The 144,179-nt window shown below is 36.8% G+C and overlaps 1 protein-coding gene across 1 annotated transcript; it reads left to right on the top strand.

The window, feature by feature from the left end:
• The first annotated feature begins 18,692 nt into the window (after positions 1-18,692).
• LOC131162593 (uncharacterized) lies at positions 18,693-21,871 on the top strand. Its single transcript, XM_058119207.1, has 7 exons — positions 18,693-18,815; positions 20,323-20,403; positions 20,555-20,643; positions 20,755-20,829; positions 21,472-21,533; positions 21,614-21,673; positions 21,840-21,871. The coding sequence occupies exons 1-7, from the start codon at positions 18,693-18,695 to the stop codon at positions 21,869-21,871; spliced, it is 522 nt and encodes a 173-aa protein (XP_057975190.1).
• Positions 21,872-144,179: the final 122,308 nt, after the last annotated feature.

Raw genomic sequence — 144,179 nt, 5'->3', positions numbered from 1 at the left:
AGTTTTCTAAAAATACTTATGTAAAAAAATCCCCTTACCTTAATCCCGAAAATCGAAACACGAATGAATCGATCCAAAACAACGACTTAAGATTCCTGAAACCTAAAAATCGAAGAATATTACTTCACTATAATCTTGACTACTACATAACTATCGAACCAAAAACAAAATCAGATCCTTACCTCAATTTTTGGGAAAAACCTGAAAATCCTCAAATTGAAAATCTGATTCGTTATAACTGTAGAGATTCTTCTCCTAATCCACATAGTGATGTCAAATTGTTGATTCTGGCAACAGACAACACAAAATCCTAGAGAGAGAGGGCTGGTTCGAGTTCTAGAGAGAGAGAGAGAGAAGATTTGAGTTTCATCCTCATTAAGCAAACTAAATGATATTTATTAACAAGGTTGACCCATCTAGACTCATTGGCTAGTTGGAATTCTCGTCGACGAGCCGTAGAAGGTCGCTCATGGCCAAGAAAGTGACCTCGTCGATGAGCCTGAGATTTCAAAATCTTTGAAAATCCCTTGATTTCTTTTCGTCGACAGGTCCCTGCGTCATGTCGCTGAGCCATAGAAAAGGCTTCGTCGACGAGAAATGGAGCCTCGTCAACAAGCTCCGCTATTTTATCCTTTTTAATTTCCCTTCTCTTTTTCTTTATTTTATTTTTTGGATTTGGGTCCCTACAATCTCCCCTCCTTATAAGAATTTCATCCCTGAAATTCACCAACCGATACCAAGCATACTCTACCTTACATTGGGGACCTACAGAAAAGTCGATAGCTACCCACAAAGCAGTTCCGACTCGAATTTATTACCTACCCTCACTTATGGTGGAGGAATATCGTGGTTATAATGTAAAGCTTTGGGAGCTTACAACATACATACAAAACTCTCCCGAAGATCATATCTACTTACTAAACATACTAACATACATACATTCACTTGCCTGACTAACTTAATCGTCTTTGAACAATTGAGGATACTTCTAACATATCTCAGTTTCTAATTCCCATGAACCTTCTTCCACTGCATGATTCTGCCATAATACCTTCACCAATGGTATCTCCTTGGTTCGTAGTTGTTGTACCTTTCGATGTAATATCTACACTGAGACCTCCTCATATGATAAGGCATCACTGATCTCTAAAGGTTCATAACTCAGCACATGGGAAGGAACCGACACGTACTTCCTCAGCACCGACATGTGGAACACGTCATGGACTCTGGATAGTGTTATGGCTAAAGCCATCCGATAAGCTACCAAACCTATCCTTCCCAGGATCTCGAAAGGCCCGATATACCGAGGACTTAGCTTCCCCTTCTTTTCGAATCTCATCACCTCTTTCATCGGAGCTATCTTATGAAACACCATATCTCCTACCAAAAACTCTAGCTCTCGTCGACGAGTATCAGCATAACTCTTCTGCTGACTCTGAGTTGCCTTAATTCTCTCCCTGATCAACTCGACCTTTGTAGAGGCCTGTTGAATCAATTCCAAACCCAATATCTTCCGCTCGCCTACCTGATCCCAATACAATGGAGATCGACACTGATGACCATACAATGCCTCATAAGGTGCCATCTCAATGCTGACCCGATGACTATTGTTATACGCAAACTCTACAAGTGGTAGATGCCGTATCCAACTATCCCCAAAGTCCAGTACACAATCCTGCAATATATCCTCTAACGTCTAAATAGTTCTCCTAGTCTGTCCATTCGTCTGTAGGTGAAAAGATGTACTGAACGTCAGTTGTGAACCCAAGGCATCATGTAAACTCTTCTAGAAACGAGATGTAAAACATGGATCTCGATCTGAAATAATAGAAACAGGGACACCATGGAGTCATACAATCTCCTGCACATATAACTCTGCCAGCCGATTTAGAGAAGAGTTGACTTTGATTGGAATGAAACGTGCAGTCTTTGTCAGCCGATCAACTACAACCCATATGGAATTCTGCCCATGCACCGCTACAGGTAACCCTATCACAAAACTCATCGAGAAATGCTTCCACTTCCACTTGGGGATGTCAAATGGCTGAAGTCGTCCTGCTAGCCTCTGGTGCTCTGCCTTGACCTTCTGATATGTTAGGCACTGCTCTACAAATCAGGCGATGTCTCTTTTTATGTTGGACCATTAGAAAGATTCCCTCAGATTTTAGTACATCTTCGTACTGCCAAGATGTACGGTGTAGAGCGAACGGTGTGCCTCCTCCAGAATAACCTGTTTAATCCCGGCATTATCTGGTACACATACCCTGCTATGGAATCTTAAAATCCCATCAACAGAGACATTGAAATCCGGATTTAACCCACTCTGAATTCCTTCCATAACCTCAACCAACTCTAGATCTTCCTTCTGAGCTATTTGGATTTTCTCCTGTAAGGTCGTCTATACCACCAAGCTAGCAAGAACAACCTAATGACTTCCTTCCACCGCCTGTAAACCCAACCTTTCCAGGTCCATACAGATTTGATGTTGAACTCCCACTACTGAGACCAACGCATCAACCGACTTCCGACTCAGAGCATCAGCTACCACATTTGCTTTTCCTGGGTGATAGCTAATGGTATAGTCGTAGTCCTTTATCAATTTAAGCCACTTACGCTGCCCCATGTTCAGCTTTTTCTAGGTGAAAATGTACTTAAGACTTTTGTAATCAGTAAAAATCTCGCACCTTTCACCATACTGGTAGTGCCTCCAAATTTTTAATGCAAATACGATAGCTGCCAAATCCATATCATGTGTCGGATAGTTCTTCTCGTACTCTTTGAGTTGACGAGAAGCTTAAGCAACCACCCTTTCCTATTGCATTAGAACACAACCAAGACTTTTCTTCGAGGCGTCACTGTAAATAACAAATCCACCATCCCCAGATGGAATGGTCAGAACTAGAGTAGTAACCAGTCACCGTTTCAGCTCCTGGAAACTCAACTCGCACTCATCAGTCCAATCATACCTCACGTTCTTCCTCGTGAGTCACGTCAAAGGACTTTCTAAACTAGAGAACCCTTCTATGAATCATTGGTAGTAACTTGCAAGACCTAGAAAACTTCTGAACTCCTGAACATTCTTCGGTCTCACTTAGTCCACTACTACCTCTATCTTACTCGGATCCATTGATACTCCTTCTTTGGACACTACATGTCCTAGAAATGCAATCTGTTCCAGCCATAACTCGTACTTCTTCAGTTTAGCAAATAACTTCTTCTCCCTAAGCATTTGCAGTACTAGTCTCCAATGAACTTCATGCTCTGTAGCACTCCTAGAATACACTAGGATGTCATCAATAAAAACCACAAAAAACTGGTCTAAGTATTCATGAAAGACCCTATTCATCATGCTGCAGGTGCATTGGTCAAACTGAATGGCATAACCACAAATTCGTAATGGCCGTACCGAGTTCAGAAAGCTGTTTTCGAAACATCCTTCGTTTTCACCTTCAATTGGTGATACCCAAATCATAGATCAATCTTAGAGAAAAATTGTGTGCCCTATAACTGGTCAAACAGATCATCAATCCTAGGTAACGGGTATTTGTTCTTTATCGTTACCTTGCTAGTAGTCAATGCACATCCTTATCGACCCATCCTTCTCTTCACAAATAGAACAAGTGCTCCCCAAGGATAAACACTTAGTCGAATGTACTCCTTATCTAGTAGCTCTTGAAGTTGTTTGTTTCAACTCTCTCAATTTAGCTAGAGCCATACGATACAGAGCTTTTGATATCGGCATCGTACCTGGAGCTAACTCTATAATGAATTCCACTTCACAGTCTGGAGATAATCCTGGCAAGTCCTCTAGAAACACGTCAGAGAACTCGCGTACTACAGGAATCACCTCCAGTTTACATTCTTCTGCCAACGTGTCATTCACAAATGCCAGATACGTTTGGCATCCCTCCCGGAGCAATCTACCAGCCTGCAAAGCTGAAAGGATCCGTAGCATGAAATGCACACACGACCCTATAAACTTGAATTCTTGCTCCTCTGGAGGTCTAAACATCACTTCTTGCCTGTGGCAGTCAATACTGGCATAACTGGAAGATAACTAGTCCATCCCTAGGATGATATCGAAGCCATACATGTCAAATACTATAAAACTAACTGGTAGTACCCTTCCCTAGACCACTACTGGAAAAATCATGAATTACTTTACTACATACAATTGCTGACCCCAATGGCATAGCCACTACCAGTTCATAACCCAACTTTTGCATCTCTAATTCACACAGTTTAACAAATCCCTGGGTGATAAAGGAATGTGTTGCTCCCGAGTCAAATAATATAACAACTTTATTGGAAAGCATGTAAATATTACCTGTTACCACATCTCCAGTATTTTCTGCATCACTTGGAGTCAAGGAGTACACCCTAACATGGGTAGTACCCCCTTGATGTCCACTTCGTGGTGCCTGCGCACCATCTCTGAAAGGTTGCTATGGAGCTCCACCGTACTTTGGCAGATTATAATCCCTCACTTGATGTCCCATATTACCACATCATAAACAAGCCCCCATAGCCCTCCAACACTGCTCTACGTGAGGTTTCCCACACGTAGAACAAACAGAAGTGGATGTGGTACTCTAAGAAGCACCACTATTGTTCTTCTTCTATCAATTGTACTACCTCAAACCAGAGAAAGAATTGGGAGATGCTGGCCTCTTCTTCGAGATCTGGACCCCGACATCCTCTTGTAGACTCTCCTATGCTACAGTGGCTTTATCTACCAAGGTAGCAAAGTTCTGCATCTGGTAGATCATAGTCTGCTTCCTGATCTCATTCTTCAGGCCCCTCCAAAATTTCCAGGCCTTCATTGCCTCGTACGAAATCATAAATGGAGCAAAACGGGATAGCTCCTGAAAACTGGTAGCGTACTATTGAACTGTTAGCTGCCCCTGCTCTAGACTCATAAACTCCTCCATCTTTGCATTCTTAACCATGGTCGGGAAGTATCATTCAAAGAATAACTCTCTGAAATGGGTCCACGATAATGCCACTAGAATGGGTTGATGCTCCTCAAGCATCTTCACAGACTTCCACCATCTCTCCGCTTTGCTTGACAACTTGAACGTTACGAAGGCCACTTTCCGATTCTCAGTGCAGTTCAGGACGTCCAAAATCTTCTCAATCTCCCCGACCCATTTCTCAGCTTGAATCGGATCTGCACTTCCCATGAAAACAGGAGGCTTTAGTCGGGTGAACTAATCGATAGAACAATCCAACTCAATCACAGGACGATCCTAGCCCCTATTTGTCTGAACCACCTCAGCCATCAGCTGTTGAGCAAAGTCCCACAGAACATTCATGGAGTCATTGCCAGCTCCCCCACTGCTATTGCCTCACATTGGCAGTAATATCTCTGGATTCTATCATGAAAAGCAAATGAGAAACCCATCTTAGAAATTTTAATGCTCTACACATCTATTACTATCACAATACTATAAAACTCAAGTTCCCAATTCTACATTCCCATTCTAACTCAAATTCCGCCCCTTCTACTTGGAAACAAAACCATCAATAGATTTTCGTGGTTTTCTAAACCTTTCAATTGATCCAGAAAAACACAGAAGTCTATCAATGTATTTATGTCTCCAAGTATAATAAGCAAAACTCAAGGTTTTATCCTCTTCCTATACTCTGGTATATTCTAAACTACAGAACCTACTAACCTAAGCTCTGAGTATACCCCTAACCAGGCAGTATGAATTACATCACACTTCCGACTGGTTAAAGGCTCTAATACCAAATTGTAATGCCCTGGCCCTTTATACAAACCTACAGTGCTACTACACATATGTTATACCTATATCTGATAAATATACATAAACAACCCGCCCTAAATAGGGACAAACAGGTGTATCACATACATATTTGTATTCATGCACAGCAAAAAACATAAACATTCTTACGGGATTCTATTAGATATATACCAGAGTTCTATCTGTATTCTTCAGTACATAAGATTCATACTTAAAACATAAACTGTATTACATCTCCTTACATTCAACCAGGCTAACAACTCATTACTGATACAAAAACTTACATCTATTAACAAGACTCTGCGTGCCAAAGTCCCTCGAGAAGACTAGGACTGACGTCCTCTAGGACTTGAAATAAAGGTTGTAAGATTGCGGTGAGACACTTTTCAGTAAGGCGGAAGATATTACATTAGTATGTGACTACATGAGTTTATTCCAATTAGAAACAATTGCACAATAGTATATTCACAATACTGTACTATACGAGATATATAAACATAATTTAGCATCATTACAAGCGAGAGTTCCCGAGGTTAGGGTAGGGTACAGGCCCATACAATGTACGATCCCTCCACACGGTACTCAACCCTGCGACTTTGCCCATTTTAGTTTTTCAATCATGTATATGAAAATTTAGGACAATGACCAACTTTAGAACTTCATAAATATGCCTAATTACCCCGTGGCATGGGTTGTGCACAGATAAACTCTAACAAGGCCCTGTTCGTGTAGGCACTGTCAAGCATCATATATATAGTCCAACTAACCCACCTGATCCATTATTTCACCAGTGGCCCCACACTCCTGCAAGCCGACTATCTTGATACCTACACTGATTTACATGTGGGGTTGTACTGTACCTTAGTTAGCAACGGAACCGCGCCTCAAGCTATTTAAAGCTTCATATAACCTGGAGTATTTTCAACTCCTTTAGTAACGAGTTGTGGTCCCAATCTATTATATATATAATTTACAATGAAAACATAACAACCTATGCAATTCCAGTAATTTCATGATCATAATCATGCAATCTTTCATGCATTCTTCCTTTCTTTCAAATAGTGGTGTTAACCAGCACAAACACTCTTGATTCAACCCTTTTTACATATAAAGTTCGGTGATTAACTAGCACCTGTTTTCCACATTTTCAGATAACAAAATGGAACTTCAGTTCACATAGTTCATTTACAAGTATAACAGTTCAGTACATTCCACTTCATATTATATGTCACGCTTGTTTCGTCAAAATCTGCTATATATAGTATATAACTCGAAAAATACCATTTGGACCACAAACATGGGTATCAAGTAGTTCCTACTTTAGGTTTAAAACAAATAAAACAGTTTTGGAAAGTTTGGAGTTCATATGCCAAAACCTCATTTTTGCCAAAAACCGTAAAATCGTAAGAAATAACATATATACCCGGTAAAACTTTACAAGTAAGCAGTCAAAATGTGTATAAAGACATAAACTAACTTTCTAGCGGTTTAGTTTTCTAAAAATACTGATGTAAATAAATCCCCTTACCTCAATCCTGAAAATTGAAACACGAACAAATAGGTCTAAAACAACGAATCGGGATTTCCAAAACCTAAAAGCCGAAGAACAATACTTCACTATAATCTCAACTACTACATAACTAAAGAATCAAAAGAGAAATTAGATCCTTACCTCAAATTTTGGGAAAAACTCAAAAATCCTCATATCGAAAATCTGATTCACTATAACTATAGAGATTCTTCTCCTAATTCACGTAGTGATGTTGGATGGTTGATTTCGGCAACAGACGGCACGAAATCTTAGAGAGAGAGAGAGAGAGGGCTGGTTTAAGTTCTAGAGAGAGAGAGAGAGAGAGAGAGAGAGAGAGAGAGAGAGAGAGAAGATTTGAGTTTCTTCCTCATTAAGCAAACTAAATGATATTTATTAACAAGGTTGACCTGGTCAGACTCGTCGACGAGTCAGAGTTCTCATCGACGAGCCAAAGAAGGTCACTCATGGCCGAGAAAGTGACCTCATCGACGAGCCTAAGATTTCTGAATCTTTGAAAATCCCTTTGTTTCTTCTCATCGGCGAGTCCCTATGTTTTGTCCCCGAGCCACAGAAGAGGCTTCGTCGACGAGAAATGGAGCCTCGTCGACGAGCTCCGCTGTTTTATCCTTTTTAATTTCCCTTCTCTTTTTCTTTATTTTATTTTTCGAATTCAGGTCCCTGCATAACTCGAAGAGATTTCAAGTTGTGAACCGAGGATTTTGAAAAGTTCTATCCATAAGTTGCCGATGAATCTTGAGTTTCGGTTACTAACAATGTCTTGGGGAACACCCTAATATTTTCACAATATTCTTCAAAAGCAACTGTGTTATCTCCTCTGCCAAATAGTACTTTGGTGAGGCTATGAATGTACCATACTTCGAAAACCTATCTATAATAACAAGTATAGATCTCGCATCTACCACTCTAGGTAGGTTGGTGATGAAGTCCAATGAGACACTTCCCACGGTTCGGATGGTACTGGTAGGGGCTCCAACAACCCTGCAATTTTCCTCCACTCCACCTTGTCTTATTCGAAAGTGAGACAAGTTCGGGTATGATAAACCACATCATCACACATGTGCGGCCAATAATACCCCTACTTCAGTAAGGCCAAAGTGCGGTGTCATCCTGGATGTTCGGCCCACATGGTATCTTGACATTCCTTCAACAATGTCTTCCTTAGATCACTAGTTCATGGCACAAAGAGCCGGTTACCATGGGTCATCAGCAATCCATCTTCCATCTAGAACTGTCGTGCCTTCCCTTCTTCGTTAAGCTTCATTTAAGTTCTGCGCAACTAGATCTTTGGCTAAGTTCTCCTTGATGCGCTCCCGCATCGTTGTGTTAACAGTACTCAAAGTCAAATGTGCTACCATTTGTAAGGCCACTAGCTCGACCTTCCTACTCAGTGCATCTGTGACTTGGTTCAATCGGCCCACCTTGTGCTCAAAGGAAAAAAATCAAATTCTGCCAGGAATTCCTACCATTGGCCCTGCTTGGGTGTCAACTTTGGCTGTGTGAAGAAATGGCTAACACCCGAGTTATCTGTTTTCACCACAAACCTTGACCCAAGTAAGTAATGCCTCCACACACGGAGACAATGTATCACCACTAGCATCTCCTTCTTTTGAGCTATGTACTTCCGCTCTGCTTCACTAAGCTTACAACTTTCGTATGCAATAGGATGCCCCTCTTGTAATAAGACTCCTCCAAGGGCGAAGTCAGATGCATATGTTTGTACCTTAAAGGGTTTCATGACATCCGGAAAGAGCAAGTACCAGATCTCTCATCATGGCATCCTTCAAGTCATTCAAAGGCTCCCTGCCACTTCTCTGTCCAGTTCCACCCATGACCCTTTTTCAGTAGTTCTATCATAGGAGCCATTCTTCGTGAATATCCCTTTACGAACTTCTTGTAGTAGTTGGCAAGGCCAAGAAAGGAACGCAACTCCTTCACTATTTTTGGAATCTTCCATTCTTGAATTGCCTTTACCTTCTCCATATCCATCCTGATATGACCATGTTCAATCACATAACTAAGGAATTTGATGTTCCGTTGAGTGAAAGAGCACTTTTCTTTCTTTATGTACAGATTGTTCCCTTTAAGCCTGTCGAACACCTTCTGTAGATGCTCTTTATGTTCCTCCTGAGTGGAACTGTAGACAACAATATCATCCAGGTACACCACAACAAACTTGTCAAGGTACTTACAAAAAACGTGGTTCATCAAGGTACATAATGTTGCAGACGCATTCGTCAACCCGAATGGCATTACTAAGAATTCATATGCCCTATATCGTGTGACACAAGTAGTCTTCGGCTCATCCCCATTAGCAATCCTCATCTGATAGTAGCCCGACCTCAAGCCAAGTTTAGTGAAGTACTTGGCATGACTCAACTGATCCAAAAAATCAGCCATAAAAGGAATAGGATACTTGTTGCGCACTGTCACCTTGTTGAGCGCGCGGTAGTCTACACACATCCGCAGGCTCCCATCATGTTTCTTTTGAAACAACACTGGTGCTTCGGTGGTGCTTTGTAAGAGCGAACATATCCCGTTTCCAATAACTCATCAAATTGCTTCCTTAATTCTGCTATCTCGAGAGGCACCATCCGATATGACCCTTTTGTAGGTGGTTTCACTCTTGAAAGCAGCTCGATCTCATGCTTCACACCCCGTAGTCGAGATAATTTGTGAGGCAACTTATTCGACATTACCTTTTTGTACTCATCCAACACCTCTTGGATGGTCATAGGCACTAGCTCTTATCCTATTTCTTCATCTACCATCATCGTGGCTAGATATGTCTAATCTCCCTTTCTCAAACCCTTCTTGAGTTGCATGGCTGAAAGGAACTTCTCAACGTCTCCTTTCATTACAACAGCTTACACTATGCATGAGTGATCTCCTATCAGACATAGGGAACCAGCTGAAGGCATCGGCACTGCCTTTGTCCCCCTTAGGAACTCCATTCCCAAAATGACTGGAAAGTCATCCAATGGCTCCATTGTGAAATTCACATGACCTTCCCACTGCCCAAGCTTCACAGTAACTTGCTTGGCTACTCCCAGAGTAGGCTGGGCTACAGAATTAACTACTTTCATGCATCATGTATCCTTCTTTAAGGATAAGTTAAGTCTCCAAGCTCTCAATTGTGAAACAAAATTATGGGTAGCTCTAGTATCCACCATAGCGAGGGTACTCTTCCCATTGATTCTCAAGTTCACAAACATTAGCCCTATGGCTTGTGTAACATTTGGGGCTTTAGCTTGCTTTTCCAATGCGCTCACCTGTTGGATTGCACCCATCCTTGGAGTATCATCCTCTTCCCCATCATCTTCCACTGCCTACTTTGTAATGGAAGCTTATAAAGCATTAAGTGTTGCTTTGTGATGGCACTTAAAAACTCTATGAGGACCTCAACACAAGTAACACTCAAGTTTATCCTTTCCTTTGGGTGTGTTGAACCCTCGAGACGACGAAACTTCCTTTGAGGTTGATGCTTTATAGTCAGCTCCCCCACTCTTGGGTTTGCCTTTCTTGAAAGAATTTCCATTGTTTCGCTCTCCGCCAGACCCTTTGGATGAAGCGATATTCTCCCCAGCATAGTCAGTCAAGCGTTCTGCAGCAGTTTGTATAGTAGACAAGTCTTAAATTCTTTGTCTATGAAGTTCAGTTCTTGCCCACGGTTTCATCCCCTCTAGAAAATAGAACAAATTGTCCTTCTCCGACATATCCTTGATATCCGACATCAAAACAGAAAATTGTTTCACATATTCCTTGATTGACCTAGTGTGCTTAAGGTCTCTCAGCTTTTTCCTTGTATTATACTCAACATTCTTAGGAAAGAATTAGGGCTTGAGCTTTCTCTTCAAGTCTGCCCAACTATCAATTACACAGCTTCCATTTTTAATGTCATTGTACTTAGCACGCCACCACAATTTGGCGTCACGAACTAAGTACATGGTTGCAGTATCCACTTTCACCTATTCTGAGGCCATCCTCACAGCGTGAAAATACTATTTCATATCAAACAAGAAGTTCTCTAACTCCTTGGCATCACGGGCACCCCTATACGTCATATGTTTCGGTACCTTGGTCTTATTAACTCCCGGAGTATTGGAGTTCCCCATAGCAAGAACCATTAGATTCACCTTTACATCTAGATCAGTCATCCGAGTCTGCAAAGTTTCCATGGTGTGGTAAAAGTCCTTTGACATTTCACTTGTCAAACTTGCTTGATGCTGGCGTGATCCCATCACTTCATCAACAAGTCCCCACAGTTGGGTCATCTCGTTGGCCATATTGTTGGTTGTTTCTTCAACCTATGCTTTCAGTACACAAATTCTTTCAGCATTGGTTGGTGCCATGGTCACTTACCAAACCTTTCCAAATCCCATAACGAAGGTAACTGGATTCTCGTAGCAATTGAGCCTTGGCTCTGATACCAAGTGTCACGGTCCAACTATTTTCACACCCTTGTGAAGGGCCATGCGGCGCTAGCTAAAACACTTTTACTTAACTAGTTAGCCTATCTTTTACCAACATTCATCTACGAAATACTTTCATTAACATTCATTCAAATAACAGCAGAAATAGTAATCAATTCATGAAAGTCGTGGCAAGCAAGTAGTAAACATTGAAGCAAACGTAATTCATTAACAACACCTCCATTGACATTATGTGCTTAGCGAGAGAGGCAAGTAGGCTAAACACATTGACAAAAACTAGTAAGTTTTACGATGAACACTCACCCTCCCCTAAAGAGCTTTTTAAGCTATTCTCACTCTGACACTAAGAAACATCAAAGGACAGAGGAGTCATACTGCCTTATTTGACATACAATGAAATAAATACTGGAAAATAATCTTTCACTAGTATTTACATGATGGAAACTTATCCCAAACATACGAGGCAGGCCGTCACAGACAAGTATAATGTTCTGAACAAGCTTAGCTCGTGACACCTAGCGCCAACTCCAACGGTATTGTCAAACCTTAACCCTAACCCTAACTTTTCTCAATTTGTATCCTCTGCTTCTCAATTCCCTTTGTTTCCTTAGCCCTTCTTGTTTTCTATTTGTGTTTTGCTTGTTTCATTATTTTTTTCAGTTAGTGGGGCTGTGGGCATTGGGTTCAGTTGTGTTTCAGATCTGATATGTAAAGCCTTGAAATCATGGTTTGAAATAACGGCCGTTACGTAGCGTAACGGCCGATACGTAACGGAAATCGGAGGGCCCGAAACCGATACGGGCCGATAATGCAGTTCGGAAAAAATTCACGGCCGTAATGGCCGTTGCGGAGGCGTAACGGCACGTAACGGCCGATACTCCAATGTTACACATCGTAACGTCCGTTATGGACCGTTACATGGCCGACAGGTCGCAGATTCGCTGAAGGCTTTCTGCTGCAGGCAGCAGACAGCAGCGCTGCTTTCCCCCTCCCCCCAGTCCCCACACCCATCTGCCATTCAAAGGGTAAAATGGAAAGTTACAAACTGACCTTGAAAATTTGTTGGCCTTCGACAATAAGAAGGCTTCGAAGCCTGAGAGTGAGCACACCGAGGCTATTGAGCAGATCTACTCATCTTCGCACTTCGCAGCCTTCTAGGACTCAGAATTGTAGACTTGCAGTTCCAGGCTTCCAACAACTTGGCGAGTCACCGGCGACGGCGACAGGTCTGCAGCAGCTCCGCCATTCGTCGCATTCGGCACCTTCCTTCGCCAGTCATCGCAGTCGCCACCAGCCAGCCTCTCGATTTCAGCTTGGAATCATCGCTGCTTTGTGCTTCGCTCCTTCGAGGCTCCTCCGAGTTCCCTCAAATCCCTCCCCTCTCTCGGTCTGACTCGACTACTAGGCCTCAGCGTATGAGACACTCTAACACCTAGAGCACTTTTCATTATGTTTTTCTTTTTTTTTAAAATTATATTTTGTTGTACCACAGCACTTTTCATTCTGTTTATTTTTTTAAATTATATTTTGTTGTAAAATAGGTTTGTTAAATTGAATTAAAAAAAAAAGTAATTTAATAGAGTAAAAAATTAGAAATCATTAATAATTATGTAAAATAAATTTTCTTAATTTATAAATATTTTAATTGTATTATATTTTTTGAAAGATAATTATGAAAATTAATTCCATGACATAGCAAGCAATTATTAATATTATATAATTAATATTTTTTAAGGTTAGTAAATAATTAATATTTACCAATAATAATTGAAGCCTTTTTTATAATAATATTTGAATATCAATAATCCACTACTGCATTCACCATCTAAACAAAGCATTAAAATAATGTATGTACACAAGACATCCATGTGATGGCATTTTATATTATCTAGGCTTAATTGAGCTCTATTTTTCACCATTCTTAAAGAATTCCAATGAATACTCTGCACAATTATTATAATATTTAGTCTTAGGATTTGCCAAACTTATAGAAATAAAATTAATTCATGGCACCAATTGGCTAACATACTATTTATGTCAGCTGGACAAAGTGGTCATTTTGATAAAGAAGATATCATATTCACTCCCATCTATTGAAAAAATATTAAATAATATTCATATTATAAAAGAAAAAAAAATTAAATAACATCTGTCACCCATTTTATGTTACATGTGTATCTACTTGCCATTTCTTGAGTAGGGTGACCCTGTTTATTAATATTTTTTAAGTTTTAAAACATCATTTTGACCTTAAATTTAAAATTAGGTAAAATAAATGTTTACATCTATTTTTTGTTTTTAGTTATCAAATAAAGTAAAAATTAATAACTTAATAAAAAAAAATTAACCTACTAGTTAATACATTAATAAATTTGATTTTTACTAATTACTACTGGAATTTGTAGAAAAATTTAATTTTAATCCATATACTGAGAAAATGCTTAAAAATTTAAATAATCAATTTGTAATGTATGGATCTCTATATGTGATGCTATGATGTATATGAAAGTAGAGCAAAAATCTTTTTCACCTGTTAATTTCTTATAGTTATAAATGAAAATAAAATCAAGCTATGAAAAATAATGAAAATATCTTTTTAAAGATAAAGGAATATATTTTTTTTGTAATAAAATATCTAATATTTTATAATTTTGTTTATTTAAATATAAAAATAATAAACATTACTTATTATTTTTAATCAAATATTATACTTTATTTTTACGTAATAAGTATTTAAAATTAGGACTATTTAGTACTTATTATTTAATATTTACTAAATTACGAATTATATTATTCCTGTCATTGTAGGAAGGTTGTAACTTTGTATTTTCTTTATATTTTGTGTAGAGATCATCAAATTAAGTCTATCAATATGTCACGTGATAAAGGAAATGAAAACATACCTAGTGAGGATATTGGATGGTATTTTGGTATTGCGGTAGATGGTAATAGACATGTTATTATGTGTAAGTTATGTGGAAAGATAATCAAAGGGGGCATTACACGCTTGAAACAACACTTGGCACATAAAAAGGGTCAAGTAGCTGGATGCTCAAATGTGACCACACAAGTAAGAGAACAAATGATGAAACATCTACAACAGTATGCTGAGAAGAAAAGAGATAAACAAAAAAGGCAAGAAGAAGCAGAAGCCTAAATTAGAGGAGATTTTGAGAATTTGAGCGATGAAGAAGACTTGGAAGAAGAAAGTATGAGATTTGCTCGACAAGAAAGCATGCGATCACAACAACAATGGGAAGAGAGACAAAGATTTCGAGCAAGAACAACTGGAAGGGGTAATATTTATGAAGAGGGAGGTGGCTCTGGCAGTGGTGCTACCAGTGGTTTCAATAGAGCAGGAGCTCGATCTTATAGTGGTCGAGAAGCTGGAGGTAGTGGACGACAATGGATCAATCCTGATGCCCCTGAAGTTAGACTAAAGGCAATGGATCATATTTTAGAAAGAAGCAAGAGTGCGAAACAACCAAAACTCAACACAAAGTTACTGAAAGGTTTAAGAAGTAAATTAGGAAAAGCGGTTGGAAAATTCCTAATTTATAATTGGATTCCAGCGAATGTAGCTGACTCTCCATTTATACAGCCTATGCTTGATATTGCTGCGGAGGTTGGAAAGGGGGTGAAGGGTCCATCACTCTATGAGATATCTGAAATTTATTTGGAGCAAGAGTATCAAGAAATGAAAAATTATATAGCTTCTTTTGCTGGAATTTGGAAGGAAAGAGGTGTAACACTTATGTGTGATGGTTGGTCAGGACCAACTAGAAAACACATTATAAAATTTTTAGTTTATTGCGATAGAGGCACCGTGTTTCATAAATCAGTTGATGCCTCTGATGTGCCAAGCAGAATAGCTGAATATTATTTCAGGTAATTTTCTAAGTTTAATTGTATATGCAAATAGTATTATGAACTTGCATGTTTTTAATTAAATAGTAATAATTATTGAATCTATAATTTTATTTCAGATTAATGGATGAGGTGGTTGAAGAAATTGGAGAGGAGAATGTTGTCTAAGAAGTGACTGATAATGAAGCTGCAATGAAGGCAGGAGGAAAATTATTAATGTAGAAGAGGCCCAATCTCTATTGGATAGCATGTGCAGCTCATTGCATAGACCTTATTCTTGAAGATATTGGTAAGAAAAGTAACGTGAAGAAGGTCTTAGAAGATGCAAGAACAATAACCTCATTTATTTACAACCACACATGGACAGTAAATTTCATGAAGAAATTCACAAATAATAGAGAGTTACTTCGCCCTGCCATCACTCGATTTGCCACAAATTTCATTACTTTGGAGACTATTGTCAGGCATAAACAAGCACTAAGGGAAATGTTTACATCTGATGCTTGGAAAAACTCAAGGTTTGGAATGGCAAAATCAGGCTCATATGATTCAAAGAAAATTATCTTAGGCAAAGAGTTTTGGAAAAAGGCCTCTGATATAATTAAAGTGTAAGAACCCTTGGTGAAAGTTCTTAAATTGGTTGATGGTGATGAAAAACCAATCATGAGCTTCATATACGAGGCAATTGATAGGGCAAAGTTAGCCATTCAAAAAGATTGCCGGTTTTACAAAGACTATTGGAAAATTATTGACAACCGGTGGAGTTTTCAGTTGCACCAAGATTTGCACGCTGTTGGTAAGTGTAAATCAAATACAATTTCTTATGATTTTAACTTTTAAATTATGCATAGTTGCATTAGAAAATTATTGATTAATATGTTTCTAAATTTAATTGTAGGGTATTTTTTGAACCCACAATTTCTTTATGGTGCCCCACCCTCTCCTGAAGTTGCTAGAGAAGTCATGGATGGAGTTAAAAAAGTGATAACCAAGTTGGTACCCGATATAGATACTCAAATTCGGGCTATTAATCAAGTAAGTATTGGTTTCATTAAATTGAATAATGAATTGTTCTAATATTCTGTAATACTTTCAAGAATAATTATTAATACATCTAATTAATTAATTATATTTCACAATCATCCTTTTTTAGTTGTTGCTATATCGAGATAGGCAGGAGACTTTTGGAATCCCATTGGCTCAAAGGGCAGTGAAACAAACAAATCCTGGTAAATATGGCTATATAGCTAAATAATGGAGAATTACTCTATTTTCTCTCTTTGTGTTCAAATTTGACTTTTGAAATACGCAATACTAACATAAAACTCTTTTTAATTATTCATGCAGCTGAATGGTGGATTCATTATGACTTGTGTGCTCCTGAGCTCCAAAGAATAGCAATTAGAGTTCTTAATCAGACCACATCAGCTTCGAACTGTAAGCGTAATTGGAGCACCTTTAACCTCATCCATATGAAAACAAGAAATAGATTAAAGTACATGAGACTACAAAAACTTGTTTTCGTACATTACAACATGAGGTTAAAGTTAAGACATACAATGAGAAGAAGCCAACGAGAAATTGAAGAGGGTTTCAATCCTATCAATTTGGACTACATTTTCGAAGAAGATGATCCTTTAAGTCAATGCTTAGAGGAGAGATAGACACCACTACTCGACGTTCAGGACAATTCAAATTGGTTAAATGAAGAGGTTGGTGGTACTACAGAAGGAGGTGATCAATCACCAATAAACGCGCATGATGATTCAAGTTCAAGCCCTGAACGTACACAAAGTGATGCAATCTTGGTTTGAGCCCACCAAGTGATGATGATGGTAATAGTGGTGTTGGAGTTGGGGTTGGGGGGGTGGCAGTGGTGGTGGTGGAGGCGGCGGTGTAGAATATAATTATAGATATGATACAGGGACATCATTTGGAAGGGATATATATCCTTCTGATCCTTATGGACTACATGACATACCTGAAAATTATGACTTGGGTATTCCTCCAGGGAACCAATCTTCACAGCTCAGGAGAAGGAGTGCTCGTGGTGACCCTAGCGATTCTACTGAAGATTCATATGGTGTAGTTCGTAGTTTTGGTGACTTTGGTTTAGATGGTTCATCATCACAATCATATGGATCTCATCCAGCATATCCACATTATGCATCTCGTGACTCACATTTTTATCCCAGTGGATCAGGAATCTCAGGATCTAGTGAGTCTTCTTCTACACACTACCCAGAGCCAGCCCCTGCCCCAACTTATAGACATTATTCAGGAGAATTTTCATCACCAGTACATTTTCAAGAGCAACAATAAAATGACGCAAACTTGGGTTCATTCAACTATGTATTTCCACAAGAATGGGGAGATAATTTCCCATCCCAATCTCAAGATACAGATGCAAATTATGAAGACCCTCCACGTAATTCTTTTTGGTGGTGACATGTGTTATGTTATAAATTTGTAATATTGTATTCATGTATTTTCAACTATTTATTGATATTTGATATTAATCACTTTTTAAATTCATGTATGTGTAATGTGTATATTGAGTATTAAGTCTATTGAGTATTGATTCATTTTTAGCAACTTTATGACTTTAATTAATTGATTCTTACATTTCTACATCTTTTTACTCATTAAAGTAATGTAAACTATAAAAAAATATGTTTTTTTTTGTAAACAGCGCACTAAAATTAATATAAAAATCATAATGCCTATTAAAAAGCATTTGTAGGTTGAATGAAAGCCTTCAAAATTCATTAAAAATCATGTATTAATGGATTTCATGCTTATTTTTTAATTTTGGCATGGTTGTGCATGCGTGAAAAAAATTCACGACCGTTACGCCCGCTTCCCGTTACGTAACACCCGCGTCTCCTGCGACCCGCGACACCTGCGACCGTTTCGCGACGTTACCCGCGACCGCGATTTCGAACCATGCTTGAAATCCCTTTCTTCGCCGCATTGATTGTGATTTCTTTGTTTTCTCTGTCATTTATTATTATTTTTGATTTTGACTGTTGCGTAAACTTGATGAAATTTGATTCTTAGGGTGTGTGGTTGCAGATGGATCAGTATCAGAGAGTTGAGAAGCCGAGGCCCGAGACACCAATTAATGAGAATGAGATACGCATTACTACTCAGGGGCGCATGAGGAACTACATTACTTACGCCACCACGCTGCTGCAGGTCTGTCTCTGTCTGTGTGTCCCTGCCTCTATTGTGTATCGCTTTTAGATTTTAGATTATTTTGTGTTATGTGTTTGCATATTGGTAGATGTTTGGATTCTTTTGGTTTCGCTACCCCTGTTTAATACTCCACTGCTCGCAATTTTTTTGTTCTTATTTTAAAAAATAATAATTATTTTTACTATGATAGGTGTTTGCTCAGTAATGAAGACAAGCAGTGTATGCGGACATTTTAAGGATTCATACAATAGATGAAAATTAAATGTAAATTAAGGAAATCTTTTTTCTATTTGCAGTAGAAAGTAGTAGATTTAGTAATTAGATGATGGAGGTAATAATCTAATGGATTCCATTTTCATGTTCTCCACTTGGTCATTTGTTTTGTAATAGACACATTTTTGCTTTTAAGTTTATTCTTTATCATAAACATAAGAGCAAAATAATAGATTGGGGCTTGAAGGCAGTTTATTTTGTTTCACAGCAGAAATGGAAGAGATCAACTGTCTTTTCCCACTCTGTTCACTCTTTGATTGCTGTTCACATGCTGGCAGCTTCTTCTACAACCACTCTTGACGTTACTCTCCCTCTGTTGAGCTTCTCTGATGAGTCTGATCGAACCATCTCTCAAAAGACCTTTGTGCATGAGAAGTGCTAAAAGAGTTGAGAGATGATAACTGAACTGCTATAATTTGGGTCACGAGAGATTTCATTGGACCTCCTATGCTCTCTCAAAGCAATGTGCTTTATTCCATTTTATTGGCTGGGAAGAAAACCAAGTGGTAGTTTTATTTGCTCGGAAAGATACATGGCTGTTGCTTTCCCATTTATGGGTAAAAACAGCTGGAGTTATGTGAAATCGAAGTGTTAGAATTTTATATAAATGATTCTATGATTTAGTAAAATTTTTATTGTTTGTAATATATAATTCATTTTTTAATATATTTTTAAAGATTAAAATTGAATTCCCAAAAGCTTAGGCCTCAACACCTTGAGGCTTATGCCTCACCTCTTATTGGATAAATTGCCTTGCCTTACACCTTTGCCTTTTAAAACACTGGCAGGAACTGATCTTACAAATATGTGAAATAGCACTCATTCTGGCTAGTCAGATTTTTAGCCAAGTCTAATGTCAAATAACAGGTGGGCAGGGTATTTGCAAACACTGTTATAATCTGCACTCAATATGTCTTTATCTGCATTTATATTGGTACACATACAGGTACAAATTTTTTAAAAAGAATTATTCTGATTTGATGAATGACATGGTTGATGTATGTCATTCTAGTGTGGTTAATCAGATGGCTAACTAGGTCGTACAATGGGATGCTTCATATGTTTTCTAGTCTTTAAAACATTGTCCCCTACTCTGCTACTTCTCTCTTGTTAATATTTTATTAATTTAGATAATTCAAATATGTTGTATCTTGATTTTTCTCAGTTTTTCATAAAACGCAACCTATTCAACCTTTTCCATTTTCCACCCTTCTCATTGATTATATTGCTGCAGGAGAAAGGATCTAATGAAATTGTTCTAAAAGCTATGGGCAGAGCAATCAACAAGACTGTGATGATTGCTGAACTGATTAAGGTAGTTTACTTGTTAGCTTTACCTTTTTATCTTCTTTTACAATTTGCAGTGGCCTTCGTTTAATTCTTCTCTCAAGTACGTAATTGGTTTCCGTAATGCTTATGCCTGTACACAAATGTGTGCTGTTGTTGTTATTGATTTCCACATTTAGAGAAGGATTGCTGGTCTCCATCAGAACACTTCAATTGGTTCGACTGATATAACTGATATGTGGGAGCCACTTGAAGAAGGCCTTCTTCTGTAAGAATTAAAGTATTTTCTGATGTTCATGTGTTTTTGTTTTTTAATAGTTCATGGTCTTGTTTTAATGTTTTATTGTTTTTTGTGTGGACGTATTCCTTTCTAATGCAGCTTGGAAACTACTCGCCATCTTTCTTTGATAATGATTACTTTGTCCAAGAAGGAGCTGGATACGTCGTCCACAGGGTAAAGTTAAATAACCTTTGTCTAGATTCTGGATGTTCTTTGCACTTTGTACATTGGAAATGCAAGTGTTGTGACTTTATGATTCTATGGCCTTAGCAGATACTAATGCTCTCTCTCTCTTTGCCTTTGTTTCCCTCTCTTTGTCCCTCCCTCTTCCTTTTTTGATTTGTGTTGCTGGGAGAAATTTTCTTTGGAGTAATTTTCTTATTTCTATATCTCTACATAATTCCATTACACAGTTGATCATATATGATTAGCTACACATAAAAAAATGCTAACTAAAAAGTGATTTTTGTTGTAATGCACTCTCATTTTAGGCATATGTGCTATTAGGCAACCATTTAAGAACCTATACTACTTGAAAGGCCGTGTTCTTAGAACTTTTTGACAGATATGAACTGAGCATTTCAAATATTTTCTATTGTAGCATTTTCATGGCTTGTGCATGCTGTAGTGCTTTCGAGCTATTTTGTACCTTGTTCATTTCTTGGTGTTTCTGTATGTTCGCAATCCTTATAATTTTTTTAGTAGTAATCTTTTTGGAAAGCCGGGGAAGCAACAGAATAATGTGTTTCCTAACCACTAGGGCTACATATGACTTGTTAATAACCTTACTGTTGTAGTGTCTCTGCTCTGTTGTAGGTATCAACCACCAATTCTGGCTGATCAAGTTAAACCATTGACTGAATATGACTATGAAGGAGGTAAGTTGCAATATGTTACCTGTTAATGATTTGAACTGTTTTAAGCATACTAATAATGTATCTTGCTCGTGTGGTATCAGAGGGCTCTCCGGGCAGACGAGGTAGAGAATGTGGTAGTCGAGGAAGAGGTAGAGTCAGAGGTAATATGAATTGCTTTGGGAGTATTTTTACATACTTTAGTCCTGTTGTGTTGTGCACCAAGTTCTTTAGAACTCTGTAACATCCTTAAGCATAGTGAGGGTTGCTGAGTCGCTAACAAACTGTCTGACGGTAGTTTTCTGTGTTTAAGTTTTTGATGTGCTGCAGTGGATTTAGTGAAAAAACGAAGAGTCTCATGATGGAAAAGATTTTAAAAGCTCATTAAATTCTTTTTAGGTCTAAGTAATATTTTTTCTTTCATGTGATATTGGGCCTTCTAATTGTCGATTTTTTTTTGACAACTATAGTGCGACTAAGATCATAGTAAGGGTATCAAGCGGTTTCTGATCCTGGGTACCTATGTGCAAATGAGCCTAAAAAATTAGGAAAAAAAAGGAAGAATTCTTTAAACAAGCTCCAGGGTTAAATTCCAGGAGCTCCAAAAGAAACAAGCATGAATAAATGTATGTCTCAGCTTCCGTGTGGCATGTCTTCCTTTGAAAAGCTATATTGATCCATTCTGTCCAAACGATCCACATCCAGCACAAAATGGTCATATCTCACATGCTCCTATATCTCTTATTTCTAAGTCTTGCTCTCCGGAAATATAATTGTATTCGGAATCAACCAAACAAATACGAACCACCCATATCAAATTTCAGAGCTTCCTGGTTTAAATTCCATAGCCCTTAGAAGGGTGAATAATTATGTCTTATGTATGTGTTACTAGGGTCCTTTTCTGAAAGAACATTGTTGAAAGAGGTAAGAAATTAGTTAATCTATTGTCCTATGGGCTTAAGTAAATTGATAATTTACTCAAGCAATTAATTAAAGACTGCCCCCCCTTCTCCCCTTCCTCTTTGCATCCCACTTGCAACTTTGAGCTTTGAATATTACCTAGGTTTTAGGCAGAAATTTAGCAATAATGCTATGTGGCATTTATTAAGGTTAAAATGGTACTTTTAATGAAAAAAAATCAAGCTTATTTATGATTTTGCATTTGCCTTTGGTTTGGGCTTCATGCACTTATTTCCTAAGCAGTTTACATCTTGTAGACTTTGCTTTAACACATAATTTTATTGAATGTTGCTTTGGGAAAAAAATGCAATATGAAAATTTGAAATTTGTATGAGAAATGAGAATTACATGAATTATGTTGGCTTGAATGTGCTTAGTTCTGTATTTTGGACGCCTATAATTGTTTTGCTTGTGCTGTGAAGTTCCTCCCAATTTTCCAAGTGAAAATTTTGTTGCTTCCTCCTGAATACATGTGGACTTCCCGTTTTTTTTTTGGGTGCCTATTGTGGTAGGATTGGGTTTGGATGGGGGATATATTTTGTAAAAATAGAAGGAAATGAGTTGGGTCAATGAGATATTGAACTTTGTTTTGTCATCCTCCTTATGTTTACTATTTTTTTTTTATCATGCCTCTTTATATGCATAGACACACACACACACACACATGTGTTTGTGTTTTGTCAGAGTCCACCAAATCAAATATTGCCCAATCAGCTAGATGAAAGAACAATATATGAAGGACCTAGGGTGTACTTTGGGGGATCGCTCTCGTGCTTAAGTCAAAGAATGAGTAAAGAAAGGCCCAAGGTATACTTCGAGCTATTGACTTAGTTTTCTTGCACTAAGGTGACTTTTAAGTCACACACCTTGGTACTTGATATTGAGGTGTTGCTCTGTTTTTTCTATGTAGGTGGCTTTGGGTCTCGTTTTAGGTGGTGTTTGGTAATTGGGAATCAACTCTAGAAATTAGAATTGATAAGGCTGATTCCCATTCCGAACGTTTATTTTTTGGTAATCTCATCTTGATTCCCATTCTATGGAGGAATAGGGTTCCCCCTTTTACCTACATTTTGATTCCTAACTTTTACTCTAGAATCAAATTCTGATTCCTAAAAACATAGTATTTATTATAATATAATAATTTATACTAATATAATATAGTATATACTATATAAATTTTAAAATAATATTAATATTATGATATCATTATTAATATTTAAAATATTATAATATAATTTAATATAAATATTAAATCATCATTATTATTTTTTATTATATATAATAATGTTATAACAAATAAAAATCAATAGAATAATATTAAATGTTAAATATTATGTTATACTTGTAATATGATTATTGATTTATTATATTATGTATACTCTTAAAATAAAATAAAATATGAATTGTTAATATCATTAATAAAAATATATAATAATAAATTTAATAATAATATAGTATATAAAAAGTTATAAAATACTTTTGTGTAATAAAATACAATGCTATGGTGGTTGTTTTATTGTATTATTATTTTATATTAAATAATAAATTATGTTATAGTGTTATAGTACATGAGATTTTTATTTGCATTTAATAAATTACATATTCAAAAATAATACTTAAAAAATATAAGATAAAATTTAACATTGATAATATAGTTAAAACAAAATAATAATAATAATAATAATAATAATAATAATAATAATAATAATAATAATAATAATAATAATAATAATAAAGGACATAATTATCAAAATTATTTTATTGTAAAAAATATTTATTATATAGCTTAATAAAATAATAGCATGTAATAATTACATATTTATAATGTTATTATTCCATATTGAATTAATTGAAATTTGTTTTTATACTATAATGATATAATTGATAAATTAAACTCATTTCCGATTCCTATGTTTATATATAATACAATTTTGATTCCAATACCTTTTCGAACCAAACATGAGAGAGGAATCTGACAATCTGTTTTCGATTCCAGTGAATTCCAATTTTGATTTTGATTTCGATTCTAACTTTGAACCAAACGCTACGTTAGTTGTTGCATACTTCGATTCGTAGCACTGAGATGCATCTTGATTTTTTCTACATAGCTTGCTGGTGAGTCTCTTTTTTAAGTTGCGCACCTCAGTCCTTAGCCCTGAGGTGCTCATGGTTTTTCTATTGTGGTGGCCATAGGGGTTTTTTTTTTTTTTTAAATAATTTTTTTTTTAATGAAATTGTTGCACATGTTGGTCCTTAGAACCAATGTGCTACTCGATTTTTTCTATTGAGGTTGGCCATTGGGCCTCATGTTTCATGCACCTTGGTACTTAGTTGGTGTTCCTCAATTTTTTCTACCGAAATGGCCGTTGGGCCTTTTGTTTCATGCCCCTTGGTTTTTTATTTTTTATTTTTATTTTTATTTTTTATTTTTTATTTTTATTGAAGTGGCCGTTGAGCCTTTTTAAAAAAAAAAAAAAAGTTGCGCGCATTGGTCGCATTGAGGTGCTCTTCGGCTTTTTCTACCAAGGTAGCCATTTTGCTTTTTTTTTTTTTTAAAAATTTTAAAATTGTCTACACCTCTGTCCTTAGCACTGAGGTGCTCTTTTTTTTTTTTTTGCCAAGATGATCATTGGGCCTATTTTCTTTGCACACTTCAATCCTTAGTACCAAGGTGCTCCTTGCTTTTTCTACTGAGGTGGTCATTGGGCCTTTCTTTTCAAGGGTATTTCCAAGGCTGCCCCTCCTATCTTAGCAATGGTGATGACCTTCTCTTTCAAGGTATTTTCCAAGTTTACCACCTTTCGTCTTGTTATTAAGGTGGCTTCTATATCAAGAATATTTCTAGGTTGCCTCCTCATATCTTAGCTATGGAGTTGACCTTTTCTTTCGTGGGTTCCTCCCAAGGTTAATGCTGGCCTTTTATTGGAGGTGGCCTTCTTTTCATGGGTATTTTGTAGGTTTACCTCCTTAGGTATTTTGATTGAGGTGGCCTTCCCACTAAGGTATCTCTCAAGGCAAATCTACATCTAATCTTGCAACCAAGGTGGCTGATTCCCAACCCTCTCTTCATCATACTCTCAAGAAAATGATTATGATTCAGTGGAGAACAAATTCAAAGATATGCCTCTCAATTTCCTCTTCTTTTGTATTTTCTTTATGCAATTCATAGTTTTCACATATCTTCAAAGGCTCTTTGAACATTCAATGGTTTTGTCCTTTTTCCATAGGTAGAAACTTGTAATTTGTTTGCATATATAAATGGTCTACTTGCCCTTAACCTTCTCCTAGCCCATATCCTCATGTTGACCCTTGATTAGTGAAGCTCCTTAGGGAGTCTCACACCTTCACATCTATGAGTGCTAAAGATGAGGTGTGCTCCTTGAGTTGATAATACTTGATGCATCTGTGATCTACTTGCTACATTCTTCTCTTTATCAACCTACGCTTACTTGGTCTTAAGGATTGTAAATGTTAGTAAGAGAGGTGATTATACAAGGGCTTCCTCAAAGCTGGCCTAAGCTTCCTTCTTTGTCCTTTTTTTTTAGATGTTTTGAGGTTCGAAGACATCTCCCCTGTTAGATAGCCTCCAACTCTTGGTTAAATTTGGTTTGGTTTGCTTTGCTTTGCTTCTACTGTGTGCTCAATAGTCTACACATAGGACATTTAGGGCTTGTTTTCAACCAAAGAAGTACCTTAATGAGGTTGGATCGTGGTATTTCTCCTATAGGTGCTCCACCCTCTTGATTCATGAGTGGAAGGGCATACATTGCTTTGATTCTAGCTAACTAAGTCACTCTAGCCCTCTCCAAGGTGAAAATGACTGATTTTTTTTTTTCCTTTTTCCACCTTCTGTTTGCTTAAAAATCTTTTTCATACTCCTCTTGTCCCCACATCTCAACAAAGGAGCCTTTATTCTTCTTTGAGTCTTGGGGAGGCTGAGATAGTCATTGAGTTGAAGAACCTAGCTATTCACATGAAGCTGTTCACTACTAGGAGCTTTTCCATGAATTCAACCTCACCTCCTATGGGCTTAGCACTATCATTGAAGTTCCTTATTCTGTATTCCCAATGACCTTTCATGCTTTTTGGTATGTCATATAGAGTGGACTTTGACAGCCGTCACTGTTTCTTCCAATGATAAGAATCCTCAAGGAAGAGGAGAAGTTGACCTTAACCCCCTGCACCTGCAGTCGAGCTAGATGCCCCTTACTTGGAGGCTCTCAGTGAGGAGCACACAAGCATTCCTTATGCCTCTCAAGCTTCTATCCTCTAAAGTGTTGTTATAGTTTGTGCTCCTAGAGGGTCGTGGCAAGTTGAGTATGGTCATGTTGTAGGTCCATAGCACCTCCCTTAGGCATAAGGCTTCTTGGGTGAGCTAATCCTTCATTTCCTTTCGAATGTCATAGTAAATGTTTTTTTAAGACTCCATTTTCTCTCTTTCTTCATAGCTTCCTATTATGAATCTTGGAGGATAAGGTTGAAATGATGCATAGGACCTTGTTGGAGAATTGGGGCTATATTAATTAGCTGTAGAGAAAAGTTTTCTGCTGAAGATGCAACACAATTAAGGCCCTAGAGGATGAGATCTCTGGTTACAAGCAGTGCCTAGAGAGCTCTCTAAAGCAAGGCAAGATGGGTTGAAGAGTTCAAGGTGTTGACATATGTATGCCCACTATGCTTATCGTGGCGCCTACTAGTAGTGCTGAGATCAATTTAAACAAAATTATATTGATATCGATTATCGACACTTTGGGGATCATTTTAGCTTGGTATGGCAACACTATCCAAGTTGAAGAGGGGGACAAAGAGGAAGAGGCCTTAGATAAAGACCAAGATGTTGACGACAAATTGATATTTTTCCTTTCATTTTTTCTCATTCTTTGTATTTTGGTTAAGGGCCTCATTTTGTCTTTATTACTAAGCCAATTAATAAGGTTAATATTCTGCGTAGGGTGGAGATTTCCTTTTGATGAACGAATTGCACTTCTCTTCAAAACATACATCATTTTAACCCATTTTGGCTTTATCTATACTTTGGCTTAACTTCTTCAAAGATAGATGAACATTATTGTATGTTCCAAACTTACTTTGTCTTTGTAGGGTCCTCAAGTTTCCTTTCATGTTCCTTAGGAATCAATCTCGCTTTCTTTAATAGATCCCTTGGTTTAAAGGCTTTGGTTTCTGCATGTAATATTTGGCAACCTTCTTGCCTACTAATTCTCTTGGCTCTTCTAGGAGGTGTCCCCTCAATGTCATAATGTTGACTTCTTAGGGTTGCTGCCCCCACCTCACCATTTTGAAAGCAAGCTTGAAGGGAGCACCCCCCCCCCCTCTCCTAATGGTGCATAGCTTTGTGTGGCATGTGACAATAGAGAGTAGCTTCTCCACCCCTTGAGCATTTTTCAAACAATTTTCGAGCCCAGGGAGTATGTTTTGGTCCATGTTCTCCACATGCTCGCTGCTTTAATGTAATCCTACTAAAGATTACCTAATTTCAATTCCAAGTTTTGAAGAACGTTTCTTGAATTGATTGATGTTAAATTGCTTATTGTGACCTATAAGTACCACTTAGGGGACTCACTATCTACTCATGACCAAGGTCCAAAATGAGGTAATTGTCCGCCCCTTTGTTATTCAACATACGGTTTTAACCTCAGTCCACTTTGTGAAATGGTTAATATCTACAATAGATATTCCTTTTTTTTTTTTTTGGCAATGGCCTTGCTATACATTCTTGAGGTGAAATGAATGTGGAACTTAGTCGTCGAACTAGAGGGGGGTGGCACACCTTAGGCATCCGTCACTTTTTTGGACCAACACTTGAGCATCTTGCATCGTAGTAGGCCAGTAGTACCCTTGTCTTAGGGTTTTGTACGTCAATGCCCTTGCCCCATGTGGTTTCCACATATTCCCATGTGGATTTCTCTTAATACATGGTTTGCCTCATCTGCCTCTAGAAGGGTAGTTATGGGAGGATTAGCGATCTCTGTCACAATTGTTCCCCAATAATGATGTACCTTGCCACCTTCGTTCTGAGCTTGACCACGTCATTTTTTGTCCATGGGAACTTTTCTTTGGTGCAAGTAATCTCACAGAGGCCAGTTGTTGGGCCTTTGCTTGAATTGCACTACAACTAACAACATTTCTTCAAAGGATGGTCGTCCTAATATTTTGAGGTAAAATCTCCCTTGCCCAATTTGGTTTTGAGGTAGAAGCTAATTTGTACATGGCATCTGCCTCAAGAAAGGCCTCATATTTTGCATTTATAGTTGGACTCCAACTTTAGTCCACCTCGTTTATGGTTTTACAACAATCTTCCTCCTCCTTCCTATAGTATTGGATGAGCCATCTGCACATAGTGTTCGCTAGAGATCTTTTGGCCCTATTGTAGTGTCTGATAATGTCTGATATGAATGCTTGCCCTTGCTTTTCACTTACCTAAGTTCTCCTGTCTTATAAGGAATTTTAAAGAAAGGCAAGCACTTTTGTGCAAAGCAAGAGGACTTGGACTTCCCCTAGGATGGTAATTCCTATACTCATTGCATCAAGCAATCTTGAAACCAATCAAACGAGTTTTGAGCCCATGGAGTATGGTTCGATTCATGTTCTTGTACCTGTCCATTACTATGTGGTACCTTACTGAGAAGTACTTGAAGTCAACTCTTAGCTTTGAACAAAGCTTCTTCATCAATCATTGTCAAAATGCTTTTGATGATCTACAATCACCTCCTTTGGGACTATATTTGTAGACAACCAAGATCCAAAAAAGAAAGCTGTTGTCATTTGTTTCCTTGTCCAAGATAGGTTTCAACTTCTAGTCCTCTACCCACTTCATAAAATAGTCAACAACTACAACTAGTCTTGCATGTGACCTTCGGGATTGGCCCTAATCGGCTTATCAACAAATTAGGCTTAGCAGCTAGTAATGTGGTATGTTGGCATACCTTTGACGCCTATAGTTTTTCTTGACCAACGCTTGAGCATCGTACCTAATATTACGTTAATGGTATTGATGTCACAAGGCCTTATTGGGCAACATTATGTCCTTTAAGTGAGCCTCAAGGCACCGCAAGTACGTGAGACTTAAGAGACCTTTGGTACAACTGTCCCCAATGAGAGTGTACTCCGTTGCCTTTATTCTAATCTTGATTGCCTCATTCTTATCTAGAGGGACTTTCCCCTCTTGCGAGTACTTTGCTAAGCACCATCCATCTAATCAAGCCTTTGGTCATTCTGATTTTTTACTATTGATGATGCTTCTTCAAGGTTTGTCGTCCCAATCTCTTTTGAGTATGTACTGCCCTTGCCCAGTTTGGTTTTAAGGTGGAAGCCAAATTGGACAAGGCATCCACCTTGGTGTTGTCAAACCTAGGTACGTTTATTCGAAAATCACAAAAGTCCAACACAAGCTCCTGAACCATTATTAGATATTTCCCCATTTTTGCCTTCCTAGCTTTGAATTCCTCTAGTTGCCCTAGCACTACTTGTGAATTGGCCATAGCATCCACCTTTCTAGCCCTTAACTACTAGTAGGCCGAAGGGCCTCATATTCATTATTGTTGTTGGTATTCAGGAACTCTAACCTAGAGGTGTATGAACCTTTGTTCCATAGGTGGCCTTTAAAATACTAGTAGGGCAAAGGGCCTCATACTCATTATTGTTCTTGGTATTCATGAACTTCAACCTAGAGATGTACGAACTTTTGTTCCATAGGTGGCCTTTAAAATTAATCCTGCTCCTACATCTGAAGTATTCAACAAGCCATCCACAAAGTATCCACCAAGGATCTATCACATCCAACGTTGTTTGTTCAACCATAAATTGCAAGCATTTGAGCCTTAATTGTTGGTTGAGGTTGATACCAAATGTCTAAACTTTCCCAATTTGATTGACCATTTAATCAATCTCCTCGACACCTCTTTGGCTCTGCATTATTTGTTTTAGTGGTTGGTTTCTCAAGGCGATGATTTGATGGGACTCAAATGAAGGTCCCAATTTTTTCGCTCATGAGAGCAAATGTTGCTTTCATTTTTCCTGGGATAATTCATTTCTACACCCCTTAGAAATCTACTCACATAACAAATAGGCCTGTGCTTCTTACCTTATTCCCATACAACATTGACTTCATTGTTCTTGTGGTGGCCAGGTAAAAGAAGAGAACTTATCCTCGTTTGTCCTTAGAGCCTAGGTAATGCTTTAGTCTAATGAATGCTTTTTCTTGTTTTTTCTTTCCACCTAAATTCCCTTGCCTAGTGAAGGATATCAAAGAATGACAAACATTTGTCAGTGAAATAAAGAAACAAACTTGCTTAGTGTGCTATCCTTAAGAAAAATCTGGACTTTTTCGCGGTCTTATGGAGATCTCATCTCCTCCAAAGTCCGTATTTTGTCAAGATTAGCTTCTATCCTTATGCATTTCACTATGAACCCTAGGAATTTTCCTTTCTTGCAACTCGAAAGCACATTTCATTGATTCAACTTCATTTAATACTTTTGAAGTATCTCAAACATGCCTCTAAGGCAGCGGGGTGATCAATGGTACGTTTGATCTTCGCTAACATATCATCCACATATAGGTACATCACCTTGCCTATAAAATCCTTTAAGATCTTTTAACCAACCTCTTATAAGTTGCTCTTTACATTTTTAAGGCCAAAAGGCATCATCTTGTAACAATACGGATCCCTCTTTGAGATAAGTGAGGTGTCTTCTCGTGCTACATGCAAATCTGGGTATGCCCGAAATATGCATATGTAAGGTCTTCAACTCATGACTAGAGGTGTAGTCACAAGTTGGTCTATGCTTAGCAAAGGAAAGTTGTCTTTAGGACAATCTTTTTTAAAAATTGTAAAGTCAATGCATTTTCACCATTTCTCATTTTGCTTTCTTCACCAACACAACATTACTAATCCACTCTAGATAATGCACCTCCCTTTTGCATCCAACATTCAAGCCACTTTCTCATTAATGGCCTTAACCTAATTAGGAGCAAAGCTAATTTTTTTTTTCTTTTTTTCGCTTCAGTGTCGATGTCCTGGGATCCTCCTGTGGCTTATGGATAATAGACTATGACTAATCAATCTATGCCTGATATGTCTGTAGAATTTCAAGTAAAGATGTTTGTATACCCTCAGTAGCTCCAAGGGTGACCTCTCAGATGTTTTGGGAGTAGTACTTCAATCCATACACACGTCCTTTTCTCTTTTTGAAAAGTACTTACATCAATTCCTCCATGGACCTCTTATGTTAGTTGCACTATCTTGCACATCCAGATGTGGCATAAATTCCCCCTTGTCCGCAATCATTGCTTCTTGCACCTTATTCTTTAATTTTAATGCCACTAGGTAGCAGTTGTGGGCTACCATCTGGTTGCCTTTTAACCTCTCCCACCATGCGAGGTCTTAAAATTCCATCATTTAATGATGAGTAAAGGTAATGTCTTTCAATGCATCTAAATTGGGACACCCTATTATCACATTATATATAGATCATCAGTCTTCCACCACAACAAACGCCATTATTGAAGTTTTGCGAAGCCTGGTCCTTACAGTCATGGGATGTAATCTCACCAAATCCCCTCTGAATGCCACTAGGTGGGTCTTCATTGCCTCCCAAGACTGGTTAGAACAAGATATTGACTAAGCTGCCATTGTCTATTAAAATCCTCCTCACCCGGTAATTTCCAATTAGTTACTAATGACACTACCAGAGCTTCATCGTGGTGTTTGAACAACCTTTATATCTCTTTTTGTGAATATAATTACTTATATTTTGAACTTTATCCATCTTGTAGTCTTGGGGGTATGAACCTCTTGTGCTTGCCTCTTGCAAGCTGTTGGGAGGGGATTATACCTGGAGCAACAATCACACACGAAGAAAAATTATGCACATCCACAAGGAACACCGAATTTACGTGGTTCAGTCCAAACTGACCTACATCCACGGGAGCACACCACTGCACTATAAACTGGGAGAAAAATACAGAGGAGCCTCACTGCTCTACTCACCACAACTCACTGTTGTCTGCACACAGCACAGCACTCTCACACACTGCACACCTCTCACAACTCTCTGCTGCACACACAACTCATTACACATACAAAGCTTTCCACGCACACAGCTATATATACAACAAGGGGGAGCTAAATTCAAAGACGGTGGCTTGCAATTTTAGCAAAGTCTGCAGAGCAGGTGGCCGCCATTCTTCAACGTCAAAGTCTGCGGCTGGGCTGGTGCGGCTGCCGACGGCTCCACACCAGCAATTCCTAACAATCTCCCACTTGGAGACGGAGGCAGCATCTCAACCAGTGTATAGACGAATGATGTGCTCATGTCTATCTTCATGCATGAAGACCAACTGAAGTTGAGCACAACTTCAGTTTCTTTGTAGTTACCACCTTTGTCAACATGTCAGCTGGATTTCTGCTGCCTTGAATCTTTTCAAGTGTCAATACTCCATCCTGTAATAGAGATCTGATGAAGTGATAATGCAATCCAATATGTTTGGTTCTGGAATGAAATGCAGAGTTCTTTGCCAGATGTATCGCACTCTGACTGTCGCTGTACAAAACATTCCTTTCCTGCTTTAACCCAAGCTCTGTCAACAAACCCTGAAGCCAAATCATCTCTTTGCTGGCTTCTGTCACTGCTACATACTCAGCTTCTATAGTGGATAGGGCAACAATCTTTTGTATTTGCGACATCCAACTAACAGCTGTTGTGCCAACAATGAACACGTATTCGGTGGTGCTCCTGCGGTGATCAATTTCACCAGCAAAATCGGCATCTACATACCCTTTGACTTTCAAATCTCCTTTGCCGAAACATAAGCACTTATCAATAGTGCCTCTGAGGTACCTGAAGATCCACTTCACTGCTTCCCAATGAGTCTTTCCTGGATTAGACATGAATCTACTGACTGCTCCCACTGCTTGGCCAATGTCCGGTCTGGTACAAACCATAGCGTACATGAGACTTCCAATGGCTGAGGCGTAAGGTACCTTAGCTATGAAGTCCTTCTCTTCATCCGTCTGGGGAACCTGATCCTTGGAGAGGCGAAAGTGTCCTGCCAAAGGTGTATTTACTACTTTGGCGTTGCTCATGTTAAACCTCTGTAGAACACGGCCAATGTACTCCGACTGAGATAGTTGCAATGTTCCCTGTCGCTTATCTCTAGAGATTCGCATCCCAAGTATCTGCTTCACTGAGCCTAAGTCTTTCATGTCAAATTCCATTGACAATTACTGCTTCAATTTCCTAATCTCTTCTATATCTGGTCCTGCGATCAACATGTCATCCACATATAACAACAGAATGATATAGCTATATCGATACCTCTTGAAGTAGCAACAGTGGTCGGCATTACACTTTAGAAAATCATTCTTGTGCATAAAGTCGTCAAATTTTCGGTACCATTGTCTGGGAGCTTGTTTGAGACCGTACAAGCTCTTCTTTAACCTACACACCAAATTCTCTTTACCTTTCTCTGAGAATCCTTCTGGTTGATGCAAGTAGATTTCCTCATCAAGATCACCGTGAAGAAATGCCGTCTTCACATCTAACTGCTCAAGATGTAAACCCTCTGAGGCAACAATACTCAGAACAGATCTGATGGTTGTCAACTTCACAACTGGTGCAAAAATGTCGGTGTAGTCAATTCCTTCCTTCTGCTCGAAGCCTTTAACTACTAACCGAGCCTTGTATCTCCTGGAGCCGTCATGCTCCTCTTTGATTCTGTACACCCACTTGTTGTGAAGGGCCTTCTTACCTTTGGGTAACTTAGCTAGTTCCCACGTTCTGTTGGAGGTGAGGGACTTCATCTCATCCTTCATCGCAAGCTCCCACTTGCTCGCATCTCCTGCCTGACATGCTTCATCATAGCATTCGGGCTCTCCTTCATCTGTAAGAAGTAAATAATCTATATACCTTCTGTTTGGTACATGGGGCCGAGTAGATCTCCTAATCTCCGTAGCTGGAGTAGGAGATGGTGATGCGACGATTTGCTCCACTGGTTCCTCCACCTGAGGATTCTCGGCATTTTGTTGTTGTGTCCCAACACACTTTGGGACATCATCCATATCTACACAGGTTGATTCTCTCTGAACTGGTTCGGTGGATTCAGCTGTGTGCCTATCTTTGTACATCACCTTTTCATCAAAAATCACATCTCTGCTTCTGATCACATTTTTGTTTTCATCATCCCAAATGCGGTATCCTAATTCATCTCCACCATAACCGATGAAAGTGCATTTCCGGGATTTCGGATCCATCTTATCCCTGACATGATTATTGATATGTACAAATGCAACACAACCAAAAACTTTCAAATGTGAAAGTCTTACCTCTTTGTTACTCCAAACTTCTTCTAGTAGGCAATAGTCCAATGGTACTGAAGGACTTCTATTAATCAAATAAGCTGCTGTGTTGACTGCATGTGCCCAAAACATCTTTGGCAAGCCTGACTGCATACGCATGCTTCTGGCTTTTTCTGTCAATGTTCTGTTCATCCGCTCGGCTACGCGGTTGTGTTGAGGCGTACCTGGCACAGTCCTTTCCATTCTGATACCATGCTCATAACAGAATTTCTTGAATTCGGTGTCAACATTCTCTCCACCGTTATCAGTTCTCAGCCTTTTGATTTTCAAACCAGTTTCGTTTTCTACCATCGCTTTCCAATTTTTAAAAGCATCAAAAACATCAGATTTATACTTCAGGAAGTAAACCCATACCTTCCGTGAATGATCATCGATAAACGTGACGAAGTAATGCTTTCCTCCTATAGACGAAATGGTTGTTGGTCCCCATACATCTGAATGGACTAGCTCAAGTCTCTCCTTCTTTGGGGTACTGATATTTGCCTGGAAGCTAACTCTCTTCTGTTTCCCAAATATGCAATCCTCACATGCGTCGATCTTCACTGACTGTAAATCACTCAACTTACCCTTTGAGTGCATCACCCTGAGTCCCTTCTCACTCAGGTGTCCGAGTCGTTGATGCCATAGGTTGCTATCATCATTTCCTGTAGCAACTGTAATAGACATACATGTATCAGGAGTTACATAAAGAGTGCCACTTTTCTTACCTCGAGCAATTGTCAATGCACCCTTCGAAATCTTCCATTCATCACCAATGAAAGATGTGTTATAACCTTCATCTGCCAATTGACCGACTGAGATCAAATTCTTCCTCAGATCTGGAATATGTCTGACATCCTTCAGCTTCCATACTGACCCGTTCATTTTGATCTTCACTGTCCCTTTACCGGCAATGTCACAAGGTTGATTGTTGCCAAGGTACACCTTACCGAAATCACCCGGTGTGTACTCCTCCAGGCAATCTCTGCTGCAAGTGGCATGAAATGAAGTTCCAGAGTCTAACACCTAAGACTCCTTTTTGCTCTCCAAAGAGCAGATCAACAAATCATCGTTCTCGGAAGCAATATTTGCTTCTGTCTTTGCCCTCGTATATTTCTTCTGACTCCTGTACTGGTTCTTATAATGACCAGTCTTTCCACAGTTCCAGCACTCAATAACTTTTCTACTCTGAGAACCTGTGTCCTAAGTACCTCTGGAATCTCTGGATTTGGACCTCTTGGTCCTGGATCTACCACAATTGTTAGATCGTCCATGCCCGCTTCCCTTTCCTCGGCTTTCCATATTCAAAGCTGAACTTGAAGTGGAGTCATTGTTCGACTACATTCTGATCTCCTCTGTCAAAATCATGCTGATAACCTCGTCGTATTTCAGCTTCGATTTTCCTGCAGAGCTACTGATCGCAGTTACAATACCTTTCCAACTCTCAGGCAGCTGACTGAGAATTAATAGGGCACGGATCTCACTGTCAAAGGTAATCCCGACCGAGGCGAGTTGATCCGACAACTCGTTGAAATTATTCAAATGCTTGCTGAAACTCTCACCTGCAGACATGCTCATTGTAAACAGTCTTTTCATGAGATGTACCTTGTTTGCGGCTGATGGCTGCTCATACATGTTCGATAACGCATTCATAAGGGACTTGGTGGTTGTCAAGTGCTTGATGTTGAAGGCAACAAACTTTGCCAACGTCATCCTTACAACTCCGAGGGCTTTTCGGTCAAGCAACTCCCACTTGCTCTCCTTCATGGATTCTGGCTTCTCCATCAGTGGTAAGTGTAACTCCTTACCGAACAAGAAATCCTTGATCTGTATTTTCCAGAAACCGAAGTTCGTGCCGTCAAACATCTCGATGTGAGAGCTTTTCTGGTTCGACATCTCGATTCACTGATCTAGAGATGGAATTAGCTCAATCAGATAGCACGGTTGGATCCGGAACGGTCGAAAACCGTAGAAATGGCTTAAGTCGCTCAAAAAACGGACCCGAAATGGCTTCGAAAAGCCAAGTCAAACTTTTGGTCAAACCTTGTCAAAATGGTCAACCCTGCTGACGTGGCACTGTGGGACCCACTGCTGATGTGGCACTGTGGGGTCCACTGCTGATGTGGCACTGTGGGACCCACTGTTGACGTGGCACTATGGGCCTACTGTGGGGTCCACTGCTGACGTGGCGTGGGACCCAAGGCTGGCGTGGCGCTGACTAGCCGGCTGACACAGCGCTGGTGTGGCGCGCTGACATGACGGGATCTGGCTGACGCGGCGTTGACGTGGATGCTGACGTCAGCGTCTTCAACCTTCCGCTGGTCGTCGGCGCGTGGAGTGATCCGCCGAAGCTCCGCCGGCGCGTGTGCGCTCGTGGATCGTCGTTTGGACGTTGACGGCGCGTGTAGGCGCGCGTGGCTTGGTCTGAGCTCTGTTTGAGCTCCGGTTACTGCCGTTGGCTTCGTCTCAGCGAGAGGAGTTTGATGGTAGCCTCAAAATGAAATTTTGAGCTACTGGACAGGGGCTCAAAATCCGGAATTTTTCTCGATCTAGCTCTTTTACTCCGACCAAAGCTCTGATACCAATTGTTGGGAGGGGATTATACCTGGAGCAACAATCACACACGAAGAAAAATTATGCACATCCACAAGGAACACCGGATTTACGTGGTTTGGTCCAAACTGACCTACGTCCACGGGAGCACACCACTGCACTATAAACTAGGAGAAAAATACAGAGGAACCTCACTGCTCTACTCACCACAACTCACTGCTGTTTGCACACAGCACAACACTCTCACACACTGCACACCTCTCACAACTCTCTGCTGCACACACAACTCATTACACATACAAAGCTCTCCACGCACACAACTATATATACAACAAGGGGGAGCTAAATTCAAAAACGGTAGCTTGCAATTTTAGCAAAGTTTGCAGAGCAGGTGGCCGCCATTCTTCAACGTCAAAGTCGGCGGCTGGGCTGGTGCGGCTGCCGACGGCTCCACACCAGCAATTCCTAACACAAGCAGTGCTAGTATCTCCACCTCTAGCTGGACCTCCCAATATTACAACAATCATCTCTACAATCAGTTCTTTCACTAGCACAGCCATAGGGGCTCTCTTCCTTCCTACATGATTTCTTTCTTCTTCACAAATCTGGAGAGATGACCCCTACGGATTAGGGCCTCATTCTCATTCTTCATATGTACGCATTCCTCTTTATCATGTCCATTGTCCTCGTGATAATATTGTCATGTTGCACTTGTGGGGAGGGGCCTTCACAGGCCCTGGCCGGGTTTCACAACTCTTCTCTTTGATCTGCATAAGCACACCAGTTTGAGAAGCATTTAAAGGTGTATAATGTTAATACCTTGGGGTCAGCCTTATCTCCTGGGTTAGATTGTGTTGCCTAAGGTTGTGTTTCCTTTTATCCTTTCCCCATGAGATTTATTTGGGGTCTTTGGCTTCCTTCATTTTCAACTTCATCCTACTCTTTTGAGTATTCATTATTTCGTTGACATATTTCTGCACACAGGTCATCAATTCTCCCAAGTTGAGAGTTGGCCTTCTTCCCAGGGACACGAGTACTCCCGAGCGCAAGGCCGCCTTGAAAATAGTGATTGCGGAGCCACGATCCGGTTCTTTACTTCAAGGCTCGAATTAGTCAAGTGTTGCATGAGCTCTTCAAGTGATTCTTTCTCTCATTGGACCTGATTCATCAAATATGCTGAGGCTTTTACCATTTTGCGGCTGCTAATGAAATGCCCAAGCCTCTCAACTACCTTGAAGGAGCTGATGAACCAGGGTTTTAATCCTTGATAAGGGAAGCCGTGAAGGCTTTACACATGATCTCATTAGGGGCTCCTCGAAGTTACATTGATGTCCTAAATCAACCAGATTTGTCGTGCCATTGCACTTATCAAGCCTTGGAATCTCGAGCTTTGCTGGCAAGGGCTTCTCCATTACCTGCTGAACTAGGTTCTAGAGAATGAAAGGATCGTCCCCTATCATCATTTGCTACCGACCTCCTTTATCATCTGCTCGATCATCTATTTTCTTGAATTTTTCTTCATAAGCTGTTGCGCCAATTGCTTTAGCATAAGTGCTAACAAGATCTCCTTCTGCTCCAGTCCCTCCTTGCCAGCATTGTATGTGTTGCTGTGCTTTGCTCTTGCTCTGCGAGGGTAAACGTTTCTTTCCTTTTCCTTGATGGAGCTTTGAGGGGCTGTGCGATTGGTGCACTAATGGAGAATCTCTCTTTTTTCTGCACAGTATCTCTGAGCATCAGTTCAATCTGCCTCTGGAATGCTAGGATCTCTCCATTTGCACCATCTCCCCACAAGCGATATGCTTGCTTTGTGGTGAACTTATCAACAGATTAGAGTTGGCCCCTGCTGACTAATGGTGACAGGTATCACTATGAGAGTTGACATGGTCTTGAGATGTTGTGGAACTCTCTCTCTCTCTCTCTCTCTCTCTCTCTCTCTCTCTCTCTCTCTCTCTCTCTCTCTCTCTCTCTCTCTCTCTCTCTCTCTCTTCCCCTACCTGGTGCGCACATCTGTTGGTGTCAAAAATTTGTAGGTCCAAATATTTGATAATCTGGACAGAGAGAGGATGTGAGGTGGACTCCAGTGGTCACCCAGATGTTCAGTCAGGGAAGATAGAAAAAAGTTGCAAATGGAGGCAACAACAAATAGAAGTGAATCTGTTCCTTACCTAAACCTTTGACCCCTTCTACTGGTGTGTTTCTCCTAACCTCCATCATCGATTTGGGGGTTATTGGTCTTTTATGTGGTTGTGGGTTACAACTCCTTCAATGTCCTTAACCCCTTAGGGGTAACACATCACCTTTACTCCTAAGTAACCCAATGATTTCATGTTGAATGACCCTTTATCCCTTGTCATGCTAGGGTGAATTTTTGCCCCTATCAATGGTGAGTGTGCTTTTCCCTCGGAAATCTGTTTGGAAATCTAAAGCTTCACCCAAAATTGTTTTGTTCTCATTGGAAACAGTGCCGCAAGAGGAATTTGACTATGCATAATATTCAGAAAAGGTGTTCTACAGTGGTTAGTTGGTGCTTCACTGCTTCTTATGTGAAAAGCAGGTCGGGGCAATTTTTTTGATTTTGTTCTACTGCATCTGGACCAGAAATCTTTGCAATAGTGTGGAATCTGTGTCGGCTTTTTATTGGTTGGAGTACTCAATAGCACCAAGTAGGTTCTAAAAGGAGGGTGGAGGAATTGTGGACTTGCAAAGGATTACAGACATGTGAACATGAGAAAAAAAGTTTAACATGAATGCCTCATGACTATTTTTTTTATATGGAGGGAAAGAAATGGATCCTTTGAAGACACACAACTGCTAATCAACAGTGTTGAAGATGGTGGATCTAAACTTTGTATTTTTGAGTTGATGGGCCGAATTTTGCTAATATTCAGGTTGCCATTGTTTTTTGTTGTTCTCACTCTGTAAATTTGCTTCTGTACTTGGGTAGCACCACCTAGGTTCCCTTGGTGCTTATTTGTCTTTGCCTAAAAGAAAATTTTGCACTTTTAAATTGATGAAAATTGCAATCATGTACAGAGCTGTGTATGTTGATTTAGTTGACTTCTTGCTTGCTTAATAGTTTCACAAATTTATTGGTTGTCACAGATTACCCTTTCAATTGTTTTGTTGATGTTGATTTAGGGAGAGTTGCTCATGTTTCTGATGTTTTAGTGTTGATCTCTTGCTAAATACTTGATAGAGTATTCATTGAAAAAAAGAATACTGATATTGAAAGTACAGAGCTGAATATTCACTGTCCCTGGCTCTTTGCTGGTGCTTGGTTTGCCACTAATTTTTATTCACTCGTTACTTGTTGCCTGACCCTCACCTCCTCAATAACAAAATTTCGTACTCGCACTTTGATTCCAGTGTGAAGTGGCTGTAGTCATGATCATCTTGTTTCTTTGTGTATGTAGGAAATAATATCAATGGGATTCTAGATTGTAATGAAGATGGCGGTGGCTGGGATGTTGGACGTGGGTATGGTGGAAGGAGTCAAGGTCGTGGAAGGGGCCGTGGTTATCGTGGGCGTGGAAGAGGTTATGGTAGTGGCGATATGCAACAATATTTTAATGGATATTTTGACTACAGCCAACTGCCTGCTCAAGGCCGTGGTAAAATCATATATCATTATCCCTTCCTCTTGTTTTCTTTCTTCCTCAGTTCTATAAAGGAACATTGGTGGTTATTTAATTGTGAAATTTCATGTTCATAAAAAAAAAAAAACGAGTTTGATACCTCTTTACAATGGCTGCATTAGCTTTAATAAACTGAAGTTATGTTTTTCCTATCATGCTAATCCCTGTGACTAGGCTTTCTGGAGCAGGTATGGGACAAAAGGAGTATTTATTTAGAGATTTCTGTTTGTGTTTTATAGCTAGTATTGTTGTCATTAGCGGCAAGGATTCTTCTTCTCCCTCTCAAAGAAGGGTTTCTATGGCAAACTATTTGAAAAAGCTGGCTCCTTTCCAGGAGGTTTTGGTCTCTGCTTTCCCTTGATGCTGCAGTTCATGCATTACGCTCCAAAGTCACTGTTAGATCATGAGTACTTTGTATTCCTCAGACTAACATCTGGAGTTTCTTCTTGAAGATGTGCCCCAATCACCTGTGCAAGGGCATGAATGAATTGTTCTTAACCATCCCACCTTCCATTCTGGCATGAACATGACCATAAGAGACATCACCATATAGAGAAATAAGGGACTGATGAAAGGAATAATAGAACTTAAATGATATAATTATATAAACCAAAGCCCTTTTCCTTTTCTTTAGAACATTTTTCTAGTCTTTCTTTTTAAGGAATAGTGATCCTATTGTCTTTGCAATATGCCTTTGTTTGGGGCTTTATGAAGAATGACACTATTTTTCATTAGAAAGAAAAAAGAGAGAAGTGTTTAACCAGGTGGAGATGATGCATCAGGGTAACTTTTGGGGTTTATTCCCTCATGTTGTCTTTAGATCTGTTAAGTCGAGCTATGCTCACTCATAAAATCCTCACTTTTGTGAACCTTGGTTAATAAATGTCTGCGACTCCTGGTGTGTTTATGGAGTAAAATATACCTCTCCTACCTCTCCCCCATTTTTTTACCAGTATATTGTGGTCTGGAAATTTGCAGGGCGAGGCCGTGGGGGGCCCCGGGGGGGGGTGGTCAAGGGTTCATGGACGTACTCGAGATTTCAGATCTGATGGTCCAGTCTCGACAGTTGCTTGATCCTTAGACTCGAGGGATAGAATTTGGTTTAGTTTGCAAGGTTCTGGATGCCTGCTCAACCGATTAATGATCATTCTAGAGGTAGCAAAAAAGTGTGGGTTCACTGATAATTAGGCATATTAAATAGAGGGAGAGCTGCTGCCACTCTGCGCGGCAGCCCATGGTTTTGTAGTTCGGTGCTAGGTATATTTATTTTTTCTGACAAGAACTCAAAAAGCTGTACACTTTTTCATTTTAGGGAATAATAGAGCAGTACATTTTTTTTTTTTGGATTATGTACTGGGTATCCACGTGTCCGTTTGTACGATCCACATGACTAATCTTGCGTCCCTTGAAGTTAACCTCACAACTCCAAAAGGAGGGTAAATTCAGGAGTCAGGGACAGAAACGAACTCGGGAGGGTTTGAAAGAGCAGTACATTCTTTCTTCGCCTCAGTGTTGTATTTCTCCCAATTGATGGAATCTGAAATGTTAGGATTTTACTATTTTGAGCTACAGCTTTTAGGATGTATTGTTGGCATGGCATAATAAACTGTTGAGAAATTTGCTTTACATGGCCTTTTGGTTTGCTGATAATAAGTACTCTATACTTTAGATTACTGTTAAAATAATATATTTGTGGAAAATTAATGTCAAGTTACTTATTTCTTTTACCAAGTTTATTTCAAAGAGATTCAAAATCTAGGTTTGAGGCATTCTTTCCAATGTGGGCCAAGGAAGTGCAAATTAGTATTTATTAAAGGGAATTCTCTCCTTGGTGTTATCTTTCAAAAATGTCAAATTTATTCGTAGAACTACTTATGATTATTTCAAAATGCTCTTTTAACTATTCACAACTATTTTAAAATACTCTTATAATTATGTCAAATTTATTTCTATTACTACTCATAATTATTTTAAAATACACTTATAACTATATAACTTTCTCAAAATATTTTTATAATAATGTCAAATTTATCTTTATAACTAATAATTATTGTAAAATATTTTAATTATTTATAATTATTTCAAAATGTCTTTGTATCATTTAATTTTTTATTATTATTTTAAAACCAATCTTTGAGAGATTCAGTAAACCTGGATGCGAATTCCATTAAAATAGCTTCTAAAAATTTCCTTGTCTTGGATAATTGAAGATCAATCCATGCTTCGAATTCTCCTATTCTGTCACTCCATTGGATATATGAATATTGTCAAAGGATAACCAAGGGCCATTAGAAAGCTTCAGTGGGAAGGTTCCTTAGGCTTCCTGAGCTCTTGTTTTAGTTTCTGTGGGTTCTTCAACATATGGAGTGGTATCAGACATATCATTTGTATCTCGAGGTCTAGATGGTTCAGGGTCTGTTTAAGCAGCCATGAGCATCTGAGTGATATCAACATGTTCTTCTTGGGATGAGGCTGATAAGGCTTTAGTGGAAACATCACTTTTATCATCACTTACAGAGGTTGATTTCGATGGAGAAGAAATCTCATCAATGAGTAAGGATGGGCATTTGGGCTCAAATTCAAATGGAATCACTGGGGCCTTGAGTTTTTATTCTGGTAAGAGGTAGATGATACTGGTCTGGGTGATAGAGGATTTGGTCGTGAGGTGTTGGAACTTGCTTTTTTATGTATGAGGGAATGCTTTCTGGAAACTTCAGCTGTGGACTTAGTGTTTGGAATAATCTGGTTGTGTATATGAGGATGGGGGAGATGGTGAGGAAAAGGAGTAAGAAGGAGTGTAAGGATAAGCCTTAGGTATATAAAAGGATGGTGGTTTGTGAAAATTTTGCTCCATCTGGGATAATTGATCTTTTAGTTTTCTGATTTCTGCCTCTTTGAAATCAAATTATGCTCCGAAGTACCCTGTCTTTATGTAGTATCTTAAATCTGCATCAAGCTGGTCAATTCTGGCCTTTAGATCAGCATACATCTATTCAATTCTGGAATCAAATTGGCATATGCGGCTGTCCATTCGATTGCTCTGAGAGATTAATCTATCAACTTTGTGGTCCAGAGTTTTAAGAGTTTCATTTTGAACCCTGGTGTTTTGAGTTTGCTAATTAAGGACTTGCTCAGCTTGAGAAGGCAGCTTTTTGGTTCCATCAGGCTAGATTTCTGTAGGCTAGACAAAGGGTTTGGAATAAAGATTTGCCTCTGGTTGTGATTTTGATTCAAGAGGAGGGAAATTTTTATCATATAAGGAAGCCATAAAACAAGGAATGGGTTCTAGAGCCGGATGAGGAGTAGTTTTAGGAAATTCATGTATGGGCTCTAGTTTCGGTGATAATAATCCTTCTTCTGTTAAGATTTGGAGAGCTCTTTCATAGATCCATGGTGGTCTTGGCTTTTCTTTGGCGGGATTAGGCCCTATCCAGGATCATCTGGTTCTCTTTGTTTAGGAAGAGGTTTGCACGTACTTTGATGTTGGTGAGGAACGAAACTGCAATCACAATCTTTATCACACATAGAGGGATCCATATCCCATATGAAATGTCCTTCAATCGTGTCTGTATAAATTGAAAATCCATCAGCTTTAACATAGCTCATGGGAATTTTGTCTTCAAATGTGACAAGACGAATCATAAGTGTAACGACCTGCTCCTTTTTCATATATATTTTTTTAATAAATAAATTATCATCACATCATACATTTCAGCTCAGCAGGTCACAATCCACCTGGGCCCGTGGGTACCAAGGATATATCAAAACATAAAACAGAAGCCCTAACAGCAGAAAATATACAAACATGTACATCTCAATACCATATACCACAATATACCAGAGTTACTACAATCACCGTATTTTCATATATACATCCCAAAAATAAAACTTAGGGACATTTCCCACAAAATCTAACTGTCCCTACAAAACTTACCCTTCAAAAAGGGCAAATAGACCGTACTATATCAGCGGGACTTTTCCCGCTCTTCTATCCAGGGCTCCTGAAAAGTTAATAAGATTTAGGGGTGAGACACCTCTCAGTAAGGGAAATAAACTAATACCAGTGTGTGGCAACATGAGTATTATGTGTTCTACATATACCATACATAACATATTCAATACTGTTTATAAAATTTAGAAAAACATACATATATATCAACACATAACAGAATATACTGCATTTTCATAAACATATCTCATCTCATACACTAATAATAACATAAAATAATTCTGGTAGGTTAGCTGGCTATTGTCATATATTACCCCCATATGAGTGGGTTGTGTGGCCCGAAGGCGGGACCTGACAATGGTTGGCCAACCACTGCCAAGTCAAACAGTAGTCTGTAGGTCCGATGGGTCTACCCAGACTGGTCCGTACACCAGGGGCGATAACAGCACATTTCTTGAAAATAACCACATCGACCATCCAATCTCACACCACTCCATACAGCGGTGTTAACACAAATATCATGATCACGAAGACCATGGACACATAGCAACGGTACCGTGCAAGTGCTAGCCTAGACCAAGCCAACCAAGTTCTGATATCATATACATATACTAAAATCGTGATACATGGATATCTCATATCAATAATTATCAAATCAATCATATCATATTTCACATATACATATTTCATGAAAATCATCGGCCCGTATGCCGGAATTATACATTTTATCATAGTTCGACCCGTACGCTGGCAAATCACATAGCACAGCCCGTATGCTGGCAAATCACATAGTTTGGCCCGTACGCCGGCAAATCACGTAGTACAGCCCGTACGCTAGCAAATCTCATCCACATATCACGGCCCGTAAGCCGGCAAACATATCCACATAACACGGCCCATACGCCGGCAAATCATATATATATATATATATATATATAAATATCTCGGCCCATACGTCGGTTTTTCATCATAGAAATCCATATCGTCTCCATTCGCAGAAAATAGTATTTCACAACATTTTTATACTCATGCCACACTAAACAAATTTTTTACATATTCAACACATCATCATTTAAACAGTATTTTCCAAATATAAATCATATATATAAATATATTTATTTTTCCTGAAACCAGATGTTATATATATACATGCATTTTCTCAAAACAAAATTAGCTTAATTTATCCCCTTACCTGATTCTTGAAAAATCCCTAAGAAAATCTTCCCCGTACCCACAAGGTTCTCAACTCAACACCTTGAAAATGAAAACTCGTAGAATTAAAGTTTAGTATTTTTATACGTACAACATTTTCTATAACTACCACTAAGTCAAATTCGACTTAAAAAGTTTTACCTCAACTTAGGGATGATTCCCAATGTTCCCAATCAACACCCTGGAACTGAAAATTTCCAGTATTAAAGTTCAGTATTTTTACGCGTATATCACTTTCTTCAACTGTCAAAAATCCAAATATTGAATATAAAGCCTTACCTTGGATTTGTGATGAAATCCAACTTCGTTTCCCTAACGATCCGCTCCAGCATACTTGTAGAGAACTTCACCAGGAGCGTCATGGTGGTTTCGGTTTGTCGATTCGGTGTAAAATTAGCCCAGAATTGAAGAGAGAGAGAGTCATAGGAGAGAGAGAGAGAAGAGTGAGAGAGAGAGAGTGTGTGTGTGTGTGTGAGAGTGCACTAACCGCAACACCAAAAAGAATCCAATTCAAATTGGATTTTTTTTTTACTTTTCAAAGCTTCTTGAAGAAGCTTGTGGTATTATATATATATATATAATATCATAGTTACTTATATATATATATATATATACATTTTTTTTGTCCTTATCATACTATTCATTTTATTTGTTTATTTTAATTAATTTATTTTATTTATTTATTATTTTTATTATTTATTTATTTATTTTCTCGGTTACTACATTGGAGCAGGTCGTTACAGTTGGTATCAGAGCCTAGGTTGCTAGGTTCTGTAGAGTTTAGAGTGCAGCAGGAACAATACCAGAGTTTAGGAAAGGATTTGAGATTTTGTTCTACAGTCTAAAGGCAGGACTTCCGTGGTAGTTTCTGTGTTTTTCCTGGGGTGACGATTTCAGGAAAATCATAGTAAGCTATTGTCGAGTTGTGTTCCTAGAATATAGGACTGGAGATTAGCAATGAGTTAGAAATGTTGAGATGAGTGGTGAGGATAGGTGGGTAAATTATGAGGATAGGATTACTGAATTGCAACTACTATTTTCTAGGATGGATCCAGAAGGAAATAGTGCCCATGCGAGTGGTAGTAATGGAGCAGGACCATCAGGTGCAGTTAGGACCAACTTTGATGCGGTATTACGTAGCATGGCTCAGCAGGTTATGGCTGAGATTGCTAGGAGCTCGAGGGAGTAGAGTGGTCCATTTACAGGCCATGGGTGCACTATAGAGAAATTTACAAAGATGAATCCTCCAGCGTTCTCAGGTGGAGTTGATCCTATAGCCGCTGAAACTGGATGCAGGAGATTGAGAAAATTTTGGCTATGCTGCAATGTACTGAGGAACAGAGGGTCCTCTTTGCCACCTATAAATTGACAGAAGAGGCTGAGAGGTGGTGGACTGCGGTGAGACTATTAGAGCAGCAGAAGGTGATTCCAATAGCTATGACATGGGACCGGTTTAAAGATCTGTTCTTTGACAGATATTTTCCAGCTACTGTAAGGGAGGCTAAGGTAGAAGAGTTCCTGAGTCTGAAGCAGGGACAACTATCCGTCCAGTAGTATGCAGCACGTTTTATCGAGCTCTCTCGATTCGCCCCATACATTGTTCTGATGAGGTGAAGAAGGCGAGGCAATTTGAGAGAGGCTTGAGGCGGAGTATATTTAGGTAGGTGGTGGTGCTGCGGATCCAGGACTTCGCTGAGTTGGTCGACGGGGCAGCCTTGGCAGAGATTGGTGAGCATCTTGATATGGATGAGTCGGGACAGAGGAAGAGATCTGTATCTACGAGCTACCAATAGGGTCACAGGCCGAGTCAGTGGAGGAGAGGTAATCATGGTAGAGGGCGGAGACAGGAGACGGGAGGACGCGAGGTGCAGACAGGGCAGAGTCCTCCAGTTTGTCAGACTTGTGGTAGGAGGCACTAGGGAGAGTATCGAGCTGGTGGTGTAGTGTACTACCGCTGCGGTAGATCGGGACATATAGTTCGAGATTGTCCTACCCCGCCAGATGCAGCTCCGGTGTGCTATCGTTGCGGTAGATCGGGGCACATGGTACGAGACTGCCCTACTCCACTAGATGCAGTTCCAGCTCCTAGACAATACTGGGGAGGTTATCAGGCACCACGGGGGGGCCAGCAAAGGAATACAACTCCAGTCAGGGTGTTTACTCTGACGCCGAGTGAGGCTGAGGCGTCAGGTGAAGTGGTGACAAGTATGGTCATTATGCTTTCTTTTAAAGTTATTGCATTATTTGATTCAGGAGCTTCACACTCGTTTGTGTCCTTATTAAATTATGTGAGGCTGAAACACAATCATTAGATGTTGATCTGTTGGTATATACACCGACTGGGTCGGTAGTGAGGTGTGGTAGGGTACTCCGCGACTGCCCAGTAGAGATTCAGGGGAAAACATTGTCTGCTGATTTGATAGTGTTAGACATGCATGGGTTTGACGTTATATTTGGCATGGATTGGCTAGCGGCTAATTTTGCCAGCATAGATTGTCGTGCACGAGAGGTGATATTCAGACCCCCGGGGGAAGCAGAATTCAAGTTTGTAGGGTCGCATGTACAATTCCCGCCTCAGCTAGTTTCAGCTATTCAGTCTAGGAGACTATTGTTGAGTGGTTGTCAGGGGTTTGTGGCGGTTGTGAAAGAGATGTCAGAGAATGAGTCGAAACTTGCTAGCACGCCTGTAGTGAAGGAATTTGTGGATGTTTTTCCAGATGAGTTACCAGGCTTGCCACCCGACCGTGAGGTGGATTTCTTTATTGATCTACCTCCCGGTACAGCGCCAATTTCTAAAGTACCTTATCGAATGGCGCTAGTGAAGTTAGCAGAATTGAAGAATCAGTTGCAAGATCTGCTAGATAAGGGCTTCATACGGCCTAGTGTATCTCCATGGGGAGCTTCAGTTTTATTTGCGAAAAAAAAAGACGGGACTTTGAGGATGTGTATAGACTATAGGGAGATAAATAAAGTGACAATCAAGAATAGGTATCCTCTACCCCGTATCGATGATTTGTTTGACTAGCTCCAGGATACACGGGGGTATTTAAAGATTGACCTCAGATCTGGCTACCATCAGGTGAAGGTGAAAGCAGAAGACGTCTCAAAGATGGCCTTCAGGACTAGGTATGGGCATTACGAGTTTCTAGTGATGCTGTTTGGTTTGTCGAATGCTCCTGCGGTATTTATGGACTTGATGAATAGAGTCTTCCACCAATACCTAGACCAGTTTATTGTTGTTTTTATTGATGATGTACTGGTCTATTTTAGGAACTATGAGGAGCATGAGACGCACTTAAGGTAGGTTTTGCAGACATTTCGGGAAAAGAAATTGTACGCCAAGTTCAGTAAATGTGAATTTTGATTGGAGAAGGTCGTGTTCTTAGGGCATGTTGTATCTGGAGACGGTACTTCTGTGGATCCTAATAAGATTGAGGCTGTAGTGAATTGGGTTAGACCGAGAAATGTCCAGGAGATCAGGAGTTTCTTGGGGCTAGCAGGCTATTACTGTCGTTTTGTTGAGGGATTCTCAGCTTTGTCAGGGCCCTTGACACGACTGATGAGGAAGAATGTTAGATTTGAGTGGGACGATAGTTGTGAGCATAGTTTTCAGGAGCTGAAGCAGAGACTAGTCACAGCACCAGCGTTGATCATCCCATGTGGGGGTGAAGGGTATACCATTTACTGTGATGCGTCCTTGAAGGAACTTAACTGTGTATTAATGCAGCATGACAGAGTAGTGGCGTATGCATCCAGGCAGTTGAAAGAATATGAGAAGAACTACCCTACCCATGATCTTGAGTTGGCTGTAGTGGTACACGTACTGAAGATTTGGAGGCATTACCTATACGGTGAGCAGTGTGAGATCTTCTCCGACCATAAAAGTTTGAAGTATTTCTTTACGCAGAAAGAACTGAATATGAGGCAGAGAAGGTGATTGGAACTGATTAAGAATTTTGATTGTACCATCAATTATCACCCAGGGAAAGCAAACGTGGTAGCTGATGCGTTGAGCAGGAAATCCAGGGAGCCAGTATTGGCGGCTATGGGGATCCAGCATCTAATCATAATGGATCTGGAGAGACTCGGCATAGAGTTGGTGGAGAGTGATCTCCTAGTATGTATTGCTAGCCTAGTGGTACAGCCTACCTTGCAGGAGAGAATTAAAGCTGCCCAGAAGGAACATCCAGAGCTAGTGGAGGTGATAGACAAAGTACAGAGTGGGCAGGGGGAGGAGTTTAGTATCGTAGATGACGGAGCTTTGCGGTTCCGTTTCAGATTATGTGTTCCTACCGATACTGAGATCAGGAAGACTATTCTAGAGGAGGGTCACAAATCTTGGTATACAGTTCATCCCAGTAATACGAAGATGTACAGAGATCTACGAGAGTCATACTGGTGGAGTGGTATGAAAAGAGAAATTGCTGAGTATGTAGCGTAGTGTTTGACTTGCCAGCAGGTAAAGGCTGAGCACCAGAGACTGGCAGGGCAGTTGCAACCGTTACTTATCTTAGAGTGGAAGTGGGATCACATATCGATGGACTTCGTGTCAGGATTGCCGACGGCGTTACATGGCCATAATGCCATCTGGGTGATTGTTGATCGATTGATGAAGACTGTCCACTTTATTCCTATCAAGAACAACTACTCCTTCAGCCGTTTAGCGGAGATTTACATTTAGGAGATAGTACGTTCTCATAGGGTGCCTGTATCTATTGTGTCGGATCGAGACCTATGATTCACATCACGATTTTGGAGGAGTCTGCAAGAGGCTCTAGGGTCTCAGTTATCGTTTAGTACGGCCTTCCATCCTCAGTCAGACGGGCAGACTGAGAGGACGATACAGATATTAGAGGACATGCTCAGAGCGTGTGTACTAGACTTTGGGGTAGTTGGACTCAGTTCATGCCATTAGTAGAATTTGCGTATAATAACAGTTATCAGTCTAGCATTGGCATGACACCATTTGAGGCTCTGTACGGTAAGAGATGCCGTTCTCCTTTGTTTTGGGATGAAGTGGGTGAGCGGCGAGTAGTGGAGCCAGAGTTGGTTCAGCAGGCGTGTGACAAAGTTTGTCTTATTAGGGACAGGATCAGTGCAGTTCAGAGCCGACAGAAGAGTTATGCCAACCATCGCCGCAGGAATTTAGAGTTTGACGTAGGTAATCACGTATTTTTGAAGATAGCTCCGATGAAAGGGGTTATGCGATTTGGGAGGAAGGGTAAACTTAGTCTTAGGTTTATCGGTCCATTTGAGATTCTAGATAAAGTGGGACCGGTAGCCTACAGGCTAGCTTTGCCACCTGTATTGTCTAGAATTCATGACGTATTTCATGTTGCTATGTTAAGGAAATACGCCATAGACCCTTCTCATGTCATCAATTATGATGAATTGGAACTTAGTGATTCACTGGGATATGAGGAGGTACCAGTACAGATTCTGGATAGGAAAGTGCAAGAGCTACGTAACAGGACGATTCCTCAAGTAAAAGTCTTGTGGAGGAATCATGCAGTAGAAGAGGCTTCTTGGGAGTCCGAGGAACAGATGAAGCAGAGGTATCCGCATTATTTCAAGAAGTCTGAGTGAATAAATGTAAATAGTTAAGTAGTTTTCTGTTGCACGTACATGTAATGGTTGAATAATGTAGTACTTTAGTTTTGGGAGAATGGTTTTTTTTTGTATATGTAATCTTCCAAGACTCGAAATGTAACCACGGTATTCCTCCGCCATAAGTGAGCGTAGGTAATAAAATGAGTAGACCCTTTTTCCTGGTTAAAAGATGGCGAGTTACGGAAACAGTAAATTTCGAGGACGAAATTCTTTTAAGGGGGGAGGAATGTAGTAATCGGGAAAAATAAATAAATAAATAATAAAAATAATAAATAAATAAATAATAAAATAATAAAATAAAATAAATTATTTAAAATAAACAAGTAAAATGAATAGTATGATAAGGACAAAAAAAAATGTATATATATATATATATATATATATATATATATATAATACCACAAGCTTCTTCAAGAAGCTTTGAAAAGTAAAAAAACAATTTAAACCACAAGCTTCTTCAAGAAGCTTTGAAAAGTAAAAAAAAATCCAATTTGAATTGGATTCTTTTTGGTGTTGCGATCAGTGCACTCACACACACACACACACACACACTCTCTCTCTCTCTCTCCTACGACTCTCTCTCTTCGATTTCGGGCTAGTTTTACACCGGATCGACAAACCGAAACCACCACGACGCTCTTGGCGAAGTTCTCTACAAGTCTACCGGATCGGATCATCAGGGAAACGAAGTTGGATTTCATCCCAAATCCAAGGTAAGACTTTATATTCAATATTTGGATTTTTGACAGTTGAAGAAAGTGATATACACGTAAAAATACTGAACTTTAATACTGGAAATTTTCAGTTCCAGGGTGTTGATTGGGAACGTTGGGAATCATCCCTAAGTTGAGGTAAGACTTTTTAAGTCGAATTTGACTTAGTGGTAGTTATAGAAAATGTTGTACGTATGAAAATACTAAACTTTAATTCTGCGAGTTTTCATTTTCAGGGTGTTGAGTTGAGAACCTTGTGGGTACGGGGAAGATTTTCTTATGGGCTTTTCAGGAATCAGGTAAGGGGATAAATTAAGCTAATTTTATTTTGAGAAAATGCATGTATATATATAGCATCTGGTTTCAGGAAAAATAAATATATTTATATATATGATTTATATTTGGAAAATACTGTTTAAATGATGATATGTTGAATATGTAGAAAATTTGTTTAGTGTGGCATGAGTATAAAAATGTTGTGAAATACTATTTTCTGCGAATGGGGACGATATGGATTTTTATGATGAAAAACCGGCGTACGGGCCGAGATATTTATATATATATATATTTATATATATATATATATATATGTGTGTGTGATTTGTCGGCGTATGGGCCGTGCTCTGTGGATATGTTTGCCGGCGTACGGGCCGTGTTATGTGGATGAGATTTGCCAGTGTACGGGCTGTGCTACGTGATTTGTCGGCGTACGGACCGAGCTATGTGATTTGCCAGCGTACGGGCTGTACTATGTGATTTGCCGGTGTACAGGCCGAGTTATGATAAAATGTATAATTCCGGCGTATGGGCCGATGATTTTCATGAAATATGTATATGTGAAATATGATATGATTGATTTGATAATTATTGATATGAGATATCCATGTATCACGATTTTAGTATATGTATATGATATCAGAACCTGGTTGGCTTGGTCTATACTAACACTTGCATGGTACCGTTGCTATGTGTCCATGGTCTTTGTGATCATGATATTTGTGTTAACGTTGCTGTACGGAGTGGTGTGAGATTGGATGGTCGATGTGGTTATTTTCAAGAAGTGTGCTGTTATCTCTCTTGGTGTACGGACCAGTCTGGGTAGACCCATCGGACCTACAGACTACTGTTTGACTTGGCAGTGGTCGGCCAACCATTGTCAGGTCCCGCATTCGGGTCACACAACCCAGTCATGTGGGGGTGGGTAATACATGACAATAGCCAGCTAACCTATCAGGATTGTTTTATGTTATTATTAGTGTATGAGATGAGATATGTTTATGAAAATGCAGTACATTCTGCTATGTGTTGATATATATGTATGTTTTCCCATATTTGATAAATAGTACTGAATATGTTATATATGGTATATGTAGAACACATAATACTTATGTTGCCACACACTGGTATTAGTTTATTTCCCTTATTGAGAGGTGTCTCACCCCTAAATCTTATTAACTTTTCAGGAGCCCTAGATAGAAGAGCGGGAAAAGCCCCGCTAATATAGTACGGTCTATCTGCCCTTTTTGAAGGGTAAGTTTTGTAGGGACAGTTAGATTTTGTGGGAAATGTCCCTAGGTTTTATTTTTGGGATGTATATATGAAAATACGGTGATTTTAGTAACTCTGGTATATTGTGGTATATGGTATTGAGATGTACATGTTTGTATATTTTCTGCTGCTAGGGCTTCTGCTTTATGTTTTGATATATCCCTGGTGCCCACGGGCCCAGATGGATTGTGACCTACTGAGCTGGAATGTATGATGTGATGATAATTTATTTATTAAAAAAATATATGTGAAAAAGGAGCAGGTCGTTACAATAAGAGACTAGAATATAGGAGGAGTGCTAGACGAAGGAGCCTCTGGCAGTTTAAACACCGTCTTTACTTTTCCATCAGATCATCTTTCAAACTTGGCATCTAGAAGATGGATAAGTTCCTTTTGCTGATGAAGTTGTTCATACCTGGTAATCCATTCTAAAGGAATAAGCTGCTTCAAATCGTTTTTGGAAATTTGCCTTGGAATTGGAAGAATGGTGGGGACATCATCTCCTCTTTCTGTAGTAATCAGAATGGTATTTTCAGCATTTCTTGGGAGTGGAAGATCAACAACATGTTCTTGTAGTCGATAAATGAGCCGATGATGAAGAGTAACCATATAGGAAGATGCTATTTGTGGAGCTCTTAAGATCTACAACTGGATCTTCATACAGTTCTTAAGATTCTTATCCCTAAAAGGGATATTGAAATTGGGGAAGAAAGTAAGTGAGATGCTTCCTGCCTGGAGAGTAGTGAGAGATGTGCCGATAATGGCATGCTCATACTGAGTGAATGTAGCGTTAAGAAGGGTAATTCTGGAAGTGATTGGGAGACCTTTCCAACCATGGAGAGTGAGGATTAGACGGATAGCATCAAAATGGAGATGGGTAAAACCCTCCTTGATCCATTGATCAATCATATCTTGGCTGATCTCAAGGTCTACATATTGTTCCTTGGGAGAGGAAGGAATGAGGCACTTATCAAGAGCAGTTGTCTAGACGTACTCTTTAACTGGTGATCTCTGATGAGATATAAGGGTTCGCACCTGTTGTGCCAAAGATTTCTTTCTATGGAATACATTGTAGGAACTTAGGAGAGGAAGAGAAGTTTCTTCAATCTGGGTTGAATCAGGTATCCGGAGAGCCATTGCACATAATAGGTGCCCATAGCTAGTTTGCAATAACTTTCTGGTCTAGCTAGTTAGCAATAAGAGTCTTGAGAGCAGCGAGAGCGAAATAGAAAAGAGATTTCATTAATTTCTGGGTGGTGATGGTTTTGAAACGTTCATGTTTTAGCATGTAGTTTGCTTTTAAAGATGTAATAAATTAAAGGGGGAAAAAATGAGCTCTGTATATACACGTGAATATAAAAGCGATTCAAAATCATCACTAATGAAATTCACTTTTTTTTTTTTATTGAGGGTGAATGGCATTGCTAGTTGATTAGTGGAGCTGGTGGTTCAACGTTACCAATGGCATGGGCTACGTCCATTGAGCTTTCTAATATCCCAACGGGGTGCATTGCATTTCTTTTTCTCGCCTTTTTTGTGGTTCAACGTTACCAATGGAATGGGTTGCGTCCATTGAGCTCTCTAATGTCCCAATAGGGTCCTTTGCATTTCCATTGAAACTAAGTTTGGAATTTTTTTCTCAGCTTAAGTAGTCATTAGGTTATTTATTTATTTATTTATTATTAAAGTCTTCACACAATTTGTATTGGTCAAGTAGAGTTGTTTCAAGCTGCTTTCGAGTAAAAAATAACTCTACTTGACCAACAATCAGCTCTCTTGAATTGTTGAATTTTCAACCGAGCCTTTTTTGCTTATTCTATTCATCCAAGTTGTTTGCACCTAAAACTGAGCCATTCTTAGCTCTCCTGCGGAGTTGATAAAACAAATTTTGAGCCATTTTTTGATTCTTTTGCTGAGCTGCTTGCATCTCCACTGAGATGATACCATTTGTTTTCGACTTATATCGGTTCTATCGAGTCATTATGTGGCTCAATCAAGCCATTTTTGGTTCACATGTTAAGTCGTTTTGTGGCTCATTTGAGTAGTATTTAGCTAAGCAACCTTTTAGTCGAGCAGTCGATGCTTTTTTCATTTTGGTTGAGTAGGATTTAATTTTAGCTAAGAAAGCCTTAGTTTTGGCCGAGCATGCCTTGATAATGGTCTAGCAACCTTTTGGCTAAGTAGACTTTCACTTTTTTTTTTTTTTTTTGCTAAGCAGAGGTAGCCTTCATTACTTTGGTAGATAGACTTTAGTTTGGGTTAGCAAATTTTGCCTTTATTGGTGCCTCTTGAGTAGAACTCATCTTTTTGAACTTTTCTATGCGTTATGAGCAGAATTCATTTTTAAGGCTTGTTTATGTCTCATGAGTAGAACTCATCTTTTGGGGTTTTTCATGTCTCATGAGTAGAACTCGTATTTTGGGTTTTTTTCATGCCTCGTAAGCATAGCTCATTTGTAGACGTCTTATGAGTAGAGTTCATTTGTTGAATATTATATAGACCTTGTCCACCTATCTTTGGCTATCCTAGGAAGGGGGCTTGTTTGGCCTATTAAATTAATCTTGCAATCTTGTAAGCTATTTTTGAAATACATTTTCTTGTATATAAGTATTACTAGAAAGAATCTTATCGTATTTTTCAAGACTTGTTTGAGGGGAGAAAATCTTGACACAAGGATTTGTATGACCCCCTTAATTATCAAGTCACCGAAAATAAAAAAATTTGTCTGTGGGGACCCTACCCATCTTGAACTAGTTTGAGGAGAAAAGTATTTGATCTGGGGATTTGTATGCTCGTAATTGTCAAGTCACCGGAAAGGAAAAACTATACATGGGGACCTTACCCATCTCGGGCTAGTTTAAGGAGAAAAGTACTTGATGTGGGGATTTGTATAACCTCTTGATTGCCAAATCACTGAAAAGGAAAACAATCCATGAGAACCCTACCCATCTCGAACTATTTTGAGGAGAAAAGTGCTTGACATGGGGATATGTACGACCCCTTAATTGTCAAGTCACCAAAAAGGAAAAACTATCCACGGGACCCTACCCATCTTAGACTAGTTTAAGAAGGAAAGTGCTTGATGTGGGGATTTGTACGACCCCTTAATTGTCAAGACATTGGAAAGGAAAACTGTCTATAGGGATCCTTCTTGTCTCTGATTAGTTTGAGAAGAAAAGTGCTTAAGGTGGGGATTTGTACAACCCCTTTATTGTCAAGTCACTCGAAATAAAAAATTTTCTATGAGGATCCTACCCATCTTAAACCAATTTGAGGAAAAAAACACTTGACATGGAGATTTGTACAACCTCTTAATTGTCAAGGCACTAGAAAGGAAAACTGTCCATGGGAACCCTACCCATCTTGAAGCAGTTTGAAAAGAAAAGTGCTTGATGTGGGGGGATTTGCACAACCTCTTAATTGTCAAGTCACTTGGAATAAAAAATTGTGCATGGAGACCCTACCCATGTCAAATCAATTTGAGAAGAAAAGTACTTGATGTAGGGATTTGTTTGACCCATTAATTGTCAAGTCACTTAGAATGGAAAACTATTCGTAGAGACTTTACCCATCTTGGACCAATTTGAGAAGAGAAGTGCTTGACATAGGGATTTGTATGACCCCTTAATTCTAAATTCACTGAAAATAAAAAAAAAATCCATGGAGACCCTACCCATCTTGGATCAAATTAAGGAGAAAAGTTCTTGACAAAGGGATTTGTGTGACCCTACAATTGTCAAGTCATCGAAAGGGAAAAATTATCCATGGGAACCCTACCCATATCGGACCAGTTTGAGAAGAAGGGTGCTAGATGTGGGGATTTGTATGATGCCTTAATTGTCAAGTCACTAGAAAGGAAATTGTCCATGGGAACCTTATCCATCTCAAATTAGTTTGAGAAGAAAAGTGTTTGACATGGTAATTTGTACAACCCTTTAATTATCAAGTCACTTGGAATGGAAAAATGTCCATAAGGATCCTTCCCATGTCAAATTAGTTTAAGAAGAAAAGTGCTTGACATGGAGATTTATACGTCCCCTTAATTGTAAAGTCACTTGACAAAAAAAAAAAAAAAAAACAGTCCATAGAGACCTAACCTAGCTCGGACTAAATTGAGGAGAAAAGTGCTCAACACAAGGATTTGTATGACCTTTTAATTGTTAAGTTATTGAAAAGAAAATACTATCCATAGGGACCCTACCCCTCTTAGACTAGTTTAAGAAGAAGGGTGCTTGATGTAGGTATTTGTATGACCTTTAATTGTCAAGCCACTGAAAAGGAAAATATGTCGACGGGGACCCTACCCATCTCGAATTAGTTTGAGAAAAAAAGTACTTGAAATGGGGATTTGTATGGCCCTTTAATTGTTAAGTCATTTGAAATGGAAAAATGTCTGTAGAGATGTTACCCATCTCAAATAATTTTGAGAAGAAAAAATCTTGATATATGGATCTATACAACTCCTTAATTGTCAAATCATTTGGTATGGAAAACTATCCATGGGGATTGTACCCATTGCATATGAGTTTGATAAGAATAGTGCTTGACGTGAGAATTTATGCGACCCTTTAATTATCAAGTCATTGGAAAGGAAAAATTGTCCATGGGGACCCTACCCATCTTGAACAGTTTGAAAAGAAGGGTGCTTGATATGGGGATTTGTACGACTCCTTCATTGTCAAGTCATCAGAAAGGAAAAAATTTCCATGGGGACCTCACCCATCTCATGCTAGTTTGAGGAGAAAGACACTTGACATGGGGATTTGTATGGCCCCTTAATTGTCAAGTCACCAAAAAAGAAAAATTGTCCAAAGTCATTTAAAAACTTGTTATGGCTTTGACTCTTCTACTCTGACCCTTTCCACATCTCACTCGATTCATGTCACACCTCCCTTTACCTGAACCTCTGAAGCCCCTTCGGTCACCTGATTCAATTCTGGTAACCTTCCTATTGTGCAAGGCCTTGATTCGGTAACCTTAGGTTTCAGTTTTCATCCTTTTTCTCTTCCCCTCCATCACTAGTTGAGCTTCCTTGATGATGTCTCATCGACTTGTCTCCAACCAAGACTCGTCCTAGGACTTGTCCTAACCCACTGCCAAACGGCTGTGGCTTCAAGTTTTTCCAAGGAGGGGATCTTCTTCGTGGGGTCAACCGACTCTAGGGGGAACTAAGGACATGATATGACCTCCTCGAAGGCTACTTCGGGTCTTGTCATGACGGGGGTCCTCTTTGAGGGGTCAATAGAACCCAAGGGGCGCGTCGGAAGAGATACGAACAGCACAGGTGACCCTTGAGGATGACAAGTTGCTTTCGGCACGTTCTACTGGGTCAAATATTCCTGAGCAGCCTCCAGAGCCTAGCCCAGGGTTTCCGATGGCACGGTTTCCTCAGCCACTATCGTTTGATACGTTTAACCCAACTTTGCCATATGACCTCACCACGAGGCCTCCGGACATTGCTGACGCCATACCGCTCTAAATCCTCAAACCACGCAGTCCACCTTCCCCTCCTACTTATCACTTGCATCATCTTATGGATGACCTAGCACAAGACTACCGTGCTACTCGAGCGGTGGAAATCCCATCCTTCTCTGATTTTGATTCCAATTAGGCCCAGGGTAGACCACCTAGGATCCTCTTTTGTGCAATTTTTTGGATGTATTGTGTGTTTGCACACTTTTGTTATTTTTATTTTCTTCATATTTTCTTTTCTATTATCACACCATGTTTTTGGCTAGCTGTATGTGTGCTTGTAATGACTTTATATACTTTGTACTGCCTTTGGTATTAATAAAATATACACGGTGTTTTTGGTATGTCTTTTTTGTGCTACAGTGTATTATTACATGCATGCTAGTTTTGGATCCTATGACTCTTACATATGCAGGTACACTAATTGACTTCCATGCACCATGCAGTGTTTCCTTTATGGTTTCTCCAGGTTCTTTCTTTCCACACTTCAGTGAGGATACTGAAGTTCTAAGTTAGGGGTAAGGGGTAGGTACACACTGCATGACACACTTAGCGCAAAACAATGCGCAAAACCAATTATAATTTTTTTTTAAGTGAACATTATCTGTTTCGTAACATCTTAACACGGTTACACTCTTTGCAGACTCTTATATTATCTAGATGTTACATGCTTAGGCTTATCAAGTGATATGATTTTATTATGCTCACTAATGAAGTAGGGAGTCATTTGAGCGTAGTTTCACATTACATAGCCTATGTACTGATATGACACTCTATGTGGTTTGACCAATGATTCGTCTGTGTTAATATGGTTATGTAAATCCTTGTATTCAAATGGTACTTCATGAGGCTAAAAACGCACTTAAATATGATTTGTAGCCCTTAGGGTTCCTTGAGAGTACTGAGAGAACAACCGTGGTGATTATGACACCTTGTGAGGTATTGTTGAGTCGTTCGTTCATTTCTTAAGTTGTTGACGTCAAACTCTGAGTTTTTGGAACTCAACTTTCCTTCTCTTTTCTAGATCTTCTTTGCCCACTAGTCTCGGTTCTTGCATTTGCTAGCCCAGAGGTGATGTCTAGTGAGGAGATAGAAACCTAGGTCTTGTAGCCCACTCAAGATGTGAAAATTGAGCCACTCCTAGAGACTAAGTTAGTTCATTGACCCCTTTTCAAGCTTAAACTCCCATTGGAGATATGAAGACGATAAAAAGTTGTGAAAAATGTCCTAGCTGATCATGAAAGAAAAAAAAAAGAAGAAGAATGAACACAAGAAAGAAAAAGAAATGAAAAACATACTTGCTATACATACATATATATATACACAAAAAGGTCAAGCTAGGAACACAACACATGATCCTACACATAAGAAGTTTCTTTGACGTCGGATGCATATGACGTATTCATGCCTGGTTTATGAATAGGTTGATCTAGGGTGGTCTTGATTAGATGTGGCGAGTAGGTAAGAAGATGCTAGGGTGAATGACCCGACACCTCATCATAGGCTGGATTCCATTCGTATGAGACTAGTCCACCCCATGCTTAACATTAGTTCTTTATAATATGTGAGATGTTTGATCATGACATTCTTCCTCACATATGAGAGTGAACCCATTTTCTTGAGTGTTTTGAGTGTACACCAGTGATGCCGAGTCAAGAGAACCATTCTGTAGGTGTCCAAGGGTATCTTGAGTGTGACAGATTATGCACTTTACACATGCCTTGTGATGTGGCCTATCCATACTTGAATTTACATGATAATATTAGTATTGAATTGCAATTGCTGGTTAATTCTATGTGAGTGATGCTTGTTGTGATGGCTATGTACTGTAAAGACTTGCATGAGTAAATTGCTGTGGAGTGTGTATAATGGAGACATGTATGAAAAGGTCTGTATGTAATTAGGTTATATTCTTGTATGTAAAATGGTATGACTATGTTGCTTGCAATCTTATCCAATGTTCACTGAACTGGTGTTTGTGGGTATCGCCCTGGAAACCCTCACGAGACTACAACTTGTCCACTAGGATCAACCTAAGGGTTTAAAGCATTGTTGCATACGGTGAGGTAGATAGGATTTTTCTTAGTTTTCTTAGTTTTCTAGTGAGGACTAGTAAAGTGTAAGTTGGGGGTTGTGATGAGTCCCTAAAATACACTATTTTAGGCCCTCATTTGCCTTTGTTTATCCTCATTTATCTTGTATCTAACCCTTTGTTATCATGTTTCGAAGTTATGCAAGGTTTGTTTATGTTTCAGGGAAAGCAGGTTAAAACCAGGGAGTTAGGCAATACTAAAAGCCAAGTAGAATTTGGAAGAGTTAAAGCTCAAATCGAATGATCAACCAAGTCCCCAGAGCCTAAAATCATCAAAGGAAGAAAGATCTTGTTTGGCCATGTGGTGCGAATAGCTAACACAAGGGCGACCAAGGCAGTAGCTGAAGGCTCCAAGGTTCAAGGCTGAACAGAACTACTACAAGGTTCGACCAAGTCCTCGACACAGTAACCCTCTAGGGCAACTAGGTATTGAGACTGAAACTGATTGAGACAGAATTATCGAGAGTCTCGACCAAGTCTTCGACTAAAGAGACCATTACGGGAGACTATGTCGAGTTCCTGAGATTTTCTGAAGTTCAAGATCCTACAAGCCTTGACCATCAACTCGACCAACAAAGACCCAATGGTGCGACTATGTCGAGAGGAGCCGAATTCAAATCCTTATTTTCCCGGAAGCTTCAACTAGGGCGCAATTGAGGGAGAACATAGGGGTGGCATGGTCGACAGTGACGATATGCGTCGCGAGATACTTGCAGAAGTTTCCATTTTTGAATTTCAAATCTTGTAAACCCTAAAGGGTATAAATAGTAGCTTCGAAGATGAGCTTAGGATTCTTCTTTGGCCGATTTTGGATTTGTGTGAGACCTAGAACGCCATTGAGAACCAACCTAAAAATAGATTTAATTGTTTTCCTTTATATTTATGTCTTGGTTTTCTTTTGTACTTCTAATCGTTAGTGGCAGACGATTCGTTTGTAATGAGAAACCATTTTACATGCTTTCAATTTACTGCTTTCTTTACATGCTTTGATTTACTGCTATGATTGTGAAGAAGTCTTAGAGATAAGATAGCACTACGACCGATTCAGTCATATATATTTTGAAAGTGCTGCTATGATATTGCTGAAATTCTCATATGAAATTATGATTTGCTCTACTAAAATACACATTCTCTGATGAGAATACTGGTGATATTATCTTGAGCTTCAACTTCTTTATTGATTTCTTTGAAGTGTATTGTGAAACTAACTTGTACAAATTTGCTCTTCTGAGAGTATTCCATTGTACAAACAAAAATTGTTTCTTGTTTTTTGTTTTTGACGATTCAGGGTATTTGAATCGTTGCCTAGAGAGAGGGTTGTTCTCCTTAGAGAGGTGGCTCCACCTTGAATGGAGAGAGGCTTGTTTCACCTAGTAACGAAGTGGAAAAGAAATTCTCACAACCGGTTGCTTAAGGTAAAGACGTAGATAGCTGGCCAAACCTTGTAAAAAATCATGTGTTCAGCTCTTCTTCCCTTAACTTTTTACATTCTTGCAAGATTATAAGCTACGTGTATGTTTATTTAATCATTGAGAACTTGCTGGATATTCGGATTTGTTGAATATTGATTTTGGTTATATTTGAATCAAGGAACTATATTGATTGTGTTGTTGGATTGAAAAAATCAGACAAGCCTTGATCACTAAGTTTTGAATATTTAGCTAAGGTAGAACAAGTGTGTAATTGATGATTTTATTGATGCAAAAGTTGTAAGATACACAAGATTGAATTACTGAAATTGTATCTTGAGATTATCATTGATAATTTCTAAAAGACTAAATCTGAATATTGCTTAACTATTGAAGTATTGAAATTTGGATTTGGATTGTAATCTCATATTTATATTATTATCTAGGATTCTTGATTGGTATAATACGGTCGCTGTTTAGATTGTGATTGTGGTAATATAAAATAAAAGGGTTACACTAAATTAAAATTCTACAAAAAATATTTTAAATACCCAATTCACTCCTCTCTTGGGAGTATACCTTTAATCTCAATTTTATTTATTTAGGTTGATCCTAGGGGGAATTAGACTCCAAACTTCGAGGGCCCTTATATGGTGAAGAAGGCATTCTCTAGAGGAACTCTAATTCTGGCAGACATGGATGATGATGATTTGCCAAATCTTGTGAATTTGGATTTTGTAGAGAAAAATTATGCTAGATGTATCAATACATAAGATTTGAAATAAATGAAAACTTCTCTCTTATTCTTTATGTATAATGATTTGTATTTGAGTCAAATTGCCAACATTAAAGACTAAAGAAAAGTGGTCTTCATTTGGCCCACCAGTGATTCCATTAATAATAATAAAAAGTCTACTTCAATTTTTATTTCCCCTAGCCTTTTGAACCAAATAAGCTATGTTTTTCAAAATTCAGTTAACTAAAAAGCACCTAGGCTAGGGGTATTGACAATTTAATTGAGGAAATGGTAGATGTTGAGATGAAAGCGAAAATCTTTCAACTATTTTAAGAAATTACATCTATCTATTGCCAACCTGTTTAAGCTCATTTATTTTTTCCCTAATGTTCATAAGGTCACTCACCACATTGGGATAGTTTCGGGGATGATGCAAAACGAAAGTCATTGTAAATGAAGGATGATGGAGAATGAGAATGAAAAATAAAAATGTTGAATGAAAATTGAAAGAGAAAATGGGAAGAAAAAATGAAGATTGGAAAAAGTAACTCCTTTAGTCGAAAGAGGAGAAAGTGAAATATTACTTGTAAAATTGAAGGAAGTGGTGATAACCTCTAAAAGGTGATCTTGTCACTTAACTGAAACCCCAAATCAAGAAAATTTGAGCCTTATGATCCTTTCTTTTTTGTTAACCACAATTGTAGCCTACATTATGGTCCTAACGAAAAGTCCTAATTGGATCGATCAATCTACCTTTGCTTCAATTGAATTGTCAAAAGAGGACGAGAGTCCTAAACTATGCAATGACTTGATATTGTAATGGGTACATAGGCAGCTCATAGGTACTTACACCATGAGTGTGGTTGCTACAAACCGAAGGAGATGCCCTGAGATAAGGGGCAAGTTTGGAATTTTAAGCCTAATTGCCCGTCCTTTCTTAAACCAAACCCAACCAATGTTTTGTTTGTGTCTTTAAATACCACCTAAAGGTAGGGGTGAGTAAACAGTTGGTTCAGCCAAATTTGGTTAATTAATTGCATTAACCGAAATTTTCAATTAATGAAAACTGTTAATCGAACTGACCAAATAGAAGGGCCTCATCGAACCGAACTTGACTGAATTATCTTTTCGGGTAATTCGGTTAATTGAATTTAACCGAATTAATTTGAAATTAATTAATAAAAACATAATATAATTGTAGATGTTTTTTACCAAATACTAATTAATATATTAACAAGTTAGCATATACTAATTAACATATTAACAAATTAACATATACTAATTTATATTTAAATTTTAATTAATTATTAAATCGGTTATTTTGGTTAACCGAATTAACATTCCTCTTAACCGAATCGATTAACCGATTAACCGAATTTTGTAAAACCATAACTGAACTGACCGATCTTGTGTTCTTAACCTAATCGAACCGAACCAACCAATTTTGGTCAGTTAATTTGATTAATTTGGGTTTCCCCGAATTATACTCACCCCTACCTAAAGGTCCTTAAGTGTTGGCAATAATATTTTTGAGACAATTCATTATGTAATAGAGATTAAAGAAGGGATAATGTGATTCAGCGAATTCCTCAGTTTTACAAGCATTTATGTCAATGTCCATCTCTCTAATGATTTTGAGATTGCAACCTTTGTTTAGTTCCAACTCTTGGTGAAAACCAAAATATGAAGTAAGGCCTTGGGTATTTGATGGAGGATCTTTAGGACCAAAATTATGGGTTTAGGATATTGTGTTAGCTTTTTGAGTCCAATCCCTGTTTTGATGCTAACAAACCACTAGTATCTTTTGTGTGCATTTAGTGTGTAAGCAAGTTTTCATTTCAACACGAATATAAGATACCGAAAAATGAATGCCAGCAAGAACATAAAACTCAAACTCTCCTGACATTTTCCATGAAGATTTAAGAGCAAAGAAGATAAAGAAGTCATTTTTTTTTACTTATATATGCAATTTATTTTTATATTATTTGGTTTGTAATAATGCATGCACTTGCATGATATGACTTGAATACTCAGATGATCGTAGACAGACCTTAGGGATACGTTGGATTTTTGGGGTCAACTCTAAAAGACCATAGATTGACTTTAGGTCCCAAAATATTGCATGAAAAAGTCCCTCATATTTTAGAAGTAATAATCATGTGAATAAAGGTAACTTCAAAAGGAAATTAGGACTTAAATGCACAAATCTTATATGGTTGGTCGACCGAACCTAAACCTACAAAGACTTTCGGTCGACCGAACCTCCCTGGGGTCAAATATTGACCATTTGGTTGACCAATTATAAAATGAACTGTAACTTCCCGATAGACCAAATTAGCACGTGGCTAATTCCCAACGCTCTGGTCGACCGAACTTGAAGTTGAAAAATAGTCTGGTCGACCAAATGTTCAAATTTGGTCAACCAAACTTAGGTTGGTCGATTGAACCTTGGAGGGCTCAAAATCACCTTAAATATGGTCAACCAAAACCTTAGTTCAAAAATGTCCTGGTCGACTGAACCTTAAAAATGGTCGACCAAAACTCTCGGGTTGCAATTTTTTAAAAGCGCTAAAACATCATTAATTTTTAATTAAACTATTCCAAAATACCGAGCATGTCCCCAACGGTTATATTTTCTTAAAAATCTATAAATACCCCCTCCATAACTCAAATTAGTAACTTTGATTAACTCCCAAATCCTTTCAAATTATTTTGTTAATCAAAGTTCTCCCAAACCATTTTTATTACAAAAATCTTTTATGGGGTAAATCTTATACTCTCATAACACTCTTTGTTACCTTTTGAAAATCTTTTGAAAGAGAGTATTTATTTTGTTTGGGCTTTTGTTTTTGATTGTGTTTTTTGCAAAAACATTTTCTAGGCATAAATCCTACTTCTCCAAGCATATATTGCAAATCCTTCTTGGAGAATTCTTTTTTATGGCACTTTGATCTTTAAGGTTCTTAATGCATATTTCTCACATCAAAGGTCATTGTTTGCAAATTGTCTTTGAATGCACACCCTAGGTTTTCCTATACCCTTTATTGAAAAATATTTTGTTTGAGAAAATCTTATTATGGTTTAAATTTATTGACACCCTTTCTCAACTAAGCATTATTTCATATCTTTAGAAAGTGCATATTTTATTGAGCTTAATGTTGTACATTCTACTTGTATTTAGAAGCACACTTTTATGTACAAAAATTATTTTTTAATGTATTGGTTGAGTTCAACCCAAAATTGAACTAAGGAGTCTCAGTACTGTTGATGAGATCAGTTTGGTTTAGCCCGAAATTGAACTGGAGAGTCTCAGCCCCGTAAGTGAGATGAGTTCGGTTCAGCTCCAAAATTGAACTAGGATTTTCCTTACCCCGTAAGGAGAGGATGTAACAGCTTCTGATCCGCTCGTTTAAGTGAGCAAGTTTAGTGTAATTATTGGGGGGTATGCCCAAGGCGGGGACGTAGATTGGTTTGAGTAAACCCCAAAATTGAATTGGGGAGTCTCAACCCCGTAAGTGAGACCAGTTCAGTTTAACTCAGAAATTGAACTAGGATTTTCCTCGTCCCGTGAGGAGAGGATGTAACAGCTTCTGCTCCGCTCATTTAAGTAAGCAAGTTTAGTGTAATCCTTGGGGGGTATGCCCAAGGAGGGGACGTAGACTGGTTTGGCTAAACCTCGATGTTGACTTTGGTCTGATCCCAAAAAGTGGGTGAATTGGACATTTAAAAATTTTCGGCTAATTTAAAATATTTCTCTGATTCACCACCGTTCATATCTCATTCAATATTGAAAGCGTGTGTGTAAAACAATTAAGTTATTAGAGCAGATATATGCGCGTATCTCATTTAAAATAAATGTGCATGCAAATGATTATAACTGTAAATGAACAGACATACACATATGGAAATTAAAGTGTAGAAATTAAAATACAGTAATCAAATGAGATAGGGAGAGAGCAACACACGATATTTGTTATCGAGATTCGGTCAAACCAGCCTACACCCCCATCTTGGGCATAACCCCCAAGGATTCTACTATACCTGCTTACTTAAATGGGTAGAGCAGAAGCCATTACATCCTCTCCTTACGGGGTGAAGAAAACTCCAGTTCAATTTTTGGGCTAAACCAAACTGGTCTTACTTACAGGGCTGAGACTCACTAATTCAATTTTTGAGTTGAACCGAATCGGTCTCATTTACGGGGCTGAGACTCCCCAGTTTAATTAATGGGATGAACCCAATCGGTACAATAAAAATATTTTTCGTACATATAAACATACTTCTTAATACAAGGAGAGATGTACACAATAAAGTTCAATAAACATGCACTCTCTAATATGATATGAAATTAATGCTCAGTAGAGAAAATGTGTGTTTCTCAAAATGATTTTTGATATATAAAGATTTTTCCCAATGAAAGCATGGATGCAAAAATATATTTCTCCAACAACATATTTACCATGGAAATATGTGGAGAAATCTCAAAGCTTACTTTCAAGGAGATTTTCAAAGTAAAGAGTAAATGAGAGCGCAAATGTTTTGAATGTAAACTAAATGCCCAAATAAACACTCTCTTGTAAAAATGATTTTCAAAAAAAGAATGAAAGAGAGTTGGAGAGATTAAAACATTTTGTCCCAAAGAGAATATTTTTGAATTAAAAATGGTTTGGAGGAACTTTAATTAACAAAATAATTTGAGAGGATTTGGGAGTTAATCAAAGTTGCTCATTAAACAAATGAAAGGGGTATTTATAGAGTTTCTAAAAAATATGACCTTTGGGACATAGAGGGTATTATTAAAAAGTTTAATTAAATTTTTACTCTAATTACCGCAGTTAAATCTGGGCAACCCGAGAGTTTCGGTCGATCGAACTATAGGTTCAGTCGCTCAAACAGACACATATAGAAAAAGGTAAGTTTTATGTTGAGGTAATTGAAAATATGTTCGGTTGGCTGAACAAGGCAATTTTTCAAACCGTTCGACGTTCGGTCACCCGGTGGTATTTTGAACATGATCATTTGGGCGCCCGAGTTGTTGGAAAAAGTCATCGTAACGATTTGAATGACCGAGGATGCTAAGTTCAAATAAGTTCGGTCACCCAAAACCAAAGTCAACCTTTTGACTAGTCAAAGATTCGGTCGATTGAGGTGTTTTCAATGCACACATTTTGGTCGCCCGAATCCCTTTCACACTTAAGAGTTAGTCCTAATTTTTAGCAAAAGTTATGTGCAGGGACCTAGGGTCAATCTATGGCCTAGGCATTTTAATTTACCCTAAAAACTAGGCGTCGGTCGACCGAAGTCAGTCCTAAGGTTTGTCTATGGTTCTATCTGAGCATTCAAAACATATCATGCAAATGTATGCATTATTATATACCAAAACATAAAAATTAAAATGCATATACAAACTGAAACAAATGTCTTCTTCTTCTTCTTCTTATTCTTTTTTGCTCTCCCGTCTTTATGAAATATGCCAGATAATATCATTCTTTAAGTTTTTCTGGCATCCATTTATTGGTATCTTATGTTCATGCTGAAATGAAAACTTATTCACACACTAAATGCACACATAAGATGCTGGTGGTTTGTCAGCATCAAAATAGAGATCGGACTCAAAAAGCCAAAACTCGATAACAAATATCGCGTGTCTCTCTCTCCCTGTCTCTTTTAAATTTTTGCACTTTAAATTCAATTTGTGTATGCATGTTCATTCATGATTATAACTATTTTTCATGCACACATATTTAATTTAAATGAGAGTTGAACCACTTGTATATGTATGTATTCATTGTTAAATTGCTTTTCATACACTTGTATATTTTGAATGAGATATGATTTATGGTGAATCATAGAAATGTTTAAATTAGCCAAAAAAATTATAAAAACCCAATTCACGCCCCCCCCCCCCTTCTTGGGTACACACCAATTCCAACATATTGGTCAAGGTGAAGCCATAGCCCCGTAGAAGAGTGAACAAGGAAGTATGAAGAATATAGGTTTGCTAATATTTGATTATGCTATTTAAAATATTTTTATTTTCTATTTAACACATATTTTGTAATAAAAAAAAATCATGAATTCATTCTGAGAGAATATGAGAGCCTAGTGTCCCAGAGGTGGTTAAAAGGGGCATTATTGGCAATGCATGAACCTTCCTCTCCACAATTTTGAAATCTAAAGACTATTAAGGTGAAGTTGAGATTAATTAAAATATTTTAATTTATAATTTAATCAAAGAATTGATTAAGCCTTCCTGAAGTGGAAATATGTTCATCTTCATACATTGCATGCATGTAACCATTAGTGAAAGGAAGCATCCAATACGCATTCCGTGCGAAGTTTTATCATTGCATGAGCAATGTTAGGAGGTGTCCTTACTTCATGCATTATAATGTTCATATCATACAAATTTATTTCATAATTTTTTATAGTAGTCTTTAGTTCACTTCTCGCATCGTTGCTTCATTATCTTCCATAGACTAGTGTGGTCTACATCCTACTTCGAAAGTATGTGAGAATGTCTCAAATTCAAGTAGTTTTCCTTACAAATTATGTTGGTTTGTCTATCTTGGGTATATGATTCGATTCTTCCGAATCCCTGGTAGTTTTCCTTGCCATAGACTGGTATGATCTTCTCTCTTCTTCACATGCATGTGACTAAGTTCCCAAATTTGGGTAGTTTTTCTCTGCAAATCATGTTGGTTTGTATATCTTAGGTATAAGGATCAATTTTCCCTAATTTGGGTAGTTTTTTCTTTACAATTATGTTGGTTTGTCTATCTTGGGTATAAAGGCCGATTCGCCCTAATTCTTGATAGTTTTCCCTTCCATAAACAAGAATGGTCTACTCCCTACTTCGGAGGCATATAGCTAAGTTCCCAAATTCAGGTAGTTTTTCTTTACAAATCGTGTTGATTTGTGTATCTTAGGTTTAAGAGTTGGTTCTCCCTAATCTGGATAGTTTTTATTTACAAATTGTGTTGGTTTTTCTATCTTAGGTATAAAGAATGATTCTCCCTAATCTGGGTAGTTTTTCTTTATAAATCGTGTTGGGTTGATTATCTTGGGTATAAGGTCTATTTTCTTTAATCCTCGGTAGTTTTCCTTGCCATGGACTGATATGGTCTACAACCTACTTTGCAAGCATGTGGCTAAGTTCCCAAATCCAGGTAGTTTTTCTTTAAAAATAATGTCGATTTCTCTATTTGGGGTATAAAGGTCGATTTGCCTTGATTCTCAGTAGTTTTCCCTTACATAGACCAGTATGGTTTGCTCCCTATTTTGAAGGCATGTGGCTGAGTTTCTAAATTCATGTGGTTTTTCTTTGCAAATCGTGTTGGTTTGTCTATCTTGTGTATAAGGATCAATTCTCCCAAATATGGGTAGTTTTCCTTTACAAATCGTTTTGGTTTGATTATCTTGGGTATAAGAGCTATTTTCCCCAATCATTAGTATTGGCGTCGTAAGACTTAGAATCTTGTTTTGATGATAACAAAGCAAAGGAAATTAACATATTTGGTTAAGTGAAGATTCAGGACTCAAGTGTTCACGAACAAGTCCTTCTTTTGAAAGCTCGAACTCGAAGATACAAGATTTTATGAAGCTAAAGACTATTGAAGCTTAAAGTCAAGCTATACATGAAGGAAGTCAAAACAAATACGTGAAGACACTGAGAGTAAAGCAAATACATGAAGACTTAGTGCTTAGAAAGTTATAGTCTTTTAAGAAGTCTCATGTAAGTACTTCAAACGATTTCAATATGGATGCATGAAACTCTTAGGTTAATTACTTGGACCCAGGTACCTTTTAAAATACTTGTAAAATATTTTTATGAGGTCAAAAGTTATTTCAAAAAAGTTAATTTTTTGGAATGAAAAGCACCAAAATAGGATTCTCCAAACTCCTTTATTTTTTCTATATCTTCATTGATGTACAATTTTCTCTATCAATGAATTCCTAAAATAAAAAATAATCAACATAAAAGTTGTAGGAATTTTTTTTAGTTTTCTTTTGATACCAAAATTGTTTTATTTTGAGTTGTATAGTGAAAGTTATACTCAAAATACTAAAGGGTGGTTGAAGCTGACAACACTTCAAGGGACTGACCATATCTGATCAGCTAATTGACAAGAAGACAGAATTAGGTCAAGCTACTGACCTCTCAAGATCAGGAGATTGACCCTATATCGTGTGTCAAAAATATGCTAAAATTTAAAAGGCACAGGCGACTGACCTTTGGAATCAGGCGACTGAACTTCGTAATGGTCAAATTTAAACAATGAAGAAATCTTTCCAAATTTGATTACTTGAACCGCAAACTTTGTAAAAACTTGGGAAACACTCCAAGCAAATTGGGCAACATAAAAATTGTGTTTTTTTAACTATAAATACATGCTAAACCTAAAGATTAAGAGAACAACAAGCAGCAATCAAGTTATATACTCTCTACTTCTCAAAGCTATTATGCTAATACTCTTGTTGATCAACTTGCTGTGATTTTGCTAAGAAAAGCTCATGATTCTTTGCACATTTTACTGAGTCATTAAATCCAAGAAAAAATCCCAGTGATAAATTACTTGAACTTCATATTTCTATATTGTTATTTGATTGAAGTATATTGGTTTTAACTTGTACTAATCTGCTTTTGCTGAGAGTACTTTTTGTACACAAGAATTGTTCTTGTTCTTCTTGTTGTTTTTGAAAGTTCAGGATTGTTGAATCATTGGATTACCGAGCGTGGGGCATCGCTTGGAGAGGAGGGCTCCATCCTACTTGAAGGAGTGTGTAAACGGTTTGATCCACCCAGTTAAGGGAGTGGTATAGTGAAATCCTTGGGTGGTTTGCCTAAGACGGGAACATAAGTGGGTATAGCTGAACCTCATAAAATCTTAGTGTCTTTCTCTTCCCTAAATCTCTTTAATTTTTTGCATATATAAATTGCGTATATGTTTACTAAATTTCTAGAAATTAAATAATTATTGGGAATTGCGGAAACCTTGATTAAAGAAAGTATGTTGATTGCAGAAATCTTGATTAAAGGGGGTACGTTGATAAATATCAAAACTCATTAACATACTTAAACTTAAGTTGCTTATTTGATATCAAAATTTGAATTTTTGGAAGCTTACTGAAATTTCTATTTTATTGTGAAATCAAACTTACCTTATTGATTTGTTGGAATTGGTGTATTCCCAACAGAGGGGGTGAATTGGGTATTTAAAAATTTCTCCCCTAGGTTCAACTAGTTCAGCAACAGTATATTCACAACCTAGGGTCAGTCTACCCAAATGCGCAGATAAGTAAAATATGTGGAATTTAAATCATGCGCATCATTCACACAATAACATACACATGTAGTAAATATAAAGTGCGGAAATATAAACAGACACACGATATGTTATCGGGGTTCGGTCAACTGTACCTATGTCCCCGCCTCTAGCTCGCAAGCCCGAGGATTCCACTAAAGCTCACTTAACAGGTGGAGCGGCACTGATTACAACCAGGTCAATTAGCAGATGGCTGATTTCAACCTTTACAACCAAGTCAATTAGCGGGGCTAACCTCAACATACACCTTACCAGGATGGTGCAAAGATCCTCAAGCTAAAGAGTTTTCCCAGCATAAGATCTATCAAGTTAAATCCGTAATAAATCTTTGCTTAACTCTCAATATGAAAATTAAATATCAAAAAATGTAATGAGAGTTATAGCTTTTTAGGATTACTCAAGATGTACTCACTCAGAAAAATTTGGCAAGGGAATGATAAAATAATGAGTATACGAGATGTGTACGAAGAAAGGGCACTCAAAAAATCAGAGAGAATTTTCTTAATCTAACTCCCTAGTCACTTGTTAATTTTAGCAAATAATCTCATATATATAGACATGGGGAGATTTATGATTGTTAGGGACATGAAGGGTATTATTAGGATTGTTTTAAAACATTTAAAAATAATTAACCCTATTTAAAAAAGTTAACCACAGTAAAAAATCATGTCCAGCCCAAGAGCACTGATCGACCAGGACAAGTTCGATTGACCGAAGTTCTTGAGGTTCGGTCGACTGGGACTAAAATGAATTGTGAGCTCGATCAACTGAACTTGTAAGTTTGAAGGTGATTTTTTAGTTTTTCGAGGTTCGGTCGACCGAGAACATTTTGAAATAAGTCGGTCGGTCGACCAGACCGCTGAGTTCCCGCACATGGGAACTTGGTCGACCAGGGCGTTGCAATGTATTTTCTTCTCGATCGTCCAGGAGGTCAATAAAGTTGACCCCTGGGGAGTTTGGTCAACTTGGGTCAAATGAACGATAAGAGTTCAGTCGACCGGGTTGTGGTCAATTTGTTGACCCGATCCTTGGTTGGTCAACCGGGGGCAAATTGTACATGGAATGCTGGTCGATCGAGTGTGCATATTTAGTGCATTTTGGTCCTGTTTCAGCCAACAATCACTCTATTCAAATGATCAATCATATGTATGCATAAATGAGTGTCTTAGGGTCATTTATAGGTCCTTTTCATTTTGAGGACACCAAAAAAATCTGGTGTCGATTGACTGAAGGGTGTTCCCTAAGGTCTTTCTATGGTCATTTTGATTTTCAGGAGATATGTAGGGACCTAGAGTTGTTCTATGGTCTTTGAGTTTTGTAGTTCCTACATGCATGAAATGCATGAAATATTACAGACATTTCCTACTTAAATATTACAGACCCAAATGAATAGCAATGAATTACAACATAAATAATCTTCACGGTCTTCATTTTCTTCCAAATCTTCGAGTGCCATCTTATGATACTGTCAAGATAAACCTGCACATCAACTCAGTAAACATTAAATACTTGAGTATTTGTCATAATCAAAACAGGGCATGACCCATAGGGTCAACATGATTGGATTGATATATTGAAAAGATGAATTCTAAATATTGAAGTTTTGACCTTTATCATCATTCATTAATAAATACTAAATCTTGGATTGAGTGTTGGTCATTGCAAATCAATTATACTTGTGTGATTGCTAAATATAAAAGAGTTGGGAAAGACTTAATAAAAATATTTGTAAAGATATTATTAAAAGCCCGATTCACTCCCCCTCCTAGGAGTACACTTTACTTCTCAATTGGTATCAGAGCAGGGTTGTAGTAAATCTTAAACTAAGTTTCATAAAGATCCCTATGACATACTATTGCCTTTTTTAGTCTGATCTTTATTTTGATGTTGACAAACACAAGTGTCTTATGTGTGTACTTAGTGCTTAAACAAGTCATAATTCAGGACACACATAAGGGACAGGAAGTGGATGCCAAGCCATGACTTAAAGCATATAAAACTTGGCGTATTCGATGGAGTCTTCAAAGCAAAAGAAGAAGACATATTTGATTTGTATTTGTAATGCATTTAAGTTTTATTATTTTGGTCTGTAATAATGCATGCATCTGCATGATATGACTTGAATGCTTAAATGACCGTTGACTGACCATAAGGCACCTAGAGTTTAACCAAAAACCCTTTTTATAAAAACTAAAATAAAAAAAAAGGTTTTGGAACAGCTTGAAAGTGAAGTAGTTATCCCAAGAGAGGGGTGAATTGGATTATTAAAATTTTGGTTCATTTTATGGATTTCTTTGAATTACCTGTTCAATACACACAACAAAGCTTTAATGATTCAATCAAATCACAACCAATACTAAACACACCACAAGTTAGTAAAACTTAAACAAACAATCAACTAATTTATAACTTAAAATAACCAATCAAGAATACTCAATTAACCACAATTTTGGGGCACTTATGGAATTTCAGTTTTTGCAAATTTTTGCTTTGTAAGGAACCCTATGAGTAATTGCAAGCCCTGTTTTGAATGGATTTAATTGCGCTCTCTTAATTAAGATTTTCGCAAACAATTAACCAACGTACTCCCTTGTGGGTTTCCGCAAAAGGTTAATTAAAACATACTTTATTTTTATGAAGAATCTTCCTTCTTAATCTTTGTTTGCAGCAACCTGTACTTAGCATACACAATAATATATAAAGTGCTGAAATTAAAAGAGTAGGGTAAGAAGAACACCGAGATTTTTATGAGGTTCGGTTTATCCCTAGCCCAAATCCTTGCCTTTGGCCAATACCACCAAAGGGTTCTACTAGACACTCCTTTCCGAGCGGAGCAAATCAATTACAATTCCCTCTTTTATAGGTAGAGATACCTCTCCAAGAGAAACCCTATGATTGATAACAACAATCTAACTGCCCTGAATCGTCTATAAGACAAGAAACAAGAGAAGAGAACTTATGTACAAGAGACACTCTCAGACAGAGTAGATTAGTACAATAATCAGCACAATATACTTAAATGTAAATTCAATATAAAGTAATTGAAGCTCAATGAAATTATATCACCGAATTAATCTTCCTTTGATTGAAAGATTCAGACTTTGAAAGCACAATTTCGGTGTGAGAATCAGCAAGAACTTAGTTGAATGTGCAGCAAGATGTTAGCAAGAGAGCTTTAGTGAATTAAGAGCACTTAGGAGTTCTTTGATTGCTGTAAGTATTTCTTGGTGTTTAAAATCCATGTCTTGGGGTCTATTTATAGAGTTTAAAATGTTAAATCCTTGCTCCCCAAGTTTACTTGGAGTGTTGGTCAAGTTTGTAAAAGAATTGGAGCTCAAGAAACCAATTTAAAAATAATTCCTGTTTGTATTTTAAAATACTATTCGAGTGGCAGCCGCTTGGCACGACAAGGCAGGCGCCTATCTCAGTTCAAATTCAAAAGTCAGAACACTGGCAGTCACCTTTCAAAACATAGGCAGGCACCTAGGATGACCAGGCAAATGCCTGTCAGGCTACCATCAGGCGCCTGACACCTTTCTATCTGCCAGTTCTTAAAAAAACACAAAATGGGCAGTTGCCTGGGCATTCAAAAACTTTGTTTTTTAAGAATTTTGACTTTGAAAACCTTTTTATATTTGAGACCTTTATAATTTATAACTTTAGAAAACATATTTCAAGGTCTTATAAAAATGGTTTCTTAGATTTTAACTTGTCCTAGAGAGCTTCAATTATTTTTATATTGAGTTTTACTTGAACTACTTACATAAAGACTTTCTTAATACTCTAAATCTTTCAACTCTTGGAGTCTTCATGCATGTCCTTACTTTGAATCCTTTCTTTTAACTTTAAACATACTTTAAGCTTCCATAATCTTTCAAACTTCAAGCTTCCATGTTTTTTGTCAATCTTTGAGCTTTAATATCCTTTTTTCTTGAGCTATTTGTTTGCATATTTCTATTGAACTATCTAAGTTTTGATTCCCGAAACATTTCAACTTGGAAACATATCAAATTGCCTTGATTTGTTATCATCAAAATAAGAGTCGTAAGCTTTGTTGGGCCAACAATCTCTCACTTTTTGATGATGACAAATTTGGAGCAAAAAGAGAGGATACCTTAAAAGTCTCCCCCTTACAATTTGCACATATGAAATAAAGTTTCAATACTCCATTATAGATTGCAAACTTCATCTATATAAAATAGTCAAGCAAGGTTCTTTAAGCATACATTCAAGGATATATCAATAATATTCATTTTTTACTTTTTATTCTTAGCCTTATATCTCTTAACTTTATTTCTCTTTTGCTCTCACAATCATTTTCCCCATTTTGACATCAACCAGAAAGGAAAAGAAAAATAACAAGTATAGCCAATATCAAAGCATTTAATATAAACTATTATAGCCATCCAGAGCATTACATGTATAATCAAAATTTTGGAGATACAAGCCAAGAAAGAAAGATACCAAGTATCAATACAAACACAAAGTGCAAGCATAGCACCAAGTGTCAATACAACCAAAAAACTAAGATAAGAAAATCTTAGAACAACAACAGATCAAAAGATTGCCAAGATCAATCCTCATCTTTATTTGTAGCATCATCAACAGTGTCTTCAAAATCTTCTTTAGATGCTTCATCATCATCTTCTTTTTCCTCAGAATCTTCTTCAGATGCAGCACCATTGGAAGGGACAGAGCTGATGTCCATGGGTGCTGCACCTTTTGAGGAGCTGGCCAGGTTCTTCTCTATTTTATCCAAACGATGAGTAATGGAAGAGTAATGATATTCCACAATGTTAACCTTCCCCCTGAAGAGTATCCAGTCCAGATTGCATCCTTTCACTGAAATTGAGATAATGAGTATAAAACGATAGAAACCAAGAAGGAGTATCTGCACCCTGTGGAACGGAGGGAGCTTGCTCAGAAAACTGAGGAGGAGGCTCAGGTGTCGGGTGCCTACAACCTCTATGAAACTAACCTTGAGTGTACTTTTTATACTTAAGAGTAGTGGCTAAAAAGATGTCATAATGGGTCTTTCGAACAAAGTTGAAGGATGGTGTAAGGATGTGATGATAAGCAAATACTAAGTTCAACATCCCGGCATAAGGAAGATTGATGCGGGGAGCTTCTTCCTTCATGATCATCCATTTTATGATAAGGCTTGGTAGGTCCAGTTTCTTATTTTTCAAAATGCACCACATGACAAAACAGTCAAGAAAATAAACATGGTCATGTGATCTAGTGTGAGATAGGATGTTGTAAGTGATAAGTTTATACAAAATCAAGGCTTGGAGGTTCAATTGTTTATAAAGCGGGGGATTTACAAAGTAAACACATTCGTTGGTCATAACAAGTGGTAGGAAATCTTGTGGAGTAAACCCCTATTCCATTATCCACTGTTTTTCTACGGGTTTACATTCAAAGTCTCCACGCTTGACATGAAGGATTTTCCCAAGTGATAACAGAGTGAGGTGTATGGTTTGCCCTGAAAGGTCAGTTGAAAATCCAATTTCTTGTTTCTCCATATTTGCATAAAAAATCCTAACCAAGTTAAGATAATGTCCATTGGCTTGGTACGTGATAAACTTCTCCCACCCAATATCTTCAAAGAGTGATATAATTTCTGGAAAATCTGAATTGAAGAATAAAACATCAAGAACTTTACAGAGGATTGGATCCGACGATTTGATTTGATTTTGGTAGAGTCTCTTGGCTTGAGGGGTGGTAAGCCATTTCTCAACTTCATCATTGTCAACACGTCAAGAGGAGGTGGAGGCCTTGTTCCCGATTGTTTTGGTTTGTGGCATGATATGGTATTTTTGAAGATGAAAACTGAAACCCTAATGTGTTTTTGAAGGTGGAGAGTGTAGGGTTGGATTTGATTTCCAAGGATTTGATGAGATTGTGAAGGAAGGAGGTTGATTTATGGAAGGAGATAGAGTTTAGGGGAGAGATGGAACAGAGTCAGATGACTGGAGGCTAAAAAAAATGAGGTGTGTTCGTATTTTAAAAGAGCCACCCACCGCGAGTCAAGCACCTGCCACTCGAGGAGTCAGGCGCCTGATGATCCTATTTTCATCAGGCAGTAGCCTGGCAGGCGCCTGCCCTTCAGGTGTCAGTCGGTTATAACAAGGGGTAGGAATTCCTGTGGAGTAAACCTTTGTTCCATAATCCACTATTTTTCTACGGGTTTACATTCAAAGTCTCCCAACTTGACACGGAGAATTTTCCTAATTGATAACGGTGTGAGGTGTATGGTTTGCCCTAAAAGGTCCGTTGTAAAACCAACTTCTTGTTTCTCCATATTTGCATAAAATATATTAACCAAATTTGGATAATTTCCATTTTCTTTGTACATGATGAACTTCTCCCATCCAATATCTTTAAAAAATTTATATAATTTCCAAAAAATTGGAATTGAAAAATGAAACATCAAGAACTTTACCGAGGATTGGATCCAACGATTGGATTTGATTTCAGTAGAGTGTCTTGGCTTGAGAGGTGGTAAGCCACTTCTCAACTTCATCATTGTCGACACGTTGAGAGGAGGAGGAGGCATTGTTCTCAATTGTTTTGGTTTATGGCATGATTTGTTATTGATGAAAAATGAAAACCGCAACCCTAATGTAGAGAATGTAGGATTTTGATTTGATTAGCAAGGATTTGAAGAAATCTTGGCGGAAGGAGGGTGATTGAAGAAGGAGAAGGTGTTTTTGAGAGATAAGGAGCAATGTCAGGCGACTGGTGGAAGTTAAAATGAGGGATTTTCATGTTTCAAAGGAGCCACGCGCTGCGAGTCAGGCGCCTGCCACTTGAGGAGTCAAGCATCTGATGGCCCTATTTTCCTTAGGCAATAGACTAGCAGGCGCCTGACCTTCAAGTAGCAATCACCTGGCAAGCAGGCTTTTCTTAATTTTCTTTTCTAAACAACTTCTCAAATGTGTAGCAACCCTAATTCACATCTAATAAATACAAACTGATCCTCTGAAAGTGGTTTTATGAAAATATCTGCTAATAGATCATTTGTATTAACGAACTCAAGGGTTATCTCTTCTTTTTGTACGCGATCTCTTAAGAAATGATGTTTAATGTCAATGTGTTTTGTTCTTGAGTGAGATACTGAATTTTTTGATATATTTATAGCACTTGTATTATCACACTTATTTAGGATTGCTTTATATTCTAAGTTATAGTCTTTTAGTTGTTGTTTCATGTATAATGTTTGCGCGCAACAACTTCTAGCAGCAACGTATTCTTTTTCAGCTGTGGATAAGGCTACAAAATTTTTCTTTTTAGAAAACCAAGAGACTAGTGAGTGTCCTAGAAAGTGACAAGTGTCACTAGTGCTTTTTCTATTTATTTTACATTCAGCATAGTCCGCACTCGAGTAGCTAATCATTTCAAATCCGGTGTTCTTAAGATACCAAAGACCTAACTCCATAGTGCCTATCAAGTATCTCAAAATTCTCTTAACAGCTATTTGGTGTGATTCTTTGGGTGCTGATTGAAAGCGCGCACACATACACACACTAAACATTATATCGGGCCTACTGGCTGTTAGATATAGTAAACTTCCAATCATTCCTCTATAATACTTCATATCTATCGATTTTCCTTTCTCATATTTATCAAGGCTAATGGAAGTGTTCATAGGGGTTCCTATGGGTTTACTATTTTCCATATCGAATTTTTTAATCATATCCATTATGCATTTTGATTGACTTATAAAAGTCTCATTCTTTGCTTGTTTGATTTGTAGTCCAAGAAAATAGTTTAATTCCCTCATCATACTCATTTCAAATTCTTCTTGCATATATTTTATAAATTATTTACATAGATTTTCATTAGTAGCACCAAATATTATATCATCTACATAGATTTGAATTAATAACATATCATCTTTCTTAGTTTTTATGAACAAGGTACTATCAACTTTTCCTCTTGAAAACCCCTTCTCTATTAAAAATCCACTAAGTCTTTCATACCAAGTGTAACGTCCTCAAAATTCTTACCATTTTATATATATATATATATATATATATATATATATATATCTATGTATCTTCATCCATACCTAAGCAGCGGGAACATAAATTACATAGCCATATGTACATGTATTTACAACACCAGAATCCAGTATAAACAAACCATAGCTATACAAAAATACCCTTCCAACATCATCTACTCAAAAATATACCCAACTCTGTCAAAAACTCACCCTATAACCAGGGTGACTCAAATACTCTCTATCCGCGAGCCTAATCTGCTCGCCTAACTGGCTCACCTGAAAAATGTTAAATTAATGGGGTGAGTCGACACTCAGTAAGTGAAAATATGCTATTACTAGTGTGTGGCAACTAAGTTAAGAATACTTTTTAAATAACAACTGAACTGTAATGCAATAAATAATTTGTAAAGCATATCTTTCTTTCTTAATTTAAAATACAATGTATCGTCTGTATTTTCTACTTTTCATACTGACAATATCATACTATACCCATCATATACCGTAAAACTGTATACATAGACATAACTGTGCTTTATCCCTGGGACTTTGTACGTCATGATTTGACTCCTCATGACAGGGTTGTGCAGCCCGTAGGCGGGACTTCATCTGGTTGGCCCTCCAGATAAGTCAATATACTCTACACTACCTCAGCCCGGCCAAACTACATCCTCTCCTAAGCTCGGGACTAGCTACTACCTCATCAAACCGGCTCCCTCCACCCAGTGAACTAGGGAGCTGCATACTCTCCAAGCACGGCTGACGGTACCCACACACTCTCTGAGATATGTGGTTGCACTCTATCTGTATATAGCAACGGTACCGTGCTCTGTAATCTATATATGTACTGTATCTATCTATAATCTTCCCACAGGGATCTGATACTATATACATATATACATATATATTATTTTACTATTTTCATCATGTTTCCAAAATTACCATAACTTTATCTTTCTATACTGTAATCTCTGTATACTGTATCTGTAGCATCTTGATGCTACCTCTATATATCTGTCTGTATCTCTATCTATAAATTCTGTCTGTATACTCTGTATGTTATGGTAATAGGAAACATGACATGCTATAACTCTGTATATACTGTTCTGTATAAAGTTGTAATATAAATACTGATCTGAGTAACTGTATACATGTAAATGTATATATGTATATATCTGTTTTATGAAACTATTTATATAAAAGCTGTATATGGATGTACATTTCTCTGTATACTCTCTGTGAATAAAAATCTATATCTGTATATTCTGTGCAATCGCATATACTGAAAAAAATATATATAAATTGTATATACTGTCAATAACTATGTATTCAGTATAATATGATACATTATGAAAAGCTATATAAATTTCTTCATGGCATGAAAATCTACTCAGGCCACACAAGCATTTAAACTCAGATTCTGTAAAAACTATATAATAAACTAGTATGAATATATGTCTATGAAATCTCTGTTAACTTTATTAAAACTCCTAGCATAGCATATTTCCCTTACCTTAACTTTGAAAAGCCCCTATAAAATTCTGGCTCTATACCCGTAGGATTCCTACCTCAACATCCTGAAAACACAATACCCCAGAACAAAACATCAGTATTTTCTTACCTACAACATTTCTTATAACTGTCATAAGACCAAAAATGGACTAAAAGACCTTACCCTGAATTTTAGATGAATTCCAACTCAACTTTTCCAACGATCAGCTCCGGCAAACTTGGAAAGAACTTCGCCAGGAGCGTCGTGGTAGCCTCAAATCTTCGATCCGGCGAGAAACAGGCCTGGTAATGAAGAAAGAAGTGAGAGAGAGTCATAGAGAGAGAGAGAGAGAGAGAGAGAGGATCATTGGTAAATGGATAAAAATATGAGTTTTAGCTATTTATAAGGCCAGATTCGTCAATGAATCCTTCAGTAAATTCGTCGACAAAACCCTGTATTCGTCGACGAAATTCAGGCTACCCCAGAACCCCTTTTAGTATTTTCTCGTCGACGGGGCCCTGTATTCGTCTACGAATTTCCTTATGCACTCGTCGACGAATCCCCTATATTCGTCGACGAAATCTTGCACAAAATTTCGGGTTGTTACATTCTCCCCTCCTTATAAAATTTCATCCTCGAAATTTACTGTATGTATTCCCATCTATACACTCCATTTCGTAGAAGGAAAAAGGGTCTACTTATTTTATTTCCTGTCCTCACTTGTGACGGAGGAATACCATGGTTACATTTACGTTCTAGGAAAAATACACATATAAAACCAAAACCATCTACTAACTAAAATCAATACATGTACCTGCAAAAGAAACCTATCTAACTATTATACTTTACCTGAGTACATCTATACCTCTAGGAACAACTATGGGTATCTCTGTCTAATTTGCTTCTCGAGCTCCCAAGAAGCTTCTTCTATAGCATGATTGCTTCACAAAACTTTAACTAACTATATTTATTTAGTACGTAAAGTCTGATCCTTCCTGTCCAAAATTTGTACTGGTACTTCTTCATATGCCAACGAATCCTTAAGCTCTATCTCTACATAGCTGATGATGTGGGATGAGTTTGGGACGTATTTCCTTAACATGGTAACATGAAACACGTCATGAATACGAGCCAAAGCTGGTGGCAAAGTTAACCTATAGGCAACTGAGCCTATTCTCTCAAGTATCTCAAAAGGGCCAATATACCTAGGGCTTAACTTGCCCTTCTTCCCAAACCTTATAACTCCTTTTAGAGGAGCTATCTTCAAAAATACTCGATCTCCCACATCAAATTCTAATTCTCGGCAGCGAGTGTTTGCATAACTTTTCTACCGACTTTGTACTGCATTGATTCTTTCTCTAATTAATCGGACATTGTCGGACGCCTGCTGTATTATCTCGGAACCCGAAACTCGTCTTTCACCTACTTCATCCCAAAAAAGAGGAGAATGACATCTCTTGCCATATAATGCCTAGTATGGAGCCATACCGATACTAGACTAGTAGCTATTATTATAGGCAAATTCAACTAGTGGTAGAAACTAAGTCCAGCTACCCCCAAAATCTAGTACGCACTCACGAAGCATATCTTGTAAGGTCTGAATTGTCCTCTCAGTCTGGCCATCTGTCTTGGGATGAAAAGTTGTACTAAATGCTAACTACGTACCCATAGCCCCTTGAAAACTTTTCCAGAATCGTGATGTAAACCGAGGATCTCGGTTCGAGACTATGGATACTGGTACTCCATGAACACCAACTATCTCCTGAACATATATCTCTGCCAATCTGTCCGTGGAATGATAGATTTTAATAGGGATAAAATGGGCAGTCTTCGTCAAATGATCAACAACTACCCAAATTGCATTCAATCCCTGCCGCACTAATGGTAACCCCATAAAAAAATCCATAGTAACGTGGTCCCACTTCCACTCTGGAATAAACAATGGCTGCAACTGTTTTTCTGGTCTCTGGTGCTCAGCTTTAACCTGCTGACATGTCAAGCATTGCTGAACGAATTTAGCTATCTCCCTCTTCATTCCACTCCACCAGAAATACTCTCGCAAGTCCTTGTACATTTTAGTACTGTCGGGGTGGATCGTGTATAGGGATCTGTGAGCCTCCTCCAGTATAGTTCTCCTGATCTCAGTATCCGCAAGAACACATAGTCTAGTACGAAATCGTAGAGTTCCATCATCTGATATGTTGAACTCCTTGCCCTGACCATCACGTACTCTAGCCATCACCGCTGCCAAATCTGCATCATCACCTTGAGCTGCTTTAATCCTCTCGTAAAGTGTAGGCTAAACCACTAGGTTGGCAATAATGCCTGAGGACTCTCCTCCACCAATTCTATACTAAGCCTCTCCAAATCCACCAGAATTGAGTGCTGAATCTCCATAACTGCTAGTACAGATCCCCCTGATTTCCTGCTCAGAGCATCTGCCACTACATTTGCTTTTCTTGGGTGGTAACTAATCGTGTAATCATAATCTTTAATAAGTTCTAGCCACCTTCTTTGCCTCATATTCAATTCTTTCTGAGTAAAGAGATATTTTAAACTCTTATGATCCGTGAAAATCTCACACTTCCCACCATATAAATAATGCCTCCAAATCTTGAGAGGATACACCATTGCAGCAAGCTCTAAATCATGGACAGGATAATTCTTCTCATATTCTTTAAGCTGTCTGAACGCATAAGCTTTGACCCTGTCGTGCTGCATCAACACGCATCCAAAACCCTTCAAAGAGGCATCACTGTATATCACAAAACCGTCCTCGCCTGATGGAATAGCCAATACTGGAGCTGAAACTAACCGCTGCTTTAACTCTTGAAAACTCTACTCACAGTCATCAGTCCATTTAAATTTTACATTTTTCCTCGTAAGTCGTGTTAATGTACCTGATAGCCTGTAGAAACCATCCACAAAACGCCAGTAATAACCTGCTAACCCCAGAAAACTCCTGACTTCCTGAACATTTCTCGGCCTTTCCCAACTCACCACTACTTCTATTTTACTCGGATCAACTGATACTCCTGCTTCTGAGATCACATGCCCGAGAAAAGTAACCTGCCTTAACTAGAATTCACATTTCTTGAATTTTGCATATAATTTCCTTTCCCTTAATAGATGCAATACTAGCCTCAAATGATGCTCGTGCTCCACAAAACTCCTTGAGTAGACCAGTATATCATCAAAAAACACAACCACAAACTGGTCCAAATACTGGTGGAACACCCAATTCATCAAATCCATGAAAACAGCTGGTGCATTAGTCAACCCAAATGGCATCACTAAAAACTCGTAATGCCCATACCTGGTACGAAATGCGGTATTCAAAATGTCTTCTGCTTTAACTTTCATCTTATGGTAACCCAACCGCAGGTCAATTTTAGAGTAAACCTGGGTCCCCTGAAGTTGATCAAATAAATCATCGATCCTAGGGAGAGGATATTTATTCTTGACTATCAGTTTGTTTATCTCCCCATAATCAATGCACAATCTCACGGTTCTTTCTTTTTCACAAACAAAACTAGCGCATCCCAAGGTGACACACTGGGTCTGATGAAACCTTTGTCCAGCAATTCCTGTAGCTGATTTTTTAGTTATTTCAACTCAACCGGTGTCATATAGTACGGTGCTTTAGATACTGGTGCAGATCCCGGCAACAAATCTATTGTAAACTCAACCTCATGATCTGGTTGCAAACCAGGCAATTTTTCTGGAAATACATCTAGGAAATCCCTCACTACTGGTATGTCAGCTTGTCTCAATACTTCTTTTAGAAATTCTTTTATGTATGGGACATACCCCTAGCAACCCTCCTATAACAGTCTCCTCACCTGAATAGCTGACACCAGCTGTGGTGAGGCACACACGTGTGAACTCGTAAATCTAAATTCTGGCTCACCCGGGGGTCTAAAAATTACTTCCTTCAAATGACAATCAATACTAGCGTGATAAATAGCTAACCAATCCATACCTAGTATCACATCAAATCCCTACATATCCAAGACCACAAGATCGGCTAAAAGTACTCTCCTGGATACTTACTAGAAAATTCTGAAGTACCCTCATGCATCTAATCACAAATCCCATCGGCATACCCACAGACAATTCTATATCTAATGGTTGTGTCTCTATTCCAGCTATTTTCACATACCCCGTCGATATAAAAGAGTGGGTGGCACCAGTATTAAACAAAACAACCATTCTATATGGTAAATCAGTAAGAGTACCTGTGACCACGTCTCCTGGTGTCAACGCATAGACCCTCGTCCGCGCAGTGTTCCTCTGCTGACCACCGCTGGGCGTCTGATATCCACGTCGAAATGGTCTGGGAGCCTGTGCATAATTCGACGGCATCTAACATGATCGAGCCATATGACCGGGTCTCTCACAAAGGTAGCAAACATTCTCCCCAAATCAACATTCACCTGGGTGTCTTCGTCCACATCTACTACAAATGGCGGGAGGCTGACTGCCCTGAAATCTACCATGCTCTACCATCTGTCTCTGACCTCCGCCAAATCTACCTCCTCTCCAAGGGCCTCGGCTGGGACCTGCTTGAAAACTTGAGGGCGCAATTCTCTTCTAACTCTGTGTCTCCGTCTCTCTAGATAGACTCTCCTCAGCTATAGTGGCCCAGTCAACCAACTCTGAGAAATCCTGGATCCTCAGTACTATCACCTGCCGGTAAATATCACGCCTAAAGTTTCTCTCAAACATTCTAGCCTTCTTTGCTTCATCGGGGACAACATAAGGACAGAAACGAGAGAGCTCAATAAATCTTGCTGCATACTATGGGATAGTCAACGACTCCTGGGACAGACTCAGGAACTCCTGTACTCGAGCATCTCTAACTGAAGCAGAATAATATCTATCAAAGAACATATCCCTAAATCGGGCCCAGGTCATCTACATTAGTATAGTCCTCTGCTCCTCCAACAACCTAGTGGCTGCCCACCATCTCTCAGCCTCCCCTGCCAGCCTATACGTAGCATATAAAACTCTCTGCTCATCGGTGCAATTAAGTACTTGCAGAATCTTCTCTACCTCCTACACGCAGTTCTCCGCAATTGCATGATCAGTCGCTCTAGAAAAAGCTGGTGGATTCATCTTCATAAATTTCTCTATGGTACATCCCTGCTCTCTAGAACTCCGTGCTATCTCAGCCATAACTTGCTGAGCTACACTGCGTAGCACAACATTTGAATCCCCACCTACTGCGCTGGAAGGACCCGCTCCATCATCTCCACTAGCGTGAGTGCTATTGCCTCCTAGGTCCATCCTGTAAACACATAGAACGCCGTTTCATAAATCTATTTTCCTATAGACCCAGCTTACTTAACTGAAACTCCAAACTCTCTATGAACTATCCCTCATGTTTCTAGCCCCAAAATCCACTCCTGCAACCCAAACTCATGACTCGCTGACAGTTTACTATGGTTTTCCTCAAATCGTCACCTCAGAAAAACACAGAAACTACCACAAAATCCTGTATCCAGTTCACAAAATAAATCCTTAAATCTTTTTTCTATATTCTGGTATTGTTTTCCGCTGCACTCTAGAGTCTACAGAATCTAGCAACCTAGGCTCTAATACCAAAATGTAACGTCCTCAAAATTCTTACCATTTATATATATATATATATATATGTATCTTCATCCATACCTAAGCAGCGGGAACGTACATTACATAGCCACATGTACATGTATATACAATACCAGAATCCAGTATAAACAGATCATAGCTATACAAAAATACCCTTCCAACATCATCTACTCAAAAATATACCCAACTCTATCAAAAACTCACCCTATAACCAGGGTGACTCAAATACTCTCTATCCGCGAGCCTGATCTGCTCGCCTAACTAGCTCATCTGAAAAATGTTAAATTAATGGGGTGAGTCGACGCTCAGTAAGTGGAAATATGCTATTACTAGTGTGTGGCAACTAAGTTAAGAATACTTTTTAAATAACAACTGAACTGTAATACAATAAATAATCTATAAAGCATATCTTTCTTTCTCAATTTAAAATATAATGTATCGTCTGTATTTTCTACTTTTCATACTGATAATATCATACTATACCCATCATATACCGTAAAACTGTATATATATACATAACTGTGCTTTATCCCTAGGACTCTGTACGTCATGATTTGACCTCTCATGACAGGGTTGTGCAGCCCGTAGGCGGGACTTCATCTGGTCGGCCCTCCAAATAAGTCAATATACTCTACACTAACTCAGCCCGGCCAAACTGCATCCTCTCCTAGGCTCGGGACTGGCTACTACCTCATCAAATCGGCCCTCTCCACTTAGTGAATTGGGGAGCTGCATACTCTCTGAGCACGGCTAACGGTACCCACACACTATCTGAGATATATGGTTGCACTCTAACTATATATAGCAACGGTATCGTGCTCTGTAATCTACATATGTACTGTATCTGTCTGTAATCTTCCCACAGGAATCTGATACTATATACATATATACATATATATATATATATATATTCTTTTACTATTTTCATCATGTTTCCAAAATTACCATAACTCTATCTTTCTGTACTGTATATACTGTAATCTCTGTATACTGTATCTGTAGCATCTTAATGCTACCTCTATATATCTGTCTGTATCTCTATCTGTATACTCTGTATGTTATGGTAATAGGAAACATGACATGCTATAATTCTGTATATATTGTTTTGTATAAAGTTGTAATATAAATACTGATCTCAGTAACTGTATACATGTAAATATATATATGTATATATCTGTTTCATGAAACTATTCATATAAAAGTTATATATGCATGTACATTTCTCTGTATACTCTCTGTGAATAAAAATCTATATATGTATATTCTATGTAATCTCATACACTGGAAAAACTATATAAACTGTATATACTGTCAATAACTGTGTATTCAGTATGGTATAATACATTATGAAAAGCTATATAAATTTCTTCATCGCATGAAAATCTACTCAGGCCACACAAGTATTTAAACTCAGATTTTGTAAAAACTGTATAATAAACTAGTTTGAATATATGTCTATGAAATCTCTGTTAACTTTTTAAAACTCCTAGCATAACATATTTCCCTTACCTTAACTCTAAAAAACTTCTATAAAACTCTAGTTCTATACCCGTAGGGTTCCTAACTCAACATCTTGAAAACACAATACCCCAAAACAAAACATCAGTATTTTCTTACCTACAACATTTCTTATAACTACTATAAGACCAAAAATGGATTAAAATGCCTTACCCTAAATTTGGGATGAATTCCAACTCAACTTTTTCAATGATCAACTTCGGCGGACTTGCAAAGAACTTCGCCAGGAGCATCGTGGTAGCCTCAGATCTTCAATCCAGTGAGAAACAGGCCCGAAAACGAAGAGAGAAGTGAGAGAGAGTCGTAGAGAGAGAGAGAGAGAGGATCACTAGTAAATGGATAAAATCTGAGTTTTAGCTATTTATAGGGCCAGATTCGTCGATGAGACACGTCACTTCATCGACGAATCCTTCAGTAAATTTGTCGACGAAACCCTGTATTCGTCAACGAAATTCGGGCTACCCCAAAACCCCTCTCTGTATTTTCTCGTTGACGAGGCCCTGTATTCGTCGATGAATTTCCTTATGCACTCGTCAACGAATCCCCTATATTTGTTGACGAAATCCTGCACAAAATTTCGGGTTGTTACACCAAGCCCTAGGGACTTGTTTCAACTCATATAAAGTCTTAGTTAGTTTAAACACATAATCATGACTTTTTATATCTTTGAATTCGGGGGGTTGTTCAAAATATACCTCTTCATTAGTATAACCATTTAAGAAAGCACTTTTAACATCCATTTGGTATAATTTAAATTTTTTGTGAGATGCATAAGCTAATAGCATTCTTATAGCTTCCTTTCTAGCTACGGGGGTAAAAGTTTCATCATAATCTATCCCTTCTTCTTGGTTATACCCTTTAGCTACAAGTCTAGTTTTGCTTCTAACAACTATACCATTTTCATTCTTTTTGTTTCTAAATACCCATTTAGTTCCAATAATTGAATAATTTTCAGGTTTGGGTACTAATTGTCATACTTTACTTTTTTCAAATTGATTTAACTCCTTTTGTATTGCAGTTATCCAAGAGTCATCTTTAAGGGTTTCTTCAACATTTTTAGGTTCATCTTGAGATAGGAAAGCATAGTGGTTACATAGATTCTTTAATGAAGATCTAGTGGTTACTCCTCTAGATGGTTCTCCTACAATTTGATCTTGAGGGTGATTTCTTACATATTTCCATTCTCTTGGTAATTCAAGATTTTCAATAGAATTATCTTTTGAGGTTTCTTCATTATTTTCTTCTTTTTTTTCCTTGATTTCTAGATTATCCTCTTTTTGTGAAGTATCATCCTTTTCTTCGTTCTTGATTTCTTTTGTAAGAGGGTTTGATTCATCAAAGTTTACATGTATTGATTCAATGATGGTTAGTGTTCTTTTGTTATAGATCCTATAAGTCTTACTATTTGTAGCATATCCTAGGAAAATTCCTTCATCCAATTTAGCATCAAATTTTCATAAGTCGTCTTTATTATTAAGAACAAAACACTTGCATCCAAAAACATGGAAGTAAGCTATGTTAGACCTTCTTCCTTTCCACAATTCATAAGGTGTTTTGTTTAGGCTTGATCTTATGGAAACCCTATTTATTACATAACAAGTTGTATTTACAGTTTCAGCCCAAAAATACTTAGGTAAATTATTTTAATTTAGCATGGTTCTTGCCATTTCTTGAAGGGTTCTATTTTTCTTCTCAACATCTCCATTTTGTTCTGGAGTTTTAGGGGCTGAGAAGTTATGACTTATTCCATGATCATTACAAAATTTTTCAACATCTTTATTTTTAAATTCTTTTTCTTGGTCGCTTCTTATGTTTGAAACATTATAACCTTTCTCATTTTGAAATTTCTTGCATAGAGTTATTAGCATGTTACAAGTTTCATCTTTGTTAGCTAAAAATAATACCCGTGTGTATCTAGAGTAGTCATCAACAATCACGAATGCAAATTATTTTCCTCCTAAACTTTGAGTTCTAGTAGACCCAAATAAATCCAAGTGTATGAGTTCTAAGGGTCTACTAGTTGATATGTATTTCTTCTTTTTAAAGTTTGTCTTGATTTGTTTTCCTAGTTGGCAAACATCACAAATTTTTATCTTTGATAAACTTAGTATTAGGTAAGCCCTTTACTAAATTCTTCTTAGAAAGTTTAGATAGAAGGTCAATGCTAGTATGTCCTAATCTTCTATGTCAAAGCCAACTATTTTCACTTATGGTAGCCAAGCACGTTACATCTTGAGAAATTATGTTATTAAGATCTATGCAACACATATTATTCATTCTATGTGTTGTGAATAGAATTTCTTGTTTCTTAGGATTTTGTATTATGCATTTGTCCTTTTTAAAGATTATGTCAAACCCTTTGTCACCGAGTTGACTAATACTTAAAAGATTGTGCTTTAGACCACAACTAGCAAAACATCATCAATGGTGAGTGAGAAATCTTTACCTATTTTACCAATTCTGACAATTTTGCTTTTTGCATTGTCACCAAAGGTTACATATCCTCCATCTTTTTGGGTGAGGGTGATGAAATTTGATCTTTCTCCCGTCATATGTCTTGAACATTCGCTGTCAAAGTATCATTTTTCTTTTAATGGAGTGGACCTAAAGCATACTTACAAGTACTTAAGTTGTTACTTTTGGGACCCAAACTTTCGTAATTCTTTTTAAGACTTGTCTAGTTTTAGTGTTTATCTTCCATTCATTCTTTACTTTTACATATTATTTCTTAAGTGGACAATTAAACATTATATGTCCTTTATCTTTGCACATGTAGCAAGTATTATGTTCATGTATGTTTGTGGATGAAGCACTTGCATAGTGTTTAGCTTGTTTTACAAAGTATCCCATGAATAAATTTTTCTTTCTTTTGTTTGGTATTCTATTATAACCAATTCCTTCTCTATTGTTAGCCATCCTTTGTTGTCCTACCATTTTTTCAAAGTTTTCTTTATCTCTAGTAAAGTAGTAAATAATTTTTTCTTTATCCTGAATTGAGTTTTTAAGTTCATTTATTTCTAAGTCTTTCTTGCCATTTTCATTCACTTGAGACTTCACTAATTCTTGAGACATGTCATTAATTTTCTTTTTAAGCTCATCAATTTGTGAGTATTTTTCTTTTTCAACATATTTTGAGGATTCAAGCTTATTTTTAAGTGATTCATTTTGTTGTTTCAAGGTTACGTTCCTTTTTTATGCTTTAATAAACTTATTTTGAAGAGAAAACAATTAAGCTTGAAGTACTCTCACATGAATCATTACATGATTCATCACTAGAATCTTCCAAGGAGGAGTAGTACGAGTTTACCTCTTCGTTGTGTGTCATGAAGCTCATGTTTGCCATCTTTTTCTCACTAGATTCGCTTTCTGATTCACTTGAACTTGGTCATCCCATGTTGCTTTCATTGCGGGCTTCTTCTTCTTCTTCTCTTTCTTGAGCTGAGGGCAGTCCAACTTGATGTGTCCAACCTTTTTGCAATGGTAACAAGTAGGTGGATCATTCTTGTTCTTGTTTTCCTTTTCACTATTTTCACCTTTTTCAGTTTTTAACCCTCTGAATTTTCTAGTGAATTTTTATTTCTTTTGAAGAATTTTCCAAATCTTTTAGTTATAAAAGCTAATTCTTCATCATCTAATTCAATGGATTCATTTTCTTCTTCACTCGAACATTCTTTTGAGGCTTTGAGAGCTATGAATTTTTTATTTTTATTTTCAGTGTTTCTTTCTTTCATAGTCATTTCATAGGTTAGAAGTGATCCTATGAGTTCATCTAGTGAGGTTGTTTTAAGGATTCTACCTTCCATTATGGTTGTGGCTTTAGGTTCCTAAACGTTTGGAAGTCCTCTTAGAATTTTGCGAATCATTTCATAAGTTGAATATGTTTTTCCTAAAGCTTTTAGGAAATTTATGATGTGAGTAAACCTAGTGTGCATACTAGTGATGGTTTCATCTGGGTTCATCTTAAAGGCTTCATATTCGCTAGTGAGCATATCTATTCTATTGTCTCTTACATTAATGGTTCCCTCATAAGTTACTTAAAGTTTGTCCCATATTTTCTTGGCCATTTTGCAAGTCATGACCCTATTAAATTCATTTATGTCAAAGGCACATTACAATGCATTAATTGCACTTGAGTTCACTTGCATCATTTTATGATCTAATTCATTCATCTCTTTTTCATCCTTAGGTACCTCTTTTCTATCCACTAGTTTAGTAAGGATTAAGTCACCATGTGTGACAACCTTCCATGTCTTCCAATCCATTGTTTGAAGATAAATTCTTATAAGTTGTTTCCAAAATATGTAGTTAAGTCCACAAAAGATGGGTGGTCTAGTAGAGGATTGACTCTCTCCAAAGGGAGCTACTCCTATGTGTGCCATCTAGATATTTATAACTTCTAATTAAGATTTGCTATAACTTGACTCTGATACCATTTGAAAGTGAAGTAGTTATCTCAAGAGGAGGGTGAATTGGGTTATTAAAATTTTAGTTCCTTTTATGGATTTTTTTTGAATTACTTGTTCAATACACACAGCAAAGCTTTAATGATTCAATCAAATCACAACCAATACTAAACACACCAAAATTTAGTAAAACTTAAAAGAACAATCAATTAATTTATAACTCAAAATAACCAATCAAGAATACTCAATTAACCACAATTTTGGAACATTTATGGATTTTCAGCTTTTGCAAATTTTTGCTTTGTAAGCAGCCTTGTGAGTAATTGCAAGCCTTATTTTGAATAGATATAATTGCGCTCTCCTAATTAAGATTTTCGCAAACAATTAACCAATGTACCCCCTTATGGGTTTCCAAAAAAGGTTAATCAAAACGTACTTTCTTTTTATTAAGAGTCTTCCTTCTTAATCTCGGTTTTATTTGCAGCAACCTGTACTTAGCATACACAATAATATATAAAGTGCTGAAATTAAAAGAGTAGGGTAAGAAGAATACCGAGATTTTTACGAGATTCAACTTATCCCCAGCCTACATCCTCGCCTTTGGCCAATACCACCAAAGAGTTCCACTAGACACTCCTTTTCGGGCAAAGCAAACTGATTACAATTCCCTCTTTTACAGGTGGAGATACCTCTCCAAGCAAAACCCTACACTTGATAACAACGGTCCAATAGCCTTGAATCATCTACAAGACAAGAAATAAGAGAAGAAAACTTGTGTACAAGAGACACTCTCAGATAGAGTAGGTTAGTACAACAATCAGCACAATATACTTCAATGTAAATTCAATATAAAGTAATTGAAGCTCAATGAAAGAATTAATCTTCCTTTGATTGAAAGATTCAGACTTTGAAAACACAATTTCAGTGTGAGAATCAGCAAAAACTTAATTGAATGTGCAGCAAGATGTTAGCAAGAGAGCTTTAGTGAATTGAGAGCACTTAGGAGTTCTTTGATTGCTGTAAGTATTTCTTGGTGCTTAAAATCCATATCTTGGGGGCTATTTATAGAGTTTAAAAAGTTAAATCCTTGTCCCCAAGTTTACTTGGAGTGTTCGTAAGTTTGTAAAAGAATTGGAGCCCAAGAAACCAATTTAAAAATAATTCCCGTTTGTATTTTAAAATACTGTTCGAGTGGCAGTCACTTGGCACGACAAGGCAGATGCCTGGGATGACCAGGCAAGCGCCTGACACCTTTTTGTTTGTCAGTTCTTAAAAAAACACAAAATGGGCAGTTGCCTAGAAGATCTAGGCGGGCACCTGAGCATTCAAAAACTTTTTTTTTTTTTTAAGAATTTTGACTTTGAAAACCTTTTTATATATTAGACCTTTATAATTTATAACTTTAGAAAACATATTTCAAGGTCTTATAAAAATGGTTTCTTAGATTTTAACTTGTCCTAATGAGCTTCAATCATTTTTATATTGGGTTTTAGTTGAAGTACTTACATAAAAATTTTCTTAATACTCTAAATCTTTTAGCTCTTGGAGTCTTCATGCATGTCCTTGCTTTGAGTCCTTTCTTTTAGCCTTAAACATACTTTGAGCTTCCATAATCTTTCAAACTTCAAGCTTCCATTCTTTTTGCCAATCTTTAAGCTTTAACATCCTTTTTGCTTGAGCTACTTGTTTGCATATTTCCATTGAGCTATCTAAGTTTTGATTTCTGAAACATTTCAATTTGGAAACATATCAAATTACCTTGATTTGTTATCATCAAAATAAGATTCATAAGCCTTGTTAGGCCAACATAGCTTTTCGGTCAATTGACGTTGGGTTTTTAGGCTTAATTCAAAAACCTCGGTCAACTGAACCCTTTAGTACAAATCAACTTGGTCAACAGAATTAGCACTGAGTCAAAGTTTGACTGTCTCGGTTGTCCAAACCCTTGGCAGTGTAAATGCCACGGTCAACTGAACTATTTGGAAGTCAACATTTTGACTTCGTTCGATCAACCGTTCTGTTTTGAACGTATCTTTCTCGGTTGACTGAACCAACACATGTCTGACACCCTAACTACTTGGTCGACCGAACTTGCAGTTCAAATTATCCACGGTCGATTGAACTCAGTGATATGATCGACCGAACCTTTAATATGGTTGACTGAACCTTTTGGGTTGAAAATTTTTTAAGGGCTAAAACGTCATTAATTTTTTAATTAAACTTTTCCAAAATACTGAGTATATCCCCAACTGTCATATTTTTCAGAAAATCTATAAATACCACTTCGTTACTCCAGATTAGCAACTTTGATTAGCAAACTTTTTCTCTCAAATTTTTTACTCAATCAAAGTTCCCCCAATTCTTTTTGTTACATTCTTTGAATTATTTTTTTAAGGAACGTATTTTGTCTGGGCATTTGTTTTGTATTCATTGAAAAAATATCTTTAAGCTTAACTCTAAGATTCTCCAAATATTTTTTTATTTTCAAAAATTTTTGTTGGAGAACATAATACTCATTTTTCATATAAATTTTATTTGTGCAAAAACTATTTGAAAAGCAAACCCTAGGCTCTCCTACTTAGTACTAAAAATAATTTTTTGAAGAAGTATTTTATTAGGGTTCAATTCTTTGATGCATTTTATCATATATGTCTTTCACCAAAGATTGAAATATTTTTTTACACCCTTTCTCTACTGAGCATAAATCATATCATATTATAGTATGCATTTTATGAACTTAAACGTGTACATCTTTACTTGTATTTTCAGAAGCATTATTATGTACAAAAATATTTTTTTATGTATCGTTGGGGTTCAGCCCGGAATTGAACTAGGGAGTCTTAGCCCTGTAAGTAAAATTGATTGGGTTCAGCCTGAAAATTGAACTGGAAAGTTTCAGCCCCGTAAGTGAGACAAGTTGGGCTCAACCTTATAATTGAGTTGGGGTTTTCCTCGCCCCATAAGGAGAGGAAGTAAACGACTTCTACTCCACCTATTTAAGTGAGTAGGGATAGTGGAATCCTTCAGGGTATGCCCAAGGTGGGGACGTAGGCTAGTTTGGCCGAACCTTGATAACAAATATTGTGTGTTGCTCTCTCTCTCTCTCTCTTATTTAATTACTCTATTTTAAATTTTCATATGTGTATGTTTTTTTATTCATAATTCTATTAATTATTTGCATGCACACTTTTATTTAAATGAGATATGCTTCACGTGTATGTTTGAGCGTATGAATTTATCATTTTTCATACACACTATTATACTAAATGAGATATGATTTGTAGTGAATCGGCCAAATGCTTAAATTAGTCAAAATATTTTTAAAATTCAATTGACCCCCTCTTGGGATCACACCAATTCCAATAATTGGTATCAAAGAAAGGTTGCAATAAGCTTAACCACTATTTGTATAAAGATTGCAACAACTCATTTTTCGGTGTGTCCCCGTTTTGAGGGTAAACCCTTTGCAAATCTTCCACTGTTTTTATCATATAGATTTTATAGTTTAAAATTTGAAAATGCTTTTGTAAAATCAAATGATCGGAGGATTTGGAAAGTGTTTGTCAAAGGAAATCACATCCCATAGAAAAATGATTTTAAAATGCATAGTTTCCCAATATTTGAAAATGATTTGTGCATGATCTGTTTCTTAATGTATACCATCTTGTGTGCCATGCATACTCTTACTGTGCCTTAGTCACTAATGCTTTTGCAAGTTTATATCTTTCTATGAGCTAAAGATTTTGGGAATCATAAGGATTTTGAAAAATCGAGAGAGAAAAAGACACCACTCTGAGTATAAACTATTATAGAGGAGTAAATTGTAAAGTTATATCTTTCTCCTTCAACTTTATTGAAAATTTTATGTCATGATTTGTATGATTTGTGTTGTGTTAAATTTTTATGAATCATGATATATTGGATAATGCTAACATGTCATCTTATGAGAAATGCTTCAAAGAAATTTTATACTCATAAGATCTTAGAAATTGTAGTAAATAGGGTATGAATACTTTAAATGCTTAAATAGTGTTATGTGCTTAATGTTTTAAATATTAGTGTACACTATAGTTATACTAAGATCATTAGAAAAGCATGCCAATATGAAAATTAAAGTGACATGTCGAATCTATGCTTAATATATATCATTATGATTAGTTATCATATGAAAATATTGGCAAGTGCATGGTTGAGTAAATCCCTTTTAAATGAACAAAATGTTTTATCTGCTAAAAGATTCTTAATGTTATATATGCTTTAGTATGAATATCTCAAATATAGCATATCTGTGTCCATCACATAGTAATGATTTTTAGGAAATTGATCTTATGCTATGTCATGTACAATCCTAAACTCATAATTGAGCTTAAACAATAAATCATTTTCAAATGATAAATTAAATTTAAGGAATTCATAAGCTCATCCCCACATTAGAAAGTATAAGTAAGACCAAATATTATTAATTGAATATAAAATTCTTTGGCTGCATAACTGAGGGGGAGCAAAAAATTTAAACTCATCCAATAAGCAATAAATTGTATTATACTTATTATATTTATTGGGTGATTTGTTGCTACTGAATGCACATATCCATTTGTGTTAAATGATTATATTCTTTGATGAATGGATATTTTCTTTTAACTGTTTTGAACTAAATGCCTATTGTTCATTCTTCACTTAAATGACAATTTCAATGGAAAAATATCTTTTACCTGCTCCACTGAATTGCATGTTTGTATTGAATGTCTCCTGCATGAAGGATGCAGTGATGTGAATTGCATGCTGGTAGTACATATAGGTTCTCGCATGCTTGATCTTAATTATAAATTGATTGTGTGAATCTATCAAGTTTCTGGTACATGGAAAAATGAGAAAATGTTCAATATACAGATGACATGCTGTCGGAATTTTGGTAAAAATTTTTCCCCAAAATTAAAATCATGTAGCAAGATGAGTAAAATAAAATGCATGCTAAAATATTTTTGAAAGGATGAGTGAATGATAAATGGAAATTAAATTTCATCCTTAGTTAAAAATGCATGCAAAACAACTTAATAGGTGAGTACATGTAAAACCCAAAATGCTATATAATTTGAAAACATGTACAATTTTAACAATTCTTAATTCTTCCTAGAATGCTTTAAATTAGGCAAATTCTTTACGTCTAGGAAAATCTAGTTCATGGACACCATTTGGTCCTAATCCCTAGAATGTGAACTTCATGTTGGACTCAAATGGTTAATAATCATGTCATATATTTCAGGTCCATGTAACTAGGAAGATTGCATGACTCAAGGGGGGGATTCGTCTTTTGAACCCCTATTGCATTACCTTAAGTATAGTCTTGATTGGCTATTGTGCATTAAGTTGAAATGCAATGCGTTATGCATAGATGTTGAATGACTAGTATTTGCTACATATTGAAATCCTTAGAAAGGATGAAATATGAGGAATGTTCTTAAATGACTATGATCCTTGAGCTATAATGCAAGTATGTGTGAATGCAAATATATAGGGGCAGTTTAAGCCCCACTTTTAAGAAAAATGAATAAGATCTTAACGTCTAAAATCTCTTGCATGCTAAGTTTTGTTATGAAGGATGAACATGCGATGGATGTGCTTAAATGAAATTCATCATTGAATATAAATGCACTTATGTGTGCCTGAGATCATACCGAGGAGCATAAGCCTCAATCTTAAGAAAAAATAATAGCACCTGACCCATGGACTCACACTGTCATTGTTTTCACTTTTTGAGTCCTAAAGTTTTTCTTTAGGTACCTTGAACATCATATCCTGTCTTCATTGAGTTATCATTGATATGGATTGTTCCTAGTATGCATGAACACCTTGCACATAACTCAGTTTTCTGGTGCATATGTTCTGAATTAGTTTTACTGGTGGAAAACAAATGGTTCAACTTATATCTAGTAAAATTTGATTAAGAATGAAAAATAGTACTTATATTGTTTGAACTCTCAATGAACTTTCACAATTAGTATTAGTATAAGTAATTAACAAGATCTAAGCACATGTTCAAATTCATAGGGGTAGCATCTAAACATAAAATCCTATCTTGTGATGCTCACCAATAATTTTGGCTTAGATCTGATTTGAAATTTTCTATGGCTAATGTACTTTAAAGTATGATGATTTTATTGAAAATCTAAGATTGAGTCATGTTGTTTAGACACAGGTGTCTTAGGTTTTGTCATATGATCCCTATTTTAAATTTATTTAATATCTTTGGATCTATATGGTTGCATTTCTTCCCTAGCATTTATTGAAAATCATAAGGGGATATATTTTTAATACCTATATATATATATATATATATATATATATATATTTACTGTATTATTGCAAGAAATGCTTTTAAAATGAAACATATTTTATTTCTTGCTTGTGTGCTGAATGCTTTCAAGACTTGTGCTATCTCTGCTTTAAAATTTTATGTCATGAAGTTATATTTTTATAGTTTACAAATTTACAAAGGGTGTTGCATGACTGGTCCATTGGTTATACAAAAAATGCATATGAATTAGTTAGACCGTCTTTATGTTCAAACCTATACCTGTTATCATATGTCATATGCTTTAAACTCAAATCTTTTACGGGTCTTATGATACGATTTAAATTGTTATGGTTTGTGAATAATTTTGGTCTAATCAAGTTTGTTATGTCATTTTAAATTTGAATGACCAATTAAACTTTTGTATGTGCTTTAGTGCTATATTTTTTAACAATTATAAATTTTTATGCCCAATATGTTATATCAAATAGGGGAGAGTTTTTCAAAAAGTGGGAGTTCTCTTTGTTAAGTCTGTTTTAAATGATAAAATTATTTTATACTTAACTTAGCCTTTTTTGCTGATGCCAAAAGGGAGAGAATGTTTTTGAGCAAAATGATAATGACCAAAAAGGGAGAAGTTTTAGGGCAAAACATAGGGGCGACTATTATGGGGACAATTATTTGAGCTTGTGCTTTAATGCAAAAATTTAAGTGCATGATCTTTGTAATGTCTTCTTTTGTGATATGTTTGTGTTGTATTGTCTATACTTTTACATTGTGCATATTGTTGGGGGGAGTCTCTTCTAGTTGTATCCATTTTGCTCTTATTTGTTTGTCATCATCAAAAAGGGGGATTTGATCAACCATATCAGTGCAATTTTGAACCCCTTCATGAGTTTGGTCGACCAAGTAGCTGAGGTGTTAGACACGTTGGTTTAGTCGACCATGGAAAATACGTTCAAAATAGAATGGCCGATCGAACGAAGTCAAAATATTGACTTCCAAACAGTTCGGTTGACCGTGGCATTTACACTACCAAGGGTTCGGTCGATCAAGATAGTTAAACTTTGACTCAGGGTTGGTTCGGTCAACTAAGCTGATTTGTACTAAAGGGTTCGATCGACCGAAGCTTTTGAATTAAGCTTAAAAACTCAACATCGGTCGATCAAAAGCTGTTTCAAAACCTTTGTTTGATTTTAGTTTTTATGAAAAGGGTTTTTGGTTAAACTCTAGGTTCTATAAGGTCAGTCTACAGTCATCTGAGCATTCAAGTCATGTCATGCAGATGCATACATTATTACAGACCAAAAATAATAAAGCTTAAATGCATTATAAATACAAATCAAATATATCTTCTTCTTTTGCTCTAAAGACTCTATGGAATAAACCAAATTTTATGCGCTTTAAGTCCGACCTTGGCATCCACTTCTTGTCTCTTATGTGTGTCCTGAATTATGACCTGTTCAAACACTAAGTACACATATAAGACACTTGTGTTTGTCAACATTAAAACAGATATCAGACTTAAAAAGCAAACAATCTTCTCCTTTTTTATAATGACAAATACATAAGAGCAAAATTGATACAACCAGAATAGGCTCCCCCTAACAATATGCACAATGTAAAAGTATAGACAATATAGCATAAGCATATCACAAACGAAGACATTACAAAGATCATGCATTTAAAATTTTGCATTAAAGTGCAAGTTCAGATAATTGTCCACATAATAGTTGCCCCTATGTTTTTTCCCTAAAAAAAACTTCCATCTTTTTGGTCATTATCATTTTGCTAAAAAACACACACCTAGGAGTATCTTCCTTTGCAGAGGATCAATCCTCATCTAGATCACTTATTTTCTATGGTGTAAACTACACCTTTTGGAAACAAAGAATAAGAATTTATTTACAAACTATGGATTGAAAAGCATGGAAAGTTGTTACACATGGTGACCTTATCCCCACTAAAATTGTGGATGGTAAAGAAATACCTAAAGAAGAAAAAGAGATGACCGACAATGACCATAAGATATTACAAGTAAATTCAAGTGTTACGAATGCATTATATTGTGCTCTTGATGTAAATGAATTCAATAGGATTATGACATATAAATCAACTAAAGAAATTCGGGAGAAACTTAAAGTAACCTATGAAGGTACTAATGATGTAAGAGATAATAGAATTAATATGCTCATTAGCGAGTATGAAGCTTTTAGGATGAATCCTGATGAGATCATCACTAGTATGTACACTAGGTTCACCCATACAATAAATTCCTTCAATGCCTTAAGAAAGAAATACTCAACTTATGAAATGATTTGAAAAATCCTTAGAGGACTTCCACCAATTTGGGAACCTAAGGCAACTGCTATAACAGAAGGAAGAAACTTGAAAAATACCTCCCTAGATGAATTAATAGGTTCTCTCTTCACATATGAGATGACAATAAATGAAAGAAGTGGAAAATCTAAAACCAAGGAATCCATCACTTTTAAAGCCTCAAATGAAAGTTCTAGTGATGAAGATGAGGAGACAATGGATGTAAATGATGTAGCCCTCATAACCAAGAGACTTGCAAAAATCCTCAGAAAGTAGAATAATTCACAAGAAAATTTTGAGAATTCAAATCAGATAAAGGAGAAACCAATAAAAGGAAACAAGGAATGAATCTCCTACATGTTATAATTGTAAAAAAGTAGGCCACATAAAACCAAATTGTCTACAGCTCGAGAAGGATTCTAAGAAGAAAAACAAAAAGGCAATGAAGGCCACTATATGGGATAATATAAATTCTAGTAGCTCAGAATGTGAATCAAGTGACCAAAAGATTGCAAATGGTTGTCTTATGGCATGAGACGATGACGAAGTATAAAACTCCTCATCCAAATCATTTAATGATTCTTGTGACGATTCATTTGATGAATCCAGTGATGAGAATATGACATCTTATAAAGAACTACCAAGTGAACTATTCAAGGTTCATAAGATTTTAGTTAATGTGACTAAATGATACACTTCATTGAAAAATATGAATGAAGTTGTAATAAAAGAATTAGAATCTAAAAATCTTGTTGAGAGAGAAAAAGATTTAAAAATCAAAAGATTAGAAAGCAAGAATGGAAACGTGATAAAAGAATTAGAAGATCTAAGATCCCAATCTTCTGTGGAAAATGAGAAAGATCTGTATATATATATGAACTAGAAACTAAAATCCACAAAATGTCTCAAGATCTAGTAATGCTGTAAATAAAGGGTAAAAATATACAAGACTCAGAAATATGTGATCTTAAGAGAAAAATTGAGGATCAAGCCAAAATCATCTACAAATTTACTAGAGGAAAAAAAAACCTTGATAAAATTATTGGAATACAAAGAATGTCTTTGGATAAAGAAGGCATAGGGTTCAATGGAGTTGAGAACGCATGGAAAAAGAACCTCTACATGGGGTACTTTGCAAAAGCCTCCAAAGACTACGCTAGCACCTCTTCAAATTCTTACACTCACACTACATGCTTCCTATGTAAGAAGAAGGGACATATAAAGTTTGAATGTGCATTAAATAAAAAGGGTGTGAAAACTAAACCAGTTTGGAAAGTAAAAGAAATATCTCTTGTTAAATCATCAAGACCAAAGAAAGTATGGGTACCAAGATGAAAGCCTAGTTCACAAACTAAGGACTCCAAAGATATTAGGATTAGTCATTCTCTTATTAGGAATTAAAAAAGATAAATTTATACTGAAATGAAAATATGGTAATGCCTCCATAGCCTACAGAATTTAAGGTAGTCAATTCAAAGAGATTTAGTGATAACTATAAGTGTGCTCTGATAGTAGACAATGTTTAACTCATAAAATATTAATAGGTATGTCTACTATATTAGAAACCTTAAAGATCTAACACATAAACTGAAAGTCTATATTGACTGTGCATATCATGGTAAATAATTCATTATATTAGCTATAGCTAAAGAGATGAAATAGCATAACCTTAGTTGAATTGTTAAAGAAAAGTTATAAATACTTAAGGTTAAAATTAGCACGACATATATTGCTATTTGCACATACTTGAGATTTAGAAGATTAAATTAAACCTAATTTATTAATCAATCACTGAAATAAGTTCAAAGTAAGAATATGAAATTCAACTAGTTAAGTATTAAATAAATCTACATGTTACTCTTTGTTAGTGCAGGTACAATAAATTTATTCTTGAAATAGTCACAACATATGGTTGAGTCAAGAAAAAAAATACACCTAAGTAGTCTTTCTAGGATTATATAAATTAGTAATAGCTTAATAGCTTCAACTCAATGATCATATCAGAAGCAGCTACTAAAAATTTAGGAAGTTTACTAAGTCAATTAATACAAGAGTATTGACAAAGATTGATATGAGGTATGATAAACTTAAAGAAGTGTTTTTTAGCTTATTAATGACTATAATATTGGAACAAATGAATACAAAAATGGCATTTTTGGCTACAATCAAGAAGGGTTGAATTGTACAAGGCTTGAAAAGAACTAAATTCAAAGAATTATAGGCTTCAACAGACAATTTAAAAAGATATGTGAATATTGGTAAATCCATATGCAAAAGAAAATAAGCTTATTGCATAATAAAGAAGTTTTTTTTATAAAAAAAAAAAAAAAAAAGAACAAGGATTAATGGTTGAGGAAAGTAGGTAAGTCAAAAACACTGAAGTACAATTGACTGACATGTTACCCTCAGTCAACTAGTTGATCTTTGACTTGCTAAAATTCCCGAGTTTAGTAAAGTCAGGCGACTGACTCTTAGAGGCCCAGTTAACTGAAGCTCTACTATTTGGAGAGAAATTCAAATAAATAAAATGTCAAGAGACTACCCTCGATCTCAATTGACTGATTGACAACAGTTTATATACTAAACTGTGCAGCTGATATTTTTTTGCTCCTTTGATGTTTCTTATGCTATTTTTGGATTTTTGATTATTGTTGGCTTTTTGAGTCCGATCTCTATTTTGATGCTGACAAACACAAGTATTTATTATGTGTGTGTTTTAGTGCTTGAATAGGTATTATTTAGGTCATACAAAAGATGAAGAGAACATGGAAGCCAATACAGGACTTAAAGTTAAAATCTGGCGTATTCCATGATGTCAAAGAGTAAAGGAGAAGGAAAAGACATAATATTTCTTTTGTAATTGCATTTATTTTTTATATTTTGGTCTGTAATAATGCATGCATATGCATGATATGAATTGAATGCTCAGATAGAATCGTAGATTGACCGTAGGGAACCAAAGGCCATAGTTATGACCTTAGGGTTCGGTCGATCGACGTTAGATTTTTTGGGCTTAATTTAAAAGCCTAGGCCTTAGACTGATCTTAGTTCCCCAAACATTTCTTGAAAAATCTCTTGAACTAAAATTCCACACCTATATGAAAAAGGGAAACTTTTAATCAAAATCTAGACCTAAATCTACTTTGAAAGAGTTTCGGGCGATTGAACCTAGGAGATTATAAATGCATTGGTTGACCGAACTAGTAATAAGTCAACAAGTTGATTGAGGCTTGGGCGATCAAACCATATTTGAACTAACCATCCACGGTCGATCGAATCTTAAAGTTAACTTTTTCCACTGTCCCTGAGCGACCAAATTTATAGTTCAATATCACCCTAGGCGACCGAATTGTGAGGTTCGATAGACTGAATCACTTATTGGGCGACCAAACCTCAAGCATTTGGAAAATTTCCTTGGCCCAGCCACCCAAAGTTTTCCTCGGGCACCCAAACTTGAAAAAGCAACTTTTCTATCTGTGTCTGTTCGAGCGACCGGTCCTAAGGATTGGGCGACCGAAACTCTTGGGTTGCCACATTTTTACTGCGGGTAATTAAGGGTAATCGAGGTTAAATTTTAATTAAATTTTTCTAAAATTCTCAATAGATCCCCAACGGTCATAGTTTGTTGAAAAACTATAAATAACTCTTTCATAACTTAGATTAGCAACTTTGATTATTCAACTTTTCTCTTTAATTTTATCCTAATCAAAGTTCCCCCAAAACACGTTTTTATTGCAAAACTCTTTTCTTGAGGCAATTCTTTTACTCTCCAAAACTCTCTTTCATTTATTTGTATATCATTTTTACAAGAGATTAATTTGTATAGGCATTTTTGTTGTGCTAAATCATTTGAAACCAAAACCCTAGGTTCTCCGATTTGTTCTTGAAAAATATTGTTTGGAGAAAATATTTTGTAGGGTTTAAATCTTTGAAGCTTTTTATCATATACCTTCTTTTCAAAGATTGCAAAATCATCTTTAGAAAAACATTCTTACTCTATTGAGCATAATTCATATCATATTAGAGTGCATTTTAGAGTTTAAACGTGTACAACTTTGCTTGTATTTTCAAAAGCATTTTTATGTACAAAAGTGATTTTATTGTACCGGTTGGATTCATCCCATTAATTGAACTGGGGAGTCTCGGCCCCGTAAGTGAGACCGGTTGGTTTCAGCCTAGAATTTGAACTGGGGAGTCTCAGCCCTGTAAGTGAGACAAGTTGGGCTTAACCTTGTAATTGAGCTAAAGTTTACCTTGCCCCATAAGGAGAGGTTGTAATAGCTTCCGCTCCGTTCGTTTAAGTAAGCAGAGATAGTGTAATCCTTAGGGGTATGCCCAAAGCGAGGACATAGGCTAGTTTGGTCGAACTTTGATAACAAATATCATGTGTCTCTCTCTCTCTATCTCATTTACTTTCTGCACTTTAATTTTAGTATGTATATGCTTGTTCATGTTTTTTTATAACGATCTTGCATACATACAAAATTAATTTAAATGAGATATGCAGCACACATATATGTATGCACACATTGTTCACTTACTTTACATACATGTTTTATTTCGAATGAGATATGAGATGTGATGAATCGGCGTAATTGTTTAAATTAGTGAAAAAGTTTTAAATGTTTAATTCACCCTCCTCTTGGGATCACACCAATTCCAACAATTATCACCTTAAACATGATGAATAGTCATTTATCTGTTTTATGCTGATTGTATAAGCTTATTGATAACCTTCTCCTTTTGATTGATGTAATGTAATAAGAAGGAAATTTGTTAAGCGAAAACATAAGAACTGAGCATGAATATTCAAGTCATACCATCTGACATATGACTTTGAGCATGAATCTTTGAAATATGACTAAAGCATGGAAGCATGAGCATAAGCATACAAATCTGATGGAACTACAGATGCTTGAATATTTTATGAAACCAAACACTAAGTTGGGTTATAATGTTTGACACTGCTATTTTTTTGTACTTCGCTCTTTTATTTGTTTCTTTGACCATCTTAGTTCATATGCTGATGTTGGATTATGTTATATTTCTTTTGCATTCTGAATAATGTATGACCATGTTATGATTGAAATATACGCTAGATTATGGACTTTGTTATTGTGATCTAAATGCGAAATTTTTTTTTGTCCTTAGTACTTTTGCATAATATTTCTTTCGGTATTATCCTTTTATTGATATAAAAAAGGGCAAAAAATTTAGTAAATCTGAATGTGAGCAAACTGAGCATGAGCATGACATAATAAATTTAAAAGCATGATTGATAATGATGATTGCTAATGATGACTGATAATGATGATAGTTTCACATGATATTTACACTCATACTATGCATGGATACATAGTTTGTCCTTCAAGAATGAATTATGAATTTATTGAATATTAAACACATTTCATTTAGGGGGAGTTAGACTTGTTAAGTAATGATATCATGATTACTAGAAATTATTAAAAATTTTGATATACAATCTTTTACATTTTCTCATGTTACTTCGAGATTTATTGTCTATCTTTTTATGCATAATGAATGCAAAATTTTATTCTATGTCTTCTCTGGATCTATACTTTTACTTATGGTTGTTCAGTGCCTTGGTATTTATATGTTTTTCTTGATATCTTTTTTTTTTTTATTGATGTCAAAAGGGAGAGAATTTTTGGATAAAAATTTAGCATGACACTGCATACCTAAGTATGTATATTGACTCAACTATGAAATGAAATATAAGAGCATGATAATTGATCTTAAATTATGACATGATGAGATATTGAGCTAATCTTGATATATGAGCATGTTACTGAAAATGATCGTGATATTACAAATATTGTTAAGTTGATGCTTATTGTAAAGGGGAGTCCTATTAAGGCTTATTCATTTTTACTCATTGTTTGTCATCATCAAAAAGGGAAGAGATTGTTGACCTCACAAGTAAATTGAAGATAAAGAAAAGATCATTTGCAACTTTACTAGAGGAAAAGAAAACCTTGATAAAATGATTGGCTCACAAAGAGTGTCATTAGATAAAGAAGGCTTAGGATTCAATGAAATTGTAAATAAAAGGAAAAAAAATCTTTACATGGGACACTTTACAAAAGCATCTGAAGATTACGCTAGCACCTCCTCAAATGCCTACACACACACCACAAGTTTTCTATGTAAGAAAAAGGGGCATATTAAGTTCGAATGTCCATTAAAGATGAAAGGTGTGAAAATTAAACAAATTTGGAGAATTAAAAAAACATCACTTATTAAACCATCCAAACCCAAGTAAGTATGGGTACCTAGATGAAAAGCCAAGTTCATAAACTAAAGATCCAAAGATATTTGGATTAGAAATTAAGAAAGTCACTTAATTCAATTTTCAATAAATGAATTAGTTGAAATAAAATATGAGTTTAAGAGCTTATTGACAATTATATCATTGAAACAAATACAAACATAATGGCATTGTTGGCCAAAATCATAAGATGATTTGTATAAGGTTTAACTTAGAAAATATTAAGATTTGGAAAGCAATATGGATTTTGGGTGTTCATATGAAATCAAAAAAAAAGAAAATCTGAAGCATGTTGAACTTATTACATGAGTATTATGATATAAGAAAAGAGCTTGATTTGATACACGTAAGAAAGGTTGTGGAAAGAAACATATTTTAAAAGAAAACAAAGGTCAGCCGACTGACCATAATCCCAATTGACTGACTGAACAAAACTTTATAAAGAAAGCAAAGGTTAGCCGACTGACCATAAGTCCAATCGACTAACAGAAGGAAACAAGTTTTAATAGATTTTAAATTCAATATGAGAGATATTTAAGAAGAAGAGATATTTGAGTAACATGAGAACAATTTAAGAAAAAATATAGCACAATGCACAAATGATAATAATATGCTCCATGCTTATATGATATGTTGTTATACTTTTATTAAGATAAAATTAGAGAGAAAATTTGGCTAATCAAAGTTACTAATTAAAGTTATGAAATGGGAATTTATAGTTTTTCAACAAAATATGACTATTGGGGATAAATTAGGTTTTGAAATGTTTTAATTGAGTTTTAACCCTAATTACCTCGGTAAAAAAATTGGCAACCCGAGAGGTTCAGTTTGCTGACCCTTAGGGTCGATTGACCGAATAGACTTAGTGAAAAGTTACTTTTTCAAGTTCAGGTGCCCAAGGGAAAGTTTGGGTGGTTGGGCCAAGGCGATTTTCCAAACGCTCGAGGTCTGGTCTCTCGGTGAACGGTTCAGTTTGCCGAATTTCATAATTCGGTCACCCGGGGTATTTTTGAACTTAGAGTTCGGACGCCTGGGGAACGACAAAAGTGACACCACTTATGTTTGGTCGACCGTGAACAATGTGCTCATTTTGGACTGGTCGCCCGAGCCAAGTCAACTTGTTGACTTTTTACCTATTCGGTCGATCGAGGCATTTTTAATGCGCTGAGTTCGGTAGGGGATTTTCCAAGTGATGTGTCAGGACCTAGGGACGATCTAAGGTCATTAAGCTTATAGTCCTACCATGCACACAATGCATTAATTATTACAAACTAATAATATAAAAATAAATGTAATTAAAAAAGAAATATTATGTCTTCTTCTTCTTCTTTGCTCTTTGATATAATGGAATACGCCAAATTTGAGCTTTAAGACCTGTCTTGACTTCCATGTTCTCTTGATCTTATGTGTGACCTGAATTATACATGTTCATGCACTAAAACACAAACATAAAAGACAATTGTGTTTATCAGCATCAAAACAGAGATCGAACTCAAAAATCCAACAAGTTTAACTAGATTAGGATACATGCCTTTTACTTGAAATGTGAAAAAAAATTTCCCATCCTAAAGTTTTGAACATGGGTAAAATAGCAGGAAAATCTTCTTTAAAGAATGTCGTATCTAAGACCTTACCAAAAATAGGTTCAATAGATCGAATATGATCCCGGTATAGCTTCTTTGCATGAGGAGTTACAAGTCATTTCTCTATGTCATTGATGTCATCATTCCCAGAAGAAGATCCTTCGTTTCCAATGGTTTTCATTCGTGGCATGATTGATTTTGAGAAAAACGAATGGTGAAACCCTAGAAAATTAGTTAGGAATGAAGTAAGAGGATGATCTTCAAGGTTTAATCGGAATATTTTGCGTGAGGAAACACTTGGGAATGAAGTAGAAAAAGTTTTGGAGAAGGGAGGAATAGAGTCAATAGACTGAGGATTTAAAAATTAAGGTTTTACGCACTGTTCGAATTTAAACCGCCGTAAGTCAGTCGACTGATCACGATATGTCAGTCACCTAACAAATGTGTTTCTTCGAAATTTCTCCAAACAGTAGCAAGTCAGTTGATTGTGCCTCATAAAGTTAGTCGCCTGACCTTCACTTATTCAGTTTTCCTCTTCAAACTACTTCTCTACCATGCAATAATCCTAGTTCGCATCTTATAGAGATAAATCTATCCTCTGGAAAAGGTTTTATAATGATATCAGCCCATTGATCACTTATATTCACAAACTAAAGAATTATATCCTCTTTTTGCATATGATCTCTCAAAAAATGATGCCTAATATCAATATGATTGATTCTTAAATGAGATATGGGATTTTTGGAAATATTGATGGCGCTGGTATTATCACATTTTATAGGTATAGCCAAATACTCCAAATTGAAATCCTTTAACTGTTGCTTCATATAGAGAGTTTGTGCACAACAGCTACCTGTTGCCACGTACTCTGCTTTCATAGTAGATGGTGTTACAGAAATTTATTTCTTGAAGAACCAAGACACAAGAGATCTTCCTAGAAAGTGGCAAGTACCACTTGTGCTTTTTCAATCAATTTTACATCTTGCATAATCAGCATCTGAATAGCTGATCATCTCAAAGCCTATATCTTTAGGATACCCTAGACCTAAGTCAATAGTTCCTATAAAATATCTTAAGATTCTCTAGACAGCTATTTGGTGAGATTCCTTAGGGTCTACTTGAAACCGGGCGCACAAACATACACTGAACATATTGTCTGGTCTACTAGCTGTCAAATAAAGCAAGCTTCCTATCATGCCTCAGTAGTATTTCATATCTACCGATTTTCCATTCTCATCTTTATCAAGATTTATAGACGTACTCATAGGGGTCCATAAAGGTTTGTCATCTTCCATATCAAATTTCTTAAGCAAGTCTTATGTATTTTGACTTATTTATGAATGTTTCAGTTTTTAACTTGCTTAATTTGAAGTCCAAGAAAGTAGGTCAACTCACCCATCATACTCATTTCAAATTCGTCCTGCATGCATTTTGCAAAGTCTTTGCATAACTCTTCGTTTGTAGCACCAAAGATGATACTATCCACATATATTTGTATAATAAGCATATCTTCATTTTTTTAGCTTGAATAAATAGTGTGTTGTCCATTTTTTTTTTGGAAACATTTTTCTTTTATAAAATCCATTTTCCAAAAAAAATCCACTTAAACACTCATACCAAGCTCTAGGAGCTTGTTTTAGTCCGTATAATGCCTTTGTTAATCTAAACACATGATCAGGGTAATGAAAATCCTCAAATCCTTGAGGTTATGCTACATAAACTTCTTCATTTATAAATTCATTTAAGAATGCACTCTTCACATCCATTTGATAAAGTTTAAAATCTTTGTGAGATGCATAGGCTAATAGCATTCTTATGGCTTCCATTCTAGCTACGGGAGCAAAGGTCTCATCGTAGTCTATTCCTTTTTCTTGATTATATCCTTGAGCTACAAGTCTAGCCTTATTACGCACTTGTCTTATTTAAATATTACATCAAAACCTTTATCACTTAATTGACTAATGCTAAGCAGATTATGTTTCAACCCATCTACTAATAAAACATAATCAATAGTTAAGGAGGGTTCTTTGCCTACTTTTCTAATACCGATTATTCCACCTTTAGCATTATCTCCGAAGGTGACATGTCCATCATCCTTTTGCATTAATGTGGTAAATTTGGACTTGTGTCCGGTCATATGTCTAAAACATCCACTATCCAAGTATCATTGGTCTTCTGATGGAATGTGTAGTAACCGGAAAAAAAAATAAAATTATATATAAATATTAAAGCATGTATATATATATATATATATGTGTGTGTGTGTGTGTGTGTGTGTGTGTGTGTGTGTGTATATATATATATATATATATATATAAAGTATGAAAGCTTCTTAAAGAAGCTTTACTTTATTTAAGGTTTATTATTATATATAGGAAATGGAAAGCTTCTTCAAGAAGCTTACTTTGATATTTTTTTTTTTTGGAAGTGCTCTCTCTCTCTCTCTCTCTCTCTCTCCTACGACTCTCTCTCTCTTCGATTCCGGGCTAGTTTTACGCCGAATCAACAAACCGAAACCACCACGACGCTCCTGGCGAAGTTCTCTACAAGTCTGCCGGAGTGGATCGTCAAGGAAACAAAGTTGGATTTCATCCCAAATCCAAGGTAAGGCTTTATATTCAATATTTAGATTTTTGACAGTTGAAGAAAGTAATATACGCGTAAAAATACTGAACTTTAATACTGGAAATTTTCAGTTCCAGGGTATTGATTGGGAACGTTGGGAATCATCCCTAAGTTGAGGTAAGACTTTTTAAGTCGAATTTGACTTAGTGGTAGTTATAAAAAATATTGTACGTACAAAAATACTAAACTTTAATTCTGCGACTTTTCATTTTCAGGGTGTTGAGTTGAGAACCTTGTGGGTACGGGGAAGATTTTCTTAGGGGCTTTTCAGGAATCAGGTAAGGGGATAAACTAAGCTAGTTTTGTTTTGAGAAAATGTATATATATATATATAGCATCTGGTTTCGGGAAAAATAAATATATTTATATATATGATTTATATTTAGAAAATACTGTTTAAATGATTATATGTTGAATACGTAGAAAATTTGTTTAGTGTGGCATGAGTATAAAAATGTTGTGAAATACTGTTTTTTTTTTGGAATGGGGGTGATATGGATTTCTATGATGGAAAACCGGCGTACGGGCCGAGATATTTTTATATGTATATGTGATTTGCCGGCGTATGGGCCGTGCTATGTGGATGAAATTTGCCGGCGTATGGGCCGTGCTATGTGATTTGCCAGCGTACGGGCTGTGCTATGTGATTTGCCGGCGTACGGGCCGTGCTATGTGGTTTGCCAGCGTGTGGGCTGTGCTATGTGATTTGCCGGCGTACGGGCCGTGCTATGTTAAAATGTTTAATACCGGCGTACGGGCCGATGATTTTCATGATACACGTATATATGTGAAATGATATGATTGATGTGAAAATAAATGATATGAGATGTTTATGTATCACGGTTTTAGTATATATATATGATATCAGAACCTGGTTGGCTTGGTCTAGGCTAGCACTTGCACGGTACCGTTGCTATGTGTCCATGGTCCTCGTGATCATGATATCTGTGTTAACGCCGCTGTACGGAGTGGTGTGAGATTGGATGGTCGATGTGGTTATTTTCAAGAAGTGTGCTGTTATCGCCCCTGGTGTACGGACCAGTCTGGGTAGACCCATCGGACCTACAGACTACTGTTTGACTTGGCAATGGTCGGCCAACCATTGTCAGGTCCCGCCTTCGGGCCACACAACCCAGTCATGTGGGGGTAATACATGACAACAGCCAGCTAACCTACCAGGATTGTTTTATGTTATTATTAGTGTATGAGATGAGATATGTTTATGAAAATGCAGTATATTCTGCTATGTGTTGATATGCATATGTTTTCCCATATTTGATAAACAGTATTAAATATGTTATGTATGGTATATGTAGAACACAGAATACTCATGTTGCCACACACTGGTATTAGTTTATTTCCCTTACTGAGAGGTGTCTCACCCCTAAATCTTATACATTTTTCAGGAGCCCCTAATAGGAGAGCGGGAAAAGCCCCGCTGATCTAGATCAGTTGTTTGCCCTCTTTGGAAGGGTAAGTTTTTGGTAGGGACAGTTAGGTTTGTGGGGGATTGTCCCTAGATTTCATTTTTGAGATGTATATACTGTGAGATAGTAATTGTAGTGACTCTGGTATGTGTTATGCACAATATGATGAGATGTATATGATTTTATACTTTCTGCTGCGTAGGCTTCTGCTGTATGTTTTGTTATATCCCTGGTGCCCACGGGCCCAGGTGGATTGTGACCTGCTGAGCTGGGATGTATGATGTGATGATAATTTATTTATATATAAAAAAAAATATATGTGAAAAAAAAAAAGCAGGTCGTTACAGTTGGTATCAGAGCCTAGGTTGCTAGGTTCTGTAGACTTTAGAGTGCAGCAGGAACAATACCAGAGTTTAGGAAATGATTTGAGGTTTTGTTCTACAGTCTAGAAGCAGGACTTCCGTGATAGTTTCTGTGTTTTTCCTGAGGTGACGATTTCAGGAAAACCATAGTAAGCTATTGTCGGGTTGTGTTCCTAGAATGTAGGACTGGGGATTAACAATGAGATAGAAATGTTGAGATGAGTGGTGAGGATAGGTGGGTAAATTATGAGGATAGGATTACTGAATTGCAACTGCTATTTTTCAGGATGGATCCAGAAGGAAACAGTGCCCATGCGAGTGGCAGTGATGGAGCAGGACCATCAGGTGTAGCTAGGACCGACTCTGATGCGGTATTACGTAGCATGGCTCAGCAAGTTATGGCTGAGATTGCTAGGAGCTCGAGGGAGCAGAGTGATCCATCTACAGGCCATGGGTGCACTATAGAGAAATTTACAAAGATGAATCCTCCGGCGTTCACAGGTGGAGTTGATCCAGTAGCCGCTGAGAACTGGATGCAGGAGATTGAGAAAATCTTGGCTGTGCTGCAATGTACTGAGGAACAAAGGGTCCTCTTTGCCACCTATAAATTGACAGGAGAGGCTGAGAGGTGGTGGACTGCGGTGAGACTATTAGAGCAGCAGAGGGTGACTCTAATAGCTATGACATGGGACCGGTTTAAAGATCTATTCTTTGACAGATATTTTCCAGCTACTGTGAGGGAGGCTAAGGTAGAAGAGTTCCTGAGTCTGAAGCAGGGACAGCTATCCGTCCAGCAGTATGCAGCACGTTTTATCGAGCTCTCTCGATTCGCCCCATACATTGTTCCTGATGAGGTGAAGAAGGCGAGGCAGTTTGAGAGAGGCCTGAGGCGGAGTATATTCAGGCAGGTGGTGGTGCTGCGGATCCAGGACTTCGCTGAGTTGGTCGACAGGGCGGCCTTGGCAGAGATTGGTGAGCGTCTTGATGCGGATGAGCAGGGACAGAGGAAGAGATCTGCATCTACGAGCTACCAGCAGGGTCACAGGCCGGGTCAGTGGAGGAGAGGTAATCATGGTAGAGGGCGGAGACAGGAGACAGGAGGACGCCAGGTGCAAACAGGGCAGGGTCCTCCAGTTTGTCAGACTTGTGGTAGGAGGCACTGGGGAGAGTGTCGAGCTGGTGGTGTAGTGTGCTACCGCTGCGGTAGATCGGGACATATAGTGCGAGATTGTCCTACCCCGCTAGATGCAGCTCCACTGTGCTATCGCTGCGGTAGATCGGGGCACATGGTACGAGACTGCCCTACTCCACCAGATGCAGTTCCAGCTCCTAGACCATACCGGGGAGGTTATCAGGCACCACGGGGGGGCCAGCAGAGGAATACGGCTCCAGCCAGGGTGTTTACTCTGACGCCGGGTGAGGCTGAGGCGTCAGGTGACATGGTGACAGGTATGGTCATTATGCTTTCTTTTAAAGTTATTGCATTATTTGATTCAGGAGCTACACACTCGTTTGTGTCCTTGGGGTGTATTAAATTATTTGAGACTGAAACACAATCATTAGATGTTGAATTGTTGGTATCTACACCGACTGGGTCGGCAGTGAGGTGTGGTAGGGTACTCCGCAACTGCCCAGTAGAGATTCAGGGGAAAACATTGTCTGTTGATTTGATAGTGTTAGACATGCATGGGTTTGACGTTATATTTGGCATGGATTGGCTAGCGGCTAATTTTGCCAGCATAGATTGTCGTGCACGAGAGGTGATATTTAGACCCCCGGGGGAAGCAGAATTCAAGTTTGTAGGGTCGCATGTACAATCCCCGCCTCAGCTAGTTTCAGCTATTCAGGCCAGGAGACGACTGCTGAGTGGTTGTCAGGGGTTTGTGGCGGTTGTGAAAGAGATGTCAGAGAATGAGTCGAAACTTGCTAGCACGCTTGTAGTGAAGGAGTTTGTGGATGTTTTTCCAGATGAGTTACCAGGCTTGCCACCCAACCGTGAGGTGGATTTCTCTATTGATCTACCTCCCGGTACAGCGCCGATTTCTAAAGTACCTTATCGAATGGCGCCAGTGGAGTTAGCAGAATTGAAGAATCAGTTGCAAGATCTGCTAGATAAGGGCTTCATATGGGCCAGTGTATCTCCGTGGGGAGCTCCAGTTTTATTTGTGAAAAAGAAAGACGGGACTATGAGGATGTGTATAGACTATAGGGAGATAAATAAAGTGACAATCAAGAATAAGTATCCTTTACCCCGTATCGATGATTTGTTTGACCAGCTCCAGGGTACACGGGTGTATTCTAAGATTGACCTCAGATCTGGCTACCATCAGGTGAAGGTGAAAGCAGAAGACGTCTCAAAGACGGCCTTCAGGACTAGGTATGGGCATTACGAGTTTCTAGTGATGCCGTTTGGTTTGACGAATGCTCCTGCGGTATTTATGGACTTGATGAATAGAGTCTTCCACCAATACCTAGACCAGTTTGTTGTTGTTTTATTGATGATGTACTGGTCTATTCTAGGAACTATGAGGAGCATGAGACGCACTTGAGGCAGGTTTTGCAGACACTTCGGGAAAAGAAGTTGTACGCCAAGTTCAGTAAATGTGAATTTTGGCTGGAGAAGGTCGTGTTCTTGGGGCATGTTGTATCTGGAGGCGGTATTTCTGTGGATCCTAGCAAGATTGAGGCTGTAGTGAATTGGGCTAGACCGAGAAATGTCCAGGAGATCAGGAGTTTCTTGGGGCTAGCAGGCTATTACCATCGTTTTGTTGAGGGATTCTCAGCTTTGTCAGGACCCTTGACACGACTGACGAGGAAGAATGTTAGATTTGAGTGGGACGATAGTTGTGAGCAGAGTTTTCAGGAGCTGAAGCAGAGACTAGTCACAGCACCAGTGTTGATCATCCCATGTGGGGGTGAGGGGTATACCATTTACAGTGATGCGTCCTTGAAGGGACTTGGATGTGTATTAATGCAGCATGGCAGGGTAGTGGCGTATGCATCCAGGCAATTGAAAGAATATGAGAAAAACTACCCTACCCATGATCTTGAGTTGGCTGCAGTGGTACACGCACTGAAGATTTGGAGGCATTACCTGTACGGTGAGCAGTGTGAGATCTTCTCTGACCATAAAAGTTTGAAGTATTTCTTTACGCAGAAAGAACTGAATATGAGGCAGAGAAGGTGGTTGGAGCTGATTAAGGATTTTGATTGTACCATCAGTTATCACCCAGGGAAAGCAAACGTGGTAGCTGATGCGTTGAGCAGGAAATCCAGGGAGCCAGTGTTGGCGGCTATGGGGATCCAGCATCCGATCATAATGGATCTGGAGAGACTCGGCATAGAGTTGGTGGAGAGTGATCTCCCAGTATGTATTGCCAGCCTAGTGGTACAGCCAACCCTGCATGAGAGAATTAAAGCTGCCCAGAAGGAAGATCCAGAGCTAGTGAAGGTGATAGACAGAGTACAGAGTGGGCAGGGGGAGGAGTTTAGTATCGCAGATGATGGAGCTTTGCAGTTCCATTCCAGATTATGTGTTCCTGCCGATACTGAGATCAGGAAGACTATTCTAGAGGAGGCTCACAGATCTTTGTATACAGTTCATCCCGGTAGTACGAAGATGTATAGAGATCTATGAGAGTCATATTGATGGAGTGGTATGAAGAGAGAGATTGCCGAGTATGTAGCGCAGTGTTTGACGTGCCAGCAGGTAAAGGCTGAGCACCAGAGACCGGCAGGGCAGTTGCAGCCATTATTCATCCCGGAGTGGAAGTGGGATCACATATCGATGGACTTCGTGTCAGGACTACCGACGGCGTTACATAGTCATAATGCCATTTGGGTGATTGTTGATCGATTGACAAAGACCGCCCACTTTATTCCCATCAAGATCAGCTACTCCCTCAGCCGTTTAGCGGAGATTTACATTCAGGAGATAGTACGTTCTCATGCGATGCCTGTATCTATTGTGTCGGATCGAGACCCACGATTCACATCACGATTTTGGAGAAGTCTGCAGGAGGCTCTAGGGTCTCAGTTATCGTTTAGTACGGCATTCCATCCTCAGTCAGACGGGCAGACTGAGAGGACGATACAGATATTAGAGGACATGCTCAGAGCGTGTGTACTAGACTTTGGGGGTAGTTGGACTCAGTTCATGTCATTAGTAGAATTTGCATATAATAACAGTTATCAATCTAGCATTGGCATGGCACCATTTGAGGCTCTGTACGGTAGGAGATGTCGTTCTCCTTTGTTTTGGGATGAAGTGGGTGAGCGGCGAGTAGTGGGGCCAGAGCTGGTTCAGCAGGCATGTGATAAAGTTCGTCTTATCAGGGACAGGATCAGTGCAGCTCAGAGCCGACAGAAGAGTTATGCCGACCATCGCCGCAGGAATTTAGAGTTTGATGTAGGTGATCACGTATTTTTGAAAATAGCTCCGATGAAAGGGGTTATGCGATTTGGGAGGAAGGGTAAACTTAGTCCTAGGTTTATCGGTCCATTTGAGATTCTAGATAAAGTGGGACCGGTAGCCTACAGGCTAGCTTTGCCACCTGTATTGTCCAGGATTCACAACGTATTTCATGTTGCTATGTTGAGGAAATACGTTCCAGACCCTTCTCATGTCATCAATTATGATGAGTTGGAGCTTAGTGATTCACTGGGATATGAGGAGGTACCAGTACAGATTCTGGATAGGAAAGTGCAAGAGCTACGTAACAGGACGATTCCTCAAGTAAAAGTCTTGTGGAGGAATCATGCAGTAGAAGAGGCTTCTTGGGAGTCTGAGGAGCAGATGAAGCAGAGGTATCCACATTTATTTCAAGAAGTCTGAGTGAATAAATGTAAATAGTTAAGTAGTTTTCTGTTGTAGGTACATGTAATGGTTGAATAGTGTAGTACTTTAGTTTTGGGAGAATGGTTTTTCTTTTGTATATGTAATCTTCCAAGACTCGAGATGTAACCACGGTATTCCTCCGCCATAAGTGAGGGTAGGTAATAAAATGAGTAGACCATTTTTCCTAATTAAAGGATGGCGAGTTACGGAAACAGTAAATTTCGAGGACGAAATTCTTTTAAGGGGGGAGGAATGTAGTAACCGGAAAAAAAAATAAAATTAAAAAAAAATAATAATAATAATAATAATAAAATAAAATTAATTAATTAAATTAACAAGTAAAATGAATAGTATAATGAGGAACAAATATATATATATATATATATATATTAAAGCATGTATATATATATATATATGTGTGTGTGTGTGTGTGTGTGTGTGTGTATATATATATATATATATATATAAAGTATGAAAGCTTCTTAAAGAAGCTTTACTTTATTTAAGGTTTATTATTATATATAGGAAATGGAAAGCTTCTTTAAGAAGCTTACTTTGATATTTTTTTTTTTTTGGAAGTGCTCTCTCTCTCTCTCTCTCTCTCTCTCTCTCTCTCTCTCTCTCTCCTACAACTCTCTCTCTCTTCGATTCCAGGCTAGTTTTACGCCGGATCAACAAACCGAAGCCACCACGACGCTCCTGGCGAAGTTCTCTACAAGTATGCCGGAGTGGATCGTCAAGGAAACAAAGTTGGATTTCATCCCAAATCCAAGGTAAGGCTTTATATTCAATATTTGGATTTTTGACAGTTGAAGAAAGTAATATACACGTAAAAATACTGAACTTTAATACTGGAAATTTTCAGTTCCAGGGTATTGATTGGGAACATTGGGAATCATCCCTAAGTTGAGGTAAGACTTTTTAAGTCGAATTTGACTTAGTGGTAGTTATAAAAAATATTGTACGTACGAAAATACTAAACTTTAATTCTGCGAGTTTTCATTTTCAGGGTGTTGAGTTGAGAACCTTGTGGGTACGGGGAAGATTTTCTTAGGGGCTTTTCAGGAATCAGGTAAGGGGATAAACTAAGCTAGTTTTGTTTTGAGAAAATGTATGTATATATATATAGCATCTGGTTTCGGGAAAAATAAATATATTTATATATATGATTTATATTTAGAAAATACTGTTTAAATGATTATATGTTGAATACGTAGAAAATTTGTTTAATGTGGCATGAGTATAAAAATGTTGTGAAATACTGTTTTTTTTTTTGGAATGGGGACGATATGGATTTCTATGATGGAAAACCGGCGTATGGGCCGTGCTATGTGGATGAAATTTGCCGGCGTATGGGTCGTGCTATGTGATTTGCCAGCGTACGGGCTATGCTATGTGATTTGCCGGCGTACGGGCCGTGCTATGTGGTTTGCCAGCGTGTGGGCTGTGCTATGTGATTTGCCGGCGTACGGGCCGTGCTATGTTAAAATGTATAATACCGGCGTACGGGCCGATGATTTTCATGATACACGTATATATGTGAAATGATATGATTGATGTGAAAATAAATGATATGAGATGTTTATGTATCACGATTTTAGTATATGTATATGATATCAGAACCTGGTTGGCTTGGTCTAGGCTAGCACTTGCACGGTACCGTTGCTATGTGTCCATGGTCCTCGTGATCATGATATCTGTGTTAACGCCGCTGTACGGAGTGGTGTGAGATTGGATGGTCGATGTGGTTATTTTCAAGAAGTGTGCTGTTATCGCCCCTAGTGTACGAACCAGTCTGGGTAGACCCATCGGACCTACAGACTACTGTTTGACTTGGCAATGGTCGGCCAACCATTGTCAGGTCCCGCCTTCGGGCCACACAACCCAGTCATGTGGGGGTAATACATGACAACAGCCAGCTAACCTACCAGGATTGTTTTATGTTATTATTAGTGTATGAGATGAGATATGTTTATGAAAATGCAGTATATTCTGCTATGTGTTGATATGCATATGTTTTCCCATATTTGATAAACAGTATTGAATATGTTATGTATGGTATATGTAGAACACAGAATACTCATGTTGCCACACACTGGTATTAGTTTATTTCCCTTACTGAGAGGTGTCTCACCCCTAAATCTTATACATTTTTCAGGAGCCCCTGATAGGAGAGCGGGAAAAGCTCTCTGATCTAGATCAGTTGTTTGCCCTCTTTGGAAGGGTAAGTTTTTGGTAGGGACAATTAGGTTTTGTGGGGGATTGTCCCTAGATTTCATTTTTGAGATGTATATACTGTGAGATAGTAATTGTAGTGACTCTGGTATGTGTTATGCACAATATGATGAGATGTATATGATTTTATACTTTCTACTGCGTAGGCTTCTGCTGTATGTTTTGTTATATCCCTGGTGCCCATGGGCCCAGGTGGATTGTGACCTGCTGAGCTGGGATGTATGATATGATGATAATTTATTTATATATAAAAAAAAAATATGTGAAAAAAAAAAGCAGGTCGTTACAGAATGGTCCTAAAACACACCTATAAGAAGGGTTTCAAGGTGTTACTTTTGGTACCCAAGCCTTCTTAGATCTTTTTAATTCAGTTTTAGTTTCAGTTTTGACTTTCCATACTTTTTAAATTTTAACATTGTTTCTTTTAATTGGACATTCAAACTTTATATGTCCATTTTTCTTACACAAAAAACAAGTAGTATGTTTATATGCATTTATGGAAGATGTGCTAGCAAAGTGTTTTGATGCCTTTACGAAATACCCCATTTAAAGGTTCGTTTTTCTTTTTGTTTTCAACTCCATTGAATCATATTCCTTCTTTATCCAAGCATGCTGCTTCCCACGTGGTCACATCACATGCATGGGCCTCCTTTTTCACAGCAACCCAAGCCTCACTCCATATGGACCCAGTGCACAGCTTCTCCACGGCCAGCTCTTCGCATGTTGCATGGCACATACGTGAAGCCCAGCCCACTCTCCTCCTTAAATTGCATGTACACGGCCTTCCCCCAGCTGCATTTAATGTTCTTGGCCCATTGAAGTTGCATGCATGGCCTCTTCACTTCACGCATAGGCCTCTTCTCAGCTTCTCATTTGCATTACATGACACGTGAACATGCATGGCCTCTTCACTTCACGCATAGGCCTCTTCTCAGCTTCTCATTTGCATTACATGACACGGGTTCACGTGCACGAAGTCCACGTACATTTTAATTTCGACTTTAATTTCTAAAAATTATCTTACAATAATAAAAACGAATATCTGTAAATTTACGGAAAAAATAGGATAACTTTCGTAGAATTATCGAATGAGCTCAATGATTAAAATATAGGACATAATTAAGTATTTGATTAAAATGGTAACACTTAATTAATGTATTTAAATACTTAATTACCCAATTTTGACACGTAATCAATGTAAGTATCGATATCCTTCTTTTATATTTTTTGCTTGATCCATGATGGTGCAACTATTGTTGCATTGATTTGTGCTGCGACGATGGCTTTAATAGAAGAAATAAAATTTGACTAAAGTTCGACTCTTTTGGCATCATCACTATAAACTCTATAAGATGTCAATGAAAGAAATAAAATTAGATTTTTTTATAAATCAAGTGATTCAATTTTTATGTTATTATATTATAAATAAAATAATAAATTATCAATTTAAATATTTTTTAATACATGTTAATGTATAAACTACTTGAGTAATATCTTCGATATAACCAATAACACTACAAACTCAGTTTTTAAAAAAGCACAATCAATTAGTGTGAAAAAATAGTTAAGTGCAAATAATATGATTTACCCAACACTCTTACAATGTCTTTCTATATCTGGAAAGAACTCATGAGACTGATCTAGATTGAAATGTTTAACTAGCTAGTTAAAAAGAAGGCGATTTCTTAGAGTAGATTCCTTGAATGTTGACAAAAATGACACACAATACTAATGCAAGAGTGCTGAGTTTCATTATAAACCACAATTCATTAGCAAAATCAATCAGAATTAATGGTAAGATTAATTCGTTTAGATATTCATCGAACAATATGAGAGAGATAGAGAGATAGTTTTTTTAAGTGTGGTTTTTTTATGTGCGTGTGAGAGCTTCATTGTAAACTATTAAGTGCGGTTTTTTTTTATGTGTGCCTGTGAGAGAGATAGAAAGTAATTGTTGGAGAGAGAGAGAGAGAGTAGTAAAGTTATTAGCTCAATTTCCTAACACATAAGAATTTAATAATTATCACATTGAATTTTATAATTTATAGACTAATAGGGTGAATAAAATTTTAAATCAAAATTTAATGAGCCATCAAAATTGAATTAAATGAATTACGTTTTTGTAGATTAAAAAAATCTGAACAATTAATACACACATTTCATCTCCTGCAGGTGATTCCCGTCATTGGGTGATTACAAAGTCTTTAAACCCACCCCCATGATTGACTAATCCTCTCCGCTTCCCACGTGCCTCATCACTTCTCTCCCCCTTTTTAAAACTTTCTAAAATTCAACCCTAATGCCCCCGGTTTGACCGCTCCGCCCGTTTTATTATTAGCATCCGAGAAAAAATTAATAGTCAAATTCATCGAAAATCAAAATAAATAAATTTTCATTGTAATAAAAGGTAAATTCTATTTATTATGTTTTTCAAATAATTACAATTAATAATAAATTTGTTAAATCCGTCCAACCGGTCCGGTTCACTTACCGATCCATATGAGTAAAAGCAACGTCCCCGAGGGAGTCTGTGGGCCCTCCAATCAGCGGACAGTATCACGACAGGTGTAGGTCCCACATGAACTTCCAGGCAGATGCATGACAGCTGGCTTGGCTGCTTGCGTCGGTGGAAAGCGAACCACGAACAACAGAAAAACCAATAAATAATATATATATATATATATATATATATAGATATATATATATCAGACGGCAATGAGGGTCTACAGTCTTAATGTAAGCTCGCACGAACGGCTGGTACAGAGCTAGTCGTACTTCCAAATAGTAACCGCAGATTTCATCAGATCTTCCGGCCGGTGGTGCAGATTATGCCGCGTGGGTATTGGTGACCACGAACAGCTCATCCCGGTCCTTCATGTAGCTGGCACCGTAACAAAGAGAGTTTAGCCAACCAAGTGACGTCATTTAACTATTCTTTTTATTTTAGTTTACTTTTTTATTTTATTTTTTGAGCTGTTGGATTCACAATTCATTTTGGTTTTGTCGGTGAGATTTTGAATCGATACGAGATATTGAGTTCCGGGAGAAGGAGAATTTGGTACTTGGTCCCCAAAGAACAAAAAGTAAATGCAGTCGGATATTCTTGAAATTCTTTGGTGGCAACAAAAAAATTGCCGCCAGAAATGGGAAGTTCAAATCAGTGCATATGGAGTCTCATGACAAACACGTGGGGTTTGGGGGAAAGCCAAGCCATTCTAAATTTCTGATTTTTCCTAAACAAAATTTCCCCTTGCTTCGCGCTCAAACACATGGGACGAGCCCTTTTAGATCCAAGGTTCAAATGTAACACATGGATCCATTATAAACTTAGTCTGATGTGATGTGATTTGTTTTTAAGATTTTTGGATCTCTCCTACCCATAGCCTATTCTTTTTTTTTTTGGATTCGTTCGGGTATCCACAACCGTCAACGACATCCGTTTTACGGTCCGTCGCACCAATCGTGACTAATCCCACGCCCCGTGGATCCGGCCTCACATCACCACGAGGAAGGTAAACCAGGAGCCCAGGAGAGGAATCGAACCCGGGTGGCGCAAAGGCTGACCTCGTGAGAGGCACACCCAGTTATTCGCTTGACCACTTGAGCTACGCCCTAGGAGCTACCCATAGCCTATTCTTACCCTCAACACAAATAAATCACATATGCATTATGAGGTTTTAATAATAAGAAGTTTTCAATTTCACTTCATGAACCCCAATGCTTGATCCTTGTCACTTACAATACGTTTGGATAATAATTTTATTTTACAAAAAAACAAGAGAAAAAAGAGAGAAAGAAATGTATTTTTCTTTATATTTTTCTCTTCTATTAAATATTATAAAAAATGAATATTTATTTAATATAATTAAAAATTAAGAAAAACTAAACATTAATTATCTATAAAATCAAAATTTTATTTGTGGATTTTTTTTTCATTTTTCTCAATAACCAAATATGAATGTAGATTTCTTGATATTTTCCTCTCTTTTTTCCAATAAGTTCCAAATGGAACCTTAGTGAAGTTTTCTTTGATTTGATGTTGTGGTGAAATTTGCAGAACTTAATTGAACTTAAAAAGAAGAAGAAAAAAAAACAGAATATACCCTCTAAGTCGATATTGAAATTGGTGTGATCTCAAGAGGGATGGTGAATTGGGTTTTAAAATATTTTGATTAAATTAAACATTTACATCGATTCATCACATATCATATCTCATTCAATGTATACGCGTGTATGTAAAATAATTTTAACAATGAAAGTAGACATAAGAAACTTGCGGTTTGTCATTATCAAAACCAGGGATCAAACTCAAAAAATCAACAGTCGATCAATTTATTTAATTTTGTTGGGTCATTATATTTCTCATTTGTAATTAAACTATGATTACATAATTAATTTAACAATAAATATATTACTAGTCGTTGGCACTGGCTTGCTAGTTGCTATTAGATTGGTATATATATATATATATATATATATATACATACTATTTATCTTTCAAATTTAAATTCTTGATTATTTTTTTGAGATTTTTTTAAAAAAAATTGTATTTGATTATATTTAGTTATACATAATTTGTGAGATTATGGAAAAATAATTGGCAGGTAAAAGTACTTATATAAAATTTAAATGTGTGCCGAATTTTTGAATTTTCTATTTTTGGGGGATAATGTGAGAGTTGAAGAGATAAAAAAAAGTTTAAATTTTTTTTTAGTATTGTAATAAATAATTTATTACATTATTTATATGTTCATAAATTGTAAAATATTGTAACCAAAAGATAATTTATAAATTAAGGGAAATTTTAGAAAGATGATTGAAAATGACTTTCCTTAGTAGAGATATATAATTACACAATTATGGTATTCAAATATGTTCCTGACTACATAATATGCATGTACTTAATTCGTTTATTCAGCTATCAAAACTAATTATATATAGGTAAATTTAAATTAATTAATATGCATGTACGTAATTATGACAATACATTTCTGCTAAAACTAAACTAGGTAATTAATAGTATAATATTTACTGAATTATGTAATAAATATGTATGTATGTAATTAATTAATATATGCTAGTACATACTTTATTTAAGTGTATGCACCTATGAGCTAGCAAGTTTTTTGAAAGTTGCCCTTACATATTTTAAATTAAATGATTAATAACTCGAATCATATTTGAAAAAGAAGATTCATAAATAAGTAAAATTATTTTATGAAAATGGATCGTAAATGAGTAATTTGATCTTTAATGACTCAACCCACTACCCTATCCATTCTTATCAATTTAAATTAAAAATTTTATTTATTATATGCCAAAATCTTAAGTATGCAAAATATGAATTTTATATACTAATGTATAGCAAAGAGTTAGAGTCATGTTCTCGAAGTTTCAATGCAACAAAATAGAATGGGAAAAAATCATGTATGATGTGAACATTATCAATTTTAGTATAAAGGTCATTTTTGAAAAATTTTAATCTAACATCATAGCATTGTATTGTACAAAATATAAAGTTAAACTTTATAGGGTTAGCTTGATTGATAAAACTTTACCTTTAAACTCACTAAAGTTTAATTATTGGAGGAAAACTTTTTTAAGTTAGATGGTGTAGTTGTAAGTCCAATTATGAAAATAATTCATTATGAGGAACCTAAAATCTCTCCAAAGAATACTAACATGGTCGGCCCTTGGGAACTCATCTTAATAATTTTTTATACATTTGGATCTAAAATGATTTTAAAAATCGATGGAGTCTTAAGTGATATATGGAAAGTTCTTATTAGTTCATTTATGGTAAATGATGTATCCTTTACTTTTAAGGAAAAGCGTGAAGTTAAATCTATCATCTTGAGGTTAGGTCTGTCAAAGAGAAAAGTGCATTAATTATCTTTTCTTTTTCATTTTTTTTTTTTTTTAATTGTAGGAAATTGGATTGAATTATTAATGCAACCAGGCATCCACTCCATATGTGGCTTTTATAAATTTTCCGGCATTTGGTAGTGTAGATTTTAAGTCTTGTATTTGAATATGTATAAATTTTAAATAAGTTAATATAATTTTATATTACATTTTGTCCAAACATATACAAATTCAATTTTGAGACTTGAAATTTATATTTTCAAATGCAGTATAGATTAGGATAAACCTTGCAATGGATGAATCCAATATAGTTTTTTTTTTTTTCCAACCGTTTAATTCTGATGTAATCAAGAAGTTTCATGCATAAAAATTTCTCTGTGTATCAATTTTATTGTAAATAAAGCTTTCAATCCAAGTGTAAATATTGTCTTTTGCAATAAAATTTTGAGTTTCATCTAAACTCACATATTTATCCTACTATTTTTGTCTATTTCTAACTATTCTTTAATTAAGAATACTTGAAATGATAAGAGGTCATCTTTTAGCTACCCTGACATATATGTTTGCCCTTATTCAACCATCTTGGGTCTGATATGTATACTTATTTGGAAAATTTTACCATGTGGAATTGCTAATTTTTTTGGATTTACGTTTTCAGGAAAATTAGGGTTTTGGGGTATGGTCGCCATTTTTCTTAAAACTCATATATTTGTATTAAATTAAAGGTTGGGGATGCTTGAACCCTTGTTTTTTTAAATTAAATTATATTTTCCGAACAATTTACTATACTATTGCGTATTAAATCAAATGAATGTAGCAAGAGAAGTTAAATGGAAATATACTAAACTTGTGGAATATTTGGTATGAAATAGGGGAACTGTAGTTCCAAATTGTTTTTCAGGAAATGTGGAAAATGTGGTGTCGGTTAAATACCAAGGGCTATGTGTGCCAAGGTTAAACCGTGAGCTATGTGTGCCAGGTTTAATACCGAGAGCTGTGTGTGCCGGTTAATACCGATGAATGAATGAGTTTGTGAAAAATACTAGAATTACTTAAATTATTTGTGGAATGAAAACAAGTTACTGTGCTTTCGTTATAAATTGTATATATGATAAATAAACCACCTAAGGGACTTGTTACTATGAAAGCACGGTACCGTTGCTAGTGATTGATACAATGCAACCACATTGTACTGGAAGTGTGGGTATCTGGATAGTCGATTTAATACGAAGGGCCCTGGTGTTCGATTCAGGGTGGGGTAGGCCAAATTAGATTTGTAACTGAGTGAAGTGACTAGCCTGGTGGGCCTCCAGTGTTAAATCAGGTATCCAGACCGCACAACCCGTACCATAAGGGAAGTAAATGGTGTTCATGTGATGTTCCAAAGTAGGGATGAGTTCGATATGCATATATATGATTTAAAAATAAAATGAGCAAATTTACTGCTTTGAGTACCGAGCAGAGGGATTGTACAATGTATGGGTCTGTGTCCTACCCCAATTTTAGGAACTCTCGCTCGTAATGCGCCAAACTATCTGTCGCAAGAATTATATATATCTCCTATATTACGGGGTTGAGAATGTTTTAACTGCGTAACCCATTTTAGTTAAACTTACTATTATTTTCTGTTGGAATAAACTCATGTGGTCACATACTGATGTAATTTGATGCACCTTACTGAGAAGTGTCTCACCCCAATATACAAATCTTGTTTCAAGTCCTGCAGGAAACCGAACCTAACGTTCTAGGGGGTTCTGGAGCGTAGTGTTTTGTGAGTCTTTTTTTTTGTAAGTACTCATGTAAAAACTGATCTATGGCCAAGTTTTCTTTTTGGGGTTGTAATAGAAACACTAAAGGTATTTATGTAATAGTGTTAACTTAGAACTCTGGTATGGCATTTTGAGAATGAATGTTTTCCACTGCTTTATTGTTTATTGATTATGGATAGGGTAACCGTGAACCCTTTGGGGTCGGACCCTCATATTTATGGTATCGGAAAGTACTTTTATGAATTACTAGCACTCTGAGCCCACGTGGCTGGTCGGGGCGCTACAGGGTTCTCGTCACAAGCTCTTGAATTTAAATCAAATCAATTAGTGCCCTTGAATGGTGCTGAATGGCTACAATGATTGCAAAAGGCTTCTATCTAATAGAAGGCACAAATATCTAGACAATCTATGCACAAGGAATTAAATTGGAAGCCGTTCAAATATGTGTATCTCTCAAAATTCAAAGCTAAATTTAATCTTGAGAGCATATGTTAATAATGATTTGGCTGCATAATTAAGGAGAGCAGCAGTGTGTTAAAACCTATCCGATAAACACTTTATTGTATTGTATCTTTGATCTGTTTATTGGATGCCTTGTGAGATCTACAACACTCTATCCATTAGTGTGGAAAGATTTATTTTTATCTAATGGATAGTTATTCATGTCCATGATCTACTTTAAGCCATACTGGACCGCATGCTTGTCCTAAATGCTATCTACATGGTTGATGTAGATTTGTGAAGTGCATGTTACTAGACAACTAGGGCTTTGCATGATTGAAATTGAATGATCACATATAAACTCACATGTTAGTTAGTTAATGAAGATCATCACTTCATAAGACTGGTCTAAAATTCCAAATTCTTCGCATGTTAAAAGAATCATTTGCATTTTTTTTAATGATTAATATTATGGCTTTGCATGCTGTATAATCATGGTTTGTTTTTTCCCAGATTATATTCATCATATACGCCTCATCTGATTCTAGGAAATTCTTGCCCATCGTTACCCTTTTGGTCTTAACTTTAAATTCTGAACTTCATTTTTTTTGGCTTGCTTTAAATCCTAATACTTTAGCAAAATCCATGAGCACCATATCTCGTTTTGTTGGAAATATGAAATGATATGGATTGGTCTTGGATTCTATGAACCTTACATGTCCTTAACACTGGCATTCTAATGCATATGAGTTCTAAAGGAATAAACTTGCTGGATGAATATAAATGGCTTAATCTTATATTCATTAAAAGTGTTTAAGAATTTAAGTCTGTTTGCTTATACTGTTTTGTGTTTAGGAATATCATCCTTGATAGGTATTAGCATTTGTCTGCACCTAAGCTAGCATTCAAATTGAAAGGGGGAGTTTTTGTGTTAAAATTCTATCTCTTCTGGCTCACCCAAAATTTTAGCTTAGATCTATATTGAGTTTATTAGGGTATGATTATTTAAGCATAATGATTGTCTTGAAAATCTTAAATGGAAGAATATTACTTGTCCCAAACTCTTTTACTTAAGACCTAATGCACAAGAGAGAAGTTATCTAGAAAACTGAAGAAGTGCATTAATTCTGGGGGAGCCACTTAACTTAGAAAACTACAACTCTGAAAATTTTAAACAATTATTTCACATCAATTAATAATATACCTTATACTTTGTGAGATCATTTTTGTTGTCCATTTTGCACTGCATATCTTTACTATCTTTTGGATGTTGAAAGAAATGTACTTATCATATAATATGTTTTGATGCCTATTGGACTGTTTGAGTTAATTCATGTGGATTATTGTAATCTATTTGATGAACTCTATCAGGTCTTTGATTTTTGGGAAATGCTCTATTTTCAAACGGCATGCTGCTGAAATTTCTAAAAATCTTCCCCAAAATCATTCATTTGCATAGTTGTGCCTTGTGTTCACTTTCCTACATTAGCCCCTTCTTGCTGATGTCAAAAAGGGAAGTAGTATAGAATTTCAAAATTGGGAAAGGTAACTACATGGTATTTTTTAAGTTTTAATGACAAACTCAAAATTGAATGCATAAACTTTGAAATTCTAGTCTTCATTCGTTATATGCTGGAGCTCCATTGTTAAAATCAAATTTTATGCATATTCTCAGGGGGAGCCTATTAGGCTTTTCCCACTTTTACTTATTATATTTGTCATCATCAAAAAGGGGGAGAATGTTAACTCTATGAGTCTTCCCGTTTTGATTATGACAAATCTAATAGTTCTTACCTGTGCACTGAGCTTATGAACAGGAATTAACCCTTAGCACGCACGGATGGTAAGGATGCAAGGAAGTCATAAGGACCGCAATGTTCACATCATATGGTGCCATTTGAAGAAGCAAAGGAAATGAAGACCAAATAATTTTAATTGTATTTGTTGTTCATTTTACTTTGGGTCTGTAATATTAATCATGATTTGTGATAATTAATGCATGATAGGACGGATAAGCTCAATGACCATAGATTGACTTTAGGTCCTTAAATATCATATGAAAAGTCCCCTATAACTCAAAAATTATACCTATGTGAACAAGGGTGACTTCTAATAAAAATCAGGACCTAAAATGAACTTTGTAAGGGCCCCGATCGATCGAACCAGTCTAGTTATACTAAGTTGGGTTGACCGAACCTTTGTTGGCTAAAAAGGCTTAGCCTCTGTCGATCGAACTATGGCAATATAAATGCCACAGTCGACCGAACGGTCAAAGAAGTCAACACTTTGACTTCGCACGGTTGACCTTTTAGCTTTTAAACGTAGTGTCTTCGGCCAACCGAACCAACACGTGTCTAACGCCTCAATTATTCAGCCAACCAAATATGTAGTTCATTTTGGCCATGATCAACCAAACTTACATGAGTAGACAACCGAATTTGACTTGGTCGACCGAACCCACAAAGGGGTTCAAAATCGCCCGAAAACGATCAACCATGTTCTTAGTTCAAAATCTCTATGGTCAATCGAACCTTTTAAAGTGGTCAACTGAACCCTTAGTACGTTCGACCGAACCTCTCGGGTTGTCTAATTTTTATTGAGGTAAAATAGGGGTTATTTTTTATTAACCATACTTAAACTTTTTCAAAATACTGAATGAGTCCCCAACAACCATATTTTTTGGAGTGTCTATATATACTCCCTCATTTGGTTTGATTAGCACTTATTAGCAAACATCATTAGCAAAATATTCTCTGAATTTTCAAATACCCATTTTTCACATACAAGCTTACTACTTCCATTCTTACTCATCCTCCTTGTTAAAATCACTTAGTAAGAGTGTTTTAGAGATCATACTATAAGCTTACACTCTCATTGCTTGTATTTGATTGGGATTGATTTTTATTGAGAGTAAGCTTTGAGTTTTCCTTTGTGATTTAATTAAAAAGTCTAGTTAGGGAAAACTAGGATTTGTAAGTCTTGCATTTTTGTTGCAAGATTTAAGAGCTTGCCTTGTGCTTTTAGCAAATTATTTTTGACAAGCTAGAAATCCAAATATCTCTTATACTCAATACTTGATAAAATATTTTTGAGATATTTGTTTGTGGTATTAAAATCTTTGAAACTATATTTGTGATTAATGTATATATGTAGTTTCGAAGAATCTATCATAACTCACTCTCACGCATTACTTGTTATAGTGACATTATCTTAAGAGTAGTTGTATTAATCTTCATTGAGTTTATAAATCCTATCATATTGAAGTGTATTGGTTATATTGGTACATACTTGCTTATTGGAGAAACATTGATATTGTACACAAAAATTGTATCGCTTATTTGTTGTATTTCAGGCGTGGCCTGAGGGGATGTTGATCTAGCCCATAAGGGTTGGTTGTAAAGGTTGGGGTTAGCCCTGTTAATCTGACTTGGGGTTTTCCTCTCCCAGTAAGGAGAAAAGGTTGTAACCGGTGTCGCTCCACCCGGTAAGCGAGCATTAGTAGAATCCCCTTACTTGTGAGCTTAAGGCAGGGATGTAGGCAATAATGGTCGAACCCCGATATCATATCGTGTGTTCCCTTATCTTTGCACTCTAATTTTCGTACGTGTATGGTATTATTTATTGTCTTGATCATTTTATATACATGCTTTGAATGGTTGTGAAATACTGAGTCTACTATAAATATTTTATTTATCGGCCCAGTTTTATATTGTTAGGTAATTGACATATGTTTAGAAAGACCCTAGGTTGTGGTATACTGCTTGTGGATTTGAACATAACTTAGGAAAAGTTTTTAATATTCCAATTCACCCCCCCACCTCTTGGGAATACACAAAAATCAACACATATTACTATGTTCGGTCGACCGTGTCAATTTTGAACTACGAATTTGGTCGACTGACTAAAGGCGATTCCGAACCCTTTAGAGGTTTAGTCGACCAAGACAAAGCTCGGTTGGCCATCTTTGAGGTTCGGTTGACCAAGGCTATTTTGAACTGTGAGTTTGGTCAACCAAGTAGTTGCGGTGTCAGACACGTGTTGGTTCGGTCGATCGAAAGTGGTGTGTTCAAAATAGAACGGTCGACCAAGCGAAGTCAACATGTTGACTTCTGACTTTTGGTCGATCGAGGCATTTATACTGCCAAGGATTCGATCGATCGGGCTTTTAAATTAAGCCAAAAAATCCAACGTCGGTCGACCGACTTTGTTGTTGCTTGAATTTTGACCCTAACCAATTTAAACCTTTTTGTACGATTTAGTTGTTAAAAAAAAAGGTTTTCAGTGAAGTGTGTTGGTCCCTAGGGTCCATATATGGTCATTCGGTTCCCTATGGTTGAACTATGGTCTTGTCTGAGCATATAACCATATCATGTAAATGCATGCATTATTACAGACCAACAGATAAAAATAACTGCATATACAATTAAAAAATAAATGTCTTCGTCTTCCTTTTGCTCTTTTAGACTCCATAGAAAGCGACTAAGTGTATAGTCTTATCATCCCTCCTGACTTCCATCTCCAGTCCACTTATGTGTGTGTTGAATTATAATCTATTCAATCACTAAATATACACACAAGTAACTCATGCTTTATCAGCATCAAAACAGGAATCAGACTCAAAAAGTCAACAATTTGCTAAGTTAATGTCTTTGAAAACCAAGGTGTAGTCCCAAGAGGGGGGTGAATTGGGTTATTAAAATTTCTTTCAAATCTTTTAATGAATTCTTAAGCTCTTGATGATTTATGAACAACACAGCACAAACTTAATTCTTTATTCAATCCACAACCACAAAAACTTAAATGAACAAGCAATCCTCAAAACCAATCAACCAAACCAATTGATTTACCAAGCACAAGTGATCAAAAACTTAAACATCCACATAACCAATCAACATCTAATTAATCAAAAACAAAATACTCAAGCAAATATAATTTTCAGCACTTTGGTAATTTTAGCTTTTGTTAATAGCCTAGTGTGTATGATTGTTTCAAGTCCTATAGTGAATGTAATTTGATTTAATGCAAATCACAACTCAAATCCCAAACAACTCAGAATTTAAATAAACTCTCAGTTAATTTGTCTTTGGGTGTTAACCAATGAACGTACTCCCTTTGAGGTTTCCACAAAGTATTAATCAATCAACGTACTCTCTTTCGGTTGTTGCAATCCCAAAACCAAATTAAACTTCAATTTATTTAATTTTAAAATTACGTAGTATATATGATTAAGAAATTAAATCATCCACGCAATTTATATGTTTGCTGAAATTTAAAGAGAGTAAGGGAAAGATAAGGACACCACGATTTTTACGAGGTTCGGCTTATCCCTAGCCTTCGTCCTCGCCTTTGACCAAAACCACCAAAGGATTCCACTACTTCCTTTTCGGGCGGAACAAAACCGTTACACACTCCTTCAGTAGGTTAGAGTAATCACTTCTCCAAGCGATACCCCATGCTTGGGCACTCCTTCAATAGGCTAAAGTAATCACCTCTCCAAGCGATACCCCATGCTTGGTCAACGATCCAACAACTTGGAATCATCCAAGAACTACAAGAAATATGAAATAAACGCTGCGTACAAGAACACTCTCAAACAAAGCAGATTAGTACAAATTCAGCACTATGTACTTCAAAATTTAAATATCAAGATGAAATAGAATTGAAGTTCAAGATAAGATATCATTGGAGGTTCTTTCTTAGGATTTGTAAAACTCAGTAGCAAGTTAGAACCATGGCTTTTGATCAACTGCAATTCAGTAGAATTCTCCCAGCAGGAATGTGAGCAAGAGTGAGCTTTATGAGAGATTGAAAGTGAGATGCTTGATTGCTTGATTGTATGCTTGGTGATTTGATTCCTTGGGTTAAATGAGTATTTATAGACTTTTAGGGTGAGTTTCCTTGTTTCCTAAGTTACTTGGAGTGTCCAGCAAGTTTTTATAACATTTAGATTTGAAAAACTAATTTTTAGAATTTTTCCCGTTGAAGTTCGAAATTTAAAATTCCCGCAGCGTCAGTTGGCTGGGTCACTTGACTAGGTCAGTATTTGTATAGGTCAGTCGGCTGGACAGGCGGCTGACACCATTCTATATGTTTGGGAATTTTAGAAATAAATTGTTAGTCGGCTGACTGAACTTAGTTCAATATTGTCAGTCGGCTGGACAGTCCCCTTGTCAGTCGGCTGCCTGGAAATAGGTTAATTTTGTCAATCGGCTGAACAGTTCAGTTAAAGGTTTTAAAATGTCAGTCGGCTGAAGCACCATAGCACAATCTAGTCAGTCGGTTGAGTAGTCCATTTTTCTAAAATTTTCATTTTTCTTAAGATTTTAAACCCTTGTTATTTGAAAAACTCAATTATGACTTGTCAATATCATTTTCCAGAGTTTTCAAAAACTGATCTCTAAGTGTATATAGCATCCGAAAGAGCTTCAAAGTATTTCATAAGATATTTAAACATGAAGTACTTACATAAAGACTTCATAAGACTTTAACATTCTAAACACTTAAATCTTCATGCTTGCTTTGGATCCATCTTGTCTTCAAGTTTTAATATACTTTGAGCTTTCTCTTTAATATCCATGCTCTCATATTCTTCAAGTTTTAATAAATCCTCTTGGAATCCATGCCTTAAGCTTCATTTGATCATCCTTCTTTGAAGTATAAGCTTTCAATGGATTCTTGCGAACACTTGACCTTACTTTCTCATAGTTGAGTTCTGAAATGTCATCACTTAACCAAATATGTTAAGTTCCTCTTGTTTGTTATCATCAAAACAAGATTTAAAGTCTTGTAAAGCCAACAATCTCCCCCTTTTTGATGATGACAAACAAGGAGCAAAAATTTGAGTGAGCCTTAAAAAGACTCCCTCTTACAATAAGCATCATCTTAACAATATTTGTAATATCAATGTCAATTTCAATATTAATTTCAGTATTATGCTCATATATCAAAATTACATCATTCAAGATCAATATCAACATTCAAATTCAAATACTTTTCCCCTAACTTAACAATATCAAATTCAATTTTTGCTCAAAACTTCTCCCCCTTTTGACATCAATCAAAAAGGGTAAGATATAAAAAATGTTTAAGTTCAAATAAAATCACATTTTGTCTAAGAACCCGAATCGTGATAATTAGGTTTAAATAAATCAGAGAGGGGTAAAATTGGAAGTTGAAGTCAGAGTTCGTCGACGAAGGCCATGTATCTCTCGTCGACGAAGTTGAGAGGCTCATCAACGAGGAGAAGCCGAGGAGTTTGGGGAAACCGGTGATATCAGGATTCATCAACGAATCCATCGTCTCGTCGACGAGAAGACCATAGAGCCTTGTTGACGAGAACACCATCTCGTTGACGAGTTTGCCCAAGCCATAGGGCTATAAATAGCATTTTTCATTGCTTAACCATTAAGAAAACTAAATCCTATCTCTCTCTCTCTCTCTCTCTCTCTTTAGAACTCTCCCTACTCTCTATCTCTCTAGATTTCTTCGCTGTTCGTCGCTAGAATCATAAATCTGAAGTTTTCACGAGAATCGTGAAAGAATTTTCTACAAGTTCTACGGATCAGAATCCCATTTCGGAAATTTTTGGGTTTTGACGAAAAATCGAGGTAAGGCTCGGTTTTCAATTCTGATCTGGTAGTTTAGTAGAGAATAGTGTTGTGAGTATATTCTGTACTTTTAATTGTAGGTTTTGGAACTCGGTTCGCTGTTTAGGGACCTTAGAGTTTGGGATTTGCTATTCGGGAAAAAGGTAAGGGGAATTGTATTTATATCAGTTATTTTCAAAATCGAACTCGGTAGAACTGTGGTTCACGCTCCATTGTGTGTTTTGACTACTCATTTGGGAGAATCTAATGGGAAAAATTATGGGTTTTTCATTATTACAATTTTGGGAAAAAGGGGGCGACGAGTTACATCCCTGATTTTGTTGAAAATCGAGCGTATACGTTAATTTATACTGTGTTATTGGGATGGTCGTGCCTTGACTTGTTTTAAGCTGTATATGTTTGGAAAACCATGATTTAGATTACCAAATGGGTATGGTTTTCTTGGTTATATGAGCATGCATGTATGTGTGATTTGTTGAAATGCTAGTAGGAACGCGGTTCCGAATTGTCCAGGTACTGAGAGTGTCCGCCTCTATATCCGAGGGCGTATGGAATTGCTGGCCATAGATTGATAAAGTGTCCGGCTCTATATCTGAGGGCGTGAGCCTATTTTAGCAGATCAGACCGAAGGGTGTGGATCCACCAGTTAGCGCCGGTACGATGCTATGGCAGTCGGGGACTGACCATGTGCCAATGGCGCCGTGTTACGCGGGTTGGCTATGGACTAACGCCGTATGTCACGGGCTGGCTTTGGGCCGATGGGTGTGACGACGCCGGGATTTGCTGATCATGTGTGTGTGTGCTTGTAGGCACTGTGTGAAATTAGTACTAGAACTGCATTTAACTATGTGTATGTTGTATCATGATAACACTCAAATGTCACACACCGATATAACATGTGTTCTTCCTTAATGAGAGGTGTCTCACCCCTATTGTAGATACATTTTTACAGGTCTTTCGAGTAACCGGAATTAGCGTCCTTGTGTCAAGAGCGTAGTGGTCGATGTACTGCGGTTAGCGCTTAGGTAAGTGCTAAAACTGTGTTTTGATGGGTTGCCATTTTGGGATGTGTTGGGCACCCAATTGTACGTAGTATGTTAGAGTCTATTTCTGCTCTTGTATAGACTCTGGTATGGTACTGCATATTTGTATATAGTAAGACTTTTTCCGCTGCGTATGATCTGTTGTGTTTGGATGTGTTAAGGGTGCCTGGGAACCCCATGGGGTCGGACCCTCATCCTTTGTATTGTATCTTTGGATGATTTGTATGATACAGGGACAAGTTAGATTATATTTTCACCATTGGGTCCCATTTACGGGTTCGAGGTGTGACAAAAAAGCATATGAACATATGAACAAGTATATCACATGAACACACACTTCCCAATATATTGCAATGTAGTGTGCTTCAATAGTCAAATAGTCATGCATATTTCATATTTGTAATTCATATTGCATATGTGTTGTAACATCTTTAAGTTCACAATCAAGCATATGTTGCACAACATTCATATTAGCTAAAATTCATCATGCATATTTCATATTTGTCATTTATAGTTCATCTTTACTTTCAACATTCTTTCCCTTTTTGACATTAATTCATGATACTAATTTGTTTATTTTATGATACCAATTGAAAATTAGGGAAAATTATAGTACAAGAAATAAGTCATAACACTTCCCTTGAATTTAATACATTCAGATTTGATACTAATTATGCTTTTAAGTTTATCATCTCATGCTTCAAAAATTGATTTATATCATGTATGTGCTTATGAATACTAATATCAAGAGTAATACCAATATCATGTCAATATTATCAATATCATAACATGCTCTTGGATATAATTATGATGTCATGCTCAAATTTTCAATATATAGTGAGCCATAAATCATTAATATAAGTCAAATCATTTTCATGTCTTTGGCATTATCAAGATATTAGCATGTAAGCATGTAGTATATCAACATAGCACATAAGCAGGGAGCATATCATTATCATTTGATTGTACTACAATTTTGCTCAAGTGTTTCTTATTCTCAAATATCTTTTCTTAATTAAAAACTCATGCAATAAGCTCAGATTTTCCTACTTTTGACTTCATATAAATTCCTAAAATTCATCTTTAATACTTTATAAGTTAAGCCTTGTATGATTCATTCATTGATTGAGACCAACAATATTATTTTTGTTTTTATTTGTTAAAAACTCATCTTTGAAATTTTTTTTATCTCATTTTGGTACCCATATTTTCTTGGGTCCGAACGGTTTAACAAGAGAAGTTTCTTTTACTCTCTAAACTTGTTTAGTTTTCACACCCTTTCTTTTTAATGGACATTCAAACTTTATATGTCCCTTCTTTTTACAAAGGTAGCATGTGGTGTGAGTGTAAACATTTGAAGATGTGCTAGCATAATCTTTAGATGCTTTTGCAAAGTACCCCATATAGAGGTTCTTTTTCTTTGTATTTTCTACTCCATTGAATCCTATGTCTTCTTTATTTAAAGACATTCTTTGTGATTCTACCATTCTATCAAAGTTTTCTTTTCCTTTAGTAAAGTTGTAAATGATCTTTTCTTTATCTTCAATTTGACTTTTGAGACCATTTATCTCAATATCTTTCTTGCCGTCAACATTCACTTGTGATTTCACTATTTCTTGAAACAAGTTGTTGATTTTACTTTCTAATTCAGAAATATATATATATATATATATATATATATATATATATATAAGTCTTTGTCAATTTTCATAGAAGTTTGGAATCTTAGATCTTCTATTTCTTTCATCATCTTTTCATTCTTGTTTTCTAATCTCTTGATAATCAAATCTTTCTCTTTTTCAGTAAGCTTAAGGGATTCCAACTCCTTTATTGTACCTTCATTCTTATTTTTCAATGAAGTGTATTGTTTAGTTACTTTGACAAGGATCTTATGAATTTTTGAATAATTCATTTTGTAACTCTTCGTAAGATGGCATGCTTTCATCATTCGATTCATTAGATGAATCACTATCATATTCATTAACAGATTTGGATGAAGAGCTTTGTTCTTCATCATCATCATCCCATGCCATATAGCAAGTATAAGCAACTTCTTAGTTACTTGATTCATTCTCTGAGCTACTAGTACTTAGATTGTCTCATGTAGTGGTCGTCATTGTCTTTTTCTTTTTCTTTTTGGAATCTTTCTTAAGTTTTGGACAATCCGATTTTAGCTGTCCAACTTTTTTGTAATTATAACATGTATGTAACACCCCAACCCCGAAGGGTCTGAGATATTTACTTTTTACCATTGATTTACATCGAAAGTAAATAAACTCAATTATTATTAAATTAGAGCGCTAATTATTCATATTACAATCATTTATTTCAAAAGAAGAAAAATTACATAAGCCTAAACATCTGGCATCATACTAATATTTACAATCAAGCTTTATTTTTTTCTATTCTATTCCCACCCGCATGTTTGCTATGCTTGATTTCCGATATGTCATTTAGAGTTATCTGAAATGTAAAAATATGATTGGAGTAAGACAACACTCAGTAAGTAAATAAGATTATTATTAGTGTGTGGCCAAAATAAGTTTTTAAAAAAAAAAAAATTCATGAAACAATATTTAATTCTATAACTTCAAAAATGCTTCTAAAATAAATGTAAATTTAAAAATTTCTGCATAAAACTTTTACCATCAATTATAACAGTAAAATTTAATAACCATATAATGTGACTGTTGAATTTAACTTTTAGCTTTAAAACTGTAAAAATATTTAATTTTATATATATATATATATATATGTATATACTTTTCCTTATACGTTTCCTTTTAATCGTCATTTAGGCACAAGAATGACCATTTTCATATAAACATATACTTTTTCTTCAAATCATCATTAACTTTATACACGTAATTAAATATATATAAATATATATTGTAAAAACCACCATTAGGCCTATTTGCCGTAAGTCATGTTTACCCCCATAATTGGGTTGTGCGGTCCGAAGACTAGACTTAGCTGGCTGGTTGACCAAACTAAATCAACGTACGTAAATATTAAGTGAGATTTTTCTTATTAAGTCCTGGTCCGAAACCAAGTATGCACTCAAGAGAAATCCACTAACATAAATAATCACTCTGTAAACAGTGTGTGTGCACTTTGATCCATTTAAACTTTAAGCCGCAGTATTGAACATCTGCAACTTTGAACTTCCTTTACCATAAGGGGTTTTAAAATCATCTTATTATAATTTATGCAATTTAAAATAATATCATGAAAATCTCATCTGTACTCATATATGCAACATAAAAGTAAATTCATGCCACACAATTTTTGTGTAAAAATATTTATTTAATTTTTTTATAGAAAGAAAAGAAATGCTGAAAAATTACCCGAGTATATTAGAACATTTCTTAACTCAAAAATAAATGCAAGTATATTAAAAATAAAACTAGTATAATTAAATATGCGAAAAAAATAAACTCATGAAAATTTTACGGAACTAACTAACATAATTGAAATTTACTTACAAATAAACTCCAGTATAAATTTTAAATAAAAATCCTAACATAATCAGATTTACTTACTTCTTCTTTTACCTTGCACTATGAACACAATGACTATCTCTCATAAATGAGATCGGAAAGAGTGGGTGAGTGAGAACTTGCTCAAATTTTCTTTCACTTACTAATCATTCTCTTCCTTTGAAAATTTTTGTGAAAAATGAAGGTTGAGAGCTTCCTATTTATAGGAAAATTTTGGGGAAGAAATGAAATTTGTAAAAGTGTGGAGAGATGAGTGAAATTATAATTTTTTTTTAAAATTAAAGAATGAGCAATGGATGGGCTAGGTATGGGTTGAGTATGGGATGGGGATGGAGGCCATGTGGGAGTGTTTGCCACCACTCTCATTTAATTAATTTTTAATTAATTACTTACTTAATTAATTAATTATTTTTTAATTATTTTTTAAAATTATTATTATTATTATTATTAAGCTATGTTTTAGTATTTTTTTTAAAGGATTAAATTCAAATTTTGAAAATTCATGTGGGCCCCACCTGGTCTTGTGGGTCTCACACAACTTCGAGACCTAAGTGGGTCCTACGTAATTCCAATAGTTCTCACACGTTTTATTAAGCCAACACAACTTTGAGACTAATGTGGGTCACATACGGTCTTGTGGGTCTTGCATAAGATACCTATATTATTATTATTTTATCATATATTTTTACAAATTATATCAGTCAAAACATTATTTTATGTACTTATTTATGTATACAAACAGTGTCTACCCTATTTTATCCTATGAAATTCTATTTTGACTAGCCGACCTCTAGGGAGCGACTGAGCCGTAATGGTCTCTGAGCACTCGCTTAGATAAAGTCTTTCTTAAGCATCAAACATGGAATCAAGGATCCTAACAAAGAAACACTTTCGTTTTGATACTAACTAAATAACCATTATTATAATTCTACATTTTTTATTTTTTATTTTTTTGGGTTATTACAATGTAGGTAGTTCTTTTTTTGTTTCTTTCTTCTTAGATTCTTCCTCTTCTGAACTTGAGTTTTGGATTTTTCTTTTGAATATATTTTTCCTTCTTAGTATTCTTACAAGTTTCTTAGATATGAAGGCTAATTCATCTTCACTATTAGAGTTTTCTTTTGAAACTTTGAAAACAATTGATTCTTGGGTTTTAGATTTTCCACTTCTTTCATTCATAGACATTTCATATGTAAGAAGGGATCCTATGAGTTCATCTAGGGATGTATATTTGAGATTTCTTCCTTCCATAATTGTTATAACTTTAGGTTTCCATATTGGAGGAAGTCCTAAGTATTTTCCGGAACATCTCATAGGTTGAATATGTTTTTCCTAAAGCATTGAGAGAGTTTATAATATATGCGAACCTTGTATACATACTAGTGATAGATTCATCCAGGTTCATCTTGAAGGCTTCATACTCGCTTGTGAGCATGTCTATTCTACTATCCCTAATATTAATGGTTCCTTCATAGGTTACTTCTAATTTATCCCATATTTACTTGGCTGATATGCAATCCATGACCCTATTAAATTCGTTTATGTCAAAAGTACAATATAATGCATTCGTAGCACTTGAATTTACTTGAAGCATCTTATGGTCATTGTCGATCATCTATTTTTCTTCTTTGGGAATTTCCTTGCCATCAACGATTTTAGTAGGAATTAAGTCACCATGTGTGACAACTTTCCAAGCCTTCCAATCCATTGTTTGAAGATAAATTTTCATCCTTTATTTTCAAAATGTATAATTAAATCCACAAAAGATGGGTGGCCTAGTTGAGGATTGACCCTCTCCAAAGGGAGCTACTCCTATTTGTGCCATCTAGATCTTTATATAACTACTTGTTAAGATTTGTTATAACCTGACTTTGATA

The sequence above is a fragment of the Malania oleifera genome, chromosome 8 (assembly GCF_029873635.1).
Source record: "Malania oleifera isolate guangnan ecotype guangnan chromosome 8, ASM2987363v1, whole genome shotgun sequence".
Lineage (NCBI taxonomy): Eukaryota > Viridiplantae > Streptophyta > Magnoliopsida > Santalales > Ximeniaceae > Malania > Malania oleifera.
Note: the sequence above shows the minus strand (reverse complement) of the source record. Positions and strands in the feature narration are given on the sequence as shown.

What these genes read in the sequence shown, in the direction of transcription:
- LOC131162593 (XM_058119207.1), top strand. Translation starts at nt 18,693, where the DNA reads ATGGATCAGTATCAGAGAGTTGAGAAGCCGAGGCCCGAGACACCAATT. An exon ending in CTTGAAGAAGGCCTTCTTCT is followed by an intron (nt 20,644 to 20,754) that starts GTAAGAATTAAA and finishes TTTCTAATGCAG; the next exon opens with CTTGGAAACTACTCGCCATC. An exon ending in TGAATATGACTATGAAGGAG is followed by an intron (nt 21,534 to 21,613) that starts GTAAGTTGCAAT and finishes GTGTGGTATCAG; the next exon opens with AGGGCTCTCCGGGCAGACGA.